Source organism: Zerene cesonia, chromosome 26 (assembly GCF_012273895.1).
Source record: "Zerene cesonia ecotype Mississippi chromosome 26, Zerene_cesonia_1.1, whole genome shotgun sequence".
Lineage (NCBI taxonomy): Eukaryota > Metazoa > Arthropoda > Insecta > Lepidoptera > Pieridae > Zerene > Zerene cesonia.
Genome location: NC_052127.1, coordinates 2,481,065 through 2,625,243, shown reverse-complemented (window position 1 = coordinate 2,625,243; position 144,179 = coordinate 2,481,065). Strand labels below are relative to the sequence as shown.

General features: G+C 33.5%; 3 protein-coding genes across 3 annotated transcripts in view; 1 reads left to right on the top strand and 2 right to left on the bottom strand.

The window, feature by feature from the left end:
* Nucleotides 1–23,548: 23,548 nt before the first annotated feature.
* LOC119836923 (putative transcription factor SOX-15) lies at nucleotides 23,549–122,916 on the bottom strand. The gene is made up of 4 exons (XM_038362391.1): nucleotides 122,595–122,916; nucleotides 115,524–115,712; nucleotides 97,122–97,507; nucleotides 23,549–25,789 (listed from the first exon to the last, which is right to left on the bottom strand). Exons 2-4 carry the CDS (start codon nucleotides 115,598–115,600, stop codon nucleotides 24,558–24,560), a joined length of 1,695 nt encoding a protein of 564 aa, XP_038218319.1. The 5' UTR covers nucleotides 115,601–115,712; nucleotides 122,595–122,916; the 3' UTR covers nucleotides 23,549–24,557.
* A 9,205-nt stretch (nucleotides 122,917–132,121) lies between these two features.
* On the bottom strand, nucleotides 132,122–139,987 carry LOC119836991 (glutamate--cysteine ligase regulatory subunit). The gene is made up of 6 exons (XM_038362470.1): nucleotides 139,566–139,987; nucleotides 137,557–137,827; nucleotides 135,663–135,806; nucleotides 133,810–133,926; nucleotides 133,238–133,423; nucleotides 132,122–132,973 (listed from the first exon to the last, which is right to left on the bottom strand). Exons 1-6 carry the CDS (start codon nucleotides 139,659–139,661, stop codon nucleotides 132,813–132,815), a joined length of 975 nt encoding a protein of 324 aa, XP_038218398.1. The 5' UTR covers nucleotides 139,662–139,987; the 3' UTR covers nucleotides 132,122–132,812.
* A 1,162-nt stretch (nucleotides 139,988–141,149) lies between these two features.
* LOC119837190 (transmembrane protein 14C) overlaps nucleotides 141,150–144,179 on the top strand; it is a 3,756-nt gene continuing 726 nt past the window's right edge. The window contains exons 1-3 of the mRNA XM_038362717.1: nucleotides 141,150–141,326; nucleotides 141,661–141,708; nucleotides 142,679–142,769. Coding sequence (XP_038218645.1) covers nucleotides 141,251–141,326; nucleotides 141,661–141,708; nucleotides 142,679–142,769 — 215 coding nt within the window. The 5' untranslated portion in view covers nucleotides 141,150–141,250. The remainder of the gene's footprint in view (nucleotides 141,327–141,660; nucleotides 141,709–142,678; nucleotides 142,770–144,179) is intronic.

Sequence of the window (144,179 nt, the reverse complement as noted above, 5' to 3'; positions counted from 1 at the left end):
TGGACTTCCAAAATTATTAATGAATTCCAAAATATTACACGACTGTTGTTTTTCAGTTTTAAACGAAACACAATTTAATTATAAACCTACCTATATTTATTTATTCTTTTCAGAAAAATCTCAAATAACATTTTTCCGTAAAAAATTAAAAACCTGCAGTCATATAGATTAATTATCTACTACTGGATAAAGAACAGATAATTTCTAATAACAACAAGGACTATACTGATGATGCCAGGCCTATTCATGAAATTAATGTTAACCAGTAGTGCAATAAATTTTGTTGATTCAAACGGGTATGTCGTAATTATTGCAGCCGCATTATCCATTTGATAGCCTTTACTGCGCCGAGAACTTTGTATTTGCATACTTTGAAATTAATACTGTTTCATTGACAATTATTGTACAGAAAGATAAAATAAATAGTCTTATACAAGATTGGTTCAAGTTCAAATAAGAAAAAAAAGCAGACCTATAAAAATGTAGGCCGAATATTATAATAGAAAAGTAAAGAATATTTTAGTACAATAGGACAAACTGGCTTGTTCTTATCTTGAATGATTAGCTGGAAATACCTTAATTTAATTTTTGTATGAAGAGTTTAAAACGATGGATATTTTTCCTGAATTGACATCGTTCATATGAAAACATGTTTATAAATTCCTGTACGAAGAAAAAGGAACGCTATGAAAAATGCCTATTACGTAGTATTTTCAGCACCAATAGAACCTGATTGTATTTTATATGAATTAAGTAAAGAAAGAAGTTCACATAATGCTTATTCGTTTTTATTGAGAAGACTACAAGAAATGATAATAACAAATTATAATAAAAACATTCCATATTCAAATAGCGGGCCTCAACGATTAGCATCCAACATGGCGGTTCGCGCCTGATTTTTGACGGGCGATACAAATTTCAATTTCCTGCTCTGTTATCAATGGGCTCGCATCTCGGTTTTGACAAATAAGTTCATTTTGACGAGTCAGCCGAGCTAACGTCGGCTATTTATCACCCTTTACGTTCAAATTAAATTTGGTTGTAAAAACTTGAATAGGTTTGGAGTTTTAATATAAATATACACAGTAGATGACATGATATTATGATTACAATTTTTCTCTATTTTTCGATGGATATATTGCATTAATTTATTTAGGAAAGGGAAATGTGCCTCCGGCCTGATCATTTCAATCATTATATTACAAGATTAACCGTATCGAAAGCATTTCTTTAACAATGCTTTAGTATTTTTATGGGCTGATAAATAATTTACGATACATGAACCCAGGCCATAAAGTATATTCTTTATTATTATTTATAATGTAAATTGGATGGATTACTATGACTAGATGTAAATTATTTTACCGCGCCCAACGTTTTCTTAGACTCGACCGAAAAAATATAATATCCTATACAAGAACTAAACAAAGGTTTCAGTATTCGATGACGCAATCCAAATTTAAGTAGAATTAACAGTTCGTTGTACATCGCTTTCTTATTTAAATGTGTGAAACGAGAATGCGATCAAAAGCTACCATGCACTCGAAACGTTATATTTTATTCACAGATTAGTTTGATATCATTTCGAAATTATTAGATTACTTCCAAATCCAACGTTAGAAGTCGCGGCTAATGTAAATATTAGAATACTAACTGTGACCCGCGGCGTCATTCGCGTGGTACTCGGATGAAGATTATAAAGATTCAGAAGAAAGTTAGGTGAGACTATGTGCTAATCCAGACTAAAGCCTAATAACAAATTTCATACAGAAGAGCTGGTTTCGCGTTAAAGAGTAACAAATATTCATTCAATTCTTACATCTATCCATCCATATCAAAATATCCAACTTTCGCGTTTATAATGTTAGTAGGATTTAGAAGTTTAAGTAAACCTAACAGGTACGCTTCATTACCATTTTAAAACACAAAAACATAATCTATTTCATTTTCGGCTGAGATATTGGAACATTCTATAATCAGTTTTAAAGTATTTCTTTCGAAAGTATAATCTCAAGCCAATACTAAAAGAAGAGAGCAATAGTATTTTACGCAAATAGTTATTTTTATTAATGAAATAGGATTCCAGTTCGCGTCTATCGTATAATAATAGAGGTAGATAGGTATAAGAGGAGACTACATTACCGCCGCATTTGACCATGCTCAGTTTCACAGTGATCTTTAAGCAGTGATTAAACAAAGGGTTTAAGATAATTTAGATATGTATTACAAATAACAAAATATCTCTTAGACACTTGAATATACTTGAGAGTTTATGTAGGGAATAATACATCGATATTGTTTCATTGTAAATAATAGTTATATGTGTTTTAATAGTTATTTACATTTGCTAATAGAAAACAAAGTCGAACAGGACACGCCCAATGCGACAGCGATGCAAAAAAAATTATGCAACAAACTTAACTAACTTACACGATATTATAATATTCAACTTAAAGCATAACTATTGTGGGAGTCGAGCACGCTTCGGCACGAATTGGGCCAGCTCGCACCGGGGAAGTACCACACACCCACAGAAAACCGGGGTGAAATAGTGGCATGCCACTGTGTTTCGTGCGGTGAGTGGGGGAGCCGGAGGCCCGTTTCCTTTTCCTCACCCGTCCCAGTCCATTCCTTCTATCCAGTCGTTAATCCATTCCTTTTCCCTTATCCCAAAAAAGCGGGCAGCGCATTCGCAGAGGCCCTACCTTTGCGAATGTTCATGGGCGGTGGTGATCGCTTACCATCAGGCGAACCACCTGATGAGCTCAGAAGCCCGCTATGACATAAAAAAAAAATAATAAAATAAAGCTAGCTAAGAATGAACTAAAGCTACTAAGCTAGTTATAACATCAAAAAAGAAGGTAGCATTTAACTAACTAACTTCCAATCCTTACCTTTATCCCCTCGGCAATCCTTTGCTGATCCCTTTCTACTATAGACGGCAATCCAATTGTAGAGGCTTACGCCTCTGCTAAAGTTCATGGTAGTCGCTTACCATAAGGCGACCCACCAGCTCTATTGCCAACGTTGGCATAAAAAAGAAAGGGAAGTAACGAACCAAATATCAAACTGTCGATTAACCAAACACTAGGGAAGGAACTGCAGATTAAACATTCAACCGACCCTCAGCTAAGTAGTTGCGTTTAATTAGAGCTATCTAATTATTTACGCGGTCGCTCACGGCATCGACCTCCATGCTTGATTTATAATGGAATGTTACTAAACCATGAAATGTCCGTATTTGGCGGTGTTCGCTTTGCATCGTGATTTTAGCTGTGTAAAATATATTTATTGTTTTTTCTCGGGTGTGTTTTTTAAGAATGTTTCTATAATATACATAAATGTCATATTTAATTTATATGTAATCGATAAAACCGTACAATTTATATAACATCGATTTATATGGGTACAGCTAGTTCCCCGCGGTCTTACCCACGTAGTCGTCATCAACCCATATATGTTCCCACTGCTGGGACACAGGCCTCCTATGAGGGTTCAGGCCATAATCCACCACGCTGGCCATGTGCGGGTTGGCAGATGTCACATGTCGTCGAACTTTTGATTCTTGGTCTTGGGTGAAGCCATTAACAAAGAGAAGAAGAAGAAGATTCTTGGTCATGCCGTTTTCCTCACGATGTTTTTTTTTTTGTTTTTAAGCAGAGGTGGTGTTATCCACATGTGCAGATAAATTGAAAAATCAGTTTACTTCCTGCACGCTCGCCCGGTCTCGAACCCCGACTTATCGATTTTGTAGTCCGAGGTTATTAGTGATTTTTTTTTATGTTTGATAGGGAATTGTTGTCATTAGGTAGCATTTTATAGTGGTACTTTCCCCCCTAGGGCCTCAGTGACGTATTTTGTAGGAAAGATAAAGTTTTTTTTTTTTATGTTACAGTAGGCAATGGAGCTGGTGGGACGCCTGATGGTAAGCGCTACCACCGCCCATGAACATTTGTAGAGGCATAAGGTCCTTTGCAGACCTTACGCCTCTACAAATGGATTGCTGACTTTTTGGGAAGGGATTAAGAAAGGATTGGCGATAGGAATAAAGGAAAGGACTGGGAAGGGTAAGGAAAAGGATATGGGCCTCCGGCTAAGTATAATTTTACCATTTCAATTTCCTGATCCCATTTTGCGATGTTAATTGGAAGTCTATACTAACAATTCTTGATTTGTGTTTTGTTCAATTTCAGAATTAGTCAGTCTGATTAAGAAAAAAGTGGAAAACAAAACAGATCGAGGGTAGTCGCAGCAAAAAAATGCTGTGCCTAATTGCTCCACGTTACAAGTATATGGATACGCTGATAAAGTTTGAACGATTATAAATGGGATGGAATATTGTTTGCATTGGATACATACAAAGTATTTTGATATAGTTTTATAATAGTATGTATGGTCGGAGCAAAAATGTGTGTGTCAATTCATTCAGTGGGTAAGTTCAGTGGGTTTTATGCAAGATAAGATATAAAAATCAATGTGTTTTAATAGAAACTTCGGTAATAATGTGGCTAACGTGCAACAATCTTAATTTTATATAACAAGTTGACATATCATATTATACTAGCTGCGCCCAGCGGTTTCACCCGCGTAAGTCCGCATCCCGTAGGAATATCGGGATAAAAAGTTGCCTATATGTAATTCCAGTTGTCCAGCTGTCTACGTACCAAGTTTCATTGCAATCGGTTCAGTAGTTTTTGCGTGAAAGAGCAACAAACACACACACATCCTTACAAACTTTCGCATTTATAATATTAGTAGGATAGTAGGATGTTGACATATCATATATTTGTTGGATGATGAATCCACTTTTAGCCCCTAGCTAGAATTTAGAGTAATGGCTGGCTATCACTAACTAAATGAGTCTGCTGGGGTCCTAATTAAATTCATTTAATTTTTTTTAAAGCAAGTAAATTTCAATTAATTTATAAAGTTTATCGATGTTTAGTGTTAAAGCCATTTATGTTTATAATTTATTACAATAAACAACTGTACGCTGATGCAAAGATGAGCTGGCACTACGATAAATTTGTTTCTAATTACCAAGTATTCAGACTAACAAGAAAAAGAAAGGAAATTACAACCGCCCTTCCCAACCAAAAAGCGGACACCATGTCAAAATTGCAACAAAAAAAATTATTTAATTTAAACACTGTCATATCCTTATTATGCTATCGGTACACATATCGTTACGGAAAGCCAAACCGATCCGATCAGATATTTGTAATTAGTTCGGTAAAGCGAATGGAGCGACAGCAGATAAGTCAACTTTATTTGTTTGTCGATAAGTTTGCTTTGTTAAGACTTTGCTAGAATAGATATTAAATTATCCGCACGATAATGTGGAGATTTGTCTTTACGGGTGGTATTAGTGATGATGGACATTTGAAGCAGTTATAATAAGAAAAGAACTGTATTGTATATTCATATGGGAAATAGCGTGTTGAAATTGTCATACTAGTTTCAATTATATAAATAACTAGCTGCGCCCTGCGGTTTCACCCGCGTAAATCCCGTAGGTGTAGGTATATCGGGATAAAAAGTTGCCTATGTGTTATACCAGTTGTACAGCTATCTACGTAACAAATTTAATTGCAATCGGTTCAGAAGTTTTCGTGTGAAAGAGTAACAAACATACACATACACATACATCCATCTTCACAAATTTTCGCATTTATAATATTAGTAGGATTAAAAATTATCTTAGTCTATTCAGCTATATTATTTTGAGATTTCAAGTAAAACATTACCTGTATAAAACAATAACTTTCAAAGACATATAACGTAATTATTAATAGCATACACTGACCCACCTGACTATAACAAACCAAATTACTCCCAAATAAATGCCGACTCGGACCTTAAAAACTTTAAAACTTTCTCTTTACAGCGGATAGTTATAGATAAAGTTGAGTACTAATATGGTATTAAACTTTAAGTATATGGAAGTGTGTTGGTCGACTGCCGTGTGCTACCGGCGACGGTACTAAATAACAGTGTCACACTAGCCTTTGCGAACACCGCCGGGGATGTGTTATGCGAGAGTGAAGGCACGTGTAGCATTAACGATAAACATTATTTTGTTTAGAAGAATGTTAAGTGAAGATTGGATATCTGCTCAATGTACAATGGAGGGTTTTTGTTAGAAATAATTAATCAGTAGTACTTAATTACGATAAAATTGAGAGAAATTATGTTGTTTATATTCATAACTTTAATACTTGCGCGCATAATTGTATAATTGTAAATGTATATAAAATTAAGATTTAACGTTAATTGACTCTATTTATAATACAAAAAGATTGTTCAATACAGTTTTGAGGATAAGAAAAAAATACAGCGTCGCAAAACGATTTACAACGAACACCTCATAAATAAAACACTTTCGCATAAGCCCGTCCTGCGCTCGCGCACCTTTTTGTACAATTCCTTCGTATTTCGGCTGCGCGCCATTTATCGCTATCATCTGAGATACGGCTATCCACAGCATCTTTATGCGCTTGTATCTGATAGCGGAGATACTCGCAAAAGCCCCTGATTAGCCGATAGCTATTGCACCGCCGTTTCATATCACTTAATGATATAGTTATGTCTCGTTAATTCGCTCTTGGACACTGAAGCGTTCCAGTCAACTAATAAAGCATTCTACTGTTATAAAGAATGGAGGACGAAAAAATCAATGACCTTTGATTATTTCATCTAGCTACATATCAAAATGCAGTAGGCTCTCTCGTTCTTAGAACTTAAGAGTGCTATCCATGTAGATAGATATAGATTTTTTTTATGGTAGTTGGCAAAGGAGCTGGTGGGTCGTCTGATGGTAAGCGACCAGCACCGCCCATAAACTACAAAGCCTATATGCCTGTATAAATCCTATTAATATTATAAATGCGAAAGTTTGTAAGTATGGATGTATGGATGTTTGTTACTCTTTCACGTAAAAACTACTGAACCAATTTTAATGAAATTTGGTACGTAGACAGCTGGATAACTGGAATAACATATAGGCAACTTTTTATTCCGATATTCCTACGGGATACGGACTTACGCGGGTGAAACCGCGGGGCACAGCTGTATAAATGGATTGCCAATTTGCTGGATAAAGGATAAGGAAAGGATTGATAAGAGCATAGTGAAGAAGACAGATAAGAGTAAAATAAAGAGTACGGCCCTCCGGCTTTCCCATTCACCGAACGAAACTTCTGCTACTATTTTATGCAGATCTTCTGTGGGGGTGCAGTAGATAATATTAATATAAGCTATTATTAATATCAACATAGTATAGCATATTTGTTAAACGTATATTTCAATGCATGCAGCGGACGCAGGTGAGGATATCCTGGCAATCCTAGATTAAAAAGATAAGCAATTTAAAGTCAAAATTTAACGAAGTTCGTTCATAGACATTTAATAAATGCGACAGTGTGTTTGTTTGCCTGGTCATTCCTTTGTTTGCATTAAATAATTATTATGTATTAATTGTAATTATAATAAATCGGTATTTACTTTAATAGACAAATATTTTAGGTGGAAAGATTTTAGAAGTTGACAGACAAACGATCGAAGGGTACGAGGCGCTTTGATAAACAATACAGATAAAAAAATTGGTGGTTTTTGAAGAGCTCTGACGTGTCACAGGTGACCTCTGTATATATGTTGTAGTGAACCCGAATAGTAGAGTCGAATAATTCACGTTAAAAATATGTTTTCACTTAAAGATTTTCCATGTAAAACATGCCAAGTAAGATATCCGAATCAAGTAGAAAAGATGTAAACAATGAACGACTAACAGAAGAGACAGTAAATTTATTCGCGGTAGGGATAACATCTCAAATCGGATCAACACAAGACAATCCTTCGTCCGATACCTCTTCAATCTGGATCTCCGCAATTAATTAGATCAAATTGGAGATGTGTGCTGTAGATGGCAGGTTGGATAAGTGGGATAATGTGGCGAGCTGGTGTATTGTTTATTTGGACTTGGAGTGAAAACTTGGGGGGGTTATTTCGGTTGGTGTGGTAATAGATGTTGATTGGACATTTTAGGTGTAAATAAAAAGTGCCTATGTGTTATTTCAGTTGTCCAGCTATCTACGAAGCAAAATAGTATTATTATTCACCAATAGATGTCAGGAAAAAAAACACGAATAAAACACGAATATGACATTTTCTAAAATTTCTTAAAAAAAATCCTAGCTAGATCGATTTATCGCCTCCGAAACCCCCTATATACTAAATTTCATGAAAATCGTTGGAGCCGATTCCGAGATTCCAATTATAATTTTAAAATTAAATATTGTAATTTATGTAAAACTCCTTTATACTCCATTTTGAGCCACTCAAGTGATGAGATTTTATTCAAACATTGTATACTTATCAAGGATCGGTGACGATATCATAATTTCATGAGTTTATCATATTATCCTGCGTAGGACCGCCAAGATTAAATAATCTCTCTACCTAGGCCCCTTAAGTGAGACTATTTAGTTGTTTTTTCATTAGAGCATGCTTTTTTATTTTACACATTTTATTTTATCAGAAGATTGAAGCGGTTTTAAAACAATTAGAAATGCGATTAAAGTTATTTAAGGTTATCATATAACAATTTGTTTGTATTTCAAAATCTATTTTCCCATAAATACCAAATGCTATCTGCGGTTATGATATGAACTTTAATCGCCTCTTTAGTATGTGTTTCACATGCCAGCTAATATTCGGATTTATATAACACTAGCTGGGCCCCGCGGTTTTACCTACGTACTACGTATATGATGACTACACTGAAATAATTTTACAAATTAGACCAGTCGTTCCTGAGATTAGCGCGTTCAACCAAACAAACAAACTCTTCAGCCTCTTAATATTAGTATAGACCAAAAAAAGCCGGATTTGATAATGCTACTCGTGATCTGCGTGGTCTAGTCTATACTAAGTGTAATACCATATTTAGTACACCGATTAGCCATCTGCTAGTCCTAGGTATTTTACGAGGCTGTAAAACATTATTTTTCTACTTGAACTCATAACCACAAATCGTTAGTAAAACACACCTTAAAGGAAGCTAAATAAATAAAAACAAAATGTACGCGCGCATGTATATGGGCATAATATGCGCACGCGCAGCGGGTGCCCACAAAGTGCTGTCAACTCGACAGGTGACATGCTACTGGAGTGCCGACGGTAGTATGGCGATTTATATAGTAAAACAATATATATTAGCCAAACAATTTTGTATAATTAATAATATGGAATAGCTGTTTATAAATAGGTGTGGAAATGTTAGGGTGGTAATTGTATAAATCAATTTTAATTCGATGTTGTATACGTTATATTACATTTTATTATTATAAATAAGTAGGTTTACTGATAGGTTGTTTAGCTCAAACTTAAACATTTATTTATTTAATTAGACTTCTTATAGAAGCACTTCTGAATCGTCGTAACATAGTTTTACCATTTACCTCCGGTTCGGAAAGCAATTTCTACAGGGAAGAGCCGACAAGAAACTCTGTAGTTATTCTTTTGCTCGATTAATGGAATCAACTAGAAAAACACAATCTTCATACGAAAATAATATTGATTACCAAGTATATATGAATAGTGAAAACAATATGTATACGACAATTTTTTTCAATACACAAGGTAAATAAGTCGTTTAGGTGAACATGCAGGTTCAAACCCTGCCTTGCGATCTAAACTTCTCTATTCATTTCATTTTCAATATTCATAAAGTGCATTTAATGAATAACAATAATAAATTAAATATTCACTTTTTATATATATCTATGTTTTGTCACAAAAGGTTGATTGGATCATTACGATACTTATAGATCTTCCCTATTTTAAGCTATGATTGCTAAGTGTAAATTGATCTCCAAGTAGACCCTTTGGCTAATTATATACGTTATAAACAGTTTATGCTCAACAGATTTTTATGAAAATAGGTACAAGTTTTCTGTCCAAGAAAAGGCTTTTTATCCCGAATTTAAACTATAAGAGTAAGAAAGCATTACCCGGACACCAATTGTAACTACACTAGACAAAAAAGATGCAAGAGCTTTTAGCTCATAAACAAATTTAAAAATCGAAAAAAAAACCAGTCATTTTCATACACAAATAAAAAACCTTAAAACCAGTTATATAATCCATTATTTCAAACATAAAGCACTCCTTAGAAAGTAAACAGAATTGTGCAAAACGTGCAACAGTAAGCTAGTAACTACCACGCTGGTCTAGGGTCTAAAAAACTGTATTAATAAATAAGTGTAACCCTCATTTACCTGCGTCTCAGCTATCGAGGCTCCGATATCTCTGATAACGGCCCGCGATAAATAAAATAATGACGATGTACACCCGCGGGCAGTTCTGAGGTATTTTTTTTTTAATTATGACTTACTTGAAGATTTTTATACCTTTTTGTATTGCACTTTTAGAATAATGTATGAATGAAGCGATGTTTTAGAATTTAATAAGGAATTCGTGATAAGTTTATTTGAACTTAATAAATTATTGTATTGTCTCTGGTTTATTGATATATCTTTGACTGATTGTAAATTATGTTTATTTGTTGTGAACACAAGTGTTAAGGTTATGGTTAGTGTGTAAAGGCAAGTTCTAAAGACGAAATTTTACGCTTCAAAAATTTGCTTACAAAAGCTGTTCTAGTTTTAATTCCATTATTATCGTTAGTAATCCCATTAGGTAACCAATAGCAAGAGTAACCGTAAATATGTATCTTAAGATGTGATCATACTCTACAGTTAAAAACCCACACTAATATTATAAATGTGAAAGTTTGTTTTTTTGGATGTTTGTCCGTCAATCACACTGAAACTACCGAACGAAATTTGATGAAATTTGGTACACAGACTTGGGTGATAGAATATTTTTAACCCCATTCAATGCTCCCTTGGGATAAAATAGGAATCTCGATATCTGGGCTTAGCCGGGACGAGCGTCTATATATAATATATTTTTTTTATAATTACCTATAAAATAAATTATATTGTTAATAAGTAGATTATTTACATAGCACCATCGGTCGGGTGTACAGTATACAGTTTATATTAGAGTTAGGAGGCGGCATTCGCGAGGCCATTAACATTGGAGGGATGCTTTGAGAGCTTACTTGGGGTTTTCAGCTAAAAGCCTCTTTACGTAACTACTTGTAGAGTGACTGTTATTTGAGTACTGAGGCGTATAGGACCGCGACAAAGTTTTGGATGAATTTCACCTAGTATGTTTCACACATAGACAAAGATAATACAGCCTGAAACTGATGTAATGACAGTTTGAAGCATATTTTTATTCAACTTGCACAAATAGAGGCCATTTTCTTAAAAACCTGGTTAAATAAGATATAATTAAAATAAGATACGTCATTTGTTCACCAACAGCAACCAAAATAAATTTAATTAGTCTAGATTGTTAATACTACAGGTAAAAAGTGAAGTCCCGTGTCCCCTAGTGGGGGGCAGATGATGTTCATCTGTTTCACTGATCGATTTTCTTTACGGACAAGTAGGTGATCAGCCTAAGCCTGTCCTGCCAGACCGAGACATTTTTTTTTGTGCGTCCCCGCCGCTACTTGAACCCAGGACCCCTCGGTTCTACGTTCATGCGTTACACACTGTACCAAGGAGGCGGTCAATACTATAAAACACAGGTAAATAGTATAAAAACTTTGCTTTGGCAAGTGACAACTCTCCAGGATATATTTTATGTCATAGCGGGCAACCGAGCTGGTGGTTCGCCCGATGGTAAGCCACATGCTACAATTTCACGCCGGTCTTTTGTGAGGTGTGGTACTTCCTCAGTACGAGCTGGCCCAATTCGTGCCGAAGCGTGCTCGAGCTTTTATGTGGGAATAAAAGCTTTATTCCAAACAATTGTCACCCTACACGGGAATAGTCGAAGCCGGGATCGTAGCAATTAGCGTATTGATAGCCGACCAACATTAATTGGCAAGAGATATTCAGAGAATCCCACTTTAATACCAGCGGCGTGAAGCTGTGCTTGAGAAACGATTTACTTTTCACTTTAAGGGCTATATGACTAATCGTGTTCGCCTTCGCTTCGCTCTCTAAAAATAACGCAGCTAATTTATTATAAATGTGAAAGTAACTGTGTCTGTGTCTTTTTCGCGCCTAACCACTGGACCGATTTGGATAAAATTCGGTACAGAGATAGTTTGGGATTCGACATAGGATATAGTATTTTTCCCAGAAAACACACGAGAGCGGGAACTATACTATAGTTAATAGGAAGATCGTTGAATATAAAAGTGAGACACAGAAACGATATCGAAATTTGTTCAGCAGAACTTAGACTCTCACTCGTAGCATAAAACAAAGACGCTATTTCTCTCTGTCTATGTGTCCCTTTGTACTTATGCTTAAATCCTTGAAACTACGCAAAGCATTTTGATGGGTTTTTTATAGATAGTGTGATTCAAGAGAAAGGACGATATGTATATTAATATATATTTAACTATTCTGAATTTAACGCGTGCGAAGCCGCGGGCAACAGCTAGTTCGTGAACATATATATATGTATATACGCATTTTTTTTTATCTAATTTTAACTTTCCGCACGTCACATACAGAGCTGTGATTTATTGTGAACTTTTTTGTATTCTGACTCACTACAAAAAACTTTTATACTTATAACGTTTTTTGATTATTTTATACCGTATCTATCTTCGATAAATGCTCGAGTTATTCGTATGAATAAAAATGCTTTTTTTAGCTTCGTCCCTCGTCAACGATTGAGAAACAACTATTAGCTTTGCGTACGCATCTTTTGCAAAATAAAGCTATAGAAGATTTTAGAAGCTGAGAGTCTCTATGAACTGCGAATCTAAATACATTTTCTACCTAGATTGTACCTAGCTAATAACTTGGAATATGTTTAAAATTTTCATTTTTATGTAAAAGTATTATTAGAATAGCATGACGCTTTATTGTCGGGATGAGTTTTGTAAAAGGTCGGGGGTGGTCTCAGTTTTTTAAGGGAATATATAATTTATTTATGACTGCAGTTGGTGTCGATTATGAATATTTATAATGACGGACGGACGTCGCCTTTTGAGCTATCTGTGTTTTTTATTGTTGAAAGTACGAGTGTTTAAAGAATGTTTTGTACGTTGCTTATTGAATCTCAAAAATGTTTATCATTCAACTAGCCTGAAGAGACTTATCGTTTGCAAAATTATTCTACTTTGTTGTTGATTTTTATGTGTTGGTGCGGAAGCTGGTTGGTCGTCTGATGGAAAGTGACCAGCTCCGCCCGTGAATACTTTCTATGCCTCTGGAAATGGATTGTCAATTTTATAGGATAAGGAAAGGATTGACGAGGGGAATAAAGGAGCCCTCCGGCTCCCCCAGTGTCCGTACGAAACACGGTAGCATGTTGATGTTTCTAGTTTACGACGATATTCTGTGAGTGTGTGGTACCTTTCCGGGTGCGAGCTGGGCCAGTTCGTGCTGAAGGAATAAATATTGAAATGAGTTCATATTTGTGATTGTAATATAAAAATTATGAGTAGAATTTCGCAGGAATAGTTTAGTAGTACTTTATTAAAAATCTGTTCTATACATACAATACTTCGGAGATTATAACATTAATGAATAAATGGAAGATGAAATTGCAGTCGCCAAGACAGTTCTTTGTAATGATATACAAATTTTATTGATTAATTCATGGTAGGACCAGCTGTAACCTCTGAGTATATAACTTGAATTAGTTTTTGTTAATACGAGTTTATATAATATGTATGTTCATTACATATATTAACTTTTTTCTGTTTAGGAAATATAAACTATTAATACTTTCTACTATTTTTTTAAGAGATGATATCATGGTTTTATCTGAACAACCAAGAGTTGTCATATAAATGCTGCAACTAAAATAAATAGATAACCATTTATCACAAGTAAGAAACATATTCAAGTATTATGTTATGTTAATGTGTTATGAATGTTGTGACAGACAGAGGGACAGGATGTCGGAGTGACTGAGCGGTTTTATACTTTTTCTTGGGCGCGCTTAACGGCTGTCAATCGTGTTTTGACTTGATTTAAATTAAAAATAGCTTTTTTTTGAAACGATAGTTTAAGGCAGAGAAGGTTTTTTATTGAAGTGTGTGTCTGCAGTTCATATTTAACTGTTTTCATTTATATTCATTGATAAGAGTAGGTCCTAGTCCTAGTAAAGTATTGAGTTATTTAGTATTGCGGATTCCCACTCTCAGGCGATTACACGATTTAAAACAAAGAAATAGTAATGATTTGACCAGTTTCATATCAATACAGTTATTTTAAAACAGTTATTACAATCATTTGGCGTACCTATGTATGTGCAATGGAACGTATACAACCTCCAAGGGTCGACTTTCGTCTCTCACTATAAGATAAGGCGATTCTTTTTTATGTCACAGCGATGCTTTTTATGAGCTGGTGGTTCGCTTGATGGTAAGCGATCACCGCCCATGAGTATTCGCAAAGGTAGTGCCGCTGCAAATGAGCTGCCCGCTTTTAATGGGTACGAGTAAGGAAAGGATTGACGACTGGAAAGAAGGAACGGACTGGGAAGGGTGAGGAAAAGGAAAAGGGCGTATATGTATTCTAAAGTAGAAATCAATATATATTTTACACCGTTTTCTTCGTGGCAAAAATGGCATTGGCAATGGCACAGATGGACAAAATAAAAGATAAACCATTGAAACAAAGTAAATATCGTAATTTAATATAATTATGGCATACAAAAAGATTACTTCGGTAGTAAGTAACGACTGGTGTCTTCTATGATCACAATCGATATAATTAAATGCGATATCGCTTTGTAATCTTGAACGCATAAGTGCATATAGGTATAATATATTCACATTAACATATAAAACAAAAAGTGCAAAACTGCGCAAAATATTTGGACTAGCTAGCTTACGCGGCAGGCATTTTTCTGCAAGGGCACCCTTCTCACTTAGGGGTATAAAAAGATGTTTACGACCTATTCTCAGACGGCGAATATACACATAAAGTTTCATAAATCGGTCGAGCCGTTTCGGAGAGTTTGGTTACTAACACCAGAACCAGAAAATGATTAACCGTAAGACTGTAACCATTATAATTTTACTAGATTTTGCCCGTGGCTTCGTACTCGTTAAATTCGGAGTAGTTTAATATATGTTTTTATTCATATAAACCTTCCTCTTGAATTACTCTTAATTATTACAAAAACCCTATAAAAATTCGTCGTGTAGTTTTAAAGATCTAAGCAGACATACTTTCCTTTACCACAGATAATATAAAAGCTCCAAACATACTTTTCTTTACCACAGATAACATAATACTATACAGTACTTTATACTATGTAGTGATATTCGCGATTGTAATTCTTTCGACAGGTTTCTTAATATCTTCCCATCCATATCAACGATATCAAATCTATAAAAATGAAACCCGTTTTCCTTAGTCACGGCATCACGCGTGAATGGCTGGACCGATTTCACTAATTCTTTTTTTGTTGTATTTGTTATTATTAGGAGAAGGTTCTTAAGAAAAAAAATATTAAGAAAATCTCTCAGAAATATTGAAAAATGTACATTTAATTTTGCATATTTTAAAAAACGCGTAACAAATGTCGATGTCATTCACAGCCATAGATTATATTTATATAAGGAGTTGAAATAGGGAGATGAAAGCGATATAACCGAATACCACGCGGGCGAAGCCGCGGGCGGAAAGGTAGTGTTTCATAAATATTGAAGGTATTTTTTTAGGTTTGATGCAAATCGGAAAATGTAACGAATCTGAAGTTTTTCTTACATCCATCGGTGAGAACATGCTAAAATTGTTTCGATCGAATTAAAGAATTTCATTCACAGTTTACAAGAAAACGTAAAAAACATATTGAAAAGAGGCTATAGTATGAAATAATTTATACTATATACGGGTTCCGTCTATATTATGCATTCTATAAGCTTAAATATGTTTTTATCTTTTTAGTTTTATAGCATTTAATTGCTTTATTGTCACAATTTTTTTAATTTATTATTTGTTTTTAAAACAACAGGCGGGATTCGAAGCCGCGCCTTTTCGCCAAATCGTAGCAACGTCCAGCCTCTGTGTCTTTTATTAAATGAATTTGGTAAGACATCTTTGTCTGCTCATACACGTGCCATGAGGAGCGGCCGCCATCAAATGCGGCAACACCATTTTATCTGGAACAGTCGTTGGCGGCGGATCACCTGGTGGTAAAAAGATCTTGAGAGCTTCAATGAGAGATTATGTACTGTATAGTGAGCTGGCTTGACTGCTGGTATTGAAGCACTGACGCAAACTGTTTCCATTCTACATACCTAGTAGTCAATTATTGTATTTAAGATATACCAACACAGTTTTTAAGAATTTATCGTTACTAATGAGTCCTTGTTACTTGTATAAATAAATAAAATAAATATGTAAATTTAATTAAATGAGTTACACACTTTTAAATGGTCAGGGACAAGAAAACATAGACCACATCAATAAGGGAATGTAGAAGGGTGGGAAGGGAGAAGCGTGAAGAAGTATTTGATGAGAGAACCCCAAAAAGCTGCAGCACCTCGCCGGCAGCCACGTGCGTTATCAGAACGGCCAGTAACACAAGCAAAACAAGCTTAATTAGCCATTGTTCCCACGTAATACGATGCATTTCTAAACACGTGTTAGAAAATAAATCAATCGCTATCGATGGATGTCTTGCGCCGGTAATCGTTTTATAAATAACGTTTGTTTGTGAAAAATATAGAATTTTGATAATTGACTAAGCTCATATGCTTTTGGATCGTTGAAAATGAATTAAAATAAAAAGAAAATCCAGCTTGGAAGAAGTATTTGTACCTAATTTCATATATATCCGTCCGATATAATATCTATCTAATAATAAGAAGTGTGTTTCCGATAATCTCAGGAACTATTAGACCGTTGTATATGTACATATGATGATGTTGTGATGATGATGTGATGTGATTTTTGAGTACTATAGGCTAATTATTTAACACTAGCGAAGCCATAGCGGATCGCTTCTTGGCGTATAAAACCAACAAACTTATTTTATTCATTTTCTACAGTAATGATTAAAAGTACATGTTTTATTACATAACATATAAACAATTTATTATTTACTTTGCTTCCATATAATAAGAGTGATCATATAACAATAAATCACATAATCAATTAAAGACGCTAAAAATCTACTAAGATTTTCTCAGCTTCACCTCGATGTACAACAGAAAAAAGAGTAGTCCCGTGTCCCCTAGTGGGGTATGGGGCAGATGATATACATCTGTTTCACTGATCGATTTTCTTTATGGACAAGTAGGTGATCAGCCTTCTGTGTCCTGCCAGACCGAGACTTTTTTTTATTGTCCCCCCGGGAATCGAACCCAGGACCCCTCGGTTCTACGCTCACGCGTTTACCACTGTACCAAGGAGGCGTCGCTCTACAACAGAGTATGTGTTTATTATTTTTATTCTATAATTTAAACGTATCTTGCGTACTCCAATAGTCTATATTTGAAAAATCTGTGAATAGCCAGAAAATATCGAAGCTCGTCTTCAAATAATTCAATTGATCATCCGGTTTTTTTCCACTGAATACGTATATGTTATCTACAACGTCAGTTATAAGGTCTGGGGAAAAAACTTGTAAAAATAGTCCAAGGGAAATAGTAGCGTCCGAGAAACGATTTCTGGTACATCTTCCAGTTACCCCTTCCTCTTCCACTGAGGAATATAACAATGCGATCATTCATTATATAGCTGTTCATGTAAACGCGTTTAAATTACAGTAAATTTATCAACGAAGTCTCTGTCTTAGAACATTGTAACTATGAAAGCTTTAGCATTGTGTATTTCCATTCAAAACTCATAGTAGTATAAACTCCAATATATCATACAATTACGAACAAATTAAAGGTACAAGGAAAGCTACGGTTATAATATTGTGGAGGCAGGACTATGCAAAGTATCCTAATAAATGTATCGGCGCGATCTTCAAAGACCCATCTTGTCTTTGGTCGCCGCCGCGCTCGCTGTATGCAGAAACCCCGCTCAATACTAAAAGATATGATATTTATAATTAAAAATCATTAAAATCATTAATGAAATTTCTCAAACCAGAATTAATCATTAATGGATATTGTCTAATGCTAATATAGTGTCTTATTTGAAATCGCATTTATAGCAAATTTTATTCCCATTCAATATGTCTGTCGATTCGTATTTTATTTGTCTTATTATTTACGTCAGTTTTACGCCTACGTGGTTTAGCCCCATTAGAACTTTCCTTGGGCCCTAATAAAAACGTTAAAAAAGTTGCCGAATTGGTCATTGCCGGATTTTTATTTATTTCTTAACTTTAGCTGATTCTAGATGAACAACTCCATAAATAAATTATAAACATTAACTCGAAAGAAATACGAAAATAAATGGGGTATTAATACAAAGCCTAAAATGAGTAACATAATATTGCTTGTTTCAGGTATTTTTAATGTAATTTTGGCATGATTTCATGACCTATAATAAAAAGAAAGTTGCAGATGTCTCGTTTTGATTTACATTGCGTTAATCAGTGTTGCTAATATATTCTGGCCAGGCGTCTAGATTTTTTGTATATCATTTTATTCCTTTAAACTAAAGCTATATGCTGCTGTAGTAAGCTATAGTAAGCACTACAGCACTATGTAGTGAATTTCATATAGAAATTTCTTGTCAGCTGATTCGTTAACTTTATATAGTTGAATAATATTCAGTAAATATGTTTTCTAAAAACCAAGACTTGTAATATAGATATAATACTTTAGTATAGCTATTATTTTAAGTTTTTGCTTTATTTAACGGTAAAACTTGTTTAAATATAAATTAGCTTAGCATGAGGGAGGCGCATTACCTTACCATCGGTCAGTAGTATATTTATCGATGCAAGAGGCCATTACGACTGGACTGACGCCATTTTTCCTTTCCTTTACCTTTTCTTTACAGCACTGTCAGCCCGTGGCATGTGCCACCGTCGCCGATTGAGATGATGTTTTATAACCCACTGGATGTATGGCCGTGATGGGAGTATCGAGTGATGCCAATGAAGTTATTTTATATACGATTTTACTCAGAAATCACAGTTTTATAACTGAAATCACAGGGTTATCACTGTGATTAGTATTTAATAATAATACAAGAGCTAATAGTATGCACGTTTAAGTGTTGATTGACTCATTATTGGATGGATGTATGTTAAGAAATAACAGTTAAACAATCGTTTCAGATAATTTTGGTTTAGATTGTGGTCCGGATAGATCGCGGATACCACATGTGTAAAGCCTAGATAAAAACGTGTAATGATTGAACGAATTGCTCATAAATATACTATGAGATGTTCTAATAGATTTTTATTCATTTCCCTTTTTTAATATCGCAATACTAAGAATATATTTCACCATTCAAAAAATATATAGATATAAATGAATTTATGAACGTGGCAACATTGACACTGAGAGGTTCATTTCGATCCCCTGAGATGCAAATAATGACTACATTTTGCAGGATAAAGAGCACAGAATAGGTACCAATTCTCTGTTAAGATCCTCTGGAGAGAATCGATCAATAAACAGATAGTAAAGTGAAGTCCCGTGTCCCCTACTATGGGGCAGATGATATACCTACATCTGTTTCACTGATCGATTTTCTTTATGGACAAGTAGCTGATCAGCCTTCTGTGTCCTGCCAGACCGAGACATTTTTTTTTATTGTCCCCACCGGGAATCGAACCCAGGACCCCTCGGTTCTACGCTCACGCGTTTACCACTGAACCAAGGAGGCGTCGAATAAAGAGATAATAAATGCAAATTCAAAAATTCAAAATTCAAATTCAAAATGCATCTTCGTATATCAACTTAAAAGCACGAATCAGAATTTTAGTGATAGGAAAACGGTATATTTTTCAGAGATTAAGATCTAAACATAGTTATATAAACACAGTCAATCAAGCCTTGTGGCAAAACGAATAAATATTTATGGCCAGGACTGGGTAGATCATAAAAACAATTGCAATTAATAATAAATTTAATAAATAATTCGTAATGACACATATAACTGACATGTAAGTAATGACATCTGTCACAAGGGTTGCCAGCAATACTATATAAGGGGACTACCTAATATAACCCTAGAAAAATATCGTGTCTACACGGTCTTTTACTTTTTTAATTGCATTTAGTATTGACATTTAAATAGCTGTAATATTTATAAGGATTGTAAAAGTAATCAGTAAGTTTGTTTACCTATTAAGTTTAGTTCCTATTTAAGTGTAAAAATTGACATAATTGGAAAAGAGCGAGTACAGAGTATGTTGTCGGGTCTTTTCGTAGAAACTGCTTGCCGACCCGGTGGTAAATGTTAACTGTGTTATAATCATTCAAATGTGCTCCTTTATTAATTCTCAATAGATAAATAAATGTTTTTAGTTTGTTTAAGTTTGAGTGTAGGTACTACGTAAAGAGGATGGATGGTGGGATAGTGGCTTAAAATGCATACTTTTTAAAATTAATAACTTATTCAAAAAATTAAAATAAATAACCAGCAGTCATAATACATGGAATTAAAAAAGAAATTCCATTGTTCTTAATTTAACGACAGATTTAGCTAAAATCATTAAGTTATTAATCATCGCCTGAAAGAAAGCATAAAAACCTATAAAACCTTATTTTTCTAAAGTTAATATATGACAACTGTTCTTCAAAGAATTTTGCATAGCTCTGAACATAACATTGTATTTTCACAAATAAGCTGTTAATAAAAAGCGTAATTTTTTTTCTTTCTGAAATAAAACAAACATTTTCTTATATCCTAACTCCAAATAACATAAAATTTGCGTTAGTATAAATTGAATATAAAAAATACTTTTTGGTTCTGTGTTGAAATGATGCAAATTTTAAATATACATCGTCATTTAGTGAGCGCAAGTGGTTATATAACGCAAAAAAACGAATCATAAGGCTTTACTTCCACGGGTTACCATAAAGTGCTGTGGATTTCATGATTTACGAGGTCACTACCCTGCCTGCTTATTGCTTTGGAATTCGTACGTGGTTCGTTCGATGTATGGTTTCTGTAATGAATTATTTGGTACTGGGAAAATGTTTTTATATATAACAATTTAATGAGCGTTAATTTGAAGCATACAAATGCAATTATTCAGTTGAATCATATTTCAAATTGTTTGTTATTTGAATCAAATGTTAACAGATCTATGAAATAAAATCTTTTTAAAAACTACATAATTGCGATATCCTATCTTACTAATATTATAAATGCGAACGAAAAAGTTTGTAAGGATGTGTGTGTTTGTTGCTCTTTCACGCAAAAACTACTGAACCGATTGCAATGAAATTTGGTACGTAGACAGCTGGACAGCTGGAATAACATATAGGCAACTTTTTATCCCGATATTCCTACGGGATATAGACTTTTGCGGGTGAAACCGCGGGGCGCAGCTAGTGTGACATAAGTTCAAATTTGCTAGCTTCTAAACAATAAGAAATAACGAATAAATTAGAGATTATGATTATACCAAATAAAATGTCGCATTTTATAAATGCCAGATAAAGTTATAACAGTAAATCTCTTGGGTAGGTATCTCTGGCACCTCGATGCATCAATGTTATGGAGGCGGGTTAGCGGCTCGGTAATTACAGGCGTGCGGTTGAGCGAAAATTATTTAGTGATTTTAATTTTATTGATCGTGAACCTTTTTGTTTAGTATTTGGCCAAGTGTGAGGTATTTGATTTGGTATATGTTATGTTCAAATGCGATTTGTGAATAAAAATTAAGTTTTTATTGCCTTATATAAATTTTAACGCCTGCTGTGCTCTTCATACTGCTGATTTCATTTATTTCGTTTGTACTCTTCTTGTAAAGGTGCACAATAAAGAGTTTTTGATTGATTGATTAAATAGGTCGAATTAGGTTGGAATGCTAAGTGTAAGAGATAAATAAATTTACTGTAATTGCACTCTGTTTTTGTAATAATGTGTATTTATTGATAATACTTATTTAATAAATATGTTTTAGGTTAAGTAGTTGGCGCTGTGCGTTAAAGCTTCAACTAGTAACAATTACGCGTAGTCAATAATTTACTGTTGGCATACCATAGCTTTCTAGCTTAAAAATTGCGGAATGCTCTGTATAGACTTCCGCCGTCCCATTAAGGAGAAGTGGGGGGTTATAAAGAGACAAAACATAGCCTATGTCACTCCATCTTTTTACCTGTTTACTATAATTTTACGTTAGTTCGTCGCTCCGTCTTGCCGTTAAAAACACAAACAAACACACGAACATACTTTCACATTTTCAATGTTATGATGTCTATATCTCTAATAGGGATGTATGTTAGCGGTAGCGAATCCCAGCTTCACCTGTGTACATTTATAGCCTACTAGCTGCGCCCCGCGGTTTCACCCGCGCAAGTCCGTATCCCGTAGGGATATCGGAATAAAAAGTTGCCTGTATGTTATTCCACTTGTCCAGCTATCTACGTACCAAATTTCATTGCAATCGATTTTGTGGTTTTTGCGTGAAAGAGCAACAAACACACACACACTTTCTTACAAACTTTCGCATTTATAATATTAGTAGGAAGTAGGATAGTACATAATATACAGGTTATAGCACTCTGGAATCACGAAAATATCGAACAGTGAAATAATTTTTGAAATCGGTTTAGTAGTTTTTGAGATAACTGCGTTTGGTATTAGTATAGGTTTACAAATATAATGTCCGAGTTAGCGGCAGCATAAAATACGGCTGCGAGGTTCTATCTGTTTCGTTATTATCCTAGATCCGATAACAAATTGATTTTTGATTATAAAATCGGTTTGGTTGAATTGAAATAATCTTCTGATAGTAATTAGCTATATTTGAGAGAAATACTCTTGGTCATATTCAGATGAACGAGTGGCTTCTTAGAAGATATTCTACATAAGAATTTAATATTTTTTTTTTAGTAAATGTTCAGTTTCTAGTTTGTTTTATTTATACGTGCAGTTTGTTGCTGAAAAGATTTTCTTTGACAATCCTTACTAATAACATAAGTTACTGCCCGCATATCTGTCTTTTATTCACACCTCAAGCACTGACCTAATTTGAATGAAATTTGCCATAAAGGTAGTTTAAGAAACAGGCTATATTAGGTTGTATCCTGAAAATTCCATGGGAACTATGCGAGTTTTTTTTTGACCATGGGAACGGGCGTAAATCTAGTGATCTATAAGTTAAGCTCAAAGCAGATTTAAATAGACAAAACATTATTTATCAAACACTCTGTACCACTTTTAATCTATTTGTATGGGATGTATTTGTATAATGAACAGTAATAAAAATTCTTTATTTACCTTCACAACTTATTAAACTACTAAGTGGTATATACGTTGTGAAGGACAAAGTCTGCAATAGGTCGTAATTGTATAGGATAAGTATGAAAATTTTCATTAGTCTGGATAAAGTAAAATAAACACAATATCGAATATAATTTTTATTGTTTTATAAATTTTCTTACAATCAGGAAGAACGTTTCGCAGTGCGAGTGTATTTTACTAAAACTATGGAATCGTAATACATCTAATACATTTTAACTAAATTTAGTACAAATACTAATCTATGAGATATTTAACCATCGTATAATTTTATACAGATAACTTATATTAACATTAAATGATTAATGTAGACTTAAACTATATCTACAGGCTTATGGAAGATCGATTAATTTGACGAATTATCTAAATATAATATACAAAATAGATACAAATAAATAATCTTTAACATAGGAAACATCGTTTGTTACCTCTTGGTATAATAGTTTTAATTAAATCTTAATTAAGTGGACCCTTATATAGCACCAAGGTATTGGGGTATAGAATAGTTGTACCGAAAAAAAATTAAGACAAGTCATGTAATAAAGCATTCATATTATTTTTATATAAGGTATCCTAAAAAAAATCTTAAAGTACGCTCTTTTCTTTCAATTAAGAGGATTTTGAAGTATTCATAAAAGGATCATTTAAAAAGCAATCTATTTCCAGTGTTACTCTATGAAAAGATGGATGATTTCGTTTTATTTGTACATAGATAGACTTATGTCAAAAGACCTTATTAAAATAACGAATGAATATAATAACATGCTTATTTTTTATATTTTTGAATTATTTATCAAAAACTTTGTATTGTATTTAGGAACATTCAATTTAAACGTATACTTTCTTTATTTCAAGATTAACAATGATATATAGCAATAAACTTTTAAGTATATTGTCATTTATAAGAGTTTTATATCGAAATATATATTAGCTTATAATCAGATTATCATACCCTGGTAATAGATATTTAATATGTAATATCAATAGACAGTTCGATTCATATAAATAGGATCCAAAATTAGGCAATCATCAAATACATTCACGGGTAAGATATGCAATATTCATAAGAGCTATAACACGAGTCCCTTTAGTCTATACACGTTTAAACTCTAGTCAATTGCTATAACAAGTCTGTCTCACACCAGCTAAGATGACGCTGAATTCATCGTCTGGCCTTACATCCGACACAGGCTGAGCTGGTGGGTACGGGACGGAAGGTGGAGTTCCCGCGATCACAGAGGCGTACGGAGAAGGATACATTCTCTCCGCGCAATACTCCTGTCCGGGAGTCGATTCCGGGCAGTAGGGAGGCCGGTATTGCTGCTGCTGTTCGTATCTATACTGCTGATGCTGCTCCATAGTCCCCTCCGCACCGTAGTCCAAGTATTTGTCGAATTCCCGCGCGTCCACGTCGGATTCTGGCGAACCTGTCCGCATTTCTGAGCGTGGCATGAAACTTTGCTCGTTTTCCTGCGCCTGATTCGGCGGTTCCTCCGCGAAATACGTCCCGCTGGTGTCGTATTCAGTTTTCGGTTGCTCAGAATAGTGGGACACGTACGAATCCTCAGTTTTATACATTTGCTCGTATTGTTCGTATGGATGGTACTGAATGCTGTATTCAGTGGACATGGGCCCACTTGGTGCCGAAGACACTCGAGGTGCGGTAGCGCCTAGGGCTTGCTGGTCTTGCGAGGTCGCTACCGGTGGGAAGAACGTCCCTGTTACAAGTGGAGGCTGTTCTGCTAGCGACCTTTGCGCGCACATAACATACATGCCGTTAGCCATTCCCATAGCGGCCACTGGGGCTGGCGAAAAGGAACCGGGCGTTCTGAATGATTTGTAAGAATAGGACTCAGATAGTGAAGAGGCATTGATCGCCCGCCTTCTTTCCTCATACTGGAAGTTCTCCTTTTCGTTTTCAACGGGAGACGCATCTGGAGTGGGGAGTGGGGCTTCAGCTGGCGCACTTCTTCTACCCTGAGGTTCAGGCGACCTAGCGGGTGAAGATTCAGGAGTTTGCACGTGTCCGTTAAATTGGCTTGTTTGGTACGAGTCTGATGCGAGGGGAGATGTTCTGTACGGAGAAAAACCAGCTCCTGGGTTGTGGGAGAAGCGAGTATCTGGGGAATCAGTGGTGGTAGCGTAGGGCGAGCCTAGAGCGGCAGAGGCAGACGGCGGCGCGCTAGCAGGCGCTGAAGGTTGATTTGGTCTGGTTTTATTCTGCTTTCGCCGTCTGGGTCTGTATTTATAATTAGGATGCTCCGTCATATGTATGACGCGCAGGCGTTCCGCTTCCTCCACGAACGGCCGCCGGTCTTGTGGGGTTAACGAACGCCATTTTTTACCTGAAACACAAGAGAACACGTATGAGACGACACACAATCTAATAGGCTTGCAATTTATTATGATAATCTCAATAAGCAGGTGCTTTATCAAGCTATATGAATGATATGGACGTCGTGATCATTACTAATATTGCTTGACAATATTCTGATAAAATTCCTGAGCGTAACATTAGAGGTGTTTCATACAAAACAAAATAGACGCGGCTGTCACAAAGTCTGGCTAAATAATCACGATAGGGTTATCAAATAACTATAAAGCACCTTCAGTGAGCGACTCATAAATAACGAGATGTCCAGGTCGGTCGCGCGTCTAACTTTAAATTTAGACTTTATTTTTTGATAGCCAAAGTTGATTTTTGTGTAATGTAAAGAGTGTCAGGTTGTAAGAGAAATTATCGGTTGGGAGAACAATCTTTGAGGATATTTATCAATGCGACGTTACTGGCTACTGGCAATACAACTTTACTTAACTATTATAGAGATCCTTTTTCATAGTTCGAGGCTAATTTGTTTGCTTTTTATTGGTTGCTATGTTGTAGTTACGGAACTATGTTTTAATAATGTTATATGAAATTAACAGACACTTTACTTAAAATCACGAATGAAAATAAATTTATGCTTAGTAATGCAAATTCATTTTTGAAAAATATATGTGAGTCCTAAATATAATCTCATCATTATACTAAATAAAGATCAATAGAGTCGAGCACGCTTCGGCACGAATTGGGCCAGCTCGCACCGGGGAAGTACCACACCCCCACAGAAAACCGGCGTGAAATAATAGCTTGTTATTGTGTTTCGTACGGTGAGTGGGGGAGCCGGAGGCCCATATCCTTTTCCTTACCTTTCCCAGTCCTTTCCTTTATTCCTCTCATCAATCCTTTCCCATTCCCTTCCCAATTAAAGTCGGCAATCCATTTGTAGAGGCGAAAGGTCTTTAATTTGACCTTACGCCTCTCCAAATGTTGATGGGCGGTGGTAGCGCTTACCATCAGGCGACCCACCAGCTCCATTGCCGACTATGACATAAAAAAAAAAAAAAAAAAAAAAAAAAAAAAAAAAAAAAAAAAAAAAAAAAAAAAAAAAAAAAAAAAAAAAAAAAAAATAGCAAGTTTCATTTTTAAAGTAAGAACGATAAGAAGTTCACAAAATCACACTAAAAATCGAAATGATATATTTCGATTTTTAGTGTGTTTACGAAAAAAAAAAAACCCGCATCGGGCAACCAACCTGTTTGACTGATGTCAAATGTCAAATTGACAAATGACAGGGAAGAGCTTCCTGTAGTGTTGTATTGATACGATAGGAGGCAGATATATCGATGTTATTTATTTGTTAGAATATCAACGGTGGAGGTAAATTCATCATTAATTATGATTAATTGTGGCGGGATATGATATTATGTTACAACTTGAATTCCGCAATGTGTTAATATTGAGTGCTACAATATATTATGGAGATAATTCGAGATATGTTACGTTAGTGATGGATACGCTTTCGAATATCTTCTCCTTGGAAATCATGACAGATTTTATTTAAAATATTCCCTCGCGCTGGTGACTTTCGAGATTATTTATGTACTAGCACGCATTTTAGCACTCGAATCAAATCAAAATAGTCTATAGTTTTACTTTAATAAGGTAACTTTTTATAATCAGAAGATTTTTTTTGTATTGTTAAAACAATTATTCATTCACATAGTCGAAGTTTGATTCCGCGGCTTCATCAGTTTGTGACCTAAAAAAGGCTTGTCTACTATCATACATCTCTGTGCCAATTATGACGGAGCCAATGTGTTTTTTTACTCATAATAAATATTTAATTTCTTTTTTTCGGGGTTGCTAAGACACTCCTTTATCCCTGCTTCGCTACTGTTTTTTTTTCATTTTTCATGTTGTGTTTCTATACATGTCTTGTTCTCGCTTTCAATGTTATTTGTTTGGTGTGTAATGTTATTCAACGGACTTCAAAACAGAAGGACTGTTTTTATAAAGTTTTACTGAGTGAACTAAATGAAAAAGGTGAAGTGATTTTTATGTTCGTATGTGTATGCCACTTTTATAGTTAATACGGTTATTCTAAAAAATATATCTGAATAGTTGATGACTTTTCGGAAAAATATATGCCTTTAGAAATTGTCAAACTCCCCTCTATGTTTTATGGGCATAAACGGGATTTAATTTATCAACTAGTGATCGTAACTAAGCCATTATATCTATAACTATACATTTTCATTTTAAAATTTAGTCAAATAGCCACGTAATGCCTAGTTGTCGTCTGGCCAATGAACTTCTTTTTTGATGTTTATAGTAGATATTTTACTAATAAATGAAAACATTAAGGGTAAAATTAAGCTTTATCTTCTTTTATTTCTGTAAAATGTTATTAAACACTTCGAATAATTTAGATTGAAGAACAAATCGAATAAAGAAACGTCATTTGTTTTATTTGATTTAAGGATATAGAGATGTTGAGGCGGGATTCGAACCTGCGCTTTCGCCAAATCGGGGCGAGATTATGCCACTCAGCCACCCATGATCCGAATCCCGCTTTATTTTTTTTTTTACTGAACCGTTTTTTTTTCAAATACTACTACACTTAAAATCAAATTTTTAGTGTTTTCTCATTGTGTAAGCATCGAGGTATATGCTTGTTTAGCATGTGTTTATTGAACCTCTTATTGACACCTTGTATTGAATTATCAACGACGCAGCTAACACATTCAATTACATATGACTGACGTTATAAGAACCTAGACCACATTCGAAAAAAAAATGTTTGACCGTAAAACGGAAACCGCAAGCGTTAGAGTCCAACAGAGGCCTCTATGCGTAGGAAGTTTAACTTTTGAGGGATCACATATTAATGAATGTTATTGAAACCATACACCGCCTGTTATGAGAACCGTAATAGGTTGCGTATTTATCTATAATCTTGTTACACTCTCAACAGCTTCTGTAACAGTTATTTGACATTCTACTGTATTGTATTGACCTCTGATATATGGACCCATTCAGCTCTAATAATGGTTATTCTTTGACTTATTAGCGGATGGAGGTGTTTTGTTTGGATAGCGTCTTTTATTGTGCAGAAAAAGTAAGTGTTAAATTGTACGTTTATCTGTGTTTAGATTTATCCAAATTTACAGAACGAAATTACAAACCTTGGAAATATTTATATCTTTATTCACACGTAAAAATACCTACCCTTTAGGTACCCCTTAGGGTTAGTCAGTAATTATTATTTATACAGTTGTGTCAAATTGAATTTCTACTATTATTTATATAATATACCGTGTTTTTCATGATCGTGACACCTGTGAAGTGCCTATTCAAATAATTGATCTACGCCCAGAATAGCCCATTAAAAAAAACATATATGTCAAACGTCCCCACAGATGACATTAGCCATAGACACGAGTAACTTTATAAATTTTAAATTGCGAACGTAATGGCCGATCACAATCTTGAAACGCACCTGTTGATAAAAACATTTCTTGCAAATGAAACCACCCGAAAGTTATTTTATGTGTTTATGATATCGTTAATAAATGACAGGTCATTAAGAGGGTCGGGTTTTGGACTTATTTTCGAAAGCTTAGATGACAGAAATCAATCACTCTCAATTTCGGGGTACTGCCGTCAAATAAGTTTAATGGGGGTTTCAAAGTATTTTATTTAAAAATTATGAGTTATTTTTAGATTTATTTGCTATTTGCTTTTGCTATTGATGGTCAAATAATTTTAAATTTTAATTTGCTTTTATATATTTTTTTACCTTAATGATATTACTTCCTATTACAAGGTTCTAGGCTCTATTTATATTTTGACGATAAAATATTAAAAAAGTTTTTTTAAAGGCAAATGAGAAATCTCTATGATTTACACATAAAAAGAGTAGTAAGTTGAAAGCTATAATATAATACAATATACCTATGTTCCTCAAAAAATAAATATACGTATTATAAAAATACATTACACAATATATACATATATATGTATAAATATATGCTTAATAGTAAAAGTAATGATCGACCTATGCTGTTAACCGTATTTATAATTCGTCGAGAACAGAAGCCCAAAAGATAAACATACAAAGTATTGATAAGCAACTAATAATTTCCATCCATCAAATGTGTTATGACACGCGGTGGTCTAACCTCTATCAATTAAATCTTAATGAGCTTAATGTTGCGTAGCCTAGACGGATTTATTTTTTATCTGTGCTCAATTATGTTGATCCGACGAAAATATAAAAAGTTGTACATAATTAAAAAAAATAACAGTAGTTGATGGATAATAAAAAGAGTTTTATAGTTATCACAGGCTATAGAGATGGCATATATTCCTTGTCGTCTATTCTTAAAAAAAATGTTTAAAAATCGAACGCGCCTAGTGTTACAAAGCGCCGGTAGATGGCAGCGGCGATTTTTTACCGCGACGGATGTCCACGAGCACGCGTTGCATTCTAAATTTTCGCCATTCTCCTCTATCAACGACGAAATGTATAAGCCCCTCTCTTTCTAGCAAAATATTTTTTTTTTTGCATTTCGATTACGAATGCGTGGCCATTTTTGTCGTTTTTTACGCTGGTACGCCTGCTTTTCTTACCGGTGACCGGTGGCAGCCGACGTTGTTTTATTTTTGTTTAAATGTCGTAGTTATAAACTATCCCGGGTATGGTTATTAATCGATAGAGTTGATATATAACTCAGAAATATTTTAGTCAATAAAACCATGGAATAAACAAGATGTTTTCATGACTTATTGGAAGACGGTCAGGTACTATAATTATAGCATTATTATATTACCTATATTATTATGAAGGAATTCATTCAATTTTATTTTCCATTAAGCTTGTAGGTATCTATTAAAACACTGTAAATGAAACTTGCAATAAAATTCCTTTATATCATAAAAATTTTCCAAGCTACGATCGTTATGTTTTTTACATAAGTAAATTATTGTCAATGCTTTTTTTCTTACAAATTGACAAAAAGTCGTATTCATTTCAATATGTAGTTAAATGAAATGTTTAATACCCATTTACAATTTAATTTATCATATTAGTTCAAATCAATATAATGAAATTATAAACCATCCAATAATAACGTTTGTAATTGTGACTATTCATTATCGTATACTAGCGGTCCGCCCCGGCTTCGCCCATGCCACTGAAAGAATTTTTCAAATCGGACCAACAGTTCCTGGATTAGCGCGTTCAAACAAACAAACTCTTCAGCTATATAATATTAGTATAGATAAAAAAAGATTATAAAGAACAAGAACCATAGACAATCCTTCAAATACAGGCAACTTTAAAAAGCACAACGTTCCTACGAATGGTCACTCACTACAGCTTCAAAACATTTAGAAAAACGAACAGTAGTAGATGTTCCGAAGGTTATAACTCAGTGATGCGATTTCTGAGAACGGGTCCCCGTATAAGCAAAGCTGCCGAAATACATAAAGTTGGCTTTATTCGGCTCTCGAAGTTTATATCGGCGGAAACGAAAATATTATACGCATTGTGAGTGTGGTGTGCGTGAAAAGAGGTCGCGATTTTCTTCGTGTCTTCCATTAAAACAGCTACGTGTTATACAGAATTCAATGTTTTTATATGTAGTTATAAGTATTACCTTAAATATTTTCCATATTAACACAGATGGATGGAAATGGGAATCGATGTGAGGTATAATGTTTCAAATCTGGTTAAACATGCCCATTTTATGATTTTCATATCTCTATTAATAGGTTAAAGTTACTTTATCCGTCGATTAGTTGATCTGTCTGTTTGCCATCTGATTCTTATCGCCTACTCCAGTGAAATATTTGGATGAAATTAGTTTTAAGAATCCGATAAAGGATGTAACATACTTTTCATGTAAGACCTAGAAGAACGGGAAGGAACAACGTTGGTAAAAACTCGATAGTATATCTATGATGGATAACTGGCCAAGCCGCGGGCAGAAATATAGTGTCAATAGTATACAATATATATAATACAATTTTTACTTTAAAAACTTAGGATAGGAATAACATTTTTAACCAAATTTACATGGATTATTTGTAGATGTAAAATATAACAGGTGTTAAATCGCTATTGCTTCCGTTCCCGCTACCTCCTCCAACTTAAGTATCGTCAACCCAAGTAATAAACTGCGGCTAAGCTCGAGGGAACATTGTGCCTAGCATAACCCAGCCTCCAGCCATTGCTAACGCGTAATCTATTTTATGTAGCGATGCAAAAAGTGCGCACTTACGTACAAAGTATGTATTGTGCGTTTTATGTTTTAAGAACTGAAAATTTGTTATTTTTGTGTTACTTTTACGGCTTTTTGAGATCGTGTGGCAGTTAGGATTCGCTGCGTTCAAATTTGTGAGACGTTACGACCATGTTGGTCTATTACATTTCGTATTTGTTATTTTAAATCTAATATTAAGTAGAACCTTTAGACGTGGTAACTTTTAAAAAGAGTAAAACTAACTCGTTTCCATTTTTTTATAATTTTATGAATAATAAATATGATCGTAGACTTTGTTTAAACAATAGCTACGAAATTCAATTTAAATTTTAGTTCCAATATTTAAACCTCACTGAAACAAAGCAATGCCTCCTCCACGACATACCTGACCCTTTAAATGTATTGGAGTGAATAGAAATCAAATTAACATTAAGATCAGCAAGGATAGCGCAAAAAAGTGAAATGTTACAGCAAATAACATTAAATAAGGCAACATATTTGTACTTGCAACACCAGGAATGCAACTAACATTCCCTTCCATGTAAAGCCCTTTCGATATTTATTTAAAAACCCACTAGAATTACGCGCCAATGCATTTAACTGGTATCAAAAATACCGTTCTATATCAGCAATATTTATTTCTCCTAATTTGACTACATTCTCGGTTACGGGACGTATCCATTAATCATACGGTTGTCTCGTTCGCGCGCGCGCTGTTTTCGTACATCTGCCTCGCTCTGTCGCGTTGTGATGCGCCGCGCGTACGACTGGGCCGCGCGTGCCAGCGCCGACAACGTTGGCGTTTTTTTACTTAACAAGAAAAACCATAAAATGAAATGATTGTTAAAAGGCAGCCGTTTAAGGATTAGTTTCCGTTTATAAAGGTATCATTCGCGCGATTGATTGTGTTGCAAATTGATAAATTATGCTGAATCTGTGATAGATTTTTTACGCGTAGTAGGTATGTCCATAGGATGGTGCCAGTTTAGAAGATAAATAGACATAAATGCGTACACATTTTGTGTTGTTATGGTAGTTTTAGCAAAGAATGCAGTTAGTTTAAGATAATGTGTTTTTTTGTTGTTGAAAATGGCTGGAATAGATGTACAAAAATTGTCACCTATTAGAAAGCAATTAGTATAAATAGATAGATATATACCATACTTATGATAATCGATTTAAATTATGCTTGCAGCTGGAATTATTATTTGTAATTTTAAATATAATTATTACGGCCAAAGGTTGATTCATACAACGCGGATCACGAATATTTAAATGAAACATGCGCTTCCAGAAACTGCAATGCAAACTGACACGTATTTTGTTTCATGAAATTATTAAGGATATATTGAACTAGCTATATAGGAAAGAAAAAATGATTAGTCTTCTATATCTTGTCAGACACCCTTATCTAACCCTGAACTTCTCCGTGCTACGCTCACGCGTTATTCACTGGACCCTCATGGGAGGCCTGTGTCCCAGTAGTGGGAACGTAAAGGCTGATGGTGACTCCTTATTGGCTATAATTCTTCTACACCCTAATAATAGATATGGAAACTTTTCGTATTTAAATTTTTCTTTTTAATCGTGATTGTAAGGTGTTGTCCACACGTGCTATTTAACATATTTCTGTAATCCATGCAGTCTAATGTCACACAACCCTGCTACATAGTTATTTACGATGATTTTTTTATTTTTCTATGTTAAAAAAGCGTCGTCCACATTGCGTTATTGACGGCCTACTTTTAAAAACCTTATCCCAGAGCCTATCCACATTACATTAATTTTCGAACGTTAATTTTTTAATCATGATTTTGGAGGTTATGCACGAGCTGACTAGTAGACTATTTATTCAACACTATAAAAAAGGCTATATGTTCAATCATTAAAAGAATGACAACTATCAAATGGCTAGGCTGTCTGGTTGACATGTATTTTTTTTTATTCTAGAACGTTAACTTTTTAATCGTGATTTTGAAGGTTATAAAGCGTCGTCCACACGTGCTCATTAAGTGGGCGGTTATTCGCGCCGCGTGAGGCGAGCGGTCACGTCGCTAGCACGCGCCGATACGCGTCTTCACTGTCGCACGACACGATATGACCTATTTAGTGGTAGATTTATTAGTTTATAGAGTACATGCTTGGCTGACGTCCGGTTGGCGGTTTTGTATTCTGCGCGGTGTGGATAACTCTTGTAATGTCCTTTTTTGAATGAGCTACATGTGTTATCTATCGTATCTATATACGCAATATCTTATGTGTCTACGCTAAAGAAGGAATTCTTCAATATTAAGCATTTAAGGATTGTTGGAAATCTTAACAATAATGCGGGTATTTTACGATGCAAAATAATTATTTTAAACAAAAAAATGAACTGCGGTCAAACTGTCAGAATGAATGGAACCACGAAGCAGGCAACAGTTTTCAAGTAAAAAAAAAAAGAATCATAATATGTAATCAGTTCATCCAGTAAAAACTTAACTTAAACAAACACAAAAATACAGTCAAATTGATAATGTTCTTTTTTGAAGTCTCTTGACGACAGTCTATTTCTCTCACTTTTCGTTTTCAATCTACATGTTGTTACAGCTGATAACAGAATAAATGAACGTCAATTATCCTCGAAATGAAGATTAATTGACGTGGAAACTTCTGCAATTCTTTTAAAAGTTAACCTATCAGTTCCATACGTATATAATTCTATTCTTCAGTCACTACAGTTTGCTTATTATTCCCAAGGTGTTTTCGTCACCATTCGCCGATGATGTATTGAGTTGCAAACACGCGCGCATGTCGACAGTTATTTGCAAAACGTTAAACTTCAGTTTGATAATTTTGTTGCTACGTTTATGGAATTAATTTTGAAACGACATAGTGTTAACATAGAATATGGTTAGGTAATAAAACCCAGTTTGAAGGCACATTTATTGAATGTAATAAAGAGGCAGAAGTAAATTTTGCATTCAGTCATTTAAATGAATGAATAATATCTTAGTTCTATCTTAGTTTCTATAGAGAGAAGAAAACTTTTCATACATACATTGTTATGTATGTATGAAAAATTTACATGTTTACATTAATTCCAATTTTCAGCGAGTACCTGTCACATTTATCAATGTTTTTATGCTCTGCTCAGATTAAAAAAAAAACATTTTTTGTTCTAAATTTAAATAATATTCACACAGTTGCAATGGAAACACGCGAGATTGCGGCATAGGCATTAGCAAGCCGTTGAGCATCATTATAATATTATAATTATTATTATTAGCGACACGTCCTTGATATATTATGGCTCTATTACGCTCTATATAGAGTGTGCAGAAGTATTCGTTTTTAGTTATTTACTTTTAGATTTAATGACAATTTTCTAAACATTTGTAAGGTACAGAGTTAACACGGTAAGGAATGTGAAACAATTCACAAAAAATATTATTGAGTGACTTTTTACGTAAATAAATGGACCGCTGATAAAGTGAATAATATAATAATTGAATACGTAACCCCCTTTAACGTCTCAACCATAAATATATGCGCTTGACACATAATTCGTATCAATTTACACCGTGTAGCAGCTAGCAACACCACAACCTTGAAACCGCCAAAAATATGCATTGTTATCTGTGGATCTATGGTTCGATATTCGTTCGCCGCGTTTTCCACGAAGCGGCATAGACAAAGGGACACATTGTCATGCAGGACGCCTGCAGTCTATGCTACCGGACTTTATTCTTAAGTTCAATTGAGCAGTAAAACCTTTTTGTGGTAATAATCTTTTATCTTGAAAAAAAATATAAATAAATTTTTAGAACAATATGTTTTTTAACCACCGACGTAAAAAGGATGAAAATCTTTTCACATCAAAGATATTAATAAAAAGGTTTTTAAATTATCAATTTAATTTACTTATCTCATACATATTCATCAAGAACTCTCTTCACTCTGTAAAGCGAATTAATTGTAAGCCGTGAAATATTATAAATATCATACAATAAATATTTAAAATAACATTAAATGCCTACTTCAATTTTCTATTAATTTAAGTCCAAGATTCTAAGCCGTTCCACCTATGGATTATGAATCCAATACTAGATAAGCCCCGCGTCTCATATTTAATTCAAAAGCATTTTACATCTCAATCGTTACTGTTGAATCGTTAAATTGTTGTCACGAGCATACATACGAAATTGCATCTTTACATGATTCCATGATCTCTCCTTTGTTTAGAAATAACTTTAATTACTTTAGAGCGAATTAGTCCAAATATAATAACATAAAAGTTATGTTTTGCTTATCGTAAAGTTTAATCTCATTTCGTTTATAGTGTCATTATTAAGATACCAAACAAATTTTGATATGGTATTACTGAATAAAACCCATATATTATTTGCTTCAAATAGATCCGTCAGAGCGGAGTCAACGATAAATTTTACTAAGTTTTAAAACTTTTGCCTGCATCTAGCAACACTTGTCATGGCATCTTGTATATCTTATTTTTACATGTCTATGTAGTGTGAAATTTTAATAACGTATCTTTAGTTTTTGCACGGATGTGGAGTATTCAGTTATATTGTATATATTTTTTTGTAGATTCTAGCTTTTGCTAGTATTTATAGAATCATTTAACTCTCATTATAAGAAATAAAAAGTCCTTTCAAAATACGTTTGTTTTGAGCTGATTTCTATACAGTTATTTCGGCAAGGCTATATTTTGTCAGAAATATGAATGGAACAAAACAATGTAATCTTTGTTGTTAAGTCAACGCAGAATTAGTTGATGTATTATTTGCATAAGCTTATTTATACACAAATGACGTAGTTTTCTCACAACAGATGTTCCCATACCTTGAAATAAAAGTCAACGAACTCAAAGTTCTACAATTCCAAACAAAATTACAGGGCAATCGTTCGTCGCCCAAATGACACCCCGTGACAAGCAAATGACATAATTGTCAAAATAGTCACTACGCTGACACTCGCACGTGACATCGCGATATGAAAGAGACGTTTATACCGAATAAGGTAAGAGCAAGTGGGATGGATTATACCGTGTCGGTGTCAATTATAGGCGGGAAAACGGAATTAGAGACCACGAGCGCGCCGGTTTCAAATTTGGAATAGTTTCTTTTTAAAATCGATAAATCGATCAATTTCAGACGTCGAAATTGATTGCGTGTGGTCGATTTTCTAAGAATAATTGAATATCAATATAAAGTTACGATTGTATGTTATTAAAATGATTGGCTGTGAACTTATGAATGAAAGTCGAGTCATTCATAACACAGCTGCGAAAACGTCTCGGATACGCTACGGTTATAATTATTAAATCATCCTATTAAGGGATATTATGCAGCGCACAATTTTATGAGCATACTTTGCGAACGCTATAATAAAAATCCGCAATATATTTGCGACTCTTGGGCCGGCCCTTTCGACGCCTGTCGTGCATAAAATCCGCGATCATTTCTCCTAATTATACGTATGGACTTTGAGAGTCTGAGTTTTGACGCGATGTGGGTGTTCGAAGTATAAAATTATGATTTGGCGCGAATGCGTGACAATTTTTTTTAAATTGTTTCGGCCAGGATTACGTGTGTTGAAGTTTGCACAGGGTATTATTTATTTATGAAATTAAATTTTCTCGATAACTGGATAATATTTATGGCAGGTAAAAGAAGCGTTAAACAGATGTCACATTTAATGTAGCATCGTGAAAGAGGCGTAATTTTATTTATCGCTTTTTAATGAGCTGCCTTATGCGTGCAAAAATACTGTTGATTTATATAGGACGTTAAATATTTCGATTAAGCCCCATTTATTTGCGTCAACAGTCTGTTTATTAACGACATTTATTTATGAAATAGCTACAAGCAGAACACACATAATTGACATAATCACATTGACCTGACTTTAATTATTTCTAGTAACCGTAATTAGTATCGATTATTTTACAAAAAGAGGAAAAACGCATCACGGAAGTCTATGCACTGGTAATTATGTAAAAAATGTTTATGTTATGACAGATCATAATAAGTAAATGCTTTCGTCATAAATATGGAGGCGAAGTATGGGAAACATCAGGTCAACTTTCTTTCTATATTCATAGCGTGATACAAAGCAGTTTGCAATAAAAGTTCTGTTTTTCTAACTTATCTGTGGGAGCGTTATAATAAGTGATGCTTGTTATTGATCTTGAATCAGGGGCAATATGAAATAACGCATTAACAGTAGAACATTGATTGATTTTACTAAGAATGACGTCTTCTTTTTTCAAAAAGATTTCAAACTTTTTATTTATCTTGCCATGCACATTGGTATTATTTATAAAAAAGTAAATCAGGGAATTTAAAAAAAAAAATACGTTTTGTAATGCATGTTCCATTTTGAAGAGGAAACGAACTATTATGAATCGAAAACGACGACACACAAATTGGTTTGTAGAAATGTATTGGATTTACGTTTTCGCATAGCGTATCACGCACACGTACAACCAATAAAACATTCAAAGCATAAAAACTCCTTGAACTGCTATGTGTTATACCTAGAAAAGTATTATTTTTCGACCGCCGTGCGACGCGACGACCCGTGACGTCACTTCCTCTTGGGTGCTATGACCCCAAGAAATGGTCTACGGACCATAGAGTATACAAACTTTTTATAACATTAATGGACACAGGAAATTAGTTTGGAATTTTCGGTTAGTGATTGCGATCCATTTTACGGTCTACTAGTTGAGCTTATATGGACATTTTCCGATCGCTAGCTTAATTGACTATTTTAGGAATGAATTTGATGGGAGTCTCTTTATTCATTCATATTATGACAACTAAATTTGATTTTTAATAAAAAATCAATCACAAAATTTTTAAAAGTTTCAGAGGTCAATTTATATTGTGTTAAAAATAATTCAAAGTTATAGACGTGCCATACTACAACTTTCTGGACAATATTGTCTTTTTTAAGCGTTTGATCAAATTGCAAAAAAAAAATTGATTCGAAACGCTGCGCTAACTGATTGACGAATATAAGATACGATAAGAAGATTTTTCAGAAAGGTTAATCTTATTAAATATCTATCAGTCCCACAACTTCTAATCGGTGTCACATCTAAATTAGCGTATTATTTACCGCTGTTTCAAGCGCCCTTTTTGCTGGAATACATTAAGGCCATTTCACACCCACAACTCACACAGTCAATTCGCAATCGTTCACGCATTATTGCCTTTTCGGTATCAAGCGCTGATACCAGCAATGATGCTAGTGCAATATGCATGAGCTATCATTCCCATGACGGCATAACTGTTCCGTGATTGAGTTTTCTGCTTTTTTGCGCTTTAATTACAAAGGTTAATGATCTTTGACCGGAGTCACCTTTCTCTTTGGTTTTGTGAAATGTAATTTTTTCGATGTTCGTTTGAAGAACAATTTAAAATGACTGATATTGTTCGGATGATGTAGCGTTAGGATTCTTACGTTATATACGTATAAGATTTTTAAATATATTTTTCTTTATTTATTTAACCATTGAATGTACCACATTAAATTAAAAACGTTAGAAATATACAAAATAGTGATTTATATAGTATATAAGGATTTATGCAAAAATTAAATTACAAACAGTTTACCCCATATTTTCTGTCACCAAACAAAAACGTTTTATTTTTCATGTACAATTCTTTACAAGCCTCAAACCTGAATAATTAACACAAAAAGGCCATGAACTATTTTTTTAACTTGTACTTTTTAAAAACTTCCGTATGACGTCGCGATTCTAAGGCTTTTTTAATGTTCGCTTCGTAGCATATTAATACCCACTGTTTTCACAAATGCCTAGTAGCAGTTTTCAGCAGACTGAGAATGCATGTTGCAATTTTTGACCGTCATATAGACATTTTTTGTTTAATCGGAATCAAACATTCCCTCACCGAATAAGGTATAACGTGATATTCCTCTTTCCTCTATTCCCCCTAGAACGTATTTGAAGTATTCGAATTTCAAAATTATATTATTATGAAATAACAAAATTTTAAATTTCGAACACTTCCATTTAATTAGAAGCTTTCTGGCGTACATTGAAATGCGATGACGTCACGAGCCTCAGCAAGGTTATATGAAAAACAGCGATACACACAAGTTTACGGTGCACCCACAAAGGTCCCCGGTTCAAGCCCTGCCCAGCCAGGCGTCGCTTCCGTGTTACGTTCGCACGGTGCCGTGCCAATTAGCTTGCTAGTGACATTGAATTATTGGAAATTTTGTGATTTTTTTATTCACTACTACTCCTACTATGGGTTGCCTGGTAGAGATGGCTTTTATACATAAGGCAGCTATTTGTGCACTAGTTTTAGGTTGTCTTTTAATTATATCGCTTTTGTATTATTTATCTATCTATACATTTTCATATCTATTTATTCATGTATATATTTTTGTATTGGTCTATCTATCTGTCTGTCTACGAGATATCTATTTCGAACTTCTATTTAACTATTCCAAAAGACGGACTTGCAAAACTCTTTCACCGTTGGATAAAACTCACGCTCAAACACATATTTATTCAATTAGATTTCCTAAAGAAGCACTTTTGAACCGTCATAACATTAGTTTTAACATTTACCACCGGTTCGTAAAGCAGATTCTACAGAGAAGAGCCGACACGAAACTCTGTTGTTCTTTTCCAATTATGTTAATTTTACAATTTTATACATAGGTAATTTGTTTATATAATAATCGTTCCACAAAACTGTCCTATGGTTCTTAAGCGACAACGTTCCATAGATATCTTCCAAATATTATATACAGACTCTCTGAACCAATACGTTTTTAAATAATCAAATTTAGAACTATAAAACTCTTGAATACTACTAGGAACTTATTGCAGAAGACCTTGACCAATATATGATTTTATCATTTTAGGATGCCGGAAAGGCATTTCAATTTGATATATACGTGATCCCTGATTGCTATTCGTACAGGGTTCTACGGGCGAAAACACAGTGTTGGTTACATCACCTATATCTCTAAAACGGTTCTTTATTGGTCGATGGATTTTAGATCGAAAACAATAAACTCAAATTTGAATACTCAACTACCCGGGCAGAGATGGGGCGAATACCTATTACACAAATCATATTTTAAATCAGAAAAGAAACACGTTTTCGTAACGTTTTCAAAATTAATTTGATTAAAACAGAAAGAAGGGAGAGAGAAATATATATATCTGATCGCCTCACACATACGCACACACATAATTCATCCTCATCACAGTTAGCTATTATGTTGCCAGACATAAATACTCAAAAAAATCTAAATATAACACATAAAGGAGAAACGCAATAATAATTCCTACTGGGCAGTAACAACAAACAAAATACATACAATTTATACTCGTAGAAGCTTGATTTAATTAAATAGTAATCTCATTCGTAGCAGCCAATCAAAATACTTAAACCTCATAATTAAAACGTGTTTAACAAATATTATAATATTGTACATTACGTGTAGTGCGATACCATCGCCGTATTTCTTTCATTCGAATCTAATAAAATTAACTATCCGTAACCGCCCATTGGTTTTTATAATTACAAGCACCAGTTCGAAACACGAAAACCAACTCTATTCACCAAGTAATAGATTCGAATTTGCTTCACTCGTGCGAGATGACGGAATTCATTAAACGAGAGCCATAAACCACCAGATGGGGGGAGGGAAATCTACGCTATTCACTAGCAATTAGGTTTAAATTTGATCGTATCTTTTTTATAGTAAATTACTGGAGTGGCTAATAGATAGAAGACAGCTCATTTTGTAACTAAGGGTTTAATGTTATGTTTACACGTTTTTGTGATAGCGTGAAATTTATTCCATATTATGTAGATTCTATTAATGTTTATAGAGCAATTAGGTGGATGTTAAGTGCTTTATGGTATTTTAAAAATGCGAGTTCTTACGAGGTGTGGTTTTCTTACTGAGTTGTTTCAGGTGCGTAAGATGACTTCTTTGAAAGTTGATCTTTTTTCTATATTTGTTCTCGGTAACTTTTAGTGAGATTTTATGTATTTTTTAATGTTTAAGATAGTTTTGTAAGGTTTTGCTCGCAATTGTAGCCTTTTAGTATTGTTAAACTGCCCTGTATGAAGAAGCCTTTAATATATTTATATTCTTTATGCATCTTCTTTTACCCATTTTGAGTTTATCTTATTTTAAAATTCTGAATACGTTTTAGTTGGGCTTGGATTCTTTTCATTAATATCCTATTAAAGAGAATTCAACGCGTTCAACTCTCGAGTCTTAAATTAAAAATTAACATTTGATCTATTACAAAATATCTTATATTTTTATAAAATACATGAATTTATCGAATTTTTAGTCAACTACAGACATTTTTTGAAATTATTTATTTATTCGAAAGCGTAGACAGCTATAATCGAGTATAAATGTAATTTAGATACAAATTGAAGCACCGACAGGTTTATGTCAAAGTACACATTATCACGTCTGTGCAAAATACACTTAAAAATGCAATCATTTTTAGCAAATAATTAACCACCTAAAAAAATTAACTTATATGTACAAAGGAAATCTTATAACGGTGATTCGGAGACAAATTAAATAAAAGCTTTTGCAATAAGCTCTGTTTACAACTCATAGAGTCTCACCTCAATGATTAGCAAACATTAATAAATTTTCCTTCAAATATGTTTTAATAGACACCTGTATCCTGATGTTCTACGAACTTGTGTGCATTAAATAGATAAATAAATTAGTTAGGTGGATAATAAATGTTTACGGTTGGTGTCTCACCCTTTGAGGGTTGGAGAATGCGTAGCATGGGAAATTCTCAATGAGAAAAAGGACGCTTGTCATGAACAATTTATTGCGTTGTCTTTTTGAAAATTCATCATCAGCCCATATATGTTCCCACTGCTGGGACACAGGCCTCCTATGAGGGTTCAGGCCATAATCCACCACGCTAGCCAAGTGCGGGTTGGCAGATGTCACATGTCGTCGAACTTTTAATTCTTGGACATGCCGGTTTCCTCACGATGTTTTCCTTCACCGTTTAAGCAGTGGTGATGTTATCCACATGCGCAGATAAATTGAAAAATCAATTTATTTCCTGCACGCTCGCCCGGTCTCGAACCCCGACTTATCGATTTTGAAGTCCAAGGTTCTCACTACTGAGCCACCACTGCTTTTTGAAAATGCACGCGAAAATTTTCCAGTTATAAATAAAAGAATGAATAAATGCATCATTATAGGGCATCCCTTTTTAAACGTAGATGACGACGTAGAACAGATAAAATCTTTTGTTAAAAATAATAACAGATAATATTAATAACTCATACAAATTTGATGCAAATATTATAATGACGTCACTGATTTACAATAGCCCCTTAAAGGTCACTGTAATTAAATAATTAAACAACCATAAAAAAGTCAAATCTATGCTCATATTGTAAATACAAGAGCATATTTTGAGAGAGTTTGACGCATACCCAAGGGTTCGGGGAGAATGCCCTGGGTAAAGTCCGATTCAAACTGCAATATTGAACTACCGACATCACTCCAATATGTTTCGTCGAGCGGCTCTAGTGAAGGGGTCATGGGTGCCTGTTGACGTCCGCGACTACACAAAAGCACCTATCTGTGACGTTTTCACGCTAAAAAAACAAGAATCTATGGGGTCTAATATAGGATGTGAGCTATCAGCGTATGATAATGTGCGATACGTGTAAGCGTTGCTACAGGGGGTTACTGTGACGTCTTAAAACAGTACTAATTCCAGTGTGAGAAAAAGACAGAGATAAGGTCGTCTAGTGCCATCACTCTTTCACACGGAGTAAACTTAGCAAATAAGGAAAGTGCATTTTAAATCAATCTTCTATTTCTAGATAATGAGAATAGTTATCGTATTCAGATTTTAAAAGACAGACACTAAATAACAGCTCTAATTTTTCAACACTAATTAAAACGTATTCTTTAAGTTTCAAGTAACAGGAACGGTATGAAATGAAATTTTCAATGGATATTTTAAAGGCAATCTCCAAGCCCCAATTCCAAAATAACAGATCGTATCGCCAAACAAATTCTAGCTCATTATACCTAGCGAGATGTTAATCTTATTAATAACCATTAAGTAAATTTAAATTAGCGACAGAAATTAAAATATTTGTGAAAGTCTGCTAACAATGATGGGAGCTTCGCACGCTGAAGATCATACTGTGTCACCTACATTATATGTTGGTGAATTTGGATCACGGTCTTATATGGACGTAAAAGTTTGTGAAACGGTAGTGCGTAATAACTGTTATTAAGTGAACACCCTTAGTGTGTGAGGCCGCAGCTAGCTGGGAATTTAGACGCCTTAATCGCGCTATTAAAGTTTTTCGACACTTAGTATATGAACCCTTAGGTTAGGTGATGCAGTTAGTGAAACGAGCTAGTTAGCGTATTTCGTAGCTTAATACTCGAACGAAATTTCCCATTACCCAAGTTTGGTTTTCATGTATTTGTCTTTGAAGTGTCGATATCGACGAAGAAACAGCATGAATTACTGTTATTTAATCTATCTAAATTACTGAACAATACTATTCAATCCTATATTATTTTAACATTGACTACCGTCTACTATACGTAAGCTAGAGTTAATTCTGTGATATTCTCCTGGATTTTACATGCTATATATAATGGAAGTGTATTTACAAGTGGTAAATATATTTCAGATTTTATAACTAACACGCTATATAATTATGAAACAATAGTTTTTTTTGGTGGTGCATAGATTATTTACTACAGAATAATTCGTATAAATTTTACTTAGGACATTATATTTTAAAAAACCTTGCATATTTTATGGAACAGCGGGCAACTTCGCTGGAGTTTCTCCTGGTGTTAAGCGATCACCACCGCCCATAAAATTTAGTAGAGGTAGGACCGCTGCAAATCCGTGGTATTAAGGGGTAAAGGATAAAGAAAGGTTTGACGACTGGACAGAAGGAATGGACTGGGATGGGTGTGGAAAAGGATACAGGCCTCCTTTTATGAATTTGTTATGGGTTGTTTTTGTTTTCTTCTGAAACATACATTTGTATTGCTTCTGTATTTGATTTACAAATCTTGTTCAACTAAAACATACTTCGTCATTCGATTATTACACTCAAAAAAACATCTTATATCTATCATTCTAAAATCTAGAGAATAGTGTATGAATAAAGCAACAGAACGGAATGAGAGTAGCAATTTGAGTTCACCCCAGCTGTCACGGGCCGGCGCGCGCGCATTTAGAGCAAAGGTGAAAGAACAGTCTTAGCTGAGGTGAAACTACTTTGAGGTCATATATCGCAACTTTATCACCGTTCTGAGGTGTTGGTGTTCGCTTCTTACGGTTAAATATATTTTGAACGCGTGTGTTGGATGGTGGATGTTCTGTCGGCAGAAATTTTCGTCTTCGACTGTTATTTTTTAATAGGCAAAGACGCATACGTTAAGGGATGGCTATAATCAATATGATGTTATAAAGAGGAAAGATTTGTAAGTACATTTATAACTTTTCACACAAAAACTTATAAACCGATATCATAAATTCTTTCACAATTAGAATGCAACACCACTGAATGATATAGGTTATACATGCAGACGGGTGAAGCCGGGACGATCAGCTAGTTTGAGCTATAAATAATGAACGGATTAGGCCGAGAAGTTTATATTACATGTATAACTGAAAGATTTTCCGTCTTTTACTTGTTGATGACGCCTCCACAGATAAACACATTAAAGAACTAGGAACTTCTCATTAAAATATGAAGACAACTCTTGAGGTGGTATGAAAATGAAGTAGGTACGAAATGCCTGTTTATAAATAAGTTTTATATATTTAGAAATTAAAGACTTTTTAACGGATTTTAGACGTGGAGTGTCTCCCCGTAACCACGCTCGCTGTAAAGTGTTCGAAACATGAACGAAACGTCGGGTTAATATTATAATATATAAATCGCGTTTAAAATCCGTTAAAAAGTCTTTAATTTCTAAATGAATAATACTCGCGTAAAGTCAAACAAAAGAAAATAATAAGTTTTATATATCCGTCTCTCGGCAGTGATTTCTCTCTAGAAATGTCGCATAATCATCATCAGCCCATATATGTTCCCACTGCTGGGACACAGGCCTACTATGAGGGTTCCGGCCATAATCCACAACGCTGGCCAAGTGCGGGTAGACAGATGTCACATGTCGTCGAACTTTAAATTTTTGGACATGCAGCTTTTCACGATGTTTTCCTTCACAGTATCGAGGAGTGGTGATTTTCTGCACGCTCGCCCGGTCTCGAACCACCGACTTATCGATTTTAAATCCGAGGTCCTCACCACTGAGCCACCACTGCTAAAAATGACTCGGTTTACTCCAATTTGAACGTATATAAAGTGATATAAGGTAATTGAGTGACCGTCACGGGTCATTTACATGAATCCATCGATTAATTATCCAGGTTAATGCTTGCATTGGGCAACGCATTAGCATAGGTGTCGACCCGACTTGGTAACCCAAATAGTTGTAAAATATAGGCGCCATCGTCAAGGAAAAAATATGTACGGGCAATAATTTTTCATTTAAATTCATCATTTTACAATCACAAAATATACAACAAACACACATGAAAAAAGACACAAATGGTACAAAGGCTTATCGCGTGTGGCGATCTCTACCACACAACCTTTACTCAATATTGTAAGTAATTTGGAATATTTCTGGACTGTCTTGTGTCTAAGCGCCATGGATTTAGAAATAAGCTTTGGTACTAAATCTTTATCTTTAATATGGCATTTTCATACGGTCGGTTGGAACAACAGTTTTTGCATATTGTTGTTTTGTAGCCGTGTAAATGTATTACTTTATTTTATTACATTATTTAGCTAATTGTACTTTAAAATGGCTCACAAAGCAATCCTGCTAATATTATAAACGAAAATGTTTGTAAGAATGTTTGGATGTTTGGATGTTTGCTACTCACACGAGAACCACTTAACGGATTTTGATGTTACTTGGCAGTGATGTAGCTTACGCATCAGAATATTATGCGAGCTATAGAAATAGTTACTTTTGCCCGTGGGTTCGACCGCGGGTGAAACCGCACGGCACAGCTAGTACTTTATATAGTGCATGTTAGGCTACTTTAAGAGTCTGTCACGTCTGTAGAGTTTATTTAAACTCTAACAAATTCTTATAGGCTTGTATAATTTTGTTATATATTTATAACTTCCAGAAACTCTGTTCCAAATATTTTATAGATGACTGTTATGTGAAAGAATTTCTTTTAAAATCGGATAATAAATCGATTCCATCCATAGATTACTAGCTGCACCCGGCAAACGCTGTTCTACAAAAAAAGTATAAGCACAAAAAAATTCATCAAAATCTGACCCGTTTCGGAGTTTATATTATATATTAGCATATGCGTCACTTTCGATCGTACTAATGCCGCAACGCAAAACTGTCTTACGAATCAAACCCATTTGATAAACGCGTTCCAACCGAAACAATCATCTCATTGTATCCGCAGTTTCGTAAACGTATCGATAATTCGCATTTCCTGTGAGGAAAAACATGACAATTATAGCGAGATTGTATTCGGACAAAAGGCCTAACAAAACATACTAAGAATTCGTTCTAACAATGAGTTAGGCTTAGGCGGGTTTCACACAGTGCTAGAGAGACTTATAACCTAGCCGGCTGACATCAACGCATATTTGAAAATAGCGTTTCATATTTTTGTATGATTTTGAAAGAGGGAGGGAGTTAAATGAAAAATAACAAAACCTATTAAGAAAGATTCTCAATTAATTCACAACTATTACTGTAATATCAAGATTGTAGATTTTTGTCCTCACACTCCTATCCTATATCCTCACACAAACTTCTCCAATATATCCTACTCCTACTAATTTATAAATGCGAAAGTTTGTAAGGATGCATGTGTGTTTGTTGCTCTTTCACGCAAAGACTACTGAACCGATTGCAATGAAATTTGGTATACACAGCTGGACAACTGGAATAACATATAGGCAACGTTTTATCCCGATATTCCTACGGGATACGGACTTACGCGGGTGAAAACACGGGGTGCAGCTGATGAGATATTTTGAACGATATTTATCTTTAGACTTGCACAGAAAATGAGAAATCTATGGTAACGTATATATGAAAACAGAACATAAGAAAATAATGTCTGCAACACAGAGCAGTCAATAGGATAGTTACCATAGCTGGCCATATTGGTTACCATGAATCGTTTACTAAAGCTTTAGTCTCTCAGTTACCTATTGAGAATAGAGAACTCAGCTGAAGTTTAACATGTTCTATCATTATATATCCTAATCATAAAAGTACCTTCAAAGATATCACGTTACAAGCCATACAAACACGCCCTAAGCGTGGCGCAATATGCATTTTTGCGCAAGTCTCAAATGCAAACTGCAACGACCGTGCGAAAATTTTTCTTATTACGAATGGATTCATTGTCAGGTTGAGGCGATTTGTTCAGATCGGCCCGTGATAATTGTTTCGAAATATTTAATTAGCGCTTTATTTCGTTGTACGATTTTGATTATGTGCGCGCTTTAATTATTTGAGATGCGCTTGCGCAAAGTTTTTGGGTGTTGCTTAATGTACATTTTTGATGTTGATAAAATGGATCTAAGTAAGAAAATCCGTGGTTGGCAGGCGTCGATGAAGGGCAGTGCAGTTATTTAAAAGCTTATGTAGTTTTTTATGAATATTCGGATATTCGAATAGAGTAAGCTTTGAAATTTGCTGTCTCTTGTCTGTAAATCTTTATTGAATAATACATATATATTGGGATTTCGTTCGTTGACATATTCCGTAACTTAGTTATAAAATTAGTCTCAGAATAAAGTAAGATTTGTTAAAATTTTTAGAAACTTTAAAAAGCCATTCTTCTGAAATTCTATTCTTGCCTATATAAATATATGTATTAACCGACATTAAGAAATATTGATACGTAAATTTATACGAAAAAAGGTCAGACCGAACTTAGTCCCATTAACATCTATAATTTTGTACCACCATTTAACAATTTTTGTTATCATAATTTTTGCTCCAGCTCGAAAACTCGGATTCCACGCTGAAATCTCATTCAAATATCGAACCGTTCAAATCCCAAGTACCTAGGTCAATCCGTTACCTAACACTCCCATCAGCTTAATTAACAATCCAACAAATTACAACATCGACCTTAAGATTTAGAAAGGCATAATAAAAACCATATGGGACTACAGTGGCCATTGTTCGGGTAAATATTTTATGCCGTGCATAAGTATATCTGATTTTCGCACGGTTACCAACACATGAATGACTTTTCGGTTTACTCTGTACAGTTAGAATTAACGTATGAATAATTTTTATGGGCGGAGGAGTTTCTATTTTACATCGAAATAAGCCATTTGATTTATTACTGGCAACATTATTTTTCGTCTGGAACATGTATAATCTGAAATGTAAGTTTATTTTAAATATAATGTATTACCCAAATTATAAATATGGGTAAATAAATCTATGAATAAGATGGATTTTTGGATATTGCGGCATCCTTATAAATATGGGTAAATAAATCTAGAAATAAGATTGATTTTTAGATACTGCGGTATCATTATAAATATGGGTAAATAAATCTAGAAATAAGATTGGTTTTTAGATATTGCGGCATCACAGACAAAGCTACCCCTAAACAGGGACCTCTTTGTGATGTTATTTTACATTACAAATATTACTTAAAAACACATGTAAATCACACGTATGTTATTGAAGTCTGTTTGTTCATTATTCGTACAGTTTATGCTTATAGTTTATTCCTTAAACGCAGGCAACGCAATTTGCAGATATCTCTGCAAATGTTTATGGGCGTGATTGCTCACCATAAGGCGAACCATCAGCTCGTTTGGCCGAAAAAAAATTATAGCATCGATAACAATTTAGTACAGGTTTTTTGGTAAATATAATAAGTACTGGTATTATGTTATTCCTCGTTGCTACCAGTTGCTACCAGAAAATTTTGAGCCGAAATATGTTTTAACTTAATCAACCATTATACGAGTAACCTCCAATTTCCTGAATAAAATATGTAAAAATATAGAATAAAATAACAGTATATATTATTTATGGAATAAGCGAAGTCAGCAAGCCCCACGCAACGCCGCGCCGTGTTCGCATACTAACTACGCACCTGACGCTTCCGCTACAAGATGCGAACGGAATGCCTCGTATTTGTCGCATTCTTAATATGAAATAAAAAAAATTATACACCGTTGTTCTTTTTTTAATGACAAAGAGTTTCAAAGAGCGCAGTATTCTTATTTTAAATTGCTTAAAATATAAAACAGTTATGTCGAATTTACACCTTCTGAATTTGAATGTTTTAGAAATATACGACTACATTTATTTTATTTCGTGTTTGTTGTCATAATTCGAATAAAAATTGTATTTTTATAATTTTTGCTGCGGCTGTCGAATTACTGTGCGTTCGCAAAATAACTTTTATTTAGGGAGGAACTGGTAATAGTATTTATTGTACAATTAACATTTTAACTTACATTCAAAAGTGTTTCTTACCGCACCATTTCGTCTAGCTCATTTCACGATTTCATCGAGCTATTTCATAAACAACGCAAACCTACGTTGATTATGAAAAGCTTTCAATTCAAAATATTTTCCAACCGTATGTTTTATGAACCTCATAATTAGCGACATAAAATCTCAAATACGCACCTTCTTTACGTGATTACTTTAAACACCGTTAATATCATATCATCTACTGTTTATGTGCCGTTTAATTTAAATCTTAATGACTATCGCATAAGGGCTAATATCTATGCATAGACAGACTGGCAGGTTTCTATGGTAGTCTCATTGTGTTGGTGAAAACGTTTGTTTTCCCACGAAAAAAGGAAAACCTACGGTATATGTGTTGAAACGAGTTGCGAAATATGTTGCATGGACTTCGTATGGTAAAGGTCATATACGTATTAATTTTAATATGAGGCTACGGGCTATTAAACACAGCTAACAACTCTGAAGTTTAAATTAATTATCTCCGACTATGGACGGTTAGCCATTCGCAGTTGATTTTCTGTGGTATGATCTCACTGTTTTGTTTATTGCTGGTTTGAAATAACGAATGTTCTAAATTCAAATGTCACTTTACCAGCTTTTATTTTTCTGTTCTAGAACGTCGTTTTGAATTTATAGCGACGAAGTTTAGGTTGTTTTTGTTTTAGCTATTTCGTGTATTGGTAACTTTTAGTGAATAATGTTACCAATATGTGTACATTCTTACTAATAAAACATATACATTTAGCTATATATATAGTTACTTCCTTAACATGTAATTAAAAAACGAAATGAACGAGAATTTTCCATATTAGGCGTTAGTCAGTCCAAGTTACCTAATACACATTATAATAATTAAATTATCACCTCAAATGTTCATGACATAAGTAGAGCAATAAATAACAACTTTTTAACTAAACCTTCGCCATAAAAAAAAAAATAAAATAAAAAGATATGTCATTTTCCCGCCACAATATCACAGATTATAACTGTGTTCATAGCGTCCCATTTATCATGTTGCTAAATTTTGCGTCACGTGGGCGTCACTTGTAATATAAAATGTTAGAGTTATTGGCAATTAATCATGATCATTAAATTTAATAGAATAATTAATTAATTTTATAAAATATATGCATTATGGTTATAGATGACTAGGATATTACGCCTTTGAATTATTTGTGTTGTAAACAATGATAATTAACGAATCTTATGTACGTATATTTATTTAAAATCATCATCATCATCATCATCCCAAAAATATTCCCACTGCAAAGACACAGGTGAGGATTCAAGCCAACCAAGCTGGCCAAGTGCGGGTTGGCAAATGTCACATGTCGTCGAACTTTTGATTCTTCGATATGTCCTTCACTTCCTTCAATTTATTTCCTACACGCTCGCTTGTATTCGAACCCCTGACATATTATTGATTTTAAGCCTGAGGTCATCATCAGAGCCATCGGAGCCACCACGCTATAACATTGCATTTAGTTTTAATAATACGTGTAATATTTTAATAAAACTAATGTATGTAATTTGTATTCCACAAACTACTTTTTGATCATCCTACGTATAATCTCAAAGTAAATACAGTTTAATCACGTAATGATTTAATGAAAAGCAGCTTTCTCATTACCCCTTCAAGTAAAATTTCAAGCGAAATGTCTCGTTGCGAAATCAATCCAAGCACACGAAAAATAATGTTTCAATCATAAATATTAATCGAATCTCTGAGAAGCGAAGAGCAATATTTAATATCGACAGTGTAATTAACTGTTCCCAATTAATTTACACGATCGAGTTAAATTTATAAAATTACAATCGTCCGCGGCGTCACATCCCGCAGGGACTGCTGTTTCGCTTGACTTTTTAATATACGCATTTAAAATTTAAAATTTTATTAACCGAGTAAAAACCTCGACGGGATAAAGACGTCAAAAAGCAATCGACACATGGCCGGAATAATAAGCACTGATTCAGGTTTTCAGAATTAATCTAGATACGTGGAGCTGCAATGTGAATAACTGTGCTCGAAAAAAGCGGTTGGCGGACGATGGAGGCTGACGGGGTACATTTTGAGTTTTAATTGTCGGTTTTGCTTAATTTACGATATCATTTGAGGAAGGATGTACGGGAAAGCGGTAAGAGAAGCACAAGCAAATCATTTCATATTATGTACACACGCATGTATTATATTTTTATGAATGGAAGATGGATAATGTTTAGAGTCGTAATGGTTTTTAATTTTTTCACTGAAGATTATTTTATCTAGTAGCGCGATCTATGAAATTTTCTATAATATGGGAGTAAAGAAGTTTGCATAATATAATTAACAAAACACTTAATCAATAAGATTAATCAACCAAAAGTTTTGTTTAACCTTTAATACGATTATGAGACTGTGTTTTTTTGTTATAGTTAAGTATACGCCATAATAGCAATAGGAAAATTAATATAGAATGCTTTCTCTCCCCTTTAAATCGACAAACTGCAATTATAGATAATCTAGTATCCAAACTAAACACTTTTACCATCTAGTGCTCAAACTGCGCATATTTATAATCCACCAACTTACGTATACCCTACCCAAATTGCGTAATTCATAAAAAAGTGTCGAAACTGCCACCTGACACCTTTTTATAATTTAGTGCCAAAACAGCGCACATTTTAATCTAGTATCAAAACTGGGCACATTTTTAATCTAGTGTCCAAAATGTGCACTTTTTTAATCTAGTATCAAAACTGGGCACATTTTTAATCTAGTGTCCAAACTGTACACATTTTTAATCTAGTATCAAAACTGTGCACATTATTAATCTAGTGTTCAAACTGTGCATATAACCTAGTGCCAAAACTGCGCATACTTAACGTAGCACATTTTATAATCTATCTAGTTAGTATGAAAGAAACAATGGCGTGTAATATTCAACTGAGCACGTAAACCATCGCCATGTCTCTTGCGTAGAACACGGAAAAACAAATCGCTTAATTGTTTTTTTATACATTCAGGGCTGAGCTAATCGCCGTAATAAAAACTATTGCAAGATAATTCACTTAGATTTATTGCAAAATTACTTTGAATCTAATGTGTAATGAAGATTATATAAAGTCTTTTTGTGCGCGTCGTAACGCGAATGGGGATTTTTATACGTAGAAATACTAAGCTTTAATTCTTTATTGAAATTGTATTATACTTTTATGAATTGTCGAGATAGATAATGTTTAGATTCGTATGGTTTTTAATAGATAATATTTTATACAAGATTATTAATTCGAATTAATTGTGTAAGATTGCTATTATCTAAGGGCTTCTTTAGTTTCTCAGCCATGTCTTACGGCAGGCTTAAGGGTGCCATAGTGGAGAATGGAATCGTAAGTATAATAAGCAAAAAATAGACAAAACTGTTATAAAATAGGCGTGAATATGAGGTCATATGTCCTGTTTGTATCCTTAACTTCGCCGCGGGCGGCGAGCTTGTGAGAAATAAAGGGACATCACTTGCTTAAAGACATTTAATAAGAGTGCATTTACATAGTTTAACCATTTATTACAAAATATTTGATCAGGGTTTTCTATTTCCTGTACTTTATTATTAACTAGCTGCGTCCCGCGGTTTCACCCGCGCAAGTCCGTGTCGCGTAGGAATATCGGGATTGGATTGGAAAAGTTGCCTATGTGTTATTCCAGTTGTCCAGCTATCTACGCACAAAATTTCATTGCAATCGGTTCAGCAGTTTTAGCGTGAAAGAGCAACAAACACACACATCCTTACAAATGTTCGCATTTATAATATTACATTTATATAGGATGTAAACATTACACGAATTGTTCAGTTAACGGCACATTAATCGGTTAATTCGCCCAATACACGATAATGCAGCTAATTGACAAATTATCAGAATAAAACCATTTCCCAGTAATGTCTTCCTTACGCTAACTTTTTGTGGCCTATCCAATTTGGTCATGTTATGTCCTGGTAAAGGTATGACTCGTACCCCGAATGTGAATGCGTTTTTTATACGTTAATTTCTTTGTTTACAAGAGCAATATGCACTTTGAAATAATGCGACTTACAACATTGTATGTTTTTAAATGCAATGAACTTGTTGGAGAATTTTAATGGTGTATAATAGAGAGTATTATACTACCAGTAAAGATAAAGTTATTCAAATCAAATAACAGCGTTACAATAGATTAAATAGAAGCTATTTTAAATAGCATACAAAATAACCAATGTAACCCTTAAACCTTTTTGAAGTCAGTTAAAAACATTAACTTACCAGAAAGTTTTCTAAGTCACGCATATGTACGTTTACTGTGTATATCTTATTATATTAATTTCGTAAGTCTCGACTAGTACAATCAGGAGGTCTTCCAGAGAAAAGAGAACAGGTATCTTCTAGGGAAGCGAACTCTATCTTAGACCACATCTTAGGGTACTAGCAGGCGATATCGTGATCAAACGCATCCCTATTGGCCAATAAAATAATGCAAAATTACAAGAGAATGAGAAAGAAGGATTCACAGAAGGTTTTCTGTTTCATTCGAAAATAAAGCTCGACCACTAGTGTAACAATTTAGTTGTAAAATAACTGCTACATAGTCAATAATCAAACCAGTATTGGCTTTTAAATTATTTCAGGATAAAGAAAGCTTCTTTTAAACCGATTCATTTAATGTTAAAGTTTTTTTTTGACAAACCTAAATCATTTGTCCATTATAGAATAGTCTAGATATAAATGTCATAATTCCTTGCCCACTTCTTTCTTGAAAACATGAAAGTACTGGCAACTTACAACCCCCTATAACATTACAGCAAATAAAAAAAAAATGATAATAAACCAGCTTAGTGTATAAACACCTTTTACCACCGGATCTTGCCACAGCCTCATTAAAGATTCTAGGTCGTTCTGCAATCGTTAATTAGCGAGATAAGTGTTGTATTAATTGTGTACCAATGGCTGCTATCGAAAGATCTCGAATTTCGGTTACATCTAATTGGCGGTTTATTTTACTACTGGTTTGTTAATTTTTTTTATCTTATTTGACGGCTCGCGGCGGAGGCTGAGGTTTCATGTTCTTAAAAAATTGTCAAGCAAAGATACGACGGTTTTAGGATTAGTGAAAATTATAATATTGATTTTACTCACTCCTGTTCTTTTGTAGTTGTTGGTGTGTGTTCTTACCTGAAATAAAAACACATTGTTAATTTTTAACATTAAAAATAAAATAAAAAGCCTTTTGACACAAAAGGTTTGTAAATAAATTTCAGAACGAAAAGTTTGAACATGGCGATACGCCTGTGAGGTTCTTTTTTTAATTAAAGTAGCAATAAAGCAGGCCAAACCCTAATCCGTGAATCCCGGCGAATTCGAAATTCGAACCGTACCGAAACGCACCAACGCGTACGCTCGGATGTTGCGAAAACGGAACGGATATCGCGATCCCTCTCACCCATTGGTTCGAAATTTGAATTTTGCCGGTTAACTGGCCGTTTCCGGCGCTTTGTTTCAGTTGGGCAACCGTCTCAGTTCAGGTGTTAATATGTTCTTTGAATAAATTACATCGATATATCTTGTTGATGTTTCATAGTCGATGTACGTACTTAATTGTTTCTCTTATTCAATAGCCATTAGTTACTGCAGCTACTGCTTTAATGAATTATGGTATAACATTAATCTTATTTATAATCAAGACTAGCTAGAATATGTTATACCTACAATTATGTTGGTATTGTTAACTGCAATGAAAAGTCATTTTTAGTCTGACTTAATTTGAACAGTTAATTTAATGTAATAAATTAATACATATAATAATTTGCTATTTATTTATATTAGTTCATTTTACTACTAGGATGCATTTATTTAGAGTTCTCAAGTGATGGTATGGTTCGATGGCTTTAAATAATTTCAACAACAAACTAATACATTATGCATTATCAAAAATTAGAACCCAACCAGATTTAAACTTCGAAAATGTCTAGAACGCCGTTTTCCAAATTTAAAACTCCGCCGCCATTTCGGGCACACTCGCAAGCTCGCGGACCGCTCCCAAGTAACTGTCGGCCACGGGTCACAGAACACAATTATTTGAGGCAACCACCCGTGGCCGACGCGTCTACTCTGATCAGCGATTTTACGCCGTAAGAACATTCCGAACAGTTCTGTATGGAACCTGATAAACCATAGGTATATGACAAGAAATGGGATATTTCAACATATTATATAGGAAAATTTACTGACATGTCAATGAGTAACTACTAGGATAATAAACTTGAGGTTTTCTTCTATTTCTTTAAGAGGAAACATTTCATTCATGTAACTCCCTCCGTTTACAGCGAAACGAGTTCAGAACAGAAATCTAACCATATAATAGTTTGCTTATTTGGTATTTTAAGCTAATTGTACACGTATAATAAATAAATCTACACCTCTAGGCACACATGTACTAATGTTTTGTTCTTAAAGTATGTATTTTATTGTGTTGTTACTAAAAGCTGAAGAGCAAAAACTGTATACAGGTAGGTCGGAGTATATTTAATGAAATATAACACTTCGTGTTTGTTTCATTACATATCCATAATAAAAATATTAAAATTATGATTTTTTTGTTACGAAACGTGAAAATAACTTAATGATTTTAAACATGAAATATAAAGCTATTAAGTACTATCTAACTATAAAGAAATGTGAAGGTTTTTATGATGCAACAATTGCGATACACAAAAAGTTATTACTATGATTAAAAATATAAGTGAATAAGAAATAGGCCCTTTTTTCCGCATAATTAGTGCCTAAGACTTAGCCGCTATTTATGATGGTTTGCTTTTTTCAAGCATAGTAAAGTATTTGTTTTGTATACGAAAATTAGATAAATAAACTCAAAATTATAAAAATAAACAAATAATATTTTAAATCAAACTTAGGATAAAGGATAAAGGGTTCTTTCATGCGGAACATATCACAAGCAGTGACATCGTTTGACCTCTACACAAGAGACTTGCGTTTTAAATTGTTTTTTACTTGTTTTTAAAAACATACGATTTAAAACCAATGACGTAATTATAGGCGTATGTAAAAAGATGGTAAAACAGGGAATTAGACAATTAGGAATATATAAATGAATAAAGAAATAGAGAAACGGTCGTCTTAAGTCTCTTATAGTCATTTAAGCAACATTTTATGTTTGTGTATTAGTTTATTTGTTGCACAAAAACGCTAAGCTACTGAACTATTACTCATAAATGTAACATACATTTACAGTACGGATATTTCTAATAACTCCAACTAAGGGTCAAAATCAAACATGGAAGACTATGCATACCTTACTAACATTAAAAAAAAAGTATAATTACTTATTATCCTTATACGTCGCTAGAGAGTGACATAGGCTACTTTTTACCCCAGTGAAACATATTCCGACCACATTTCGTTTGATCACCCCGGTCAATATCATATCAAATCAATGAATATAAATAGTAAATACTAGCTTTTCGCCACGGCTTCGCCTGTGGTACATATACAACCTATGTCACTCAGTGAAGTTGCAGTTTTCGAATAGTGAAAAATTTTTCTATATTCGGTCAGTGTTTTATGCGTGAAAACGTAACAAACATACAAAAATACAAAAGTTCTACATAATATTAGTGTAGACAATACATTAATATACTAGTTATATATAGGGATACGTAGGGAAAGTCGCGGGCTATAACTAATGGCGTAAAATTAAAATCCAGGCGCAATAAAGCATGATGTCATCAGATAAAACCTATCGACAGGGAGCGGGCTCTATGGTGCGTGGCGACCTTGCGATACACTGGCCAATGGATGCACCTAGTTTGGTTTATACCCACTAGCAGTCCGCCCCGGCTTCGCCCGTGGTACATGTATAGCCTATAGCCTTCTTCAATAAATGGGCTATCTAACACTGAAAGAATTTTTCAAACCAGACCAGTAGTTCCTGAGATTAGTGCGTTCAAACAAACAAACTTTTCAGCTTTATAATATTAGTATATATTGTATATAGATTTGCAGTCAACTCATCGGTGAAGCTGCCTGTGATACATACATAGCCTAGAATTTTTGAAATCGGTAAAGCAGTCCCTGAGATTTGTGGGTTCAAATGAACTTCAGCTTCTTAATAAGAGTATGGATTTATTCATAATCATCATAATCATCACCATCACCACCTTCATCATCATCATCACCTTTGTTCTTGCACGCTCAGTATTTGTTGTGTAGAGGGTTTAGATGATGTCACTTGTGGGAGTTGTGGGCTGGAGTAGTAAGCCGTTACACAATATATAAACAGTATATACATCACTTTGATGTACATACTCATAATGTGGGAATTTAAACAATGATTTTCAATAAAATAGATCACCGATGTTCCTGTGGTGGGGGTATCACTCCAGATTCTAAAATGGACCCAAACAATGACGGCAATTGCCTATCAAATAAAAAAAAGAATCACGTTAAAGTAACCAAGAAATAAAAAAAATGCAGTCGAATAGACCTCCTTCGTTTTTGGCGCGTCGGTTTTGTATGTATTAATTTATTATGTGTCGGCCTCAAGTAATCACACTAATCCTACTAGTCCTACTAATCCTACTAATATTATAAATGCGAAAGATTGTGAGGATGTGTGTGTGTTTGTTGCTCTTTCACACAAAAACTACTGAACCGATTGCAATGAAATTTGGTACGCAGACAGCTGGACAACTAGAATACGATAAAGGCAACTTTTTATCTCGATATTCCTACGGGATACAGACTTACGCGGGTGAAACCGCAGAGCGCAGCTAGTATTATAAATGTGAAAGTTTGTTTGGATATTTGTCGGTCAATCAACTGCTGAAACTACTAAACGGATTTTTATGAAATTTGGTATACAGACAGGGTATGAGTTGACTTCGGGGGTAGGATACTTTTTATCCCGATTACATGCTCGCTGGGGATAAAACAGAGTCTTGTTATCCGGGCGGAGCCTCGACAAGTGTCTAGTAATAAATAAAACAGTGCCTATTTAATATCATATCGTGTACTTATTTTTTATAACGATTTATTTAAACGAATAGTGGGCGTCTGTCGCTACTTAACTATAAATCTTTGTTCTGACAAACTAACATAATACAGATATGTTATCTGTAGACAAATGAAAAAAAAAGGATACAGCAAATTTGGCGCGAATCATGTTTTGATTAGTACAGTTTGATAAACATACGAAACTTTGATTTATCATTTGAAACTGAAGCACAAACTTATTATAATATGCATAGAGTATTCTCTCAAAAATACCTTATGCCTCTTTTGACATAAAAAGACATATTTACATATTTATAATTTGTGTAATTCGATTTATTCTCAATTAACTATTAGGTATATACTGATGTCATCTTTCAATCTTCATAAGATTATATTATGTATAGGTTTATCTATAAATATTCAATGATACTGTTATATCAAACACTTAAAGTATCGGATGTTCCATCCTAATAAATTTAGAATTTTGATCAAATTTATCTATAAACCCTCATATTAATCTTATAAACATTTGTCATTTCAATATTACACGCAAACATACATATTAATTAAACAAATTATGTCCGTTACTCGCATTATAAATATCGTAGTTACCATCGATAAACTCAAACTGTATACTTAAAATATTATGCGCTTCATATAAACCGACATTAACTGTAATCCCTCAATCATTGTGCTATTCTTTAATCATAATTATAATATGTTTACACAATAACACCTACACGTCGCGGATGGGTAAACGACCTATGGTTTTTTCGATCCATTTGACACGTATTCATTTATCATTCTATAGTGGATCTAGGGTTGGCAACACCGACATATGAAATAGACACCCGCGTAAGTCCGTATCCCGTAGGAATATCGGAATAAAAAGTTGCCTATATGTTATTCCAGTTATCCAGCTGTCTACGTACCAAATTTCATTGCAATTGGTTCAGTAGTTTTTACGTGAAAGAGTAACAAACATCCATACATCCATACTTACAAACTTTCGCATTTATAATATTAATAGGATAGTAAAAATGTAAAACATACTAAGTGAAATATGTGTTGAAAAACCAGTTACATATATAAATACCTGTTACGTTACTGTTAAGTTTCTAAAATTAACAATTTCTATGAAATATAACGTAACGTTATACCATAAGAACAAGGAAACGGTATAGCTCAGTAGCGTAAGTGCAATAGTTGGTTGTGATCAAATATGACATACCCATTATAATAATGAATGGATTCTATTTTCAATTACTTTGAAATTATAAAATACTAGCTGCGCCTCGCGGCTTCACCCGCCTAAGTCCGTATCCCGTAGAAATATCGGGATAAAAAGTTGCCTATATGTTATTCCAGTTGTCCAGCTGTCTACGTACCAAATTTCATTGAAATAGGTTCAGTAGTTTTTGTGTGAAAGAGCAACAACACACACACATCCTTACAAACTTTCGCATTTATAATATTAGTAGGATACATACTATTTTCAATTACTTTGAAGTCATGACATCTAACCTGTTTGTAGATAGACAGAATGTTATTGTGAGAAAAAAAAAACACGCGCACTACGTATTTTAAATTTCAATTTATATTCAATACTTACGACAACCCTAGACTAAATCCGTAATGTACAACCGTTTCACAATTAATGACCTCTATTTCAATGCAATAAAGCCCAAATTCGAATCCAAATTATACGTTACAATACCATTGATACTAGTTTCATTCATTGGTTTGTACGCGAATTAGATACGTTATTATCAATCTTATTCCGTTGTTCTAAGGTCTAATATCGATATAGCAGGTTAAACTAATTCGTGGAAGTATAAATGTACGAAATTCTTATTACGTTATGAAGAATGAATCAAAATGTAACAAATATTATTATATATTTCAATTAAATTGTGACTTATTAATAAGTATATAAGTCTATTAAAACATTTAAAGAAGTATAAATGTTTGGACTAAATAGATTTTTATGATATCGGTTTTTAATAAGTAACGTCCATATTATGAATTTTGATGGGATTTTCATTAAAGTAACAACAATAAATACAATCAAATCTTAAATGAACATAATACAAGTAACTCTATTAGAAAAGCAGGACTGCAATCGCATATAGACAAACAAAAAAAAAAATCGAAGTAATCTGTTAAAACGGAGTAAAAAATGAAATCAAATAACTTATATATTTATATTACATTCTAGACCAGAATATATGATAAGCATTTACCAATAAAACGTGTTCGATAATTAAATAAATCATGCTTTAAATCCGTCGTAATTGCAAGTTATTTAGCCTATGTACTAATCCAGACTATAATCTATCTCTGTACCAAATTTCATAAAGATATCACAAGTTGTTTTTGCGTAAAAGAGTAACAAACATCCATACATTCTCACAAACTTCCGCTTTCATAATATTAGTTAGGTATTATCTGTGGCAAAACTAAATAGCTATAGAAGCAAACACATGAGCATGGCAAATCATAAAACCGCATTGCGCAAGCTTCAACAAATAAATTAAGCATTAAGTTAGTATTTTTTATGTTGTGCCATAAATTTTATTGCTTATTATAAATAATGGGAAAATGATAGGTTATTACATATTACCACAGCAGGATATACGTTTGGGTACTTGTGAATCTATTAAAAGACGTGTGTAATATATAAAATATTTATTTTATGTCATAGCGGGCAACTGAGCTGGCGGTTCGCCTGATGGTAAGCGATCACCGCCCATGGGCATTCGTAGAGGTAGGGCCGCTGCGAATGTGCTGCCCGCTTTTAAGGAGTAAGGGATAACGAAGGGATGACTGGAAAGCAGGAATGGAAGAGTGAGGAAAAGGAAACGGAGCTACGGCTCCTCAACTACTATTTAAACATGCTACTATTTCACGCGGGTTTCCGAAGCAACCTTGACTACTACATACAAGAGCGTCAATCTCTATAAACTCAGCGTGTGTTCTGAGTATAAGAAAGTGTTTAGCAATGGTGTAATTGAAACCGGCAACATCTGTCATTTAATCTATATGATCCTACTTCCTACTAATATTATAAATGCGAAAGTTTGTAAGGATGTGTGTGTGTTGCTCTTTCATGCAAAAACTACAGAACCGGTTGCAATGAAATTTGGTACGTAGACGGCTGGACAACTGGAATAACATATAGGAATTTTTTATCTCGATATTCCTACGAGATACGGACTTACGCGAGTGAAACCGCGAGGCGCAGCTGGTATCACTATATTATTGTGATTTAAAACCAATGTTCGCGAGTGGTACTTGCAAATAAGATTGCCCAAAGAAATAAGCACTTCACACTCTTTTTAAATTCTATTGTACACCTTGCAGAGGTATTAATGAAAACATTTCAAAGAACTATGTAAGTCCTTCGCACTAAACAAGAGACACGCCCGCCGCATTTGCGACATCTAGTCCGATCTATGGTCTGTGGCAGTTTTCGTTAGCATGACTCTTATATTTAATCTCTTTTGTTGCGATGACTGATCGATATTATGAATTAACTTTTTATTGAAGTTTGAAATTAGTTAATGTTAATATGTGTTCCCTTTGTTGTTTGACGTGTTTGACAGGGATTTTATATGGGCCTACGCAGAATCATGATAATCGCGGTTTCTGATAGGCGAAAGTTGCGTTTGATATCAATATGTAGGTACATAATAAACGTTTGTCAAGAAGGATTTAGCTGTATTATTATTAAAAAAAAAAAAAAACAAATAACTTTTTGTCTTATATGTTGATAATAACGGACTATTGTTTTAATTTAATTAGTAGGTAATACTGAGGTAAAAAGGATAAACAAATTAGCGTACTTAGATATTTAATGGCGCTGTTAAAATTTACTGTTATTACATAAAACACATACATAAACACACTAGTAATACTACTCAGTCATTATGTACAATTTTTACACGAATAAAGCTTTTATTTATGTGTGTTTGACCCTACATTTAACGTTACAAATGACCTTGCAGTGGACATGGTCCTGGCCAATTGACCATAACCAAGCTTGCTTTAAAATTTATTAATCAAATTAGTTATTTTAATATGTATAAGCTTCTTTATAATATGTAGAACAATTAAAAAAGAAACATTCCATAAACACTTTTCTTAAAATGTATTCACTTTTAAATTGAAAACATTTGACACTGGCAAAAATGAGCGCATTACTACAAAAAGAAAAAAAAACAAAATTTAAAAATGACATAGGTGTTCTTTTTTCAGACAGCCATTTTAATTCTGATTGTAGATATTAAAGTAATCTATAAATTTACATACAACATTAATGTTTACTCTGAGTAGCTGCAGTGTGGCATTTATACAAATGATCGAAACAGTTGGTTAATAAGAAGCGTGGTTATCGCCTAGTGATGGATGCACACGGGTGCTTGATACCGTCGACAAATAATAGGCTAGTGTTGGCCGCGAGTTATCGATAGAAAATATCATTATTTCGCTAGTTGCATTTAAACGACGCTAGATTACAATCTGATATGAATGCATAAAAATAGGGATTTCAACTTGACAAAACAGTAATTTTGATTGCTAATAAACTATTATTAATAATTTGTTTTTATGTAAAAAATAATGATTGAAATATCTAGGTACATATTATTTGTTTAGCAGAAGCTACAACTAATCGATTTCGAATATCACAACGAACTCAGCGTCCATTATCATTTGGCCCAAAAGCGCGGGTATTAAAGTGACATTCGTTTTTTTTTAATGACACAACCAAGGCTCTAGGTTTGACAGATAAAAAATTCTCAAATTGGATTCGATTGAAAAACACACGTGCGTATACGGAACTGTCATAAATATTTTCAAAGTCAATCAGAATAACAATAAATCGTGTCAAATCCTGAGCAGTCCCTAGAAAGCCTATTACTTGGAAGTGTTATCTGTACGGGGGCCCATCTTTCATATTTGGACCGCACGGGAGGCCGAGGCGATAAGAGAGGATTAAGTCGAACTATTTATCATTTACTTCGCCTTTTTTGTTCACTACCGTTTTAATATTCAACCTCTTTGCGGCGTTAATAGAAATATACCAGTTTTGTGTTTATTAAATATATGTACATAGGCCATAATAAAATATAGACACGTCACAAATTATGTATTATATATTCTAAACTTATAAAATAAACGACGTTTTAAAATAATCATTAAATGTCTGCATGATCATATTCATACAAAATTATCGAGTTAAACAATAAAGCACATAACAATAAGCATGAAAACTGAATACGAAACGAATGACATCTCTATTAATCTATTTACATGAACAATACTTCGGCTCGTGACTACTTAAAGCGGAGACAATACCTTTACAATTACACTATCAGAAGCGGATAGTGATCATAACAGAACTAAAGGATTCCCGCGTGCTGTCAATTTACCGACTGCGACAAAAGGTGTGACGCTTTAGTACATTACACAGATCATTATCACGGTACGGTAAAGAAGTGAACTCACGCTATATATAATTAGGCAGCCTTACAAAAACATCATAAACATATTAAATTTAAAAGTAAAAATAAATATTTAGTCTACGTATCTACAAAGTAAACTATGAATATGATATTAAAAAAATAACTCGCAAATCTGGCGTGATAATCGAGACCATAGAAGTTCAGTCCACCACACTTAAACCCATAACAGAATTCAAATTTCCACCAAACAATAGACTAACGATATGACGTCACTATTACACAACCACGCAAACGAAAGCACAGCGAACAGCTGATCTGAGCAAACAATGAAAAACGAAGTGTATTAAAAGCTAGATGTGAATGAACGCAGCACCTTGAGGACTCCTGATGTGCGCAAATGTAGAAGAACAATGCCCTATTGTATTCGAGCTACGTCATACGGATATAGGTCAGGAGCCTAAATATCATCAGCTGATTGTGGGAGTTCTTGCCAATTCACCGTTTCGTGTGAACTTCTTAATATTGTCCGAACGGTGAGACTATTGGGCCGTAAGGGTCCTTAAATTCGACTTAGAACTATATTCTGAAGTATTATACATTTATAGGAATGATAAGACAGCTGTTATTAGCTTCATATGTATGTTCGTGTGTAACCGACTTCTTTAGACTCAAATTTGATCCACTTTAAATCGATAGATTTAATTCAAACTTTTTACATTTATCAAGTCTCAGTGACAATACAATAATTTCATGAGTTTATCTTATTATCCCAGTTTGAATTGTCAGGATTAAATAACTCCCAATATGTATAATCTACTAGCTGCGCCCCGCGGTTTCACCCGCGTAAGTCCGCATCCCGTAGGAATATCGGGATAAAAAGTTGCCTATATGTTATTCCAGTTGTCCAGCTGTCTACGTACCAAATTTCATTGCAATCGGTTAAGTAGCTTTTGCGTGAAAGAGCAACAAAACACACACACATCGTTACAAACTTTCGCATTTATAATATTAGTAGGATGTAGGATTAAATGAGAATTTATTATTTTCATTCTTTTAAGTACGTTATTGATATATGTAGTTAACAGTTAGTATAACTTATTTTAAAGATAGAGATTTCGAGATTTAGCGTGGACGTGTTTAATTACGTAGAAGTACTGTAAGAAATACTGTTAATTACAGTTAGAAAGAAGTGGTTATTGTAGTGGCGGAAAGCTAGTATTTCTAGACTTTGACCGCGTAGTCGCTGGAAAGATAGACCCGGGGTTTTCCACGCATGTACCTTTTCCCTTGCGATTTCCCGGGATAGAAACTTTCCTAAGTCCGTCTCCTGGTTACTAGTACTTACTCCTAGCTACCTCTGCACAAATTTTCAGCCAAATCGTATAATTCGTTCTTGAGTTATAAATAGTTTAACAAACACCATTTTTTATAGATTAACACTTCATTTAAAATATTTTATTTTTCCTATTATAAGCAAGATGAATCAATGGTAAATTCTTTAGTTACCATTATAGTTTATTTTTAGACCGCCTCCTTGGTACAGTGGTTAACGCGTGAGCGTAGAATCGAGGGTACTGGCTTCGATTCCTGGTGGAGACGCACAAAAAAAAGAAAGGTGTGGCAGGACACGGAAGGCTGATCACCTACTTGTCCGTAAAAAATCGACAAGTGAAACAGATGTATATCATCTGCCCCATACCCCAATAGGGGACACGGGACTTCACTTATAGTTTAATTTACATTTTATACCAGTAATAAGTGGTACCGAGAGTACGTACTATTACTACATGTAAACTGTACCTATGTCATCAATTAAGCAAGTCAAAACACATGAAACTGCGTATGACAAGAGAATAATATTAAAGGATAAAGGGCCCAAATTGGTTTGGGATTTAACACTCTCCAGGTGGGCCGAATATAATATTGCCAGGTCATTGTATGTCGTTAACAAATTAAATTCTATATTAAGCACCTTTCTATCAAGGTAGCCTACAAATCAAAAGTCATTTCTTGCATAATAAACGTATTTCTTTGTTCGTTTTACCCGTGAGTTTCATGAACTAATGAAATATTAGATTTTTTTATTTATTTGTAGGTACGGTACGATTTGATTTCAAAATTATTATTTTTATTAATAAAAAAATATTATACCATTAGTACGATACATGTCCAATCCACCTGACCGAAGTCAACACAACTGGTTCATTAGAAAGATTAAAAAGGTGTCTGACTGACCTATAACTGCCATAACTACTGGACCGATCGGGCTGAAATTTGGCAAGCAGATAACCAATACGATGTAAGCATTCGCTAAGAACGGATTTTGATAAATTCTACCGCCAAGGGACTAAAATAGGGGACGACAGCATCCACAATGAAAATTAATTTTCAACTCACAGGTGACAGCTCCACATTCTATAAACCCTATTTAGGCTTACAACATTTAAAATTCCTTCAACAAACGTTTTTCGCAAGGAAATCACTGAAAGTATCTATATGTGAATGGCCGGCCGGAATCCGAGCGATCTCAGACAATGTGCTATTGTTTGTTTAGGCGCAATTATCTCGGCCACGTGCTTGCATTGTTTACCAACTGCTCTTATCTCCTACGTCCTTGGTAACCAATTGGCATCCGACGTCGAATCTTTAGCACGTGTGAGTTTTGGCAATCTTGTGTGAAGTTTCAATTGGAAGGGCTGTAGATAGTGAAAACTGTATATTTGATAAATACTCGAATGCTAAGGCGTGATCATACGCGGCAGCGGCGGAGTGGTAAGGTGTTTTTTTTTTTCAATTGCTCTGTAGCTTATTAGTATAGAAGCCCTAGTGTCGCGAAGCCGACTCGCACTTAACCGAGTGTTTATTTTTTTTATGAAAATATTTTATTTCATTTCCAACTTTACAAAATATGGAGTAGTAGGGACCTCCTAGTAAGTTTAAGAAAAAACCTGTGTCAGGAGGACCCGCTCTCCCTTAACTTAAGTATTATAACTTGGAAAATTTAAATAAACCGATTATAACTAGGTATTAATAGTAAATTGTGAAGTGTACGAATGTGTGTGTATGTGTGTGTAAATGTGTGTGTGAGTGTGCGTGTGTCAGTTTATGTGTGTATATTAGAGTAAGGGTGCGAGTTTTAAATGTGGAATCTTGAAATTTTTCTTAACATAGTTTATAATATAAAGTTTACTGAAATAAAATTGATTTTAGAAAATAACCTCTACTTATATGTAATAAGTATTGAATTTACGTGAATTTAAAATGAACGATGTTATTCTTGGATTTTAACACGCTTTTATAAGCTTCATTCATATGCTTCTATGTAACCGGCTGTTTAAGATTAAATTTTCACCCATTTTTCACGGAAAGAATTAATCAAACTATGTACACTTATCAAGGGTCAATGACAATACTGCACGATTAGAATCGCCCGGACTAAATAATTTCCCTACGTATATTCTGTATTTTGTTGAAGTGAAACTTCTTTAGAATCGTTGTGATTTCAAACCTGATGCAACGGAAAAACGACAGGTAAGAGACACAAATACAAAAATGTGTAGAATGAAGCCGGCAAAGAATGAGACAGAAATGTACTGTATACTATTTTATATATATTCATCTCATTCTTTTATAGAATTACTGAAGTTTCACTTCTATCGTGAATCGCACACACACCTTTTTTATTTAATTACAATTTAGTTCATTCCATCATTAAAGCATGTATTATAGCTTGTATATATTATGAAACTTCGATTTGAACCGTACAATTTTGTGTCAGTGCGCACCCCGCAATTTCAAAGTCCATAACGGATCGCGGTTGCGAACAGCTCATGTTTTCGCCATTTTATCTATGCTTTTGACAGTTTTATTTCTTACCTGAAAACCGTTAGCATATTATGGGAAAGTTACGATTCAAAGTGCGTTTCCATTAAATTGTTTTTGTTTTAGCTATTGTTTTTAATTTATAATATATCGACGCATTGAGTTTTTTATAAGAAGTCTTTACTAATATTATAAAGCTGAAGAGTTTGTTTGTTTGTTTGAACGCACTAATTTCAGGAACTACTGGTCCGATTCGAAATATTCTTTGAGTGTTAGATGGCCCATTTATTAAGGAAAGCTATAGGCTATATACATACCATAAGCGAAGCCGGGGCAGATCGCTAGTTGAATTATATGAAGCCTATGGAGTCCGTACAATACTATTATTCTACAGATTTTTAATAACGTCATTTATCTTAGGTGGACCTGCATCATCAATTGATGAAACATTCATAGAAATTCTGCCTGCATAGTAACATTGACGTGAAAAATATATTATAACTATAGCTGCATCCGGCAAACGCTGTTCTGCCTTACTCTGATCATTTAGAGGTATGAAAAATAGATGTTAGCCGATTCTCAAGCATACCCGATACGCACCCAAATTTCATAAGAATCGTTCAAGCCGTTTCGGAGGAGTATGGCAACGAAAACTGTGACACGAGAATTTTATATATTAGATAATTATGAATATATGTCTTTGATTCAAAACTATATCAAGATCTAACGGGGTCAATATTTCTACATTTACTTAAAAGAAAGTAATATTTCCCAACTAAATAAAACCGAATCAATTTCAAAATAACATCAACAGTTTAATTTAAAAGGTAACCAATGACCTCGCAAATTGTGGACTTACATTATAATCCGAATTTGAAATGAAATAAATCTAAAACAAATTACGAAGCAAACGACTTAATATATTAGTCGCTGTACCGTTCATGATCTCAAAGATTGAAGGCCTGTCGCCTCTGAGGGATTTACTGACACTTTAGTAAATCCGGATTTTACGAGTGGGCGTGGTCGATTTACATTTTATAATAATATGTAACTCGGCTGTGATTTTTTACGCAAGTAAATTTCGCTTTTATGATCGTTTTTTTAGACGTTTCGAAATGTGAAATTTTTTACGTAGAGTGAAGGATTTTATGAGGAAAGCTTTACTTAATTATAATAACGCCTTATGTATTATTTTAATCACTATATATTGTATATTTACAATATTTGGTGTGGTACATCAAAGGGTTTATTAAATAAATAAAGATTAGGCATTAATAGCTTAAGTTTTGATAGGGAAAGGGCTTTTTCTTTATATCTAACTAGCTTTTGCCAGCGGTTTCGCACGCGTTTAATTCGGAGATGTTTAATAGATGTATACTCGTACATGATATAAGCCTTACACTTGAATCATTCTATCTATTAATCACATCAAAATCCGTTGCGTAGTTTTAAAGATTTAAGCATACATAGGGACAGAGAAAGTGACTTTGTTTTATACTATGCAGTGATGTGGGAGTATGATGACTTCAATCTATTGTTAATGCTGTGATTTTAACTGATTCATATTTAGAAATTAAAGACTTTTTAACGGATTTTAACCGCGATTTATTCATATATTATTAACCAGACGTTTCGAACACTTTATAGCGAGCGATCATTTTTGTTTTCGGTCATTTATTTACTTATTCCTTCTGTTTTTCGTTACATTATTTGCGTACCGTTACGACATTATTTATATATTATACTAGACGCTCATTCCGGCTCCGCCCAGATATCAAGATTCCTATTTTATATTAAGGAAGCATTTAATAAGAATAAAGAGTACCCTATCACCCAAGTCAGCTAACACAACAAACTAGCAAACAAACAAACTTTTACATTTATAGTATTAGTGTAATTTATGAAATAGAGGAGTAATAGTAGAGGTATTTTAAAATTTACAGTGTTTATTGAAGGAAACTAATTTAAAAATCGTTATTATTACATTATGTATATACACTTGGCTAATAAATTTATTCCGTTACCTCTAGAATCTAAATTTTCATTCACAAAACGTTCAATAAACAACACTTACGAACTAAGCTTATTTAGACTTAAAAACGCGCCAAATTCGTTCTGAGAACCGATCGAATTATCTCCCAAATGGTTTTATGTACGCACGCCTCGTTTTACGATAGCAACAGTGTTGCCAGTTGACGGCGTCGATGATTTATTGGCAGCTTCATGCAACTTTGCGATTTTGAAATGGCAAGGATTCTGACGGTTTTAAGAGTATGCATTGCTTGTTTATTGCGGATTCGCGGGTGTGGGGGAAATTACGTTTTGTACGGGACTTTAATGGTTTTCGGAGGTCTCTCTTTGACTTTTTCCTGATTGTGTTATGGGGGATTATTTGAGTGTTGGTGCTTTAGTTCTGGTTGAAATCATATATCGAATAACAATAATACCAATTTCGATTATTGAATTGGTGACAGTGAATAAGATAATTTAAAAAAATATTATATATGATTGTATATTTATATGGTACTAGCTGCGCCCCGCGGTGTCACCCGCATAAGTCCGTATCCCGTAGGAATAGCAGGATAAAAAGTTGCTTATATGTTATTCCAGTTGTCCAGTTGTCTACGTACCAAATTTCATTGCAATCGGTTCAGTAGTCCTTGCGTGAAAGAGCAACAAACACGCACACATCCTTACAAACTTTCGCATTTATAATATTAGTAGGATAGGATTAGTAGCATAGGATTTAAAATGTTAGTAGGATAAATGGTATATTTGTATGGTATTTAATCTTAAATATTTAATATATCAAGTTTGTAGCATTATGTTTCCGCATTATCAAATTATCATATATTTTGTTTTTTTTTTTTCTACAGTGGATTACAAATACTTCAAGGCATTATAAAATTCGCTTTAATAGACGTATAATCTTAATTAATATTATAAATGTAATATGTAATAATAGTATAATGTAATAATAGTTTGTTTGAGTCTGTCTTGTACGTTTTTAACGGAGCGATTTTATAATATGTTTTTCACATCTGGAGATAAGAAGCTGGAGTCTGTGATTGGCTATTTTAAACCGCGGATTTATCTACTTTCCATGGAATTTGCCTTTGACTATACGGGCGAAGCCACAGTCGTAAGCTAGTTCAAAATAAAAATACGTCTTACAAGGAGCTTGACATAGAAATGGCATTTAATATTGTCAATTTTCAAATAACGTTAAAACCTCCTACGTGGAACCATTTTAACAAAAAATTCACTCGAAGTAGCTTATCAAATCACGAGCTACGCACGGCCAGACAGATACAATTCACACCATGAAGGTGTTGATTACGAAACGTGTTAAACCGTGGTAATTGTGGGGCGTAGCCGTCTCGGTAAAGTGGTCCTAGTGCTTGTGTTGGCATATATTACATACCTATAAAGCACTAGAATTTTAAAGTTGTTAAATTCCGAAAATTTATAAACAACATATTGACAAGAAAATTAAGACAGAATAAACATATTTTATTCAGTAAGTTATTTAAATAAGATTCCATATTGTGTCGGTGTTTGTTCGCCTTGATTACAAAAAATTAATATAATATCAATGTTAAAAAATTAATGACTACAATTTGATACCATTCAATACTCGCTGAAGTTCGTGGTTTGACTTAAGTATATACCATACTCTAACGCTATAAAGTCGAAAGTATTTTGTTTCATTTTTTTTTTAATTAAATATTCTAACTAAAAATGTTGACAATGACAATTAGCTGAAACTTATTGCCATTATCGAAGGAAAAAAAAACTTAAAATGTCAAAACAACGTACACAGATAACAAATCACAATGCCAAAAATAGCAAACCACGAGTTTCATAGTTATAAAACATAACATAAACAATAAAACCAAATCAACATTTCACCAGCTAACCTCCACACACGCTGCGTGCGCAACCTAAATCCACCGTAGCAAATTCAAGGCATATATCTCAGCTATAAAGCGTGAAACCCGACGCCTGCCGCTGTTTTTGAGCAAAATACTGCACGTTAATTTAACATTTCTGCTCGTTTGTGGCTCAGTATACGAGCATACAATATATATGTATGTAGAACTGCTATAATGACGCTCAGTCATGGAAATCTGTATTTTACTGTTTATAAGATGTTTATAGTTGCTCTGGTGATGGCATAATAAAATGAAGGAAAAACCAAGCCAGATAAATCATTGTTTTTCATTGTACACAATATAATTACTTGACCAATAAACAAAAATTTAAATCGCCTTCAATTAGCTATATGTATACCAAAATCTAATACAAATGCTATATTTGGTAAGACGTCTAGTAAGAGTATACTGTGTATGCAGTATGCATGCAGTATACTCTAACTGGGTCTTAACTTCTTGAAAAATTATATTAGTTTTAAGCACTTTTGTGTAAGTGTGGGTGACCAGCAAGCTTCGGGACGCATTAGGACAGCTCACCGGTATCACACCCTCACAGAAGATTGGTGTGTTATAGTAGCATACTAATGTGTTTCGTTCGGTGAGTGGAGAGCAGTATCCTTTACACTTCCTAGTCCTTTCCTTGATTCCCTTATCCACAAAATTTGCATAATGCATTAAGCCTGCCTGACTAGCACCGACCACGAACATTTTCACGGGCGGTCCTGGTCGCTTACCAGCAGCCGCTCCATCACTTCCCTTGCCAACTTTCACGTAAAAAAAAAACAAATTCCATCGTCACTCATTCACTCAACAAATCATTCACTCCATACACTTTTCGTTCATTCAACCGAGATCAGTCTAAACACGAGTCGAGTTACCGCTACTGTTTAAATTTCGAACTATAAACATTGGACGTCCATATTTAAATAGCGTTGTGACCTTCCGTGTGGAATATGAGTAATAATAATATTTTTTGAGGATGTTTGTTAATCGGTACTGCGGGAACTGTTGTATCGAGGTGTGAGTTTATGAAACCATAAAATCACTGTTTACGAATATTCTTAAATAGGTATAAACCTAATAGGTAGTTAAAATGATGACACAAATCCTAAATATGAATACTAACTCTAAAATTCGTATCTGTTTGTACAAGAATATCAGTAAAGGGCTGAACGGAATTGCATGAAATTTAGCTAACATGTAGTTCCAGAACCATAAAAAAATATTATCCCGGTCTATAAGCCCAAGATCACTCGGAGCGATGACTTGAATGACTTGTAGGAACTAATTATTCCCAGACATTCCACACTATCTAGACTTTAACTAAGTAGCAAAGCTTGTACTATGGAAAACAGAAAACTGATAAACCTTCCCCTTTTTTATAAATACCGTTTTTATTATATAAGAAAATATTGTTTTATGAACATGCATTTTATTTTTATGAAGTTACGGAGAAAGTCTCTTATACTAAGTTTGTCAGGTGGCCTTTGTTTAAATAGATAGAGTGGTATGAAATGGGTTAGTGAAGTCCCATGTCCCTTAGTGGGGTATTGGGCAAAAGGTATGTATAGGTATAAGGTTGAATTAAGTACATAGATGATAATAATATGAGGATAATTAAATCCTATCGTATCCTACTAATCCTACTAATATTATAAATGCGAAAGTTTGTAAGGATGTGTGTGTGTTTGTTACTCTTTCATGCCAAAAGTACTGAACCGATTGCAATGAAATTTGGTACGTAGACAGTTGGACAACTGGAATAACATATAGGGAACTTTTTATCCCGATATTCTTACGGGATACGGACTCACGCGGGTGAAACCGCGGGCCGCAGCTAGTACATTATGACAGCTTCGCCTATACGTTTATATGTAATCGACTCGTTAAAACTCGATTTTGATCTACTTTAAATGTATAGTTTGGATTCAAAATTTGTACACTTATCACGGATAGGTTACAATGCAATAATTTCATGAGTTTATCTCATTATTCTGATTGGGAACGCCAGGTTAAAATAATTTCTTTACCTGTGTCTACAATGGAAACAATTTAGTTGATTCTATCATTAAAGCGTGTTTTTTAGTTTTTTAAACTAATAAAAAATATTTATTATCAACTAGACGCGCGTCCCAGCTCTGCCCGGACATCAAGATTCATTCAGAAGAAGCATTTCATTCGAATAAAATTTATCCATCACCCAAGTCAGCTCATACCCCGTATACCAAATTTCATCAAAATACGTTCAGTAGTTTCAGCGTGATTCACGGACAAACATCCAAACAAACTTTCACGTTTATATTATTAGTGTGCAGTGGGGTTAATCGTGTCGTAATCTATTGATCAAGATGTCCGAATTAGGACCTAAATCGTAAAGCAATAAGGAATAATATTTAATATACGATTGTTTTAATCCCCTTAGTGACAACCACAAGTCATAGACACAGTAGAGTTAGCTACACCATGTTATAAATTTAACCGACCGTCGGCGTAAAATCACTGCTTAAACGCTATTGTAATTGCACTTAATTATACACCGAATTACGATAAAAGTTAGTATTTCAATCAATTATGTACACTGATAAAACGAGTTGACTACAGTTTCGCGTATGATTTATTTGAACAGATGTAATTTACGTTTTAGTGGGTGTTAAAGGAATGGTATGTAGCAAAGAGGTTTTATTAACTTTTTAGGTTTTTTTTTTATTTTATGCCAGTAAATTCAAGAAAACAGTCAAAGGAACAATTTGTGCCTGAAAATTTTCACGCACGGCTCTAATTCCCTTAATTTCTAATTTTGATTGGGTAAAAACTATCCTATATTCTTTCTCGAGTCTCGAAGTATCTCTGTGCCAAATGTTACGCAAATCAGTTAAATGGTTTCGGCGTTAAGAAGAGACAGACGGGCAGAGACATTTCGCATTAATTATAACTAGACGCTCGTCCCGGCTCTGTCCGAATATTAAGAATCCTGCTTTACCTAACCCAAGGGACCATTTAATTGGAATAAAATGTATCCTATCACCCAAGTCAGCTCATATCCAGTCTGTGTACCAAAATTCACCAAAATCCGTTCAGTAGTTTGAGCGCGATTGACGGATAACCATCCAAAGAAACAAACTTGCATATTTATAATAGTGGTGTAATTTTAATCGGGATAAAACGTATCAGATTATTATTTAATGCCGCGAATATCACAGGATTATCGGCTCACATCACTAAGCCAATGTCTTTGTTATCTAAAACAATAATTCGTTTTAAAAACATAATTCATTGAACGTTATTTCGTGACGAATTATCACACGACAGAAGCAAGGCTCTTTTTTTATACATACTATTATTAGATTCACCTGTATGTTTGTATGTAACCGACGCCTGAAGACGCGATTTTGACCAGTGGATCTAAATCTAGTCTTAAGTTCTCAGACTACAAAGACTGAATTAATTCTCCGTGTAAAATTGAGCCTAAGAGTAAAATTAGTAGGCCTATATATATCCCATATATATTTGCGTAAAAAACAAATCACTATTGCTCCTCTCATATGTACATACGAAACACATTCATAGATTATATATATATATATATATATATATATATATATATATATATATATATATATATATATATATATATATATATATATATATATATATATATATATATATCCCTATATATCTGTATATATATAGGGAAAGCAGTATATATAGGTGCATAAAAGCATAAGTACAAGTTCATATGCAGTATAAAAGAGATCAATACGTTAAAAAAACATAGTTTCTTAAAGTTGAAGTTGAAGTTGAAGTTTCCCACAGGACGAAAAATTTTACGATAAATGTAGGTCTCATTGAGTCTAAAAGGACAATTTGTATCACTTTGCATCAATTCAAAATATTATTCCAACTTATCCTACAAATATTATAAAAGCGAAAGTTTGTAAAAATGTGTGTGTGTTTGTGGCTCTTTCACGCAAAAACTTCTGAACCGATTGCAAAGGAATTTGGTACGTAAATAGCTGGACAACTGGAATAACATATAGGCAACTTTTTATCCCGATATTCCTACGGGACACGGACTTACGCGGATGAAAACGCGGGGCGTAGCTAGTTTTATAATAATTTCGTCGGAAAACGGTTCACTGAATGTCACTGTAATTGATACTTTAATTTTTTATTTGTAAAAAAAAAACACGTTTAAGAAAATGTAACATACTCGTATGAACAGCTTGCAGTCGACGTTTATTTAAATTGAGAAAAGAATCGACTACACCACCCACTACATACGTGTACTCTAAAATCGGTTAATGAATGACGGGCTTTATTAACATTATTAATGACGTAAAATTGGCGCGCACCAATCACGAAATGATTAAGCGTTTTAATCGAATATAAATAATGCGTGATTATGTCGCACGTCGGATGTCGTGACGGCGGCTTTTGTGTCGCATGTAGGGCGACAGGAACCTCTGTCAGACAATGTTAGATTGAATGAACGTGAATGCTATTCTTTATAGTTGACGTAGGTTCGAGTAAGTTTCGTATGACGTGAATTTCAAGTCTCTAATCTGGCTAGTCGCGGTACGACTTTATTGATGCAATCATATATTAATTCCTGATTTATTTAAATGACTTACCGCTTATTCGTTCCTGTGGTATTAATATATAGTCTTACCTGGAAAACATAATAAAATATTTGAGATTTTTTTGTGGAATTGATTAATTGTGAATTATCATATTTTCAATTTTTTTTATAATATACAATAATGGCTTTCACGAAAGGACTCATTTTGAGAAGTTTGGTTTGAATGCTTGCAAAATAATCCCGGGAAGGTTTAAAGATAAGAAGAAAGAAGAAAGATAAGAAGGACAAAAAATGTTCTATGGCGTTACGAAGTTCGCCGGGTCAGCTAGTTTTATTATAATTAACAGTTTACACAAGTTACACAAATTATTTATGTTATGCCAAACGTAAATGTCATCCACCGTGTAGACCCGCCATTATATTATAAAAACTGACATCTGACAGTTTGACAACTGTCAACCGTTTTGCAAAGAAAGCGCCGTTCCGACGTTCACACCTTGAGATACTCAATTCGGGTTAAATTAAAACGTATGCCACGGAAACAGAGATCATTTTAATATGCCAGATAAACGGGTTCTACGAACTTGAAAATAATTTTTATCAATTGCTCGATGTGCCCTCCCACTCGCGAAACGGTTAACGGTTTATTTGGAGAACCGTGTTAAAGTTTTATCTTGGTGCTTGAGTGATAGTTTATATGAAAAGCACATGGTTACAATAATCGATAGCAATTGAATGATAAATAACTAAAACACCGACTTCTAAAAACAAAATGTAAGAAATATAAATTCTATTTGTGATGTTTTAAATGTACTACCATCGACATGTTTTGATACGAATTATAAAAGAAAATATTAATACTCTTTCTATAAAGAATAACAGAATATAGAAAATTCTCCATATAGGCAGAATATTAAATTTCATTTAAACAGCATCATAGTTTTCCATAGATTAAAGGTTTATTTTACAAACATAATTAAAATCATAGTTCCGAGAAAAAATGAAACGTCACACTTTTAACTGACAACATAAAAACTAAATTTGAATGTCTCAAATCGTTCTGTCAATAAAAAAATCAAGGCATACTAACCGCCTACACAAGAGGCGTTCGAAAATTCAAAATCCGAACGCATTTGCAATTCAAAATGGACGACCGGGTGACGTAGCAGGAAATCGAGTTTATTTCTATGCTAATATTACGGAGCATGCGTGTTGGAAGTAATTATTTTTTTATATTTAAATACCTGAATCGAGAGTAAACGTGTTTAAGAGGTACTCTGTAAGTATTTGAGATAAGTTTACCTACAGTAGATTAGTTGAGAAATACTCTTGAATGTTCGATTCTTTACGAATCGAGAGATACATGTTGTAAGAAAAGATAAATTGCTTTTTATACTTGCATAAAATTACACCACAGTATATATTTACCTCAAGACTGATATACGTAAATATGAAGAGTTTGTTTGTTTGAATGCGCTAATCTCAGGAACGCTTGGACTGGGTGGATGTGTACGTGATTGAATGCTATAGGTATTATGTATGTCCGTTGTGGGCAAATCCGGGCCGGATCACTAGTAAAGTGTTGTTTGATGAAAATTCACACTGGGCAAGGTGGGCTTAAAATTTTAGATATATCTTATACCTTTAAACGAGCAATTCTTGTATATATATATATATATATATATATAATTGGGATCTCGGAATCGGCTCCAACGATTTTCATGAAATTTAGTACATAGGGGTTTTCGAGGGCGATAAATCGATCTAGCTAGGAATTTTTTTTAGAAAATGTCATATTCGTGTTTTATTCGTGTTTTTTTTTCCCTGACATCTATTGGTGAATAGTAATACTATTTTGCTTCGTAGACAGCTGGACAACTGAAATAATGTCATATTCGTGTTTTATTCGTGTTTTTTTTTTCCTGACATCTATTGGTGAATAATAATACTATTCGCTTCGTAGATAGCTGGGCAACTGAAATAACACAGGCACTTTTTATACCGATATTCCTACGGGATACGGACTTACGCGGTTTCAACCGCGGGTCACAGCTAGTGTATATTAATACCTGCAACAATTTCCTAATTTTCCTATTATAGTAGGTACACCAAGCTACATATTCAACATATTCTAAAGAAGTTCTGAATAAAGATAAACTAGAACATACATGTTATAGACACTTTTTGCTAGTCCATCTTCAGAAATACTCAAAACCATAATCTTATTGTATACGTCATAATGTAATATTTAGCTATTGCTTTAAAAGCGTTATTAGTTACGTATTGCACTAATTATTCTAAATTCTGGCACAACACGTGACCCGCTATTTGTATTTCGTATTTCTTTTTAACCCATATCGATACAATTAGTGTCGGGCCAGTCAAAGTTAATTCGATAAACCGTCCGATTGTATCACCGCTCCTGCTTTATGTTTTAAAATTCAATTCTATCTTTCGGCGCATCGATTTTAAACGTGTTTTTGTTAATCGTATAATTTAAATCGATATTCGAATGTTTGAGACGATAAGTTCGGAATTCAATTTTTTAATAATTCGAATTCGAATGTTCTATTGCTTTTTAGTAAGTGATTTTTTTCTAGTTTTAAAAAGTAAAGTAAAATAGAATTAATACATAAATCTAATATCAATCATTTTTTTTTTTCATTTTTTTTAGTCCTTGGGACCTTACCTTTTTCTAGCATCTCTCTTTCTAACCAAAACCAGTTAGTTTCTATGAGCCTTAATTAAACAGATTCTATGACGAAATTGTGGTTACTTAGTCATTCAATTTCTATACATTGCATGCAATAACGAAAGTATATAACGTTTATAAACTTAGATGTACACCTACTATATTATTAATGTCATACTTCCAAGTATGTCTATTGAATTAATCATATAAAAACAATGATTTCTACATAACGCGGCGTGTAAAATTACTTTGGTCTGTATTTCCGGGAAGCAGTTATGCAATTGCGATGTTTGTTGCAAATAGTTAAGGATTGTGATTTTATCGGTCCGTTTCAATTATTAATAGTTATATTAGTTACACAAAAAAAAAAAATTGGAACACTTATTAATTATTATATATCGAAATCTATCTATACTTGGATTTTTCAGTCGATTGCATTAATCGATATTTCATGTTGTAGAAATAATTTCTACTCGAGGCAATTAACATAAAATCCTCATACACGATATTGTTACATTATTTATAATTTATTTTTACATAGGCAGATAGGGACACATTATTTGCATACTTAGAACAAGTCTACGATTGAAATATTTCAGGCAGGTGGAAAAGTCCAGCTAAAAATAATTACATACTGAATCAGTAATTGAGCCAACATTTCAACATTTCATAACAAGGTAAACATAGTAAAAGAAAATCTATCGTCAAATTGCAAGTTCGAAATTTGAACACATTCAGGGCGTCTGTGTCAACCACAGAAGTTGTTAAGAGCAAACTGGCAATTTCCAAAGAAAATTAAAAAATAATCTGTCAAAAACAATTCCAAATTTGAACAATTTGAGCGCGTATCGATACAGATAAAGGCGATCGATGCGCGCCGGCCATTGGTCGGCGCGATCGGCCGCCATTGGTCCGCGGCGTGCGGCGATCTCAAAGGCAGCGAGAGGCGGTGTCCAGTGCACTCTGCAATTGTCAGTTCACCTGTCCGCGCTTAAATATGGACTTAATATTCCAGATTAAGAGAATGGACAGACCACGCCGAGAGATAAAGCGCGCTCAAGACAACGCTAAGTAATTATATGGGACTTGACGTGGAAATTGCGAGTTATTTATTATATACATACGTAGTTTGTTACTGGCTTCGATTGAACGGGCAATAATGATTTTTACGGCTGGAAACATCTGTCGTTTGCGCTATTATAGAATTGTTATTACGATGTTCAACTTATTATTTGGGTCAATCTATTTATAAACTTTGTAGTTTACCTCTTCAGCTGTGAGCTGTCGGGTATGATTTTAAAATAGGTCTGGAGTTCATATTTTTTAAATAGTAGTTACTTAAGGTTAACCCTTGTATTCATATTTCAACTGACTTATGCCTGGATATAATAAAAATGTTTTTTTTTAATTTACGATTCAATTTTTCCCCATTTGTTAAGTCAACACGTAAAATGGTACCTATACGAAGCAATAACTAGTACGTATGCATATAATCTCAGTTGTATTCAGGACTTCTGAAAAAGTTCATTAGACTTTACTTTAGCCAATAACTAAGCTTGAATTACACAATAAATGAATGCTAGGTACCACATTTGTATTGAGTTGTGAATGGGTTTTATATGTACCCTCACTGTCTTTAAATTCTGTCCCGATAATAAAGTAAATTTGTCATCATTTGGCCTATTTGGTGGAGTGGTTAGTGATCCTATTGAATCAGGCGTGGGTCACATTACTTGTTGATAACAGATTACGTATGTTTTAGATGCAATATATATTTCGATATTCACCTTTGTCTGTGTGTTTTGGTATAACCTCATTAACAATAAGCCTCTTATCCTAAACTGCTTTCTTCATTGTTTTGCATTATGGTTCTTTTTTCCGTTATAAAATATCTCTTAGTTTAGTGTGCCTCTTGGCAAAGGCCTCCAATAATATAATTTCCATTGTACTCTGTCTTTAGCAATCCTATATAACCTCATTATTTGTGCATAAATAGGCTTTTGATGCGTCATTTTATATTTAAGAGCAATTTTTATTTTTTTATTAGAGCGGCCAACCGCTGGCGGTTCGGCTGATGGTAAGCGAGCACCACCGCCCATGAGCATTCGCAAAGGCAGGGTCTCTGCAAATGCGTTGCCAGCTTTTAAAGGATAAGGGATAAGGAAAGGATGATCAATTATCCAATGTGTAGATAGCAAGAATTACGTCGATTCCTTCATATTGTTTGTCATATTAAATAACGTCACACTTCATAATCTATAAGCAAATGACTCACCATGAGTAATATAAAATACGTCAATCTTTGTTTGAATAATGTAAAGTATTTATATTAAATCGTAAGCACCGTGCCGTCTGCAGAAATTCTGATCGGAATTTAGATTAGGGCTTGAGGAAAATGGTCTAGATTAACTAACTAGTTTAATATTCGTTTGTTTGGTACCATCGATTAATGCTCCTGCAATTTAGTATTCTTTTAGGGGGAATAAGTAGTCAGATTCTTACACTAAAACCTCTTCGGTGGTAAACCCAATGCGTAGTGGCAGGGTTTCCGGGATCTTCAAACAAACGTACCAGGGTATTGTGAGTTTTCACCTTTTTCAGACGTATCAGTTAGTAACTAGTGGTGAAAACTCTGCTCTAATCATAAGAAAAAGTTAACGGTTTGACTGGAATTCTCTTAGACTCGGGAATGAGATGGTTAGAGATAATATTATGTGAGTATGAATGGATGTATGTTTGTTGCTCTTTCACACGAAATCCACTGAACCGATTATGATGATACTTCGCAGTGGTAGTTAACACATCATCAATAATACATACGCCATTGAAATACTTGTTCTTAATCGTGGATTCGTCCACATGGAAACCGCGCGGCGCAGCTAGTTATCCTAATAAAAAAGCAAAATTTTCTGTCTGCAATTAATGTTAAAAATAAATTAATATTCAACTAACGCTTCATGTTTTTTTAATCATTTTCTTAATTTGGGTATAGTGTAGCTATACACATGTAGAGGATATGATTAATACATTAATTTAAATGAATAATGTATGCGTAGAATAAATAATTAGTACGAAATATTCGGCCAACCGTACTCACGTTATAAGTTTTAATTAAAATCAATATATATCCTTTAAAATAGGCTGGTTAGTAAATTTGAAAACAGAATAAGAGATGATTTTAAAACGAAATTTGAATGTAGAACGGCTTTTACGCGGTAACACGATTTCTTTTTTATGTCATAGCGGGCAACTGAGCTGGTGGTTCGCCTGATAGTACACGATCCTTAATACACATATCTAAACTAATATTATAAAGCTGAAGAGTTTTTTGTTTGTTTGTTTGTACGCATTAATTGCAGGAACTACTGGTCCGATTTAAAAATTCTTTCAGTGCTAGATAGTCCATTTGTTGAGGAAGGCTATAGGCTATATGTACCACGGGCGAAGCCGGGGCGGACCGCTAGTTAAATAAACAAATTAGCGGATACCATAAGTATATATTTAAAATAAAGTATTAACAATTGTATTATTGTTTGTAGGTCCATCGTTTACACCTACATTCCTATACATCGCGTTCTGACTACAAAATGATATAGTTTGTTTACAATGAAAAACTGCAAATTTAATGCACTTGATTGTATGGACCGAGCTTTATGTCTATGGTTCTGTGTCTATTGACTTTTTGTTTGACAGAATTCGGTTACATTGTCAATGTTATCATGACCTCACTTATGTTTTGTGTCATAGCGGGCAACTGAGCTGGTGGTTCGGCTGATGGTAAGCGATCACCACCGCCCAGGAATATTTACAGGGTTGTCGTTCACCCATTTCACATTTACAGTGCCTCTGCGAATGCGATGACCGCTTGTAAGGGGTAAGGAAAGGATTGACTGGGAAGTATGGACTGGAAAGGGACTGAGGAAACGGTCGTTTAAACATTATTTCAATTTTAGGTTAAGTTGATTTATAAATTTGTTAGTTTAACTAAGACAAAGAAGTGGATGTTTGTTTCTGGTTCATCTATTACTAATACAACACATACGAAAGTCTGTTTGTTTGTAATTATTTCATGGCTATTCACACCACTACAAATAATAACGGGCCCTAAGTTAATCATATCATCCATTTTTTTTAAATACGCGTTAGAAGACGGTCCGTAAAAAAATTAAAGTTTTCAATTCAAATACTCATATTCGTATATTTTACTGAAAATTAGGTACGAACTTCATGCTAGGGAACTCTAATGAAATCAATAATCAACTTGCCATACAATATTATCGATTCACCAGCCGTTGTCGACGCGTGCCAAACTGATGCTATTCGCGATCGCATACGATTAATTTATTTATTTAAATCAATACTAATATCTGTGAAACAATGGTACGAAATGAAAATGCGTACGCTGTTATGGCATGTCGGAATGTTAAATGAATCGGCGTCATTTCAATTCGCCATTTTGCATTCAATTTTGAGGTTATTAGATGCATTTGGAATGCGCGCCGCCATGTTTGTTGCGGTGATCGTTTTGAGTTGTTTTTTTTTTAATTCGTAGATGACGTCAATTATGTTTTTTTTTTAATTTTGTCATATCATTGGCATGTATTGTATAAGTGTAACAACGGAATGTATTTGGCTCAATAAAACATAACTAGATTTAAAAAATTTTTTGCTTTGTTGACATACTGGTTTTTATTATTAACATATTTTCAATAGTGTTAGTATAGTGGGAACATATATGGGCTGATTATAATGATGGTGACAGATTTTAAAATTGAAGGAACAGAATCAGGTAGAAAGAAAGATGGAACGCTTCTCTGTCCTAGATAAATGTCTAATTACAATATTTATCTGTCCTTTTTTTATAATAAGTAGGACAAATAAAAGAATGCATTATTTTACTACTATCGACGCCAAATGCATCTCACAAATATATTTAAAAAAGTCGCCAATACAAATTTTATAATTTCATCGATAGAAAGACTGAAAGAAGCCAGTAGAAAACATCATCCTTTTATGTTCAGCCAGTATGACAGAACAAAACATTTTTATTCATTTTCTTCACAGGCTATCGAAGTGATGCAGGAAGTCATCATTGTAAAAGTAAATTGACTACATCAAGGCAGATCTTTATAAAACCTTAACCTCCTTTACAGTCAAACATACCAAAACAAATTTTAAAGCAAATCGTTACAACAGTTTCTCGAATGCAGAAATCGATTCTAAACATCGATTCCGTAATCGATGTCTCGATCGCATCGATTAACTCGCAATAACAATTTGTCGTCGGCATCATATCTATCGAGAATTCGCCTACTTGAATATAATGTATTCGTGGCTTACCTTCGTAGATGTAGGCGCTTGTATTTATAGCGGAAACGACACGTTTTGGTACTATTTATTATTTCTTATTATTTTTTCTTTAGCTTTGACTCCCATAAGTTTTTTATCTGAATATATGATACTGGAAGTGTTCAGTGGTAAATTATTGAATGGAAACAGAACATGAATTGTAATGAAATACATTTGGGTTTAAATGTTGGAAAATGTGCGCTAAAAAGGTTATTTAATATTTTAAAAACATACCCATATGTTTAAAAATGTGAGCTAGTTTAATCAGATATAGGAAGGAACTTCTTAATTGGATACTTATATAAAAAATCGGGCAAGTACGAGTCAGTCTACGTACCTAGTGGTTCCGTAGATGTAAGCTAAAGAGAAACTGCAAAAAAATTGGTAACCCATCCAATTTATGACTGTACCAAGTTTTATCTTTTTTATCTTTTGTTTGTTGTTGTATAGCGACAAAAGAAATATATCATCCATGAAAATTTCAAATCTCTACATCGGTTCGCGAGATACAGTCAGACAGATGGACACCGAAGCAAAAGGGGCCTGTTTCACCTTTTTGGGTACAGAACGAAAATAAAAGAGACTACAATAAGCGATATAGATACCACCTAGGCAGATGTATATGTATACACATAAAAATACCTGCAAATGAGTTCATTAAACCAAGCATAACATCTTTAATGGAGTCGAGAGCTATAACGGGCGAACAATGTCACACATTAATATTATAATTAAATCATTACATTAATTTACTTACAGACAGAACATAAAACATTCCACAACATTAGCGGCATACGAAATAATAATGTTTGTGTGTGTTACATTTTTGTATTAAATTCACACATGTGTAAAAAATACATGGGAACTGGAAGGAAATGTATTATTTATTTATTTGCATCAAGGTTTACTGTTACATTGTGTATGTTGGTACACTTAACATCGCAGTTTTATAGCAACCACGTTTATCTATTTCTCTTTTAATTTATAATTATTGTAATGAACCTATTCTATAATTGTAATGAACCTATTCTATAATATCTTATTATCTATTTGTTGCGACCTGATCTAACGATTCATAAATACAAAAGATCTTCTTCTGCCAATAAATTGGTATATTTTTTATGTCATAGCTGGCAGCTGAGCTGGTGGTTTGCCTGAAGGTAAGTTATAACCATCGCATTCGCAGAGATATTAAAGTTTGTATACCTAATGTTAGAAGAAATAGTCACTAAAATAGATTTCTAGTATAATAATATTGTATACATAATCGTAAGTAATTGTGAAGGCGTTTGAATACTTTATACTGCTACCATTTCAAAGAACATACACTAAAATATATTCTCACTATTTGATAAGTGGAGAAAAATTCAACGAATAGTTTAAAAGGTACATACATATTGTTACGAAATAAATATAAAGTGACGCTGCTAAACTTCGTTGTTACTTTCCTTTTTTGTTTACATTTAAGTTTGAAAAAAAATATCAAGTATCAACATTATTAACTCAACTTATAAAGTACCAATCAAAACTTGGTAAGTGAACTATGGTTATATCGTATAGCGCAACGGAGCGGCGTTGACCCTATTGCGTTTGTGAGTCATGTTCGAGGCGCGTGCGCTTAGTTTCAAATTTCGAACGAGCTTTTAAAACTTATTCCAAGTTTGAATTTTTAGTCGGCAATTAAGAAGCTATTAAAAATAATTTGTAATTTGAATAATACCAGTATTAAATGCTATAAATAAGAGACAAAAAAATACCGTTTTCTAGTCTGTGGTTTATAAAATCATCGTTGATGCGACAGGGCCTATTTGACCCTATTGTGTGTGAGTCATGTCGGCGCGTGCGCAACTTGCGGTTTTAAATTTCGAATGACATTCAGTGTCCGTTAGTAATAGTACAAATTGCTAATTCGTATAATGTACACGGATAAATATGTTAGGTTTTGTGTTTGTTTATTTGCTTATCAAGAACTAATGTCGTGATTCATTTGTAATATATTGTTATTTTAGTAAGGATTCTGAAATAGGGACTGAAAAAAATAATGTTCTCACATCCCATACAGAAACCAAAAATTCAGACAATCCTTGTAACAGTTGGCTAGTCTATACTCCGCTCCGCGGTTGCCATGGAAACAGAATGCTATTTAAATTCAATCACTGATAGGTTAAAGACTAACTTATCATTTCAACAGTTAAATCAAGTTTTGCTTAAAGTCAGGTTTGAATTAAACAAGTCAATTATGTTCGTGGGTTTGATTCGTAATTATTTCTATATAATTAATCGTAATAAGATTCTTGTTAGATAGAGAAATCATTATGATGATTGTTATTAAGTTTATGGAGATTTTTTTTTGTTTGTCCGTATGTAGTGATCGTTGTAATTACTGAGACGGTTTGCAAAGTTTGTAGAAAAACAAAATTATTACTAATTTTTGCAAATAATATACACCCAAAACGTATTAAGTATAGTCGTTATGAAGCTTAAAATACAATAAATGCGAAAGTTTAAGGATGTGTGTGTGTTTGTTGCTCTTTCACGCAAAAACTACTGAACCGATTGCAAAAAAATTTGGTACGTAGATAGCTGGACAACTGGAGTAACATATAGGCAACTTTTTATCCCGATTCTTACGGGATTCGAACTTAAGCGCGTGAAACCGCGGGGCGCAGCTAGTATTAGTATAGATTAGAGAATTCCAGTCATTGATATTTCTATGTTCCAAGTGCGAATTGTTTATTACATTTATTATAACATTAGAATAATTAAGCCAGCACATTGAAGACTAATGCGTATCTATGATTACGTTAAGGAAAGACAATTTTCCTCAGAGATTACCTCCCAAGTGGAAGTGCCCCCACTACTTACTTTCGTATATGGACACACACACTTATACCACCGCTGGATATCCGAAAATGAACTCTATGTCTTAACACATAAAGGTGTCGATCACCGCATATCAACCATGGAGTGCGTTTATCAGATGTGACATACGGAATTAATTGTATTATTATTGTCTACGTGATGCGACTAAGCGATACGGCCGGTAGCTTTTTGTTATATTTCTTAGAACAACGCTTATACGGATTTCGGCGTTCGGGGAACCTTACCTGCCTAGGTTTCAAAGATAGGTTTAGATTTCGGAGCACGCGGATTCCAGGTTTCCTAAATTCGGTTCGATGTAACGTGGGAATGAATGTTTGACTTTTTGGACACTGCGAAATGTGTAACTGCGAATGGTATGAGATTTTATTCGTGTTATTTTTCATTGCTTTTAAGCATTATTCTTGCGTATTTTAAATAGACCATTCATGAATTACGTATTTTAAATAGACCATTCATGATATCCCAAGGGAGATTTAATCGCGATATCCTATCACCCAAGTCAGCAAATACCCCGTATGTATATCAAATTTCATCAAAATCCGTTCAGTAGTTTCAGCGTGATTGACGGATAAACATCCAAACAAAAATCTTTTACATTTATATTATTAGTGTACATACATAACCTAAGACACTCACAGATAACGTGGCTATCTAGTGGTAAAAGAATTTTCAAAATCGATTCAGTAAATCCAGATATTATCCCATACCATCTATAAACATACTCACAAATTCACACATTTTATACGCGATTTATTCATTATATTATTTACCCGACATTTCGAACACTTTACAGCGAGCGTGGTCACGGGGAGACTGAATAAATCGCGTTTAAAATCCGTTTTAAAGTCTTTAATTTCTAAATTTATATTACTCGCGTAAAATCAAAGGTATACTAGATATAAACTATTTACTTTTCTTACTAAAATATAAAATTAGTATAGCAACTATTACTAATTGTCATTATTTCTAGCGTCATCAAATAAACAGACAGTAAACAGATACTTCCTCCCACCTATTTCCTCTATCTAAATAAACTTCATAAATAAAAAAACCACAGATACCAGTAATAACACCATAAATGTCCAATTCTCAAATCAGATAGACACTGGCAACACCAAATATAGCTGTCATTTATGAATGAAGTTAATCAGATAAGCGTATTCGTGGTTTTAATTACTCCAAGAATCTTGTCATGATTTATCATTGGTGAAAGGGACGTACTAATGTGATATAAAGATATGTAATTCATCCCAGCTTTGCCCGTTTTAACGTAACTAGCTGTGACCCGCGGTTGAAACCGCGTAAGTCCGTATCCCTTAGGAATATCGGTATAAAAAGTGCCTATGTGATATTTCAGTTGTCCAGCTATCTACGAAGCAAAATAGTATTATTATTCACCAATAGATGTCAGGAAAAAAAACACGAATAAAACACGAATATGACATTTTCTAAAAAAGATTCCTAGATAGATCGATTTATCGCCCCCGAGACCCCCTATAAACTAAATTTCATGAAAATCGTTGGAGCCGATACCGAGATTCCAATTATATATATATATATATATATATATATATATATATATATATATATATATATATATATATATATATATATATATATATATATATAAACAAGAATTGCTCGTTTAAAGGTATAAGATTTATTAGATAAATTAATTTATTAATTTAATAAATAGTATTTTCTTGTGTTTGATTTTACGCGAGTATTATACACTTAGACATTAAAATTTTTGGCAAACTGACCACGTGGTCACGGAGTCTCCCCGTGACCACGCTCGCTGTAAAGTGTTCGAAACGTCGGGTTAATAATATAATGAATAAATCGCGTTTAAAATCCGTTAAAAAGTTTTTAATTTCTAAATGTAATTTAAAAATGTCCAGAAATGCATTCATGACTTGTTTATATGATGTGGATTTGGAGAAGCTATTTAATTTCATTTAGAAATAATAACGGATACACAAAAAAATTATTTGGATTTATCCGTTTTGTATTCAAATTAATTATTTATTGTATCAAGGAGGGCGTGTTTTATTTATTGTATGAAGAGGTCTTGATAATCAGCAATCAGTCTCATAACAGAGTAAACAAGGGATCGATTATGTTTATAAATCTAAGTAATTATTATGAAAAGAACGTCGTATTCTTCAGAACTACTGCATTCCATTTACAAATATAAGTATTAATAACTTTATTTCCTTTCTTAATCATTAAGCGAATGTTAAAAACTTAATTACCAACAAGTGTCTACGCTCGCACGACAAACATGTACTTTTATAATTACATATCGGAATCTAAAACATCTAATCCATTACAACTATATAAATTGTAAGTTTTTTTAAGTTGGCAACATTTTAAAAATCATTACGTTAATAACTCAATGAGTTGGACGTTTAATGATACTATTAGAGCTTTTAATGAATTACAATTCTTTGGTAAAATTACATCGAACTGAAAATTAATGTTCTAAAGCAAAATTCATGTAACTTGTTGCAGTCGTGCGTATGTTTATTACATAAAGCTTTGTTGTACAGAAAGTACTTAGTTCTAAGAATTTAGTTCCTTAGAAGATTGAAGTATTCAAGACTAGCTCTGCGCACCGTCTACGCCCGTAGTTCATGCATAGCCTATAGAACTTATGGATCACTAACATCTGTTATTTCGTAATCTGTTCAGTAGTTACTGAGATTAGTGCGTTCAATCAGACAAACAAACAAACAAACAAACAGACAAACTCTTTAGCTTTATAATATTAAGTATAGATAGTATAGATTTGAACCGAATTTTACTATTTTTTGGACCAAAATCAGCACCCTGCATTCAGAAAATTTGGCGCAGTAAGAAGATCGTTTGCGCAGTTTGTCAACATTGAGATTTCTAACCCAAAACCCACCTAAGATTATTTGCTTCCGTTCAATTTAATAGCATTTAATGCCGATATAAATCTACTCATATAATTGAGGCCGCTCCGTACGTCTGTTACGATATTACAGGCTATATAGGGTGTGCAATTTAACCAATTAACGCAAGGATAGAGCCAAGGTCACATAATGACACTCTTGAATAATAATGCGCTTGATTGATGCTTCCTTAATATTATTATGCGACGCGACTTTTACGTTAGGGATGTATTCGATAAGTTAATATATAAAATCAAATATAAACAATTATTTATTCAATTAAAAAGATACTTCACTACATAGTATAAAACAAAGTCGCAGTCTCTGTTTCTCTCTCTTTGTATGCTTAAATCTTTAACTACGTTACGGATTTTGATGGGGTTTTCTTTATAGATAGAATGATTTAAGAGGAAGGTTTATTATAATAACATCTATAAACTACTCTGAATTAACGCGTACGAAGCCGCGGGCAAAAGCTAGTATTTTATAAACCCTTTTAAATAGTTTGTATGAACGATTAGATTAAATTATAAATACGTACGTTGTTGTGTCTATGAAAATGAAATAAATAGGGTATTTCTGTGTTTCTTTGATATTTAAAATTATATGTTATTATATATTTATAAATGTAGTCAATGAATCATAGTATTATATAAGCTGAGTTTGTAAACAAATAAGGGTTTCCCCACTATCAGCTTATTTGTTATTTATTCATTAATGCCTAACCGTTCTGTGGTTTTCTATCCCGAACCGCTTCGCGTCATAATGCTCTAGTTTATCGTTATTCGGTATTTCAACAAAATCGGTCTAGTCGTTTTTACGCGTTAATACAACCAATGTTTTTCAAAATTATATACATGCATACACAGAAATAAAATATATTATATAATATAATAATAATATAGCATTAATTCAATATCTTTCTACACGCCTATAACTAGTGTTCAATTTTTATCATATCTCCATAAATAAGAGTGTAATTATATTGTATTTAACAAAACTTATTCGATAACTTTTTTACATCAGTAACAGTCACTCATTGCTTTATTCAAATACTTAGCAAGTTTTGTATGTGGTAGTCGAGCACGCTTCGGCACTAATTGGGCCAGCTCGCACCGGGGAAGTACCACACCCCCACAGAAGACCGACGTGAAATAGCATTCTGCTGTGTTTCGTTCGGTGAGTGGGGGAGCCGGAGGCCCATATCCTTATCCTTACCCTTCCCAGTCCTTTCCTTTATTCCTATTGCCAATCCTTTCTCAATCCCTTCCCAAAAAGTCGGCAATCCATTTGTAGAGGCGTAAGGTCTGCAAAGGACCTTATGCCTCTACAAATGTTCATGGGCGGTGGTAGCGCTTACCATCAGGCGTCCCACCAGCTCCATTGCCGACTGTAACATAAAAAAAAAATAGACTGTGATTCTAATCCGATGATTAAATTAATAGTTCCATAGGAATATCTGACCAAACATACATACCTTAAACATCAAATCTCGGACAATAACTGATCTCTGATGAATACTATAATTGTATATAATGAATAATTGGAATTTTAATTCAAATAGAATAATCCAAATATAAAATACACGATTTCAATATTTGCTACATTTTCAAGATATATAAACCCACCGAATAAACCAAGCAAAACTTCGAGATCTTTCTAGAAGAGAGTCTACCAAATCAAGCAAGCAAAACTTCGAGATCTTTCTAGAAGAGAGTCTAATTCAAATTTCGAATTGGGAATTTACGAGAACAAATCTTAGCTAAATTACCCGGCACACGCTTGGCCGGTTCATATTTTTTATTCGGGTTTTATTTCATTAACCGCGATAGCATCTAGCCACCCACGCGGGATCATAATGACTTGCCATATCAAACGGTACAGTCGTGTGCAGATGTTTTGTGTACCGTTAGAGACAAACATAAAAAATATTTTTTATTACGAAGCAAATGAGCTATTTCTTTTTTGTGTATTTCAGACTTCATTGGCAACTCTGGGATAAAACGTATTATATCAATATATAAGACAACAAAGTACATAAATAGACGCATATATTAAAAAGTAAATAAAAATAACTCTTTTAAAATTCAATATTTTAAGTAGAATTTCAGACTCAAGAGTTAATATATGGAAAATTTTCTAGTTTCCATGCAATTGTGTAATAATGCCATAATTTTATAATCACTTATTTCCATTTAATTTTGATTAAGTAATGGAGGAATAAATCTTTAAAGAATTTTATTTTTTTTTATGATATATTTTTTTTTGTTTTTCCACACGACTGTACAATAGCGTTGAGTTCGTGTCCCCTACACTTCGGGTGAAAGTTTTAAAGGTCGACTTCAAATTATAATAATACTTTTATTTGGCTAGTAGCCCGAAAATTGGGCCTTCCATACTCGGCTTAGCCGTTACCGAGCTCTCTTGCTTAGCTGCTGATAAAATTCAAAATTTGGTAAACATTTTTTGTTATCTGTGGAGCTGATCGCTACACGATATTAAAACTTTTTATTAACTTCTTTTATAAAAAGCATATTATAAGAAATTAAATATAATAATTAATACAGGTAATACAAAATGCCTATGTTGTGAGTTTGGTTGGTAATTTTAAACAAGACTCGAGACCTAGGCGTATCTATTTATTTACGAAGATATACATCTTTGATACTTGTGATGTAAAGCGGAAGAATTTGTTTGTTTGGACGCGTCAATCTCAAGAACTACTGGTTTAATTTTTTTTTGCCTTGTATAGTTAATTTATTGAGGAAAGCTATATATATTGCAGGATGGATGATCGTAGGCGTTCCGTTCCTATTACCTAGGTTTCACTATATCTTATATACAATATACTTTATACTAACGCCTCGGCTTCGCCCGTGGTACCTATAACCTTCCTCAATAAATGGGCTGTCTAACACTGAAAAATGTTTCTAAACGGACCAGTAGTTCCTGAGATTAGCGCACTCAACCAAACAAACTCTTCAGTTTTATAATATTAATCCCATATATTAAAAATATTGTTTTAATCCTTAATTTCTATATCGTCTACAGATAAAATACTTCAACCTATAACGTTATATGAATGCTTAATTAAAACGAGTGCATTTTCACTTCACATTAAACCGATTACGGTGAAACTTTGATGCAATACGAAATCAAGTTATCGAAACAAAAAAATTATTAAAATATACACTTCATCACATTTATCAGGCACTAATTAAGTTGTCACTATCCTTTTGCGATGAAAGAATGTATAATTGGTTTATTGTTAATGTTTTTGGATATTTTTTTGTGTTACTTGAAGTCCTATTTAGGCTGTGGTCACCTAATCCCTACTTAATATTATAAATGCGAAAGTAACTCTGTCTGTCTGTCTGTCTGTTACGCTTTCACGCCTAAACCACTGAACCGATTTTCACAAAATTTGGTATGAAGATAGAACTGAACTTGGGAAAGGACATAGGATACTTTTTATCGCGAAAAAAGGGTAGAAAGGGTTGAAAGAGGGGATGAAAGTTTGTATGAAAGTTCTTTATTGTCAAACCGATTTTGATGAAACTTGGTATGAAGATGGAGCTAAACGTGGGAAAGAACAAAACATACTTTTTGATGCGAAGAAAATTCTCCTTACCATGTCGCGCGATATAAGCGAATTCTACGCGGGCGAAGCCGCGGGCGAAAAGCTAGTTAATTATATTTACTTTTAATATGCAGAATAAATTATATGAGGATCAGATTCAAATATTATATGAGACTTGTGACGTTCAATTTAAAAGAACTTGTACTCTATAGCTATAAAGTTAAGGCTCAATTTTAATCGAATTTATTTAGATATATTATATGTATGTTTTTTAAATCGCAATATAAAGGTGGTAGATCAACTTAGGTCAGTGCGTCAGGCCTTTTGCCATAACATAACTATATTCTTAACTAGCCCCTCGTCCCGGCTCCGTCCGAGTTGAGACGTAAAACATAACCTACCTCCACTTATATATAATTCACTTTCAATGGGTAAAATCTTATATATAAAACTCTTAGTCTCTATTTGTCACCAAACTCCTCTAAAACGGCTGGACCGATTCTTATGAACTTCGGCCAACATCTATTTTTTCATAACTCTAAGTGATAAGAGTAAGGCAGAACAGCGTTTGCCGGATCAGCTATAATTTTTAAAATCGGTTCAGTATATCTAGACATCTTGGACATGCCTGTTTCTTCTAAAGAAAAACTTTGAAAAACTAAAACATTTGATATTATGCTAACCCGCCCTTGCCCACCGTGGCGTAGGAGGCCTGTGTCCCAGCAGTGGGAATGTATGAGCTGATGATGATGATGATATGCAGAGATTACCCGTCACCTCAAAATAACAAACATTACTCTCTTAATAATAACTTAAAGTCATTCTATTATGCTTTTTTAACGTATATAAACATTGATATATTTTAGTACTCGCTGCGCCCCGCGGTTTCACCCCCTCAAACCCGTATCCCGTAAGAATAACGAGATAAAAAGTTGCCTATGTGTTATTCCAGTTGTCCACCTATCTACGTACCAAATTTCATTGCAATCGGTTCTGTGGATTTTGCGTGAAAGGGCAACAAACACACACATCCTTACAAACTTTCGCATTTATAATATTAGTAGGATATTAAAAGCATGCTTCTTACATTTCGTTCAATCATAAGCAACAAAATTCATTTATGTATAAAATGTTAAGATTAATAACGAAATTGTAAATGAAGTAACAAGCTGTTTGTGGCATTTAAAATTCAAATAAGATTGCATTTTTATGCTTACTCATGTATCTTGGGCGGTTAGTATTAACGAGATATACCCATACAGATATACAGACATACCCGAGTCGTCGCTTAAGTATATTTATTACGTTTAATATAGTCGTAACCTACTAATATTATAAACGTGAAAGTTTGTAAGTATGGATGGATGTATGTTTGTTACTCTTTCACGCAAACTACTGAACCGTTTGCAATGAAATTTGGTACGTAGTTAGCTAGACAACTGGAATAACACATAGGCAACTTTATATCACGATATTGCTACGGGATACAGACTTACGCGGGTGAAACCGCGAAGCACAGCTAATACTATATAAAGCTTTATATATATGTTTATTGTTTTACCAAACATAACAAATGGATTGCCGATTTCAAATTGGAAAGGGATTAAAAAAGGAAAGAGGGAAATAAAGGAAAGAACTAGGGTAAGGAAAAGGATATGGGGGTTACATATACAGCAGTAAATAATGGTATTATCTCAAGAAATTTTGAGAAGGATTACTACATTGTATGAAACAAAGTAAGTCGCTTTCCTCTGTTTGTGTCTGTATGCTTAGATCTTTCAAATTAAGCAACAGATTTGGGGGAGTTATTTTAAATAGATAGAGTGATTCAAGAGGAAGGTTTATATGTATAACAACATATTAAAAACAGAGTGAAAGGGGTTATACTCCGAATTTAACAAAAGCTAAAAAAAATCGAATCGGGCAAAAGTGTATTTAATGTTTTTGTAACGAATGTTGTATCGCTTAATAAAAGATAAAAGGGACATATTTTAAGTATTCTGAAGTTAGAAAATATAATCCACTTCATACTTAGTATTTTCTTGTGTTTGGTTTTACGCGAGTATTATACATTTAGAAATTAAAAACTTTTCAGTCTCCCCGTGACCACGCTCGCTGTAAAGTGGTCGAAACGTCGGGTTAATAATATAATGAATAAATCGCGTTTAAAATCCACTTCATACTTCACTACCTACAAAAATAAACAATTCGGAAAAACAGTGCACTTACCTAGCATTTTGCTCAAATCAGCATTATGTAGATCCGGGTTCTCATCAGCCAGCTTCTTCCGCTCCACCTTAGCCCACACCATGAAGGCGTTCATGGGTCTCCTTATCCTGGCTTCCTTCAGCGCCTTGGCCTGCCCCATTTTCGTGGTGAAAGGCGCCCTCGCATATTGCTGAGTTGAGAAATCTCTAGATTCGTACGGGTTTCTATAGTCGTATTGCGTTCTGTAGTCCAGACCGTAGGGTAGGGTCGACCAGACCACTAGTTCTGGACTCGTCTGTTCCTGGGTTGAGTCTGTGCTGTTTTCCACGGCCCCTTGGACGTATTGTTCGTAGCTCCTGTGGTAGGTGGGTGGGGATTCGATGCCGGCACCACCGGAGTCCATCATACTGTGAAAGAGATATTTATTTGAAATGGTGTAGTTACAATTTTATCGTATTAACAAACATTATGAAACTGGGATATACTTAATTGTGTAAGAAATAGGTATGCCAACGTTTATTATTTTTATGACTATCATAACCTAATGTATTACATCCTAGCTGTGTCGCGCGGTTTCACCCGCGGACGATTGCGAATATGTAAACCCGCTGGTAACACATAGTATTAGTATCTATCGCTTGTTTTATTCTAGTACATAAACCACAATACTACAAAGTATCATCGAAATCCATTCAGTGGCGTTTGCGTGAAACACTAACAAACATCCATACATTTACAAACTTTCGCGTTTATAACAGTAAGATATTTTATCATCAGATGAACCGTTTAACGCAGTTAAATATTCACAATCAAACTAGACCATTAGTAGGTATTTATGCGAAATTTTTGAATTATAACAAAATACATGTAATGTAAACTAAAACGCCATGTCTACATGTACTATGAAGCTATAATGGAGACCTAGTGCATACGAGCTTTGCGTATCGTCGGAATTCTAAAAACGCCACCGGTGTCATTTGGCCGGTATCACGGCAACGATATGAGGAAACGGCGGCAACACGAGTCGGGTTTTATCTTTACAGCTAATCGATTGACGACAGAATAGGAGCTCGACTTAGGTGGTTTCTAAGAGAAGCGTCGTGGAATTGCACTTTTGCGGAATTCTCTGGAATGTTCTGTGTGATAATTAATAGGCAGGTGACATTCTTTTTGCATAATACGAATATATTATTAACTAAATGAACCTGCGGCGTCACTCGTCTGTTACCCGGGCAATAATTTGCCAATTTAATACTACTACCTAATTTTGTACCTAACTTTGTAATCTCTCTTGGGATCTGTACCTAATTTTTTACAGATTCCAAGAGAGATTTCTGTTGTTGTTTTATCTGTATACCATTGGTGAGATAAAGATCCTTTATACATTAGATTTTTGATTTTTAAATTCTCCTAAGTTGACGAATATTTTATTATTTTTTCATAAAAAGCAAATTGTGCGACAGTTCGAAAAGATTTGAAATTCGAATCTTATTGGAAAGAAAAATATGAATATTATGGCTTCTCAACATTTGTACCAACAATAACTTATTACTGTTAAAAAACAATGTTTTAGATTATCGTTCTAAATAACTAAGATTTCACAACTAAATTTAATCATTTAAAAAATACGTATTTAAAAAGCTCGTAAAACCTGTTTTATCTAACGTAAGTAAAACCTGATACAACCTACCACATAGACAAGTACCAGGTAATCATAACCTCACAAGAAGCGATTCCGAATTTATATGAAAGTTAGCGCCTTACTCGACACCGCTCGTTCTAAGAACGCAAGCGCCGCTGTGGGAATCACTGTTGTTATTGAAATTGGCTTGTGCATAATGCCTTCTCGCTTTAACCGACTTCGCGAAAAGCGAATAGGGTTATAACTTATAATCGATGATGACTCTGTCCGTCTGTCTATCTGTAACTGTTATATTGATCGTTTAATACTTGAAATTTTTCATAGACATATCTATTTCTGTTGCCGTTATAACAAATAATAAAAAATCGAGGTCAAGCAACCAGTGTCGCGGCCATAAAGTGGATGGGTGGCAAATGTTTTTGCAGTTACCCTTTAGCTTAATGGTACAGAACTCTTAGCGTCGCGAGTCCGATTCGCACTTGTTAAAAAATTACGTGTGTCTTCAAAAATTTTATCGCAACATCTTATATATATGAATTACTAGCTGCGCCCCGCGGTTTCACCCGCGTAAATCCGTATCCCGTAGGAATATCGGGATAAAAAGTTGCCTATATGTTATTCCAGTTGTCCAGCTGTCTATGTACCAATTTCACTGCAATCGGTTCAGTAGTTTTGCGTGAAAGAGCAGCAAACACACACACATTCTTACAAACTTTCGCATTTATAATATTAGTAGGATTAGTAGGAAGTAGGATTAGTAGGATAGAATGATTGACAAAGTCGACCCTTAAGTGTTTTTAAAGTCTCAATTGTAGATTGTAGGTTTTAATTTAATCTTAGACAAAAGACTACCTTTTATGGTTAAATAATACTAATACTAAAAAGAAAAATTAAAACAAAATTTTCAGTGCCAGGTAAAAAATTATTAATGATTTAATTCTTAAAACTATTTCTGTTAAAAACAGAATAAATTATTATAATTAATATTATTAATAGCCGATTAACATGCAATTGTATTTTAGAGCAGTAGGTATTATATAAATCTATAGATATATTGTAAAAATATTTAAAATTACAGACTTGTATCTCTGTATCAAATTTCAGACGCAAAATACCATTCAAATAAAAAATTCCGACATCCGACATCTACCATCCATTCCAAGACAGTTTCGCGAGACTAAATAAAGGTAATCACACTTATATTATAAATGTGAAAGTATGTTTGTTTGAATGTTTGTCCATCAATCACGCTGAAACTACTGAACGGATTTTGATGAAATTTGGTATACATACAGGTACGAGCTGACTTGGATGATAGGACACTTTTAATCCCGATTAAATACTCCCTTGGGATAAAACAGGAATCTTGATATCCGAGCGGAGGCGGGATAAGCGTAAATATAATACTAGCGTAAAGCGTATATATATATAATACTAGTATTAAATAACTTAATAGAAAAATCTATGGACATATTTATTTGTCTACGTAATAAAGATACTCTGTACTGTTCCTATCTTATAAAATTAATAAATCTAATATATAAAATTCTCGTGTCACAGTTTTCGTTGCCATACTCCTCCGAAACCGTTTGACCGATTTTGATGAAATTTTTTGTGCTTATCCGGTATCTATGAGAATCGGCCAACATCTATTTTTCATACCCCTAAATGATAAGAGTAAGGCAGAACAGCGTTTGCCGGGTGCAGCTAGTAGTTTTATAATGTAAATAAAGTGTCTCTAAACTACTGGACAAATTTATCAGAGAGCTATAGTACTATTCCTCAGTTCATCTTTACTACTCTTTTTTATAAATACGAAAGTACGTGTCCGTAAGGCACGACTTAAACCACTATGATGTTCACATCAACTAAAAAAATAATCTGACAAATTCTACCCCCAAGGGGATAAATTAGGGGATGAAAGTTAAACTAATAAGCTCATTTTATTTTATTCGCCCCATCTCGAGCCGGAATAACTAATAACTAATAATATAAGTAATCATACATTCTACGTAAACCGATAAAGCTCATTGCGTCACCAATAATTACCTATAAACGTCACCAAACGTACCTTTGGTGACGTCACAACGCAGTCTGCGCATGCGTTATCGTTCGACAGTGATCGGGAATAATTTTAATGGCAGCAATTACGTATGCAAATAAATATGTGATTAGTGTGAAGGACTCATTGCATTTTTAGCGTTTGATTATATTATAAATCGCGTTTATATTATTATATACTTATTATGTTTTGCATTGTTATTTGTTTACAAGAATAATTTTATATTAGATTTATTTACTTCAAGATCTGACAGATGTTGACATATTTCAGCGAAATGTCAAACGTGCGAAGGTTAAATAGTCATGAGTTTACGAAATTTTACGAAATTTTCGAATTCTGCGAAAATTTCCTATTACCATACGAATCCTTTCTACTAACATTACAAAAACTATAGTTTGTAACATATAGAGCAACATTTAGATGTATGTTTGTCAATCTGTTCGAAACTTCACTTTAGTACAGAGATGCATACAGTCTGGACGAGCACCTTTTTGCCCGGGTACCACACGAGTATCGCCACGGGTTACAGCTAGTATAAATAAGTCTGCGCCTTTAAACCATTATCTGATACAGATGCGAAAAACATCTGCCCCGTAGGTACTTCACAAAAAAAAAAAATTAAAAATTCCGGTTGTCAGTTAAAGACAAGTGTCAAATAATATTGTCAATTTATTTGACGTGACCCAAGGTGATTTATGTCCACTTATTAAGTATGTTATTTATGTAAGTTAGCACAACCAATTACTTTTTAAGTATATAGTAAATTATGTTCGCTTTATGTAGTACATTTTTAGCTGCGTCAGAATAAATAGCCGGATGGCGTAGTGATTGGGCCAATGGTATGTGGATTCTATTAACACTCGTGAAAAATGTTGTGGCGATGAAATGATTTTTTTATGCTATTACCGAGTAAATGTGCTGGTGATTAGCGTGATGAACATTTCGCAGAGGTCTGAGCCTCAATGCGCTGCCCACTTTTAATCGGTAAAGGATAAGGAAAGGATTGATGATTGGAAGGAATGGACTGGGAAAGGTGAGGGAAAGGAAATGAGGAATCCAGCTCCCCCACTCACCGTATGAAACACAATTACATTCTATTATTTCACGCCGTTTTTCTGTGGGGGTGTGGTACTTCCCCGTTGAGAGCTGTCTCAATTCGTGCCGAAGCGTGCTCGACTCCCACACTAAATTAAATTGAATTAATGGATTTTTCAGTTTTACGGTTTCGGATTTCAGAATATCTTCGTGTTTATAAGTAACTAGCTGTTCGCCCCGGCTTCGCCCGTGGTACATATATAGTCTATGTTACTCGTGGATAATGTAGCTTTCGAATGGTGAAAGAATTTTTAAAATCGGTCCAGTAGTTTTTGAGCCTATTCATTACAACCAAACAAACAAAGTTTTCCTCTTTATAATATTATTATATATTATATATATATAGTGTAGATTTGTTTCAGTATAGATATAGTTCTTTGCTAAGTTTACGAATAAAATTAAATAAAAGCTAGAATCTGGGAGAAAGGTTGACAGATTGATGACGTATTAAAGATTGGAACTCTAATCCACTTGCTCCTACATAAAAGAATCTATTTGATTCAATTAAATAGTCCACTCAAAATATAAATGCGAAAGTAATCTGCCTAACTATCCGTCTGTTTGTCTGACTTCACGCCTAGATCACTGAACCGATTTGAATGAAATTTAGCACAGATATAGTTTGAGACCTGAAAGAAAGGATACCCTGTATCCTTAGTTCCTACCCGGAACCCCCAATGAAATGCGAACTATACGGGAACTTTATAACTATTTTATAAACCCAGGACTACCTTTTATCTTGAATACGCAGGCAAAGACGTTCGTATTATATAGACTGTAAGAGCAAGTGGGATAATTTAGTAGTTTAAAACATTGTTTTTTTTGTTCTTATTACTATGTTTATTCAGCTATTCCTTATTGTGGACTTTATTTGAGAAATCATCACTACATAGTATAAAACAAAGTCACTTTCCGACTTCAGCGTCTCTGAATGGATATTTAACATTACGAAGCAGAATTTCATGAGGTTTTTTTTTGAATAGATGGAGTGATTCAGGAGGAATGTATATATGTATAATAACTTCCATTGGATAATGGAGAAATACTGTTATTTTTGGGTACGCGAGCGAAGCCGCGTGCAAAAGCTAATAAGTCTATAATGCAGTATCAGTAATCGTATCATCATTATTATAATATGAGAAAGTAAACATGGCCGCCTAGCTATTGTTTTTTTCACATTTATGTAAACAATACATACGCCATTAGAAAAGTCGCATTCCGATATATCTAAACAATTTCATACAAATAATAATATTTTCATAGACTTGAATAAATAGGCGATGTTTTGACAACAATTATTTTACGGTTTTGAGTTTTCTTTAATAGCTGGATTTGAATAGAACGAAATTGCGTTGGGTTATTTAGAGATATAGATGACGTTTTATGGGTCATTTTCGGTAAAGGACCTGGGTGGGTTGTCTGGTAAGCTCTTCCGTCGCCCATACACATTTGCAATGGTATAAGGTCCTTTGCAGCAGACATCACGTGTTTATATTTTAATGGTTATATTTGAAATGCATTATTTAGCGTTTAATTTTTAATTTCATTTTAAAGATTATTTTTTGGATGAATTATAATTTAGGAATTGTTTATGTCTTAGTCTTCAAGTAAAACCTTTGCTTTATTAACTAATAGAAACTCGGCTTCGCCGGGAGGTCTCAGCGAGATAAACATGATGATAACAAAGGACACAGTTACCAACTAGTTCGGAAGTCAGTGGGTCATATAAAAGATGTAATTACTTTATTTTATGTCAATAAATGTTTTAAGATTTTCTCTACGCACGCTGTTTTCAAATTATCACAGGGTGATGTGGATATTATCAAACACATTGAACGACAATATGCATTGTTGGACAACCGCGCGCATCAGCGTTCCGGCGATATTGATTCCGACTTCATCAGCATTCGATTCTTCTCTCACAATCGAATCACTTCCTAATTGCGAAATTGATTCATCACCGGTGATTCAGACGGGACTGTCGGTGAGGTCAAATCGGATTCATTGAAACCTCGTGTTTCAGCGGAATCCAAATGTCCTAGCAATATATACTTATTGTAATTATTTGACATATATGTATGATATATCCTCCTAATAATGTAAATGCGAAAGTTTGTGAGGGTGTGTGTATGTTTGTTACTCTTTCACGCAAATACTACTGAACCGATTGCAATGAAATTTGGTACGTAGATAACTGGACTACTGGAATAACACATAGACAAGCTGTCTACGTACCATATTTCATTGTATTTGGTTCAATAGCTTTTGCATGAAAGATCAACAAACACACACATATCCTTACAAACCTTCGCATTTATAATATAAGTAGGATAGGATTTATTGATTAAAACTGAAAGTTAACAAAATGCTTGTAACTAAGCAGATAAATCTAGATTTTACCTTAACTTGCTTCCGCAAATTACAAAGACTGAGGTAATATAACTATTATTAAGAAAAATACGTCTGTCTGTTTATAGTGCAGGCAAACATTGCATTGTCTCGGATCAACAACATACCAGGAGCTCATAACTTCGCAGGGAGTTGTTACAAACATAGTGTTCGAGGAACAACGCTAGTGCGAAATAGCGATGTTAGATGGGAAATAGTATTTATGTAATCCTAATCAGACTTATTTTAATTAATCTGCGAATATCGTATAATATAAATGTAGTGTGATAATTCATTCATTCATTATAATATTCGTCATAATATTATTCATTTTATCTTTAGCTTTATTGTTATTTTGTTTTTTTTTTTGTATGTATGTCTACGTAGATCGCACAGTAAAATGCCATTTTGAGGTTTATCGTATCAAATCTATGAATAACCCGATAACAAAGTAGTTTATTGTTTGTTTAATAGACTTTAAATTATGTAATCTAACTAATTAACATATTTAAGACTAACACACGTATATTAAGCAATACGTTTATAATTTATATCATAAAAAATTTTCACACACACTGGAAGACACGTTTCATAAAACAGCGAACCGCCATCCAAAATCCACATTCGCACGTTGCGCCTTAGAAATTGCGTGACCATATCGGAAAGATCGATAAAAAAAAAACTATTAGAAAACCGATAAAAAGATAAAAAAACGGCCACAGACGTTCAGATTCCGCGAATATAGATAAAGGTGCACACAAACATTGCGTCGTGTGCATGACTGATAAGAATCTTGATAAGGGCTTATCATGTGCAATAGAGCGGCATATCAAATACTAGCTAACTATTATTGCATCTTGTGTGTTTATTTTTCGGTTATGATTTAAGGTCGTATAGGAAAATCGATGGAACTACGATTGGTTTGAATTTCAGATTCTTTTTTTTTTTCTCGTGTGCCAGGAAAATATTTGCTATTGTCAATTGACAGAATCTTCCTCGTTGAGAGATTGGCACTGGTGAGCTATACGTCAAAATAATAAAAAAAAAATGCGAGATGCATTTTAGGCGCAAACTTTTGCGTCTCCAAAGCTTTCAGTTATATTTTTAGAATGATATATAGTATTTGGTCACGGAGAGACTGACCACCACGCTCGCTATAAAGTGTTCGAAACGACGGTTTAATAACATAATGAATAAATCGCGTTTATCCGTTAATCCGTTAAAAAGTTTTTAATTCCTTAATGTATTATGCTAGCGTAAAATCAAACACAAGAAAATACTATGATATATATTACTCTACCAACCAATCCTTCCCAATGTTTTACATGTAATTAAATTCAAATTAAATTTATATTATATATTGATTTAGTAGGTACGGATATCTTATGTCTGCAGGTCGAAAAAAATTACCTCTAAATATCAAAACCTTGCGAAAACCTCGAAGATGGTGTGTATTTTTTTTCTATTTATGGTATATTTCTTTTGTACAATATATTGTATATTCCCTTTTAAATCGCTATTAAATTTCAAAACTACAATATAACATTCACGTGAACATTGCAAATCTCCCACAGAAGGACGTCGCACTTGCCCTGATATGATAAGAAATGCATCTGATAAGAACAACTAACCTATTTAATAACTACTGCACATTTTTCGTATATACATTATTATAAGAACTTGCCAACTTTCCATGATTTATTATTCAAAAATTGCATTTTGATTCTACGATTGAATTTCAATAAAAAAAAATAGAATAACGTGTTATTTCCGGCTTCTGAGTTTAAAGTTTAGCGATTCAAGATGGTTAGAAATTCCAAGTTTTTAAAGCGTTGTACAAATTTCACTAAAATCCTCTCAACGATTGATGATAATTTAAATGCCCTTATCTATACAATATACTACTGAAACAATTTCATTTCCGATTTCCGTTAACTAGCAACGATTCCAGTTATAAATTAAAGATAATCTAAGATCGGCGAGCGCAATTCCAACTGGAAACAGAGCGGGTTTGACGATCTTGACTAATCATTATTGATAGTTGTGATATATTGGTATTTGGACGTGTCACGTGACGGGGGGCGACTGGTTTGGTTAAGGCGTTTCAGACGAGCCGCGGTTGTGCTTTTATAATAATAATATAGCTTGATATGGAGAGGCAAATGCTGAGTAGTCCACCTATCACAAATCCTATCCAAATGTAAAAAAATGTAATTTTTATTTTTATTTTTTATTGTTCTCAAAATGTATTAATTGTAAGTTTTTTTTTTGTTGTATTTGTGATTAAAAGTATTTTCTTTCTTTCTTTCTTCTTTCTTAATTTTCTGGTCTCCAATAATGGACTGCCCATTTAGCATTCCATTTAAAAGACCAGTTTTTAAATTTCCATACCTTGCAATAGTCCTACATCGGCCGCGGACTGCCTAGGGTTGTATCTCTATAGTGCAGTCATGGGCAGGCTGCGGTTGATGTCACACTACACATTAAAACTCTCAAAAGGGCCTCTGCGTGTTGAATCTATGTCCCCATGTAAGCCTCCCATAAGACCTTCCTTCTGGGGGTACCCGAGTATTATGGAATATAGCTTAATAATAATGTAATAGTGCAATTGTATACGCATAAAATCTTGAATGTTTATCTGGATTGTGTACGTACAAGCTGTTTTTTGTGTTGTAGAGATTTAAATTATTAAATATCTGTCACTCAATAATTAGGGTCTACTATATTATTTATGAAATAAAAATATTATTTTGTTATGTAAAGTGATGTAACGATGACAATATTGAGAACTTCATGGTATTTCTTTGTGATTGTTCTATTTTAAGGTTTAAATGTAGGATTCAATTTTCTTTACTATCTTTCTTTTTTCAATGCAACTTTGTTTAATTGTGTGTGTGGGGGGTTTGGGGTGTACCGGGTGTCCGTTTTCTTTTCCTCACCCTTCCTATCGTAGGCTTGATACCAGCGCATTTATATAAAGAAAAAAATGATTTGGTCTCCCCCTGACCACGCACGCTACAGCAATGGATAAATAATAGTAAAATAATATTATCAAAATATTTTTAATATATATCTGTTGCTTATAGAATAGCGTCATTTCAGGGCTAATAAATCCACTTAAACACAACTTGGTACAATAAATAATAAATAACTCGGAATTTGAAAACACGTTTTATATCATATATCATACTTCCAAACAAAACGTTGAGGACATCAAAAATGCTCAAAACATTAGTAATTTTTTTACAATATCGTTAATATGAGTACCTACCCTCATACTCCATAAATAAAAAAAAAACATCTTAAGATATCTTATGAAACTTAAATCTCCACTACTTTTACTATATACTATTTAATATAACTTAAACTAAGTTATATACACATAGACCTATGTTCAGAGAACATAGAAGCAAAGGTCGACACAAAGTAAAATGTACAAACCGCTTCGCTTATGAAGCCTCATTCAAATACATCACAATAAGTCGATAAGTTCACAAGAATTTGAGACCTAATTTGATGACCCGTCGTACTAATTTCCTTTATCATAAAAAACCTCGAACAAATCCATGGATACGCAAAAAGTACATTATTTACTTATATTTTAATGATATAAATGCATCTGCCTTTGAAGAATTTCGTGCTATAAAAAGTGAAGTAGGTAATACTAAACCTAAATTTAGGACTAAATTTAATGAGTCAGCTGTTATGAAAATGTGAATTAATGTTAGAAATTACTTCAATTTTTATTCTGAAAGATCCTCCATCTTTAACGTGCAGTGTCTTTAAATAGAAATTAAATAAAGTTTATCTTATATATTATAAGCCATCTAAAAAAAACACTCTAAATTTAATATTCTAAATTCGTGTACCTACAATAAAATTCCATACTCATTTATCACGAACATCGACTCCACAGCTTTCTATTTCGGCAATGATTACGTTCAAACTCACGCGTATTAAGATCAGCTGATAATTCGCGTCGATATTTCATTGAGGCTTTTCTTTTTTAATATCAGTGGCCTCGTAACATTAGGGGATAAAGGTTATAATAAACTTTACATGATAATTTGTCGACTAAACAACCGACATCTTAAATATATCTCTGTTCTATATACATATATACAATCCTGCTAATCCTATCCTGCTAATATTATAAATGTGAAAGTTTGGGAGGATTGGTGTATGTGTATGTATGTTTCTTATTCTTTCAAGCAAAAACTACTGACACGATTGTAATGAAATTTGGTATGTAGATAGCTGGACAACTGAAATAACACATAGGAGACTTTTGATCCCGATATTCCTACGGGATACAGACTTACGCGGGTGAAACCGCGGGGCGCAGCTAGTTTATACTAAACTCAAATAAAACAAACATTTGTTTATTGAATCAGACTTCTTATAGAAGCACTTTTGTATCGTCATAACATACGAGTAGATTTAATATTTATCAGCGGTTCGGAAAGCACTTTCTACAGAAACTCTTAAACTCTCATAAAATCTATGAGATAAGTGTCAAAATATAGGTAATAATCTGCAAAAAAGTAGACGCATTTACTACTAAACTATTTAGTTATCTGTGGTTAAGGTGACACAAACATTAAATTGAACTATCATTAAACTGATTTTCCATTTTCAAATTTGGCTTCTTTTTTGTTGGATAAAGCTCTACTTTAAGCACTATTAAATAAATTAACGCGCAAGATATTTTTCACACTACACTTGTAAACAATAGATTCTAATCTCGTAGTATTAATTGCTAAATTACTGCAATTTAATCTCCATCTTTAAGGAAAGTCGTCAAACGTACAACAACGTCAATGATAGACGTTTTAATAAAGAATAATTCGCGAAACTACCAAAAACTACTAAATTTTCCACTCTTGCATTCAACCTTCATATTTCCCCAAACCGAAATTCCTCAAAATGGTAGCAAACAACATTAACGCATATATCTGGTAACACGCAATGGAGTACAGAATATTTCAAAGACAGGTCGGCTGACCACTAAGTAAGACAGGAACATAAATTCTTCAGCGGGCCTAACAAAAATAACAAATCCAAACCTCTTTAAGAGAGCTACCGAACTATAATTTATGGGAGTGGGTCCGACGGCCAAGGAGGGATAAAATAAACAAAAAAAAAAATGTCGGAACGGAGACGCAAAACGGCGAAATTGGAAATAATTTTGCGATAGCATCGTTCGGCTGTAACGTTCGATTTTATGCGTATGTGATTTCTTTTTGGTGCCACGACGAGTTATGGGTGGGTGCAGGCATGTCTGAAAATCTAATAGATATATCTCTAGATGTGCTTCAGTATTTAACATTTGCAAACAATTAAACTGTTTTTGAACTGTGTTTGAGTTTACGCGAGTTACATTTAGAAATTAAAAACTTTTTAACGGATTTTAAACGCGACCACGAATTAATAAATCGCGTTTAAAAACCGCTAAAAAGTTTTTAATTTCTAAACGTGGACAGTTGTTTTTTCGTGTACATTACAATTGAAGTTTAACAAACAGTTTAAAACATGAAATATTTTATTAGTTCAATGATATTTCTCTATAACTACATTATTTAAAAATACTGAATATGCTTGATATCAAGTCAGTCATTTACAAAGTTAAAAGAATAAGCTTTTAATCTTCCGATTAGTGTAATGGTGTCAAAGATATGAATAATTTAAATCGTTTAGTTCTACGTTCAATTAAATAATTGCCCTTTTATTCTTTCTAAGGAAAAAGTATACCAAACTCAAACATTTATTCATTCAACTAGACTTCCTATAGAAGCACTTTTGAATCGTCATAATATAACACAGTTATAACGTTTACCAACGGTTCGGAAGGCAGTTTCTACAGAGAAGTGCCGGCAAGAAACTCTGTAGTTGCTTTATCTCCTAGATATAGATATTGTTTTGTCTAGATTATACTCGAATATAAGTACTTTTATGAACGCATTTTAATGAACTAATAAACATTTACACAATAATAACAAGCGTTTATGGAAGATCGGCAAAAGTTTTTAGGTACTCATTTTAAACAAAAATGCTTCTACATGTATTGAGCACCATATTCTCTAACTGTGTTTGTCGTTAATCCTACTAATAATATTATAAATGCGAAAGTTTGTAAATGTTTTGTTGTTGAACCGGTTGCAATGAAATTTGGTACATAGATAGCTGAACAACTGGAATAACATATAGGTAACATATTATCCCGATATTCCTATGGGATACGGACATACGCGGGTAAAACCGCGGGGCGCAGCTAGTGTATAATTTTGTTCATATTTATATGAACAAAATTATACAGTTCTGGTATACAAATAATGCTTTTCAGTAGACACTATGACGATATAATATATTCAAAAGTTTTTTCCCCCAATATTGAATCTTATTCTGGTGCCTTTGTAAAACATGATAAAGATACGATATAGCTATATTTAAGACAGAGTAAGGTTTATATGTATAATAACATAGAAAGGTGTTTAACCCCGAATTTAACGCGCGCAAACCCATACGCAGAAGCTAGTAACATATATCAAATCACAACTTGTGTCACAACAACATAGTGCAATATTAAAAACAAACAAACCGACATGGCAGACAAAACGGATTCCCGGTGCTGGCAATTGGAATAGTTTTCAGGTTTTTTAGCTCGTTTTAGGACACACAGGTATTCTAACGGTACCCAGAGGCATAGCTCGAGCCGGCCGGGTTTCTTTTTTTTGATGACCTTGAACATTTGAAGTTTTACTTTGACACCAGGAGTTTGGTTCGGTTTTATGGTTCCTGAAACTGTAATTGCGGTGGATATGCTGTAGTTGTGATGGATCCGCGAGGACGTTACCAGAAACATTTTGTGACAAACAACAACAACAGCAACAACAACTCTAATATTAATTACCACGAGATGTAGTTCATCTTCAATACTGCTGTTGTCCATATGAATCAAAATACCCGTTTGCAGGGGGGATACACAAACATCACACAACCATAGTTACACCTACCTACACCCATGGTTCTTAGAAAAAGCTTCATAGGTCTTATTCAATCATTAAAATTTGTCTTTTACAAGAGTTTATTTATATTGTTTTTTTTCTATATAAACTCCAAATATAAACTTTAGTATATAGATATAAACTAAACATAATCTTCACTACATGGTATAAAAGTCGCTTTCTCTGTCTATGTGCTATGTCCCTATGTTTCTTTAACTACGCAACGGATTTTATGGGATTTTTTTTAATAGGTAGAGTGATTCAAGAGGAAAGTTTGTATGCATAACATCTATTAAACCAATCCGAATTTAACACGTATGAAGACGCGGACAAAAACTAGTTGTACATAAATGCAATAAGAAAAATAATTAATGTTTTCATATACCTTACTGTTGACATGGGACAGGACCATATTAATTTCAACGAGCGTTTAAATTTGACCCATTTATGTTTTTTTTATTTTTTTATGTAATAGCGGGCAACAGAGCTGGTGGTTCGCCTGATGGTAAGCGATCACCACCACCCATGAACATTCGCAATCGCCTCTGCGAATGCGCTACCCTTTTAGTTACATATTAGTGACCTAGATTGTCTTCTTTATTTATACTACCCTTTCTAGATGAATTCGATTATTACGGCTAACAAAAGAGAAATCTCGGGTTATAATAACATTAAGTCACAAGTCACTAATAACTATTTGAAACACGAATGATAACTACACTAATGAGGTCGTGACAAGTAATTCTAGTGTCACATTAATAAGAAGTCAATCGTCTAGCAGACACTCTTAAGAATTAGATGTATGGAGAAATTATATAATAAAGAGGTGTGGATTACATATGCCGTAGCATATTGTAATTAAGGAACACGTACGTATACGTGTTCTTTAATTACGTAAATATGTAATGTATAAACTGAATTTAAAACTCTATTTTAACAAAGTCAGCGAGGAAGCATTGCCCGTCTGAATTAAGAAATTCTCGAAATAGCTCTACTAATTAAATATGTTAAACAGAATTTTAAGGAACTTTTATCGCAACAGGGAATTATGACAAAAAGCTTACTGGCAACTCTAATTGCGTTCAGCGCCGACCAAAATTAAAAAGAAAAGTCGCACAGCAAGAATCCCGCCTATTTTTAAAAATGGAACCCGATGATGATTCGCCTAATTAATAAACCAATCACGTACAGTCGAGACGCGGCGTCGAGGCGCGGCGGACGTGCGGGCGCGGGGGATGAGCGCTCGGAAATTCGAATACTATATTTTTTTCTGCAAGCAAGCATCATAATGTTACTTGTAATTGGCTTGACGGTAAGTAACAATGAATTTCAGATAAATTTAATTGCAACTTAGATCTTAGCTTATTAATTTAAACAGTGCAAAAAGCTCAATCATTAAAGCATACCAAGTATGTGCACGATCCAGTTCTTTTTAGAAATCATATCATAATATAAAGCCTTCATTAGAAACATTCTATTGCACTTAATCGTTCGTATTAATATAAAGTAATAACCACGACCAATTGACGCGAGCAAAAATTTGAATAACACACAAACTCTGAAGCGACGCACTACTTTTTACGCCAGCACGATGCGAATTTAACTCACACGTTGCTAACAAAAGGCTTTTAATACTGACACCGAAAAATTACGTGAAAAAATCACGTGATTGGCGTTTGCTAAAAAACATCATTTATCAAATAAATGCATTCTCGGTTATGTCCTTGCGCAGCGTGACAGAAAAAACTATCGGAATATTAAGTGTTTCGCTCGGCAGCGCGGGTTCGAGGGAGCGACGCGATGCGAGAGTCGCCGGAGATTAGCGGCCGCGCGCTTTTTGCTTGCATCAATCGATGCGCTCGCGCATTCGCACAATGAATAATTCAAAAATTGACATGAAATGGCGTATGGTTCTTTTTTTAAAATGAAAGGTGCCCGATTGAGGACTGTAACCGCCTGACGAATTCATTGGTCAACGGCTTTTTGCGTTCGGTAATTGCTGCGTATTCGTTTCAGTTTAGAACTGAAGTTAATTGCTGTGGTGTTTTACTATCGATTCTTGTATTGTCGCAATATTGGAATATATAATAAAAGCCACAAAATGTAGTTATGATAAAGTTTACTGTCAAACCGCAAATAAAATAGCGCCTTGAACGTTCGGAATCTAATAAACGATTAATACTTTATCCATATTATTTATAATCAAATGTTTTATTAGGTACAATCAGCACTGTGCATATATATGTTACAGAGGTGTAAATATTGTATTATTTAAAATAATAATAAGTATCTACATACAGCTTTATTTTTTGTAGTAGGTAATAATCTTTTCAAACATAATCACAACGATTTTAAATAATAAAAAGCGTTCACGTTCGTTAAGTTTGCCCTGACGTCAGCTGAAGAAATGGATACGTAAATAAGTATAGAATCAAAATCATCAAATAATTATAAGTAATATATCTATTTTTAAGCAAATTACGGATGATTTATATGCTTCCTGTGAAACCTGGGTGATTTCAGGATATGAATCATCAAACAACAAAAACTCTATAAGAGTCTCATTCGTAAATGATAGATTGAAAGGGTCTATAAAGGTCTAAAGGTCTGAAGGTCTATAAGACCACTGGTTAATGTGTCACAGTAGAACCGAAGTAGTCTGGGTTCAATACCTGGTGAAGACGACGATACACAATTTAAACATACTTTTTTAGATTGTAAACTGATCTGCCTACTAGACTAAGGAACACATTAAATGTAATGATTTTGCAGCGAAGCCGAATTATAAAAAAGATATTTATTTCCTTCGACTTTTTTTCCTCGCATCGTTTATATCGAGCCCCAGATCATACTTTTTTTAATGATATATGGATATTTATAGGGATTAAACCAATATTAAGAGAATTCATACTGTTCCGATACTTTCATATTTTTTTACAATCAATAAGTTTTTTTAGCGTAGCTCAAATGCATGTAATCATTAAAGATTATGTTGTTGGAAATCAAAATGGGGCCGAACTGAATATTAGCTTGAACAGCTAATAGATGTAGTCAATTTAAAGTAAAACACAGTAACAAAACACTAACAAAGTGAAGTTAGCTGGACAAAAGTCACAATCCGTACGAATTGGCTAGGTTTCACAGTGATTCGATATTTTATAGGATACGAAAGTTCAACGAGTTTTGAGAAGTTATGAAAATGACATCCGTATCTAATTGACAATCATTCATTCAACAGAATATCAAAACAGAAGTGATATCCGACTATATATAGACTATACATATAATTCAAAAACGAAGTAGACCTTAGCTTCTCGAATTGATAAGTGACGTTTTTATCTAACCAGCATTCAATAGTGACATTGGAATCCTATCCTACTTATCCTACTAATATTATTAATGCAAAGGTTTGAAAGGATGTGTGTCTGTTTGTTACTGTTTTACGCAAAAACTACTGAACCGATTGCAATGAAATTTGGTACGTAGACAGATGGACAACTGGAATAACGTATAGTCAACTTTTTATCCCGATATTCCAACGGGATACGGACTTACGCGGGTGAAACCGCGGGGCGCAGCTAGTAGTAGATAAATAGTTTATAAATGCAATATAATAAAAAGTTTGTAATTAAGTCGATGATGCTGTCGATGAGGGAACGAAACCATCGATTTCCAAGTATAAGTGATCATCGAATTCTGGTTTCGATTGACCAAATGTTTTTATCTCGTGTTTTTGATTAAATGGCTTCATCCTGTAATGTATTGTCAACTGGTTTCGCTTCTAGAGATTTTAATTAAAATTCAAGGTAATTATATAATTATAAGACAATGAGCATACGTTCAGGTGTCTATGGTTTTGGGTTAAGGTATGTGGTGGGAATTATTGAATAATATTTATATCTGACATGTTTAATATCTTATTCCAGAGCTTGTTCAACTATTCTTTTTTTTTATTTTTAAATTCAAGTTACGGTATCTATTTAAAGGTATTACTGGTATTATTGGTATACCACTGTTACAACAGATGGCGTTGTTTTAAAATAGTTTAAGTAAACACATTTACAGTTTTAAACTTAGGGAATAAAGCCTCATTTCATCTGGTTCGATTGCAAAACTATATAATTAGTTAAACGGTCACATATCTTGTGCATTTCATTCGAAATAATTCACTAATAGGTATATTGAATCTAGAAAAAAGTTTTGAAACAAATATAAATATTTATTTTACTCACTTGTAAGACGAAAAAGACATGTTCCCGTCCATGGGCTGATCATCAAGTGAGCCAGTCGTCAGCATGAGTGTGTTCATTCGGTAACAAACTATCGATATCGATGTGTCACACCACTAGTTTACACTGCGTCAACTCGACGCTATAGCACATTATGGTGTCACATCACTAGCGACTGTCCTTGTGGCGTGTCTGCAAATAATTTTATTGTAATTAATAAAAAAATTCAATACATGTGTATGTATTATAAAATTAAAAAAAGAAAAGAAATGTCACGTTTGCAATTAATTATTCAAAAGTAATGAATCTATTGAAATAAATTAATATACCTAATTAAAGTTGTAGTTCATAAAACTTATTCTGATTCAATTAAAAGATACGATAAGAAGATTAACAGGATTATTAAATAACGTTCCAGCTTAATAAATCAATATTATGATCACAAATATTAATCATTCACTGAATATTACTATCCTTTAAAGTTTACCCAAGGCGTGATACATCGAATTACCGCTTTTAATCTGTACCAAGAACTCAAGAAAAATAAGGTGAATAAAATTTAAAAATTTTAGGATCAGACAAAAATCAAGCAATTTGTATCATAAAAGAAGACTTCGCGAATGGATACATTAATATCATTTGTAATCTGTGGACATATCCATAGAGTACTTAAAATTTTTGATTGATCGTCGAGTTGATTGATTTCGTAAACGTCAATAAAACCTGAGGTAGTCAAATCAAAATGTTTTTCGCCATTGACATTTAGGTTAATCCTTGTATCGAGTAACAACATACAGCCTCTTTGCAATAATCTAACACATCTGGTATTGGACTGGCATCAGATTTGAAAGATAGCAGCCCGCTCGTTCGGCGGGAACCGGCTCTGCGGCCATATTGAATCTGATTGACAGCTGTCAATGTTGGCGGCACTGCGACGCGTCGCCGCGCCTGCACACTAAGTAACAAGCAACTAATTCGTTCGAAAAAAATCACGTTCAAAAATGACGCTCATTATAAATACAAAATTCCGAACGTTCGAATTTCGAACGGTTAGAATTTTTTTTATTGAATGCCTTGTAAAAAACTGTTATTTCTAATAAAACGCTAACAATAAATAAGTAGTGAGAAGCAGAAGTTTCCACTCCACGCTAAATTACAAGGAAAATTGGTCAATAATTTATCTTTTAATACGTAATAATTACAACTTAGTGTGACGTCACTAATAGTTGGGTCCGGTTAGGTAAATACCTAATCTTATTGTACCTATATGCATAATCAGCTGCACTATTTACGCTTGCAACAGCTATTTCCAAATATGTAGATTACGTTTATTTCAGCCATTATATTTCTAAGAATAACAACACTAGGTTTTAGTTTGACACGCCCTATATTTAATGCACTTAGGTATATATTTTTGTACACAAAATTATAACACATAGTTGTTATTTTTATGGACTATGCACATGGACGTGGAAGGAACGAAACATTGAGACGATTTTAACTAGAATTAAGTTTGTAATAATACTCATCTCCAGTCGCAATAATTTATATTAATTCATATTCTTATTTATATTTAGCATAAATTTAGAGGCATTACAATTTAATGGTTATTTGTTTTCGACAAGCATCAATCGTTCTTTTTCTGTCATAAATTCGAATTTGAAATTCGAATTATTATTTAAATTTTTTTACAATTCTTGAAAAAGATCCGAGACTGACGTGATATTATTTAATCTGTATTTTATTACACGTTAGGTATTTTTCATTCATTGTTAAATATAACGTAACACTTACTTTTTGATAATTCTATTATTCGTGTGATCTTTGAACGGATTCAAAGAAATATTGCAATAATAAAAACGTAGCGAAGTTTTCTTTATTCATATAAGGCTATATAAAATCGATAAAAATACGCATTTATCTATCGACCTCCAATCTACTGTGACAACTGCGCTTTATATTATATCGGGCAATTAGCCGCTTCGCCACGCCTCTTACATTCGAAATTATGTAATTTTTCATACTTGCAACGTTTAAATAAAGCCAATAAATGCGTTATCGGTCAAATATTGAGTAAATGTATTGACTTTCAATGCTTATAGTTCAAAAACATATATCACTAGCTGCACCCGGCAAACGCTGTTCTGCCTTACTCTTATCATTTAGGGGTATGAAAAATAGATGTTGGCCAATTCTCATAGATACCGGATAAGCACAAAAAATTTCATCAAAATCGGTCAAGCCGTTTCGGAGGAGTATGGCAACGAAAACTGTGACACTAGAATTTTATATATTAGATTAGTGTTGGAAGGTGTCATATGTCGCCGAACTTTTTTGATTCTCAGAGATACCGGTTTCCTCACGATGTTTTCTTTCATTGTTTTAAGCAGTGGTGATGTTATCTACATGCGCAGATAAATTGAAAAATCAATTTATTTCCTGCACGCTCGCCCTGTCTCGAACCACGACTTATCGATTTTGAAGTCCGAGGTTCTCACCACTGAGCCACCACTGCACTTCATTGTATAAAAATATAATACAAAGAAAAAATTTAAATTTTACAAAGGGTTTTGTACACAATTGGCAGACTTATGGCTGTGAGTATTTTTTCCAGGCAACCGGGTAAAAGATAAATGATGATTATGATGTATAAGCTTGTGTGTTATTCTGGTACATAAGCTACAACACTAGATGCCATCAAAATCCGTTCAGTAGCTTTTGAGTGACAAGCAAACATAAAATACATTTTATAGACGTCGCGTTTATAATACTAGGTAAGTATACGCTCGCCTGACCGCCTCCTTGGTACAGTGGTTAACACCTGAGGGTGGTATGCAAAGCTTCCCCGCACAAAAAAGGGGGACACGGAATTTCACTGTATACACCCGCAACTTCGACCTTAGAAAATTGTGGAAATGAGATGTTTCACCACGGTAAAAACTACCCTATGTCACTCTATAGCTTCCTAACTATATCCAAACATAAAATCATCATGAAATCGCTTCACTGTGACGTGAAAAAGATATGGGGAACAAACAAACATCGTGTGTTTGTTCGCCTTTATAAGAGATAGTAAGGATTTATAATATTAGTGAGAATTACCTACATTTAGGTGGATAGGTACGAATTTTAAGTGTATATTTATTTCAACAGAAATCCAACTTCTGTAAGATACAAGCAAAAAATTATGTATTACCCTAAAACTAAATATGATAGAATAAATCAACATTTTTATTTTACGTATAATATAACTCGAATATTTAAACATAATAAATGAACCGGCCACAGTTATAAAAACTAGGTATAACTTCTCATAATTAAATTGAAAAATTTTAATATACTTTATTATTACTATTAGCTAAACATGAGTACTGAATGAGTCTTAACGTTACAAGCGATCTCTACCAGACAATCCGAAAGGCAAGATTTTTTAAAGGTGCATATAAATAATCCAAAATTAATATTAATATAAAGTGACACTGCACGCAGATTAAATAAGATAGCCGAAACCATTAAAGGTTGCCTTTTGTTTTTATCTGCATAAAATATCTCAACATTTTGTTATCTGTATAAACATTTTGGGTTAATCGACCTCTCACTATTATCGTAAGCATGATATTATCTATAGAGTAAGACCTATCGACAATGTGTCACAGCACTAGACAGTTTATAGATAAAAATCTGGAGTAGGAACTATCGCTACTGAATCTCAATTAAAATCTATACATTTCTTGTGAAGTAAATTATTTTTTCATACTTAAAGCATGTTTAGGATAAAATAATTAATATTTTATTTTATGTTAATCGAGAACATTCTTTCCAAACTGAATACATATATATACAAACGCATGTATATATCCTTTTCATTGAATGTGATTCAATTTTCATAAAATTGCATTCAAATTTATATTGGCGGCAAAATTACAAACATTAATGACTAATGTCTATTTGTTTTCGGCCAGCATTAATAATTTTCAATTGAAGACTTTAAATTTGGAATTCGAATTTCCATTATTAAACATCAACAATTCGACTTAGTCACAACGACCTGACTCTATGACATTGTATTCCATATTTGAACGTTTAAAAACCAATAACGATAGAATATCATACACCGAATAAGTATGTGTAATGAATAGATTAAAATTCTATTTGCATTCGATGACTAGATAATGTAAAATACATAAATATTTGTATTAGATCTTAAATAATATTAATATTTTGTCTATGAACTTAAAACTTAAGGAAGAGCAATGTTTTATGTCGTAGATTAATTAAAAATACAACAATTTTTACAAAATAGTGTAAAAACATGATAAAAACTAAGCTGCTCTTGTATTAAAAGGAATTTAAGCTTGAATTAATACGTGTTTAAATTATATCCGACATAATAACACTTCGTATGCTATAACTTTTTTGGTATATGACTCTGTTATAAATACTCTCCATTCACGCCACAGCGTATCTGTGTATAACCAATCGTCATTTCGCAGACAAATCCGGAGGCAAAGCTAGCAAACTATAATAACATACTTATGAATAATGTTGGCGGAACAAAGCAGTCATATTTAAAAATAAGCCCCGCACCTTAACAAAAACATTTCATGTTTTGGTAATTCAAAAACGTAATAAAAACATCATCCGCACGAGATATATTATTATGCTTTATAATTAAAACGAACATAATTTAAAATAAACCTCCATGGAGGACCCAAGAATTTTATCATATAAAAAAGGATGTGAGGATTACTTAAATAATAAATTCATTTCTGTTGAGTCATTTAATCAGAGAATCCTTTAACAGTTTCATATCTTTTCAATTAATTTTAAAATAATTTTTTTTAATCAATTAAGTAATAATTTGTTCGTACAATTAACTTATTTAATTCGATTATAAATCAGCACATGCCATATAAGTGAGACGGGACACATGGTCTTATCTAAGACGGAGGCAAATATTATTATAAACGATTTTAATTTTATTTCTTACGATATAACACGATCAGTTTTATAAAATTCTATCGTAGTAGATAGCTACATTTTTACCTAAGTATATCATATTTATTGTTCCATACTCAAATGTTAAAAGACAGCCTGGTGTCTGTCTATATATGAGACTTGGTCTTGATCCACGAGTGCTATAGGTATATGAAACACAAACGAAGCCGGGGCAGAGCTAGTCGCTATCGCTAGTCACCGATACAATATCTTAATCTTACTAAATATTTGAATACAAGACATAACTTTAGTTTCATTAACAATATAAGTATATCAAACTCAAATATAGATTCAATTTGACTTTTTAGTAGCGAACTTCAATCATCGTATTACATAGGAATATCTGATTGCGCTGGTTCTAAAGCAGTTTCTGAAGAGAAGAGCCGACAAGAAAGTATCGTTATTTTAGTTGATATTTTGTACCCCTTCACTTTGTTTCTAGATAGATAGATAGATAGATAGATTTCTAATTCCAGTTCTTGGATTTTATGACCAAATTACGTCACTTAGTACATTTTATAGTGCACTGCTGTTCATTGGCTTGCCATGTTATTATAATAACTACAAGCTAGCGAGTGCATTAAATTGACACGTTACTGCAATATCTTCGTAAATATTTTTAGAAGAATAGAAATTTAGTGACGTCATTGAGTATTTAATTAGACATCAAATTGTTTTAGGGATAAGATAATGTATGTATACAAACTATTTACCTATAAACTTCTATTTTCTAACACTAAGCTGCGTGTCGTGGTAGATATAGTAGACAAAAAATGGAATATTATTATAAATTGTAGAAATTTTCAAACGAATGTTTGTGCAGTGCAAGATACGATTTCATAGTGATTTACTTGTTTTTTTTTTATAATCCAAAATTCCACAACTCAAAATATCCTCAATTCGAAACTAAATTATATAAATTCCAAGCTCATTACAAAGTTTATTCACCGTTTAGGTATGTTTTCCAATACGTATGCAAATACGGGTGAAGAGGTCGAGTGGTTCCCCGCTTCTTTCCAATGGATAACTTATATTAAATAAAATACTTAATCGATAATTCCTTATTAACGCATAACCATTTTAAATAATTATTCATTTATTATTAAATAGGTATCTGAACATCATTTATTTAAAAAAACAGTTGTCTCTCAATTCGTGCGTTCCAGTCTTTTCGAATTTAATTATATTTCTATTGATTGTTTTTATCTGATTATCTTGTATAATGGATAGGTATTTATGAAAACGTATTATACCTGTTGTATTAATTAGACTGTCATATAGTTTATATATATAATTATAAATATATATTTCCTTGAAAAATAAAAAAACGAATTTTTTTATGTTTAACTGAGAACATGAAAATCATTTATTTTCGAATCTAGAAGGGGTCCAGGGGTTTTAAGTGGTTTAATTGCTTAGCTATTGAATCAATGTTTGTTATTAGGGAAATTTAAAAGCGTAAAACTGTAAACAATAGGAGGCTTATGAAAACACACCTTTCGTTATTATTTCCCTAATTCGAATTCGAAAATATTAATACATTGTTAATATTGATGGACGGTCTGACTACATCACTTAATTTTCAAGGATTGTATAAAAATGTCTCCGACGGTATTCCATGTAGTATAGAACTGATTATGATTTTATGCTAGTACTTTTGTTATTGCACCGAGGTACAGTACGTGTGAGATTTACAATACCTAACGAAACTCTACGCGTATTAATTAGCGCGCATTAAATTATAATTTCGATATTATAAATTGAGTTCTTATCGATGGAAATAACTATTTTTTACTAAATTAGTTACTTATGTGACTTTTAGTGATAATATAAAACTACGATAAACAAGATTTCAGTTCAGTATTTTATTGCCTTTGAAATATGTCATTTGAATGTATGGTTTTTAAATTAAAGAGCGGTTCTTACAGTTTCATTATAATAATAAATGTCGAATAATATATTAGTAGGAAAATTGTGGTTCAAATAAATGAAATTGATCTTTTGAAATCGAAACTGCAATGTATCTTAGATCTCAATATAAGAGTAATGTATTATATATTAATAAGATATACGTACCAAATTGACCAAAAAACAGTAAAATTAATTTATTGTTCAGCAAAACACATAATTTGAGCACGTTTAAGCAATCAAGTACATCCACTGAACGTAGTGAACTTTAACCGCAACTTGTCACATAAACTTTAATAACACATTTTCATAATAAATAATTCACGAATATAAAACCTCCCACTGGCAACACTTGGCTATATCTGTGAGTTCCAACGTCCGCGTTTAAAAAGAATAATCTGTTCCGGCGTAGATTTTTACATGGAGTTCGAAATTTGAATGTTTAAAATTCTAACGTTACACATAAGCTCGCGCCGGCGATGAACACGATCGACTGGAGACGCACGCGCACCTCAGCTTGAGCGAACGCTTGATTCAGGTATGACTAACCTTTTTTTATTGGCCGCCTATTTCTTGTATAAAAATAATAGCGCTTTATGCAACTTTAAGATGAACTCCTATATTTATAAGGTATTCCTTTTTTTATGAAGATTTACACATATATAACTTTAAGATAGACTAGAACTTTTAGATTTGTCAATCGACTAAGTTTAAATGCAAAAAGAAATACATTAGTATTATATATCATAAAAACCAAATTATCATATTTTCAATTCAAAGAAATTGAATATTGTTCAACTTATGCATTGGGTTTGACGGATAATAAAATAATGGTATTGAACCAAAAATCTGTTATGACTTAGTATGAGAGAAATACTAATTTTCCATTGTTACTGTGTCGCCAATAATCTATGTTTATTACGTATTTGTAAATATTATCTTGAAGACGTTATTATTCATATTAGCACATTAAAATAAATATTGTTCATTTATGTAGTTAATATTCACAATAAACTGTTCGCAGCACCTGATAAAACCTGTTGAGTCAACAACAAACGTATGCGCACAGCGTCGTAAGCTCACAATGAAAATTATACCTCACTCGCTTACACAAGATCGAACTTGAATTAAGCAGAAAAGAGACAGCACTATTTTACAGGTGATTTAACACTAATCTTGTCTTCCCTACTTCCAAGAGATCTTATGTAAATTTTATTAGAACCAAAGGAATTTTCATCTTATGGATTGGGTTATAAAATGTATTTTTTATTAAAGTTATCTCTTAATTTATATCATTGAGTGTTAGAAGATTATTTGAAATGTATGTAAATTCAATTATCAGTGCTTGTTGTCACGCATTTTCGGTGAGCACAGATAATAATAAATTTAATGAAAAATCATGTTATTTATTTTTATAAACACGTAAGCCGGACATTGGATACGTATGATTAGCTGTGAGACTGCATCTTTTTGTCTATCTCACTCTTATATTGGGAGATTGTTCGTGTTAGAACGAGATAACGCGATGTTTACATCTGAATGGACCAGAATGGAGACGTGGCTATTATGGGATCTTCCCAAAGTGCGTTAATTTAGGTAGGAGTAAATTGTCTGTTATATAGCAGATGTTTTTTGTGTTATTTATCGTCAATAGTCGAGTTTTTTCCTCGCTTTAGGTAAATATGTACAGATGTTTAAGTTAAAACGTTACTTAGTGTTTATGTGTTACTGACGAAATTTTAAAATCGAACAATATAGTATTCATTAATTGGGTTCATTTTAAATTGCATATATATATTTTTTTTATATTTGCATTGTGTCAACGGACGTAAGGTGTCCTTTTTTTTCAAATCAATAGATTATGTATTTACTATGCTTTCCTGACTTAAGGAATCGTAAGTAGCTTCTTAATAACAATTGCTTAGATTAAGATATTCTATATATATTAATCAAAATGTAACGCCAAATGTGTTGCTAACCGTAAAACTCGAGAACGGCTCGACCAATTCCCGGCATATTGTTTTTATCGTCACCTGCACAAAGGATCTTATGGAGCGAGAAGCCGGGGCGGAGAGCTAGTTATAGATAAAAATATATCCTGAGGCTTACTTTAAAAAATCACAATATTCGAAGCCAAAAAGCTAGTAATAACTAGTTACCTATAATATACTTTGACCGCCTCCTTGGTTTAGTAATTAACGCGTGAGCGTAGAACCGAGGGGTCCTGGGTTCAATTCCCGGTGGGTACGCACAAAAAAAAATGTCTCGGTCTGGCAGGACACAGAAGGCTGATCACCTACTTATCCGTAAAGAAATTCGATCAGTGAAACAGATGTACATCATCTGCCCCATACCCCACTAGGGGACTTCACTTTATAATATACTTACTATACACCAAATTTAATATAACTTTCATTCGTTGCTGTTTAAATAAAAAATAATATATTAACGTTCTAATGTATATTGAATCATCGTAAATGTCGACAAAAGAGAAATTCGGTACGTATACCTTTTTGTTTAGACAATAACAAATATTACTCTCGTAACAAATGTTGTAGGGTTTTTACCAAATGCAGATTTTATGAAATAAGAAACCTATTTCACAACTAACATATTTAAAAAATCAATCGACGCATTCACAAAATCTACCTTACTACTACCTTATCAATGAATATTTATGGGTGGTAATGATAGTTTAATTCAAACCACCAGCTCGATCGAAAAAAATACATCTACGACGTATTTTAATTTTTATTAACACCGTATTTACAAAAAATCACTTATTATTATTATGTAATAAGTACCTATTTCAGCGTATTACACAACCCAGATTTTGTCGGAGTTTCTTTTCGAAACATGAGGCGGAACACATGCAGAAGTCGTTCGAAAAAGGTTTTCTCTACTGCAACAATCCAGTACCTAAATACACGTATACAACTATAATATTTGTATAGTTTTCTCTGTCAAGGCGATTGAATATGATCGTCAAGTAAAACTCGAAACGATCATTGCGTTATCTGGTGCGTGGTGCGTTTCGCTCATCTCCGTTCGTCGCTATTGCGGATGAAAGTAAGATCCAGCTATAAACGTTTAACTAGATGGAAACATATGAACATTTAAACAACACTTTTTTTGAAACTCAAACATTTATCTATATCTATATATATACTACTACCCTACTCCTCTCCTCTATCTAATTTCTCTCTGTACGTCTGGTTGTCTGGAGGAAATCGCTATATAGCGATAAGATCGCCATTTGTTTATAATGTATCTATATTAAGTTTATTTGTAGTTTTATTAAGAGCATTAAGAGTAAATAAATAAATAAAATAAGTATAATTCTGATGTCACAATGTTGGTAACCATACTCCTCCGAACTACTGGACCGATTCTTATGATGTTTTGTGTGCATATCAGGTAGATCTGAAAATTGGCCAACATCTATTTAAAACTCATAGACATAGTGATCTATCAACGCACAGCCGAAGCCACTGGTCGGATCGGGCTGAAATTTGGCATGCAGGTAGATGTTATGACGTAGGCATCCGCTAAAAAGGGTTTTGATAAATTTAACCCTCAAGGGGATGAAATAGGGGATGAAGGCTTATACAATGAAAATTTATTAACACCGCGCGGCCGAAGCTGCGGGCAAGCAAGTTTATTCTATAAGACTTCTTATAGAAGCACTTTTGAATCGTCATGACACAATTTTAATATTTACTTACACTCCGGAAAGCAGTTTCTACAGAGAAGAGCCAGCAAGAAACTCAACTTATTGGAGTGTATGTTAAAATAGGAGACCTTGGATATGGATAATAGTTATCGTAATGATACAAAGTTGTAAAGTATCTTTGAACACTTTAATGTCAAGTACTGTTGAACTAACTTCCAAAATTCTTTCACCATTGAGTGTGTACGTAATTCCTGAGAGCTTTAGGCTAAATACTATGTATAGGCGAAGCTGGAAAATTTGGGTTTGTGTATTTGTATGAATGTATGGTTGTTCACGCATAACTCAAAAACAATAAGTCGGATTGAAATGATTTCTTTTTAGTTATGTTAGGTATGCTCCGACTTACAAATCAGTGCAAATTTTGTCAGGAACGGTTTAACAGTTTTTGAAATCGAGGGTTTAATATATAGTAGTCACAAGGAAAACAACGTGGGGATGAATTTCACACCTACATGTGCTTTCAAACGATGGAAGCATTGAAGGATTAAGTTTGCAAAATATCTTATTCATTGATACTCCGCTGCTATTGATCATAATGGTGATAGTCTTCCACGATCAATGGGACAGCAAATAAAAATTCTGTGAGTAGCACGAGAGAGTACCTAGTTCCTGATACTCTGTTCAGCATTATAATATATATATATACTAATAATATGTACTAGCTGTTGCCCGGAGCTTCAACCACGCGGTCTAAATAAATTTTCATGGTATTTTCATCCCCTATTTTATCCCCTTAGGGGTGAATTTAACAAAATCCTTTCTTAGCAGATGCCTACGTTATAACATTTATCTGCATACCAAATTTAAGGCCGATCCGTCCAGTAGTCTGGGCTGTTCGTACACTATCGTCTAAACTTCACTGTGTTCCGGCGCCTTTACTGACGTCGATGTGGGTGCTGCTCGCTTTGAATGTAACTGCAACTAAGTACAAATAAGTATACGACTTAGAGAATGTACAAAAATCACAAAAAGGTTTTGTAATAAAGTTACCGTCTTACACAACGCAGCGTATGGAAAGCGGCAAATTGTGTGTGGACAATTTTGGCGAGATCCATGCATGCATCGACTGACTTTGGACGGTTGGCAAAAAAGTTTTTGAGCAAAAAATAAAGATTAAAAGAATTACAATCGGCCCAATTTTAATTATTATTCATACTAAAAGAATATAAAGCAGTATATTAATAATGTATTTCTTAGATAAGAAATTTCGATAAATCTAGGCTTCTATTGACACATTGGTATTCAGAAGCATTCGGTTACGCTTATAGTTTATGTAAACTGACTGTAGTAACATAACGAAAGACCTGGCTTTTTAAATTAAATTTGCCTACCTATCACAATAGACACAAAGCTACTCTAAACATAATTAGTGAAATATTGAATCAACGTTTCCAAACTTGTGGTTCCTCCTTTCCTTTAATATTTATACATGTACGTAGATATTTCGTAGTAAATGTAAAATATTGCAATAATAGCACTCAAATCTCTTTCCCCCTTTTCTGCTGACCCTCCCCCATTAAGCTTAAGTTCAGCGCGTGCGCACAGCGAGCGTGAAATTGTCGCACTCTTGCTTTCTCGATGTAACGATACACGTGACGTTGTCCTTGCCTTTCGCTTTAATTGTCATTACCATCGGGGTGTATGGCCCCTCTTAATTCCGTATTAATTAGACCGAGCTTCGCGGTTACGTGTAGTTTCTAACATTGTGCGTCATATTTTTTGAATCTGTGGCAAGTAAAAAAAAAAACTTGTTTTGTATCTTATTTTTTTTAATCTATGGTACTTGCCCACAGAGACCAATTTTACCAACATCCATTGACGAGCGTTAATATTCTATATCGGTATCTGATTTCAGTCAAAACAGTTAACAACACAACAGAACAAAACATCGGTTTAAATGACCAAAATCTGAGGTCCCGCCTGAATTATCAACATAACAACATCATCGGCTGTTACGACAATCAGCTTTTACGACCAAATATGAATAGTCCCTTCGATGTCGTTATAACAGATTTTTTATAAGCAATATTACTTAATAGATGTAATACACACAGTGGGGTTGCGTTGTGTAGCCTTCTGGGGCCGACTAGAAATACGTTAGTTTAGGTCTGTACCCAAAGCGTAAATCATGACTCTATTACTAAAACTTTGCTATCTGTCTGCATGTCTAAGTATATTATATTTCCCGCTTCCCCTGCCGCACTGCCGTCATGTGCCATGGCCTCTAGTGCTTGTTCAAATATTATGTAGGGTATCATAAAACCTTTAATAACAAAAAACTATTCAGAATTCCCTGTTTTTTTAAATAATTGAAATATATCAAGAATAAAAAATGATCTAGAGATGAGATTTGAACCTGCGTCTTTCGCCATATTCTTTATATTTAACGAAAATTTATTTAAAATTGTACGAAGTATTGTATATTTCTTCAGCACCACTCTATCAACGTCTTAGATTTAAGCGTGAAAGGTGTCATTACATTTAAGTATCTAGATTATCCAAGTGATACAAACATTAACATTATAGAAGATCATATTTAAAGGCCAGTGTAGGTTTAATTTTCTTGTACCGTAATACGTAGGTATCAACTGGGTTGGTCACAGTTTCTTGATCACTTGAAAAAATAATAAAATGATAATTTGGGTATATAATAATAAAATGTTTTTCTATAGATTAAGTTCAACTTAACGAGACAGCTTATGTATTAACATTTTGGAATCGAAACCAGGGCACCTCGATGCTATGCCCATTCTTGAACCACTTGTAGGGCAATAAAAGTCTTTTCTAATTTTTCCTCAGAAATCTAACCGCCACCGACTCCCCAAACTCAGCAAAACAATCATAAATAAAACAAAGAAATGTGTATCATATTATTTTTTAGGTTATATCTGATGCAATGGAATTATATCATAATAATATTAAATAAAATAAAGAAATGTGTATCATATTATTTTTTAGATTATATCTGATGCAATGGAATTATATCGTAATAATATTACAAATATGATATTCGTACCATTTCATATGATATATGAATTAAAAATAGCTAAAATTTTATCGAGAGGCGGGGTTCGAACGTAAATCGCAATCAAACAAAAAGTTGCCTCACTACCTAGCACAGAGCTTGCTTACTAACAAACAATATTTCGATTATATCATCAACAATTACAAGCGATAATGCGGCGATAAAATTAAAGTATGCACATAAACAGCCGAGGGTCGCCGCGGAAGGCAATATCCTGTTTCCTTTTACCCCTTTTTTAACACACGATTATAGATTTTCGCTCCGTTCCGAGCTCTGATCGGAATATTAATAAATAGCGGAAAGATGGGGTGGTCTTGACTTAAATACAAGAAATCCTTGAAAGTGAAATGAAACGTAATGTTATGCCTGTATGGTAATGTGTAGATGGAAAGAAATAACACACAACGTATTTAAAGTGGTGTAGTTTTGTTTTAGTAGTGATAATATGATCCTAGAAGTGTTACAGGCTAACAACAATCGTTCTTTACTATTATTTACACTTTAAATATGAGATTCGAGCATACTTTGCAGAAGGTATCGTGTTATTAATATGGATAAGAATTTGTATATATTAGGTATCCAAATGTTATTCAGAATTCTAGAGTACTGAGTGATTATCACCAAACGTCTACCGCCTGCGCCTGTACCGATTTGATTGAAAATTTGTTGCTTGATGGATGGTTTAAAAACACAACATATTTGTTGATAACATACATTGTTTTTGTCCACACATTTGAATTTCATTTGATTACGGATATCCATGATTAATTTAGCACAGAATAGATTGCTTTTGATTCTTGGATACCTATGTCAGTTCCTCATTGTTGCCTAAGATTTTCGAATGGACGTGAAGTTGATAACATGATAAATCTATTGCATTCTTGCCTCGTTTTGCATCCCCGATAAAATGTATTAAATAGCAGGTCTTAATAAGTGGTGTATTAATAATGAAGTATAATAATGGAATAGGCCAGCAGTTGTAAAGATCTTCTCACTCTAACGTCTTCCACCTGCGAGCCACTACAAGTGCTTTCACATATCTTCATTTTAAGTTGAAAACAACTGAACACAATATGTAGTGAGAAAACACATAGGATTAGAATTGATGATATATTGGGTCTACGTGTTCTTATATGTAAAATTCTCGTGTTAGTTACCTTACTCATCCGAGACGGGTGGATCGATAGAAATGAAATTTTGTGTGCATACCGGGTAGGTCTGAGAATCAGCCAATATCTATTTTTTATAACTCTTAATGATAGGAATGAGGCAGAACAGCGTTTGCCCGGTCAGCTAGTTATTTTTAGGTATAGTTATTACATATGTTGCATTCAAATATTGATTTGTGTGGGAATTTGATGCTACGTTATGTCAGAAATGCAACAAAATTTGCCGTTCTATCTTGCCCATGTAGCGTAAATAGTTTTAGTACAACGTAGAGAATAGTATATGATAACGCCTTGTTGTCATTTATTTATTGAATATTTATTACTCCTGATGAAAAAAGTATTAGCCTGTTATTTTCTGCAAGGCGCCAAAATTTAAATTGCACCAAATTTTACCCAGTAACTACTTGTGGCGAATAAAGTCATAGCTTTTAGAGCATTGTAAATGTTGCATACATTTCAATATAGTTCATACTGTAGGATCAATTTGGGGTCTAGGGATTTACTTAATATTAGGGTTAATATAAAATAATAAAGTTGTTAATTAATAGCGATAATAGATGTTGATACCTTTCATTTGCTCAATTATTCTCACAAAAATGAATTTCATGGACGCTTGGGTATAGGGCTAATGCAACTTATATCTTACTAGCTGTTCGGCTCGGTTTCACCAGTAGTACATATTATAAAGACTATGTCACTCAGTGAAGTTGCAGCTTTCTAATGGTAAAAGAAGTTTTTGCGTGGAAACTATACAAACATACAAAAATACAAAACAAGATGTGATGATAAGTATATTAAAAAAATACATTTAATTGTATGTAGCCAATTTTATTCTTAAATAAACTTTTGATAACGATCAACATTTATTGAACAAACAATTTTTTTTGCTAAAATCTAAAATAAGCATTTATCATCACATTTTAATATGAGATTATATATTCCCAAAACAATATTATAATAACTTAACCAAAAATTTAATTATAAATGCCAATTGAATAAAGTAATTTATCAACTTTTACTACACAAATAGAGGTAAAATGTATGTCATACCAATAAATAAGTTTTAAGCATCTGCCATCTCACTTGCACCTTCAAAAATAGTATATGGATCTCTTGCTCTTTAAACGACATTCTCTAAACAGAATAGATTCTAAATTCAACCGCAAATAATTATGTTTTTTATTGGCACGTTATAAATATTTTAAAAGCAAAATTCTAACGACCTTCGAAATTCAAAAACGTTTGATCCGCCAATACTTATCCAACGTTGTGTCCTTATCACTCAAATCTCACTTAATAGTTGTATGAACGAGATAAAAACATTCAACAGCTTAACGCGGGTTATACATCAACTATAACGGATCATGATATTGTAATGTATATGATAGTTATGTTTGAAAACATGTTATTTCTTTACTATAAAAGTAAATAATTCAGTTGACATAACTAATTGCTTGTCAATTATTATAAAATGGTATTTGTAAAAACACTTCGTATTTTATAAGGAATGATAAAATTGTCCAGCTATTTCATATCATAATGTTTTTTCAAACTATATTCACTACGAAACTTTCGACACAAAACACTTAAAAATAACGGCTTAATAATAATTTATCTATTTATAAATTCACAATTTTAAACAGAACAAAATTAATCCAATAATCCTTTTAATTGAAACATACATATAATTTCACGTTTTTAACCGACTTAAAAAATATCATATTCAATTTATCTGTATTTACTTATTATTACTTATTTTGCACTTTTTCGGCTTATTTTTGAAGTCTTGCTTTTAGAACATTATATTTTGTTCTGGAACATTACTTTGTATCTTGGAATATTCTTCTATGTTTTGGGTAGAACTAGCTTAGATTACAGCATGTCATATCTTTTAAACGAATCTTCTATGTTATATACAGTTTGCAGTCAAATCTTCTACATTTAGGTAAAAAACAAATTTCAATTGCAAAACAATTTGCCAGAATATTTTTAAGGTCCACAGTGTATTTTGCTAGATCATATATTTTTAACAGAATTCCAATTCACTTGGTTTGTATAATAATATAAGCCACATAAATCTTTTGTGATGGTTGTACACACACAGCCAATACTAGAATATTCTTAATGATTTTAGACCTATTAACACGTTCGGTAACATTCTAGAATGTTCGCGATCATTTAACAACGCATGTGAACATTTTTAACGTTCAAAATCATTCTAGAACGTTACATAAAATTTAAAACCTTCCAGAACGTTGAAGAATTTTGTGAACGTTCCATAAAATTCTCGAAATTGCGAGAACGCTTTACTACGTTTCATAATATTCTAGAACGTTCGAGAACATTTTCAAATAAAGTTCTAGAACGTATAACAATGTTTTACAACGTTCCACAACATTCCAGAACGTTCGAAAATTTTCCATATCGCTCTGGAACTTTACACAATCTTTTAGGAGGTTCTATTTCTGCGGCTCGCCGACGGTGGCCTTGCACACATAGCCTTTGAGTGCGAGAACGCCGCGACACTTGATGTGCACTTGGTATCGCGCGCACCAATCCAGATTGTTGCAGCCGATGCCCGCGTCTGTTAGTGTTTTCACAGCAGCTACTGACAGTAGATCTGTAATATTTAAGAATACGATATAAAATAATAATAATCATATTTTTGCTGTGCTTTTATTTCAAAATTGAAGCTTACCCCATTGATTCATAGACATAGTGTACTGCTTGTTTTTTACTTATTTGTCAAAAATAAACTATTATTATTAAAATCAAAAAGCAGTTCCATTATCACGTAATATAAAATTATTGTGGACAAAAATAGAATTTTTTTTTTTTTAATTTTTTTTTTCTATTTTTTTTCTATTTTAAAATCACCCCTCACCCGGCGGATCGGCGTGCGTCAGCAGCTGCACGTCGTTCGCCTTGCAGAACGCGTGCAGCGAGGGCGGCACCACGCAGCACGACGCGAGGTTGATCTGCGCTATGGACGGCTTCACCGCGGCCCACGCGTGCAGCTTGTACAGGCAGCCGCCGCCCACGTCCGCCACGCCCAGCTGCTGGACGCGCCCTTGTAGTATAAAACAATAACCGATTATCATTAGCCCACCTGTGTTCCCACTGTTGAGACACAGGCATCCAATGAGGGTTCGGGCCATAATCCACCACGCTAGCCAGGTGCAGATTGGCAGATGTCACATGTCGTCGAAATTTTTTGATTCTCGGCCATACCGGTTTCCTCACTATGTTTACCTTCATCACATGCGCAGACAAATCGAACAATCATCAATTCCAAGCAGCCATTTCAACTTTATCATTAGTAATTACAAATTATCGATATTAGAAGTATTATTTTTTTCTTTATACGCAAACTTATTACTGCTATCGATATAATATTTAACTATTAACCTCAATTTAAATGTATACAGTACATGTAAGCATCTTTTAAAATATTACCATCTTTCACATAGTCCTCCAAAACTGCCCACAATACTTTTATACCAGGAAGAATAGCTTCACATTTTTTCGCATCAGCCTCACTGTCCGCCTCCATTTCCGTACTCGGTATACGTCCTGTGAAAGAGAAAAAAAAAACATCTATTTATATGACATGTGACAACAAAGAAAATTTATATCATGTGGGAGTCAAGCACGCTTCGGCACGAATTGGGCCAACTAGCATCGAGGAAGTACCATAGCCCCACAGAAGACCAGCGTGAAATAGTAGCATTACTGTGTTAGGTTCGGTGAGTGTGGGAGGGAAGCCCGATTCCTTTTCCTCAGCCTTCCCAGTCCATTCCTTCTTTCCAGTCGTCAATCCTTTTCCTTATTCTACATCCCATAAAAGCGGGCAGCACATACGCAAATGCACTACCTCTGCGAATGTTCATAGGCGGTGGTGATCGTTTACCATCAGGCGAACCAGCAGCTCAGTTAACCGCTATGACATAAATAAAAAAAATACTAATAAGAAATATATTATGCATTTGGTGGTTTCGACAATTTGGGTTATTTTTTTCGTTAATGTAAGGAAATTATTTAATTCTGGCTTTCCCAATCAGGATAATAAGATAAACTCATGAAATTATTGAATAGTCACCAATCCTTGATAAGTGTACAAAGTTTGAATTAGACCTGTTTGTCTAGTGGGTCAAAATCTTGATTGAAGGTGAAAAGTTATATATAGTGTATATGAAATCTAATAATTATAACCGCCTTCAAGAATGTCAGAATTAGACCAAATGGGACCACAGGGAAGGCACTAGCTTTGCAATAAAAGAAATCATTAAAATCGGTTCACCCGGTCAAAAGTTTTGAGGTCACAAACCAAAGAAAAACAGACAATCAGAATCCTCTTTATGTAAAATCGGTTAACACATATTTTCATTTATAATGCACCGATATCTCTAGATTAGATCAACATCAAGAATCAAGGCCAACAAAAACCGTTTTTTACAAGCAAGATAAATTGAGAATATGAATTTTGAATAACACATTCATTCATAGCATAAAGATCTTTAAAAAACAGTTTAGTTTATTATTTACAAAACTAGAATATGCATGCCTAAAGATCGTGCACTGGCAATGATTTCAACAACGACCCTATTGATTTTTTTTTCATAATCAATGTAGTATATAGCCTTCCCAGATACGTTGTCTATTATAATTAAATAATATTTAAAAACTACCAGATAATTCAACTGAGCAAAGGTAAATAGCATAAAGACAATCTTGCGATAAGATCAGGGTACCTAATGGAACCCTAAGAAAACACAACCTATCCCTCCACGATTACAAGGAATTATTACTAAATTAAATGGAACATTCACAGTACAAATATAGGTAACAGAGATAAGACAATAAATTCTCTTACCTCTAAAGTACCATATGAGACATAGAAATATCTGGATTGGACATCGCGTCACGAAGTGCCAAATTTTGGACAGCATTCGCTCGGCTCGACCCTGTATTGCAGTCATTGGCACTAGGGATAAAAGGAAAAACCTTCCGATCTCATGTTAATAGAGTTCTCCTCTATGATAGAATTAACACAAACATAAAGAATTATGAATCCTAGCCGGATATTTTCATAGAAAACTAAAACCTATAAGGTTATTAAGGTTAAGGTTTTTTTAGAATTGGTAGAAATAACTCTGTGCCCATCCTATGGGCGGACTTAACAATACTTCTCTTAACATTTCGCATTTTAGGGTAGGGTTTTGGAGGCCTTGAATCTTTAGCTGACGTAACTTTTTAAACCGAAATAACAAACAAAAACAAATAAAAACATAGAAGATTAATTTACTCACCAACATTGCTGCCCAAGGAAATAGGGGATGCTTTGGTGAAAGCGTTCTTCATTGTATCATCGCGCGTGTCTTCTTTATGCAGGATATCAGGATTATAGGATAGGATTACGTTTTCAATGAACTCCGTTCTGAGCGCCGTGAATACTGAAATTAAAGGAAGATATATTAATGATATCTGCAAGAATAGAAAACGGGATGTTGATTAATTATATTTCGGGATAAACTCCCTTTATACGTGTTGCAAGTTTAACTTAAAATCATTGTTCGTTTCATTTTTAACACGCTATTATCTAGTTGTAGAATGTATATATGTAACCAACTCCTTCAGATTCGATTTTCACCCGCTGCAAACGGACAGATTTAACTCCTATTTGAACACTTATCAAGAATTGTCACCAATCTTTGATAAGTGTTCAAATTTGTTTGATATATTATATAATTTGTACAATAACTTTATATGTTTATCTTATTTCATTGATTTGTCCACGCTCAAATCAGCAGTAAATCAATTTAGTTCATCCTATAATGTTTTTTTTTTATATTTTACTGTAGTAAATAGAGCCTAATTATGTCCTGAAATATTTAGTATTTTAGTGTAACTATGTCTGCAGATTAATAATTAATCAATTGGCGCATAACTATTGGAGTGTATTTTGATGTGTTTTATCAAGCATTTTTGAATGTCAAGACAGGTAGTTTCCATATTATACCAGCTGCCCCGGCAAACGCCGTTCTACCGTACTCTTATCATTTAGAGGTATGAAAAATAGATGTTGGCCGATTCTCAGACCTACCCGATACGCATACAAAATTTCATAAAAATCGGTCCAGCTGTTTTGAAGAAGTATGGTAAGTAACATTGTGACACGAGAATTTTGTAAGTATAGAGAAGAGATGTTTTTTTTTGTGCCATTACGCGACCGCCGAAGGTATACTTTGAACATCGTTAGGAATAATTATTCGACCACAACGATCAACTACGGCATTAATAGATGTTATATGTTCCTCTTGAACCACTCTATCTATTAAAAAAAAAAACCATCAAAATCGGTTGCGTAGTTTTAAAGATTTAACCATACTAAGGGACATAGGGACAGAGAAAGCAACATTGTTTTATTCTATGTAGTAACTAGCTTTGCAAGCGACTCCGTTCATTATGTTGCTGAAAATTTTCAAAATGATTTTTTTTTGTTAATATTACTCGTATGATAACCTCTAAGACCTATAAGTATAGCGAGTACATAGCATAGTTTATTTACTTTAATTTTATATGAGCAGTATTAAAATAATTGACATGGCAAAATACACATCAAACACCAATAACTCACAATATAAATACATTATGAATTTTAATTGCACATTTTTAAGTATAAACAAAGAACCTATAATTCAAAATAATGACTCATTCAAGGTACAATATGTACATTGTGCAGGTCGTATTATGCAAGATGAATTACGGGCTTCATTCAACGCAATTAATTACTGTAATCTAGATACTAGAATTATCAGTTGCGTTGATGAGATGCCTTGTGAATCTGGTCGTTAGCATGTTCAACTTTAGACCAAGAGGACCCAGAATTGAATCCAGAAAGAATTTAAATAATACATACACACTTAATCTTTTATTATTTCTGTAACTCACGTCTATCAGGGCAAAGATTGAAGCGGCTAGTTAAGCATTTTTTTTAACTCAATCGGCTACAATATTTTAATACATGTCTATACCAGGCAGTTCCATCCTGAAACTGAGGCCAATGTATTTCTATAGCATATTCACTAATCTATTACGTAAGTACATCACAGCCGAGTATAATTAAAATCCGTTAAGTGGTTCTCGCATGTAACAGCAACAAACATACATTATAAAAAATTATTTCTATATTTAATCACTCACCATTCTCCAAACACTCAGTCAGAGCGGCCGTGCTATCTTCATTGATGAAGATCTTAACACCAATCTTCAGATTCTTGCGTTCCTCTTCCTCCATTTTGTTCTGCACGTCATCGTGCGGCCGGGTGATGTTCACCACGGCCTCTGACGCTTTCGACGTGGATAGAACCATATAATTTTGAGATGGCTCCTTCGATTCCACCGTGCCATTCTGCACGGGCTGGCAGTTCTGTGTACCCCATTCTGATAGAGTTAGTTTGATGCTCTCTGTCAGCTGGAATGTTAAAAGCTTTATTAATTAATGGTAGAAGTATACTTAAAGATACTTTTTAGCTAATGATTAACATCTCTAGTAAGACTATAAGAAATACAGATTTGCATGGTTTAGCTTAATTAATTTTAATGCTTCATTGGTCATGTTATTATGCAAGGTTATTTACATAAATGTCCTCTTGAAAAAGCTGTGTCTAAGGTTTATTCTGCATTTGAAAAAGTCAGTATTTAATAACCCACGAAAAAATGTAATTGTTAAATACATTTTAACAGAATTGTTAACTTCCAAAATATTGAAAAATTATCTGTTTGTACTTATAGAACATTTTTTAAGATGAACTAATACATAAATATTTCTTTATCAGTAACCTTAACAAATAATTTATAGTTCATAAATTATATTATTCATACCCCCCCATACTATAATTACATACCACAAATAACTTATCTTTGCTTTTTGCATTACCTATCAGTACTTATCGATAGATAACAGAAATACATGTTATGACTTCCTTGTTATGATAATATCGTGTCCAATTGCATAACATTGTTTAAGTCAGTAGCAAGGATGCCATATGTATTGCCAATATTGAGAATTCTATGTGAATTACTATACCATATGTGATAATATAGTTTTTAACATACGTCAGACAATTTAGGTTCTTCCTCTATATACAGTGGACTTATGGTAATACAGAAGGTGAAGAATGTTTTGCAGAGCATTGTTAGAATATTAAATACAGTCATATTCTAGAATACCTATAAAAACCCCCTATAGTCCCTTATTTTTTGAAAAGATAACTGTATTCGATAATTAACAGACCCAATGATAAGATAAGGAATGAAAGCTTTTATCATGGTTTTCTACCATTTAAGGCAAAATCAATCATTATGCTTATTTGTGGTTAAAGTGTTTCTGTCATAGTTTATTTCAAGATACTTAACTCAATCCTCTATATACATTAATAATTAAACAGTTATATTTGTGCAAGTCATCATGATATAGTGAATAAATAATTATATGTATTCAAATGATCTCATGTTAGTTCAGCATTTAATAGCTTGACATTTTAGGTCCCTATTAAATAAAATAATTTAACATTGATCAATATTCAGTCCCTTTCATTTTGTATGCAATCTGAGGTTGAAAAAAAAAACAACAATACTGATTCATAAAGTTTATATTATATGGAGCTAAATAGAATAAAACAGTTATTGTATTGAATCCAAAATGCAATCCCCATTTAACATACAAAAAATGGACATTTTTTTTTTAGTTTTATTCTTGTAATTTGTCCTTATGTTACTTAATGAGCTATTAAAATAATGAAAAAAAGAATTATGTTACTAGGTACTTTCAACTTGTTGTCATGTAAATTTATTAGGTAATTAAACTTAATTCAAGTAGATAACTCATTGAAAAAGCATAAAATATCTATTTTTCTACATATATATATAAGCGCTTTTTTTGTAATTAATAAATTACAGAATACACTGACAGTGGACTAGAACTAGGTTCAAAATATAACCAAATGTTTTTATACTGTCATAGGCCAATTATCAAGTATCATTATGTCTATGTCATAGCTCATAAATTAAATACTGTATCAAAGAATAAAATTGTATTTTTCTGTCTTCACACAGATTGCATATTCAAATTAATATTTTAGGTGGGTAAAACTGTCTCAGGTATCTTAAAAACAACTCATACAAGATTGAAAATATTTCAGTTAGCTCACCTCTTCAGTTACATTTTGCCCAGCCTTTTTCTTGATATCAATGAGGTTTAACACGTTACCAGTGTTTATCGTCACTTTCGAAGCACTTTTTAACATTTTTCAACAAATAAACGTAAAAGATTTTAACTCAATACTTGATACTATTGTTCCCATACAACCGCTTAAAACAGAATACACCGAAATACTAATTTATTTGCTCATTTATATCACCTAAATCATAACTCCTGTAGTAACAATTTATCAACTGTTTATGTTAGACATGATTCATTTTAACGCAGTATGACGAAATAGATAGTGCCTCTGGCCTTGACTATTCTACATTATAATTTACACAAACTTGTAATCTGATTTACAAAGTAGACATGACTTTTAAATTTAAAAAATTTTGAAAAATTATAGGAAACTATCTTGTGTCATTTATTGACAGCGTGAAGTGGAAGAAGAAATTAGATCTCCATCATCTACAGATTAAATTATTATGTATTAATTATTTTTCTTCACCAAAGGCAAGAGTTAGGTACCTTCTTAGTAAAAATTTGCTTTAATTGTTCTTGCAGTTACATAGAAGTCCAATGTGAGCTGCTTTTACCACATTCTTAATTTTGGTTAATTCGGTAATTTTAAAACCAACTTAAAAAGAATACTTTTATAAAAAAAGTAAGGAATTGAAGAGATTCGAGCTTTTTTTTTTTGTTATCTCTCAAAACTTTCAACTGGGTGAAATGTTTAAAAGTTTTTTGAAAGCTGTGCTTTGGACCATTGGTGTCCATGAGAATACCACAATTATGTATGAATAAGCTACTATTTGTAATACCATGTGTATTATAAAGATGTATGTTTAAATTTTGTCTTACCTTTTGTTTTTTAGCCTTCAAAAAAATAGAGAAAATTATTAATTCAACTGCACTATTTTTTTGTTTGTCTCCTCATAACTTTTAAATGGGTTTGAATTTGAAAAAAAAAAAACAAATACGATGCTTTTTTATTTAAATGCTGTTACTTGTCTTCTTGTTTGTTAGTTTTTGTTTATTGCTGTTGTTGTTTAAGATTTAACTTTTAACATATCATTTCTTCTCTTTATATTACATAAAATTCTCTTCTCACTGTGTTAGTTACCTTTCTACCCCGAAATAGCTGGACCGATTATTATGAAATTTTGTGTGCATATCGGGAAGGTCTGAGAATAAGCCAAAACCTTTTTTTAATACCCCTAAATGATAGAGTAAGGCAGAACATCGTTTGCGCAGTCAGCTAGTTTCATATGCCTTAGTGACAAGGTTAGCAGGCTTCAAATTAGGGAATAGGGATTGTATTGATGGTTGAAGCCTGTCTGAAATTTGAGTCCTGTATCTCCCTTACAAACTGGACATTGGCGGAGTCCGCATTTATTGGGTGGAGCCATTAATTGAGAGAAGAAGAAGATAGTTGAGGCCCAAGATTGAGAACGTTTTCGCTATGACATTCAAAATCTTTGACTAAGACAGTTGAGTTGAGGCAGCACTTACCAGTTAATTTACAGTCGAATGCAATATGCCAATGTCAAAGTCTGACATTTGTCAAATATTTTCTGTGAAATTACAATACAAATGTCAATTGTCAAGTTGCAATTTGTCTTAAATTGTACTTTGCAATAGACGTGTCGTAACTAGAAAAATATTTTGTAAAGTAATTAAAGGGAATCAGAAATGGGAGTCGATATTTTAGGATTCGCATATGCTGCGACTGTTGCTGCTGGTGGTATTATGGGATATGCTAAAGCTGGTTAGTGGTTTTAATAATGTTAATTAGAAAACAGGTCTATCAGACCACTTTTTATCACATAAATTTAATATAAAATTGTAGTGTTTACCGATATTCTAAGTTTAAGATAAGATATAAAAATGTGCACGATCATGGATGAATTTCAATACTGGACATACAACCGTTTAGTGGTGGACTAAAATGTATGTGTTTTGTTTACCTATATTTGGTTAATTGCCGGTTTTGGTTAAAAATACTATTTACTCTTTTTATAAGAACTTTCTAGAAAAGATTATGAGCGTGTCTCGAAATTTAGAAGAAAATTATAATGCTCTTGTTTTTATTTATTTTTCAGGATCCATACCATCCCTAGGTGCTGGGCTTATCTTCGGATCTATCTTGGGTAAGATATTATAAGAATTGAGAAATAAGAAAACCTTGTATTTGGTGTTTTTTTTTTGGCACATGTTTATTAATCTGAAGTATTGTTTAATTGGGGAATAAAACTTTATTGTACCTATTAAACCTATGTTGAATATGTTGAATAGATTGTTGTCCTTTGTATAAATGCAGTAATGTATAATCATCAATAGTTATTTTTACATCTACACTGCTATTGAGATATGCCAATATAGCATTTCACAGACTGTCATATCTCACACATACATACATATATAAATATAACCACAGTGTTTGTAGACTGCTTATTTTTTACGGTAAGACTTTTTATGTTCCAACTTCAGATTTCTTTCTGAGTTATAAGTTGTTTAATTTACATAACTTTTTATATATATTAAGATTAACATACATATATCCTAAAGTACACAAGGACCATCTGCAGATCAAACGGTGATAGAATTATTGAAATTTGGTCCAGTTGTTCCCGAGAATAGTGTGTTCAAATAAACAAATTTTCATCTTTATATTTTTAATTTAGATTTGTCACACCTAATAACAGCTATGTTATTAGTATTTACATATCCATAATATAGATTAAATTGTCTTTTTTATTTAACTCGTAGCTGACAGTATCTGTCAAGATAAATATTATTGTCTCATTTATTGTAGACATTTTTATTTGTTCTGAGTATATTCAATTGACATTAATATATTAAGTAAAATTTGATTATTCATGTCCTCCCAGCATCCCAATGTTAGATTCGTAGGATTGTACAAAAAATTGCTATTAAATATTATAGTTGAATTTGGTATATAAAATACATCATGAGAAATTTTGAAAGAATAGAAAAAATTTGATCACGAGGCAGGATCAAAAAATTTTTTCCATTTTTTCTATTCTTTCAAAATTTCTCATTTATAAAGCATTTCAATGCTATAAAACTAAAAATTAAAAATACATCATTATATTTCAGGTGTTGGAGCCTACCAGTTAAGTCAAGATTCATCTAACTACACACTGATGCTGGGCACAACAACTGCTTTAGGTGGACTGATGGGATACAGGTCTGTTTACTGATCCCTTCAACAATAACAAAAGACTGGCAATTTATAGCATTCTTTTATAACTAATAAGTATTTGTATGGCAACAGTGGTTTATATTGTTGTACTGTTGTCTTATTCTCTAATAATTCAGATATATATTTTACACTTAATGTAATGTATATATGTAGTAATGAAAGTGTCATCAAAATCGGTCCAGCCAATTTAGAGATTAGGAACAAATGGACAGACAAAAATTGTAAAAAAATGTTATTTTGGTGTACCTACCCAGTAGCTCGATATTATATTTAGTAATAAACGGCTATTTTTAATATTACAAACAGGCACTCCTTTTAACTTACATGTCTAGAAGATAAAAAATGTTAATTCAGTTTCTCACATTCAATCATATATTGCATATTCTCTTGAAACATATGTCAGAGTAGTCAAGTTCATTCATCTGTGGTAAATATATATGCCTATAACGCTTAGGGATCACATATATATCTGATGGGGAAAGAATTTTTAAATTGATCCAGTCATTCCTGACATAAGGTGGTTCAAACTAAATACAATATAAATTGTCAATCTAATGAATGAATAGCATTTGTGTATTTAACAGTCGAGTTCTGTTCTGAGTACCTGATTTTATTTTATTAGTTCCACTGATTGATGTTCTTGAAATATAAATATACCTGTGCCAAAAAACCAGGTCATCCTCAATAAAGACATGTTTCATTATGTCATGCTAAGGAAAAGGTAAAATAAAATATTTCACTCTCATTACTCTGATCAAAGTATGATTTATGGAAAATACAAGAGCTGCTATGATGCACACACACATCCTACTAATATTATAAATGCGAAAGTTTGTAAGGATGTGTGTGTGTGTTTGTTGCTCTTTCACGCAAAAACAACTGAACCGATTGAAATGAAATTTGGTAAGTAGACAGTTGGACAACTGGAATAACATATAGGCAACTTTTTATCCCGATATTCCTACGGGATACGGACTTACGCGGGTGAAACCGCGGGGCGCAGCTAGTTTATACAATAAACGAATCGATGGTACGCCGGCTCTGGTGGTACACAGGGCCGCAAACACTCATGCGCAAAATATCACTCGGAATAAACAATTAAATTCATCGATTACTATTAAATTACTATGTAGTAATGTAGATTAATTTGACAAAAAATCAGGTTTTCATCTTTAAAAGAAATGTTGAAGGGTGTATCATATATTATATAGCATTACATTTTTATACATTCTCAAACACATCTACATATCCCTGGTTTCTGTATTGCAGGGCATAATATACTTAATGGCATTATAAAACAGACTTTTAACACATTTAGTTCCCTTGTTCCTCAAATTTGAGCATTTATCATAAAATTTAGCATAAGAAATAATCACCTGGTAACTTTTATTTATA

What these genes read in the sequence shown, in the direction of transcription:
- LOC119836923 (XM_038362391.1), bottom strand. Translation starts at nt 115,600, where the DNA reads ATGAACACACTCATGCTGACGACTGGCTCACTTGATGATCAGCCCATG. An exon ending in ATGTCTTTTTCGTCTTACAA is followed by an intron (nt 97,508 to 115,523) that starts GTGAGTAAAATA and finishes TCTCTTTCACAG; the next exon opens with TATGATGGACTCCGGTGGTG. An exon ending in TGATTTGAGCAAAATGCTAG is followed by an intron (nt 25,790 to 97,121) that starts GTAAGTGCACTG and finishes CTTGTGTTTCAG; the next exon opens with GTAAAAAATGGCGTTCGTTA.
- LOC119836991 (XM_038362470.1), bottom strand. Translation starts at nt 139,661, where the DNA reads ATGTTAAAAAGTGCTTCGAAAGTGACGATAAACACTGGTAACGTGTTA. An exon ending in GGCAAAATGTAACTGAAGAG is followed by an intron (nt 137,828 to 139,565) that starts GTGAGCTAACTG and finishes TTAACATTCCAG; the next exon opens with CTGACAGAGAGCATCAAACT. An exon ending in GGAGGACTATGTGAAAGATG is followed by an intron (nt 133,424 to 133,809) that starts GTAATATTTTAA and finishes TTATACTACAAG; the next exon opens with GGCGCGTCCAGCAGCTGGGC.